This window comes from Typha latifolia, chromosome 12 (assembly GCF_019914945.1).
Source record: "Typha latifolia isolate L0001 chromosome 12, TyphaL0001v2, whole genome shotgun sequence".
Lineage (NCBI taxonomy): Eukaryota > Viridiplantae > Streptophyta > Magnoliopsida > Poales > Typhaceae > Typha > Typha latifolia.
In genome coordinates, this window is record NC_133097.1 from 4,868,939 (window position 1) to 5,013,117 (window position 144,179).

Sequence of the window (144,179 nt, forward strand, 5' to 3'; positions counted from 1 at the left end):
CCTAATCTCCCTCCTCCCTCTTCACCAACCTACCACCTCTATCATTGGCAAAATCTCTCCTAACTTCTAATCTCCCTCATCTGTCGAGTCCTCCCTCTTCTTTGGGATCTCGACCACTTCTTCCCCTTCTTCTATATCCCTTAAACAACATCACCTATCCACCCTCATCACCATTATCATCCATAACCCTAACATCCACTCCACCTATCACCACCACCATCATCCGTAATATATCATGGTTTTGTCCCATTTTTAGCTCGAATTGGCAAAGAGTGTAAATACAAAAAAAACGTAGATCAGAGAGCTACGGATCGATTCCACTTAGTTTTGTAATTTTCTCACTATGGGAGAATATCTAGTGAATATTTTTTCATCAATTGCGCGGACTGCTTCCTGTAATAAATTCATATCTTAAAGGAATCGTTCCGTAGCCTATCATTGGTATCAGAGCCTATCAGTTTGGTACCATAGATCCTATCATTGGTATCAGAGCCTATTAGTTTAGTACCGTAGACCCCTACCAAGTGGTATTAGAGTCAAGAGAACCTCAGACCTCCATTAATTATGGAAACAAGAAAGATGGCATCAACAAGGAGATCAATGAAGAACACACCGACAAGAGAAGACTCAATCCATGATAATCCTAACCGTGAGGCCGATTCCTTTAGACCGACCATGGTAGGACCGAGTTAATCAATGTCTATGAGTGTAAACATGGGCTTGGCGGATGAACTTAGGGGCATGTTCCAAACATTACTGCATAAAGTTGACGCAATGCAGAATGATCATAATGCTTTAAAGGAATATGTCAAGAACCGATCGGCTTCGTCATCTCCTCGACAAAGGTCGGTGCCTCAAGAAGAACCAGCGATGGGACCACACCGAACCGATACCCCCACAGGTCTAGGTGCGACATGTTAGTGTCAATGATCCTCTTTTACCTATGCCTACACATCATCCCCCACCTTCGATACAAAATCCAAGGCCGGCAGTGGTGGAACCCGAGAGGCGTGCGGCACTAGTGCACTTCGTCAATGAGAAGGATTGGCACTTTGAGAATGATGTTGATCCCTTCAGTAATGGTGATGGGTGAGCTCGAGAATTTAGAGAAGGTGATCAATATGTAAAAAGGTTCAGACCTGAACCAAAGATCTTTTGCAAACCCGACAATGCTATTCAAGGGAGAACCGCACACTTGGACTTTTCAAAATTCCAAGGCGATGATCCAACAGATTGGGTGTTTCAAGTGGAGCAATACTTTAATTGCCAAGGGACAGCGGAGAACACAAAGATCCATATGGCAAGCTTTCACCACCAAGGAACGGCATTGCATTGGTATCGATCTGCTATTTGTGGTAGAGGATTTACCGATTGGGCTGACTTTTATAGGCCGATTACACGCAGATTTAGAACAGCGGCATATGAAGATTTTACTGCCACATTAAGCAAGATGGTTTAGAGGACGACCATATTGGAGTACTAAGTAGAATTTGAAAGAGTTAGTAATCATTGTGAGCCACCTTCATTTCAGGGCTGCGAGGCCTTTGAGAAGGCTGTGAGGATGGAGCAAAAACACAAGGCTCTCAAAATGGCAGTGAAAACAAGTTGGGGCAACTGAGATGGTCGATTTGCACCTAGAACGCTGGCTGAAAATTCTACGGGTTCAAAGACAACGGTTGCTAGTACTAGACCATGACCACCTTTGAGACCTTCTTCTGATGTTAAAGGAGGCACAAGACCCCCATTTGAACTCTCACACCTGCCCAGGTGGAGGAGCGAAGAGCAAAGGGTCTTTGCTTTCGATGTGATAAACATTCCACCCTCGGTCATCAATGTTTTAAACCGATCAGGAGTGTGATGCTCATTGACAGTCTCGAGGAGGACGATGAGGTTGTTGGTGATAGAGAGTGTTCAGAGGAGGTCCATAAGGAGGCTGTGGAGGAGGGCGCGGAGGAAGATATCCAAGTTGAAATATCGATGCATGCATATTCGGGTACTTCCGCGTCGAGGACATTGCGGGTGGATGAACTCGTTAGAAAGTATTGTGTACACATCCTCATCGATTTTGAGAGTACACATAACTTTCTAGATGAGAGGTTAGTGAGGAAGTTGGGCTTAAATGTTGAACCGACCGTGGGGTTTGATGTTGCTATAGGAGACAGCACGAAGCTTTGGGCGGAGAGCTTGTGTTCCCGGGTCGGTATACGGGTGCAAAGACACGATATCACTATGGACTTGTACCCATTGATGCTACGAGAAGTGGACATTATCCTTGGCACTCAGTGGTTACAGAGTTTGGGACTCGTCACATTTGATTTCGGGAGCATGTGGATGAAATTTAAATAAGGAAACAAAGCTTGATGGTGTTCGTTCTCCGCTGATTCCTGCAATGCAACCGATGGTGGGGCTGCCTTGTGCGAGTGATTTGGCCTATCTTCTTCAATTATGACAAGCAGGAGATGAGCCTCAAATAAATCCAGATACTACCATCGAGTTGTCTAATTTATTAGATAAATTTGCTGGACTATTTGAGGAACCAAAAGAGTTGCGACCAAGGCGAACGGCGGACCATCGCATAGAGATTGTGCCCGGGGTTGCACCGGCGAACGTGAGGCCATATCGGTATCCACATTGCAAAAGGAAGTTATCTCCAAGAAGGTAGCCGAGATGTTGGAGCAAGGCCTCATACAACCAAGTCATAAGTCTTACTTATCGCCCGTGCTATTGGTGTGGAAGAAGGACGGGACATGGCATTTTTGTGTCGACTACCGGGCACTAAACACTATCACCGTCAAGAATCGGTATCCCATTCCGGTCATAGAGGAGTTGTTGGACGAGCTTGCAGTGGCAACTATATTCAGCAAGCTTGACTTGAGGGCCGGGTACCATTGGATTAGAGTTCACTCGACGGATGTGTATAAAATTGCATTTCGAACTCTAGACGGGCACTACGAGTTCCAGGTGATGCCCTTTGGTCATACTAATGCTCCAGCTACTTTTCAAGGCCTCATGAATGATATTTTTTGTCCTCTATTGTGAATGCATGTGTTACTATTCTTTGATGACATTTTGGTGTACAATAGGACTGAATTGGAGTATTGGCGGCATTTGGAGGATGTGCTAAACTTATTGAAGCAAAATCAGCTGAATATTAAGAAGTCCAAGTGCCTATGGGGAGTACCACAAGTGGAATATTTAGGCCATATCATCTCAACGGAAGGTGTAGCAGCGGATCCTCAAAAGGTAGCATGTATGACCGTATGGCCGATACATACTACTACCACAAGATTATGAGGATTCTTGGGGCTAACCGGATATTATCACCGCTTCGTCGCCGGGTATGACAAGATCCCTACTCCTCTCACTTTTTTGTTGAAGAAGAACTCTTTTAGATGGACGGATGAAGCCACTACAGCCTTTGAGAAACTGAAAACAGCAATGACAATGGCGCCCGTTCTAGCTCTATTGGACTTCACCAAAGAGTTCATTCTGAAATGTGATACATCAGGAGTTGGCATAGGAGCTGTATTAATGGAAGGATGACGTCCCATAGCTTTTCTTAGTGAGGCTTTATCACAAAAATCCCAGCAATTATCGACCTACGAGAGAAAGATGTTGGCAATTCTGCATGCGGTGACAAAGTAGATGCCTTATTTGATCGGTAGGCAATTCATTATTCGAACCGATCAAAGGAGTCTTCTATACTTTATGGGACAGCGTATTCACACTCTGGCACAGCAGAGATGGGTCACAAAATTGCTGGGGTATGATTATGAAATCTAATACAATAAGGAAACTGAAAATAGAGCAGCGGATGCACTATCGTGCCAACCTAATACCGTCGAGCTCGCAACATATTCTTCTTCTACTTTTTCCTTCCTTAACAAGCTAAGATATGCATGTACATCTGACCCAGATATTTTAAGATTGTTACAAGAGATGTTAGATGATCCAGAGCGTCATCCAGAGTTGGAGAATCGATGCGGTTTGCTGCTGGACTGCGAGTGCATTCGGGTGCATGCAAATAATGGATTGCGGCAAAAATTATTAAAGCACTTCCACCAAACTCCATAGGCTGATCATGAGGATGTCTTGAGGACTTATAAGAGGATATCTCATAGTTGCACATGGCCAGGATTGAGGCGAGATGTGAGGAGTTTTGTCCGTGCTTGCAAAATATGTCAAAGGGCTAAGGCAACCATATTGAAACCGATTGGATTACTACAACCTCTATAGACACCGGACCGTGTTTGGGAAGACATTTCTATAGATTTCATAAAGGGTCTTCCACTGGCACATGGTTATTTTGTTATCTTTATAGTGGTTGACAGATTAGTAAGTATGTGCACTTTTCTGCATTGTCACATCCATTTTTAGCCAAGTCAGTGGCTGAAATTTTTGTTAGAGATGTTGCTCGGTTATATGGCATGCTACGCACGATTGTCTTCGATCGTGATCGTGTATTTATGAGCGACTTTTGGATAGAGCTTTTTAGATTACAGGAGACTCAATTGAACTTTAGTTCGGCCTACCATCCATAGACGGACGGCCAAACTAAGGTGGTCAATCAAGGCATTGAGCAGTACTTGAGATGCTTTGTTGGAGAGATGCCGAGACGATGGTTGGAGTTCTTACCTTGGGCGAAGTGATCTTACAACACTGCCTACCACAGCAGCATTGGCATGACTCTATTCGAGGTGGTGTATGGGCACATCCGACATTACGCGCTTATGATCTAGTGTCATCTACAGATCAGACGGAGGTGGACTTAGCATTGATGGATAGAGATGCCATATTGAGGAGGTTGCGTGCTCATCTTAAACTTGCTAAAAACTGCATAAAGCAAGTTTATGATCGTAGCCATCGGGAGCAGAATGTATTTAGTGCGTTCGAATGCGGTCGAGTGCATTCAAACATAATCGGGCGAATATGCACTCTTTCTAGGGCTTTCTTTTGACTGTTTTGCTTGTTAGGTTAGCCTCTAAATACGTGGAAGGCAACCTAATGATCATTATTGAATGAATTGAGTTTCTTCCCCAAATCTTCTCCTCTCTTTCTCTCTCGTTCTCTCCCACAATGGCATACGCCGTCTCTAATCTCCTCAACTGGCTTATCCCCTTAGACCCTTAGGAAAGGCCCTCTTCTTCCTCTTCTTCTACTCTCTTTATACCCAAATAGTTCCCATTGAATCAAGATCACATCAGGTCATCGTTGCTATCTTCAACTCCTCGAATGCCTTTTTTGGTTCATTAGTCCATTCAAAGACATCCTTCTTCAATAAGGCTATCAGTGGTGCTGCGATCTTTCATAGTTGGCCACAGATCTGCAATAGTAACTTGTCAAGCCAAGGAAATTGCGTAACTCCCGCACCGTCCTCGGTTTAGTCCAGCTAAGCATGCACGCCACCTTGCTTGAGTCGGCCATGACTCCCTCCACTGAAATGATGTGTCCTAAGTACTCCACTCATCACTCGCCCCATAAGCATTTACTCCACTTCACCTTGAGAGAGTGGTCCATCAAGAGCACCAGCACTGACCGTAGATGAACCAAGTGCTCCTCCTAAGTCTTGTGTATACTAAAATTTCATCAAAGAATACTAACATATACCGTCGTAGGAGAGGATGGAATATGTCGTTCATTAGCCCCTAGAAGTTCGCCGGTGCATTCATCAACCCAAACGGCATCACCCAAAACTCATAGTGCCCGTCATGAGTTCGGAACGCCTTTTTGTGGATGAAATCAGCACACATTCGGATCCGATGATACCCCGAACAAAGGTCGAGCTTACTAAAGTATGAAGCTCCCGTCAACTCATCCAACAACTCTTCTATGACTGGTATCGAATATCTGTCCTTGACGGTTATGGCGTTCTGCGCACGGCAATCTACGCAGCCATCCTTCTTCCTCACTAATAGAACTGGTGAGGAATAGGAACTTTGACTTGGCTAGATAATGCCCCGCTCCAACATCTCTGCAACCAGCCTCAAAATCTCCTCCTTCTAGACATGTGGATAGTAGTAGGGCCGCACATTTTCGGTTCGGCCCTCGGTACAATCTCGATCTTGTGATCGACGTGCCTTGTAGGTGGCAGCCCTTGTGGGGCCTCAAAAAGTCCAAAAAAGTTAGCTAATAAGCAATCGAAATCGAGACAAGTACCTAAGTTAGAGACGATCTTAGGCTTTGTTGGCGCTAGCTAAAAGAAGTAGGCAACTTCGCCTATCCGTGGAACTCCTACGAACGGTCCTAAGGAGGGGCTCGTTTGCATGCGATTTCCCTCAAGTCATTCCACATGTCCATCTCTCCGAAATGTGAGTCTCATCTATGAAAAATCAATTGTGACAGGACCGAGACTCTATAGCCACTAGGTGCCTAGCACGATGTTAGCTCCTCAAAGTGCTAGCGGATACAAGTCCAAGGTGAAGCTATGTCCCTGCACCTGTACCACCACTCCTCGACAGACACTGTCAGCTCTAAGGCAAGTGCCATCACTGATGGTCACATCAAATCCGATAGTGGGCTCGGCCTCGAGCCCTATACTCTGTAGCAATCTCTCGTCTAAAAAGTTATGCGTGCTCCCTGTGTCAATGAGAATGTGCACACACTACTTTCGAACGAGCCCATCCACCCTTAGGGTCTTTGGGGCGCTAGTACCAAAGTATGTATGCATCAAGAACTCAGCTTGCATATCCTCCTCCATTATCCCCTCAAGCTCCTCCCCGACTACCTCATCTATGACATCCCCTTCAACCTCGTCATCATAGCCGTCAATCAACATGACACTACCCGTAGCCTTGGCGCATCGATGCCTCAGAGTGTAGCACTTGTCGCACCAAAAACACAAGCCCTTGGCTCATTTTTCATCCACCTCTACTTGGGACAAGGACTGGCCTTTGGGTTGCATGCCTCCTCCTTTGAACCCGATCGTCAATCTCGAGGTACCCCGTTGTCCCAAAGAGGGTGCCGGTGGTCTCGTTATGGAACTAGAGCCGCTGGTTATAGGTGCCATCTGTGGCATATATCGGTTGTCTTTTGACGTTCAACTCGTCCTCACAGCCCCTTTTAAAGCAGTATACTTTTGTTCCATTCTTGTGGCAATTTCAAAGGCCTCCATCAAAGTCCATGGTTGCATGGAATAGACGTTGGCTTTTATCTCCTCGCATAGCCCCACCAAAAAAAGTACTCTTCAAAGCTTCTTGCGGCCACTTGGAAAGCAATGACTGCTAAGGCGATCAAAATCTTCTTGATATGCTGCCACAATAGGTATAGCTCACATCGGGTTAGGGTTGCATGCAGGTCTAGCTTAGTCAGCTAACGTGGGCCCATTGGGTCATTCCACCAATCATCCCCGAGCTCATACTCTGGCCCAAGTCGTGCTCATGGGTTATTTACTAGTTTACGAGAGGTGGTTGAGCTAAAAGTTATGTTTCAACCTAATGTTACGGACCAGATATGGAATGATCCGCCCATAGGATGATTATGAAAATTTAGATGGTAGTAGCCTCACAAGATAGGGTTCTAATGGCTCTAGTTTCACATCAATCAAATAACTAGATGCAAAGATATAATTAAAATAGTGGAGAAAGGTCAGAATGAGGCAGAATAGTAAATATCTGACGTTGCGGCGGTCGTCGGAGGGTGGCGAATGGCCAAGGGTGGTGGTGAATGGTCGTAAGAAAGGGTGGCTTCTGGAGGTGATGGTGGCTATGAGTTGGAGGTAGAATTAGGGTTTCTAAGTTAGATCTACTCCTAGAAAGATAACGACGATCTAACAGTTATGGTAAGAGATAAGGATGATAAGTAATGCAAGGTAAATAAGCTTAACTTAACTTAACTCAATATTCCTTCCATTCAATTCCATCCTAAACAAAGAAGCCCAGCCCCTTTATATATAGAGGTCGGATACAATGAGTCATACTCGAACTAGCCCTAAAGGCTTATACGACTCGAACTAGGACTTGCCTTGGACTAACCCTAAAGGCTTATACAAATCGAACTAGGACTTACCTTAGAGGCTTACATGACTTAATTAAACTTACCTTAGTGGCTTACATGACTAAACTAGACTTACCTTAAGTACTTACATAAGAGATAAAAATGACCTAGAGATAAACATGATTTAGCTAAATCAGCCTTCCTTATCCTTCTCGGATTGATTCTTCATTCGGCCATAAATAGAGTCTGAATCTAGAGAAAGCTTGAATACGGAAGTTGTAGATCAAAACATCTTCGATCTTCTCCAAATGGTTTTGTAATATTTGGTCATCTATGGAATATCCTTTGAATATTTTTCTGAAACTACACATAGCTAAATTAGTTAACTAATAAATTCTAACCTAATAAGACTAATTAAAGAAAATGAGTAGATAAGATAACTAGACTCAATCCATTGAGCCCAATCTCCCCATGATGTGATTCGATCTGACCCGGTTCGCATCACCTAACACTAACCCTAGGCCTAAAATTGTGTTTCAACTTAGGGGTGCTGCCACAGGTTGCATGGGCTCCAACGACGGCTGGATTCGATCGTGGGTTGCTGATAGTCTACCTCCGGCTAGTCCCTATAGTGATGGGAGGAGATTATTCTCCTCGAGCTGAGCTTGTGGGGCACAAGCCACCACGGTGTGCCTTCGGTGGTCTCCACAGTCGCTTGTGATTGCGACTAGTACCTAGGCCCCCACTACAGTGGAGCTACGATGGTGGGACGAATGACGAGATATGGCTCTGTGAAGGCTGTAGGGAATAAGGCATCACGCTCAGCCATTTGATGCTCAACGGGGGCTACGTAGTCTACCAAGGGCTTGTAGTTGGCCAATGGAAGCCAACCTTGGCCGCCGGTGGTCGCTAGAATGTTGACCCGAGGTCTCCATGCTTGGGTTTGCTTTAGTGGAGAGGGTCATCATGAGAGGTCTACCGGCTGTCTCTTGCATTTGTCTCTATGCTAGCCTTGGTGCGGAGGTCCTAGGAAAGGGACCAACGGTGATGGTTTGAGCCACGAGGTGTATCATCACTGGTGGAAAACTAGGGTTTGTGCCCTAGTTTCCAATGCGAGTGAGGAAGATGACTTGGGAACTGTGCTGGGGCCTACTACAATGGGATGGGTCTATAGGGTGGAGGGTGTTCTGCCACAGCTAGAGGAGGGGTTGTGGCTAATGTTTGGGCCAGCTCTTCCCTTCCCTCACGATTTGAAAGTTCTTACTGCGAGGGGCCGGTTCCTCCATGGTCGATGGCGTAGGGTGGTGTTGTGCGATTAATAGAGCATTTGTCATGGTTTGGATCACCTTTTTAAGCCTCTCGGTGTTCTCCTTAGTGGACCTTGCAGATTCCTCCACGAATTTGAGTATTGCCATTGCCCACATGGATGGTTCATTGACGGTGATGACTAGTGGTCTTGGAGAAGCTTCCATAAGAATAGAGATGAGTTCTTGGCTCTACATGGTAGCAATCTCCCTCGAATTTGTCTTAGAGCATGTTATGGACCAGATCTTGACCGATCTAGACGTAAGAAAATTATAAATAGTATAGCGATAGCGTCAAAAGTTAGGGTTTTAATGGTTTTGGTTTTATAAATTGGAGGTCGGAATGAAAAGATATATATATAAATAAAACAACGGAGGAAGATTAAAACGGGACAAATTGATAAATGTTCGATGTTGCGACAGTCGTCGGAGGGTGGTGGTGGACGGCCGTATAATAGGGTGGCTCATGGTGAAGGATGGTGGCTAGGGTTTGGGTGCTTCGAAGAGTTCTACAATTACAATCTACTCTTATGAAGATAAAGATGATTTAATGGCTACGATAAAATAGTAAATACGATAATAAATAAATAAATAAATTTAATTAATTCTCAATGCTTGGATACTTGGATTTTTAAGTAAAGAAGGCCCTTCTCTATATTGAGGTCGGGTACAATGAGTCGTATAACTAGCCCTAAAGCTAATACTACTTGAACTAAGACTTACCTTAGAGGTTTATGTGACTTAATTGAACTTATCTTAATGGCTTACATGACTTAATTAGACTTACCTTAAGGACTTAAATAACATAACTAGACTTGCCTTAAGGACTTACATCATGAATTAATTAAAAGATAAATAGACTTGATCCATAGAGCCCAATGTCCTCATGATTGATCTAACCTGACTCGGTTCACATTAGAGCATGTGTTCACTCTCAACCAAGGAATGCTAGCTCTGATACCACTGTTATAAACCATATCTATAACGATCCATTTGTAGGAAAATTATGAAATTTAAATGGGTAGACTCACATGTTAGAATTCTTTTGGATTTAGTTTAAGTAGATTTGTAGATCGGAACAAGAAGTTATAGCCAAACAGGTGAGGGAATGTCAGAATCAGGATAAAATGGATTATCCGACGTTGCGACGGTCGTCGAAGGGTGGCAGACAGCCGTGGCATAGTGGAAGTTGGCCACAAGAGTAGGTGGCTCGTGGAGAAAAATGGTGGCTAGGGTTTAGAGGTAGAGATAGGGATTCTAGGCTAAATCTAATCCTAGGAAAAAAAAAATAGGCAGCTATGATTAAAATGGTAAATGTGAGATAATAAAAATAACTTAACTCAATATTTATTCCACACATCCTAGATAACCCATGATCTATCATATTTATAGGAGTAAAGTCATAGCGAGTCGGATTCAATTCACCTTATTTGGTTTAAATCTGCTTTAATTTGAAATGGAAATCAATAAGTAAAATCAACTAACTCAACTCGACCCATGTGGTCAGATCATAACATTTCCATATTGAACTCCTTAGCACCTTGCCAATGTACTCTTTCTAGGATAGTCTCAAAATTTGTCTTTCTCTATCTATACCAATTTGCATTCTAAGAATCTATTTGCTTACAGAAAATACACGAGATGATTGATCCTTGAGATTCTTGATCTTATTTATGTTAAAGTCTGCAACAAACATGCAATCCACATACAAAAGTAAAATAATATATAAAATTTTCAAACTTTCTGAAGTAGCAACAATGAGCTTAGGTGCAACGATTATACCCATGTTATATTATAAAGTTGTCAAACTTGAAAGAGGCAGACCCCTACTTCAATTGCCATTTGACAATGCTTCCCTAGCTGTGGAAGGAAAGTGGAAGCTGTACAAGTCAGTCAACAAGGAAGTTAACCATCATACCCTCTAATACCATTTCCTTGGAGCCAATTTCAGTCCATATAAACTCTTTTTCAGTTTACATACAAGCCTCTTAGTTTCCACTTCCACATATCTTTTCGGCTACTTCATGTAGATATCCTTATCCAAATCTCTACGAAGAAATGTTGTCTTCACATCTAATTGCTCTAGATTTAGGTCCTTCGCAGCCACAATTCCAAGCACAGTCTTGATAGTAGACAACTTAACAAAAAGTGAGAAATTTATGTAGAATCAATACCTTCCTTTTGTTGAAAACCATTTACCATCAATCTGGCTTTGTATCTCTTAGAGCCATCAAGTTCCTCTTTCAGTTTATACACTCACTTATTTTACGGGTCTTTCCTTTTTGAAGTTGAATTGAATCCCATGTTTGATATGTCTTCAAAGATTTCATCTCCTCATCCATTACATGCTCCCAATCAATTAACCTTGATGTCAACCTGCAATGCATCATCAATACCTTTCGATTCACCATTATCATTAAGTAATAAATAGGATAGAGGTAGAAAATAATGAGTCGACGCTCTAATAACTTTGCTTGATCATCTAATCACAGTAGGTAGTACCTCTACCTCTACCAAATTGTCTAGGACATATTTTACAAATATTTCTTCAAGCTCTGCAAACTTTCTCTTCGTGGAGGCTTCCTTTCCCCCTTTTTTCAGTTTTTGTACATTACCACTTTATTGAACATTGAAAATTCGAATAAGATAGGATTCTTTGACTAACTAGGTGAACGAGATATGGAAAGTCAAATCCTAGGTTAAAGTCAAAGTCAAATCTGAATCAAACTAGATAAGGTCAAATCTTGCTAGATTTTGAAAACCAATTTTGCTAGTACAAAAAGGAAACTTGAATCCCTGTCAGATTAAATAATCTAAATTCTTCAAGGACTAGAAAAATCAAATACTATGCAAACTATAAAAATAAACTAAATTAATTATGAATACTAAGTAAGAGTAGAAAACGTAAAGCCTAGAATGAATAGAAACCGTAAACACTACAGAAACCACGACCTAATTTTTTAACAAGGAAAAACCTCTCTTATCAAAAGAGAGGAAAAGCTATGAATCCAATCAACCTATCCGATCAATTTATTTCACACTCAATATAAAATTTACTTACAACCACTCTCACCATGCTCTAAACGGTCTCTCGGATTGAAATCCTTCTCTTGCACAAATTTTCTACGTCAATGAACTACTCGGTGAAATAGATTACTCATCAATGATTGTCCTAACGTGCATCAAACTATAGAATTCCTAGTATCAATGTAGATGTTGATGTAGACATCAGTTCAGCTCCTCCGGTGCTATCAAACTTTGATGTAATCTTTATGTATAGTTGTCGTCACACTTTGATAGAAAGTATGCTCCGTAAGAAAATAAAAACTCCCCGATGATAAACTTGAAATTTCTTGAATTCTCTTTGTATCAGTCCCCCTTCTAACCTCTAGTTCACCTCCTCCGAAGTGCTACAAATTTTTTCTTGGTTACCAAACTCAAACTATTGCTCGCACAATGTTTTTCTTTGTTAGTTTTCGACATAAATCTTGTATCTTTTTCTATTTTTAAGAAATTTTTTAGATCACACCCTATATTTTCACTATTATTTTATTAAACCCTGTCTTTGAGGATTTTGTAACTAGACTCCTCATTTTTCCTATAATCTTTATAAAATAGTGTACTATTACATCAATAACTATTACCTTTTAACTCAAATTTATAGTTTATGTAACACTATTAATTAAAAAACTATAATACCATTGGAAAATTTCTAATACTATTCCAATTGAAAATAGTTGAATTGAGTAACTCAAGTGTATAAAAATTATAGGGAAAAATAAGGAGTTGAATTGCAATATACTCAAAGACGAGATTAATCAAAAAATAGTAAAAATGTAGGGTGGATTTAAAATTTTCTCTTATCTTTAATATATTTTATGTTTCGAATCCAGCACTTGACATCCAACCATCAAAAAAGCCCATGAGCTCGTGAGGCTCATGGGCTCAGGTTGTGAGCCCAAATGAGCCCATCAAGCTCTCAAGTCTTATCGAGTGGAAGATGAGTTGAGCTGAGCCGAGCTAAAAAATAGCTCACTCAAGCTCAGCTCATTTACATCCCCTACATAGCACAATACTAGAGTATTGTTACCTTAAAAAAGAGCAAAAGAAAAATAAACAAACAAAGCCAACATAAAAGGACTTAGATTCGGGGAGACATACATCTAGAGGCGATGATTAGGAGGAGAATTAATAATATTTTCCGTGATAAACTAAATTTCGCCGGAGAAATATTGGGGAGATATGCACCATAAAATAAATGTTTTTAATTTTGCCTCACTAACCGTTTTAAGTGTTTTTTGCAGCTTCACCCAAAATTCTTCAAAAGTACCAAAACTGCCCTTGCAGCAATTTTGAGGATATCTCTTTACATTAAATGTAGAGAGAGATCTTCAATTGTCTTTTTCCGGTTGTATACTCATTAGTAATGACTAATAAAATATAGGAGAGAAGAGATTTATTTATTCTCCTGCAGCATAACAAACTGCATACTTGCTCCTTGAGGTGATCATTAGGCGGGCCGAGCCGGATTCGGGCCGACTATCATAGAAACCCTATAACTTTGTGAAGGTGATTACTTTTGACAGTTCACAGCTTTGTTTTTGCCAAGTTATGTGTTTAGTCATTAGGGCAACAATGTACACAATCAAGCATCCATTTACATCAAAATATTTACAATGTTCTCATTCAAGTAACATAGAAGATGTTACGCTCAGCTTTCCATCTTTGTATGTCAAACTGGTAATCTTACAAGATTGCATCGAGAACATCACATATTTGCATACTTTTCTCAAGGGCTTGGTAGTATGAAGTCTTTCATTAAAAACTCCAACTGAAGAGAACTTGTGGATGTTGGATTCTGACCGACCTGAATAAGCTGCTTCATAGTCTTAGATCCTATGAACTATGGTAGCTTGAGGCATTTGCTGTCCCTAGAACAGAATACAGAGCTGTAAAAGGCAAGGGTACTGAATAGACCAATCTTTCCCACTACTGAAGCACATCACTGATGGAATCAAACAGCTTCTCAAGCAAAATGTTAATATTGGAGCAGTAGGTTTCTCATGCGGCAATGCCAAGCAATAGCTTGGGCTAGCTGTCTATTAGACTGAGTTAAATAACGTTGCATATAAGAACATGGAATGGTTTACCAATCTTCTATATCATCTTCTTCATTGTTATCGGAGTTCATTCCTTCGGAGTTATCTATATTTGACCAATCTGAGTAATCCTCTACATCATCGTCTTGCAAAAGTTCCTCACATGTATGAATACCAACTACTTTTTGAGAAGTCAAATATTTTGCAGTGGGCCTGAAATCAGTTGCTATGTCGGATAACATATATGAACCAGAGGTTCTTATGTTCTCAAATCTCTCCTTAAGCATCTGATCCTGCATATTCCAACAATGAAAATTCAGAAAGAACAAAGACAATCTAAAACTTCAGAAGTGATAAGATGGCAGGATAGATAATTATGGTTAGTTACAGATACCAACAGGCAAACAGCTAATCATAATTTCTAATCATCACAATCACCAAGGCATTTCCTCAGGAACATTCGCGCAGGGAAAGCTGCTCAAGTTCAAGAAGGAAAATTTCAAATAGTTTCATTCAATGTCACAAGTGGGCCAAACCATGTGCTTATTCAAACAAGAGCCAGGTACAGCTTATCAATAGTTGAGATGAACGTACAATTAGTTTTCCACAAGTCAAATCAAATTGCTTTCAAGGAATTATTAAGGGGTAAGGTCCAACATACAGAGAATTTCAGCAAATCTTAATTGCTATCTTACTGTGATAAAGCCCATATATATGGCAACCAAAGAAGTAGAAAAAATTTCTAACATCAAATAAGTACAAAATTAGAAGATTATTATCATAATCATTCTAATAATCAAGGCTATTTATTTTCATAAAAAGTGAAACTGAGAAAATAACGTATTACTTCAAGTGCCTTTTCATTTTGACTAGGATGACTAGTGAAGTACTAAAAAGGTTGAAAAAATTAAGCACTCTGACAAAACTGCCAGATAACTACTTACATAGGAACAGAAAAGTTCTATATCAGATTGAATGAAAGTCTATATTTGCATTTATTCACATCGTGTTGATAGTATGTGACATCAAGATTTGGTATGAGACAACATATCTCCATTATGCTGTCATTGAATGATTCCAAGTCTGAAAGTTGAATACCTCAGTTAGACCCCCTCGTAACACCTTCTACTTGACTTGCTGACTTGTTTTCAGTGCAAATAACTTTTCATTATCTGGATTAATAACATGGCCTCAAGGAATGTGATGGTGTTGCATCATGCAGGAAACCAGGAAGCATGGTCTTATATATACCATGCAATAATTTCATATGTTGAATCTTGGGTATACTATATGGCTAGTTACAAGTATAAACTCTACATGAGTATATGAAAACCATACTCCTAGTTGGTTTCTCAAAAAATATGTAATTGTAATTCTGTTTAGCAAATATTCAAGAAACCATTGGTAATTCAATCATCATTAGTCATGACAATATTAAGAAATTAGTAAATGACAAAAATTAAATAAGGAATAACTGAGTTAGTAGTCTTCCGAAATTATATTGGTTTCCACTAAGAAACCAACCAAAGCTAATAGACTTTGAATATACATTGCATGGCATGTAAATCACATCAACTCAACTCTACCTCAAAAACCCATCGTCTCACTGATGCGAACCAGGTCAGGTCGGATTGCATCATGAAAACATTAGACTCCGTGAATCGAGTCTATTTATCTTTTAATTAATTCATAATATAAGTCATTTAGACAAGTCTACTTATGTTATATAAGTCCCTAAGGCAAATTTAGTTAAGTCATGTAAGCTACTAAAACAGATCCAATTAAACCATGTAAGCCTCTAAGGCAAGTTCTAGTTCGAATCGTATAAGCCTTTAGGGCTAGTTCGAATAGAACTTATTATACCCGACCTCCATATATAGAGAGGCTCAGCTTCTTTGTTTAAGAATCTAAGTATCCAAGCATTGAGAATTAATTAAATTTAATTATTTTTTTATTATCGCATTTACTGTTTTATTGTAGTTGTTAGATCATTTTATCTTCATAAGAGCAAATCATAACCGTAGAACCCTTCCAAGCACCTCAACCCTAGCCACCATTCTCTACGACGAGTCACCCTACTATACGGTCGTCCACCACCACCCTTGGCCATCCGCCACACTCCGACGACCGCCGCAACATTGAATATCTACTAATCTGTCCCGTTCTGACTTTCCTCTACTATTTTATTTATATCTTTTTATCCCGACCTCCGATTTACGTAAAACAAAAAACCATTAAAACTCTAACTACTGAGGCTACCACCATACAAATTTTTAAAATTTTCTTACGTCCAGATCAATCCAAATCTAGTTCGTAACAACTCATCCATAACATAATCTAGCATGATAACTTTTACTGTTGAAAATATGTGCAGAAAATGTACTTGACCAGTATAGGAACCTAGTTAAGAATTTTAAATTCTTAACTTGCATATTAGACATGCAAATGCAATTTCACTCATGGAATCCTACTGCATGAGGCTCTTTCCAACATGGAATCTGCAAAGGGAAGATATATGTAGCCAACCTATGAAGCATAGATACGGATACGAAATACGGGGATACGACAAATCCTTAAAAGTGGGATATGGATATGACATGGATTCGCGAATAAGTAAATAAATAATATTTTTTTAATTTGTTGTCAACAAATATAATTTATGGTAAAAATAATTATATCTCATAAATGATAAGATAAAAGAAAAGAAAGCTATAGATTTAGTATCTAGATGCTTAAAGCTTTAGAATAATATTGTAACAGAAATAGATACGAAACTCAAAATTTTAGTAAAACATTAAAACCTAATTCAACTATTAATCTACAATTAATTTGAATCTTTAAATGGCTTTTAATTTATATGTTTAATTCATTATCCAATAAACAAAACCTTAAAAGTATCATGAAGAATTGGATAATCATATATACATATAAAGTATATGTCTTATATTATTTGTTAGCAAAAAAAAGGATTGGATGATTAAAAAATGTATCGAAGCCATATCAGAGCCGTATCCAGTCGTATCAAAGCCGTATCCAATCGTACTAGAGTCGTATCCTATAATATCAGAGCCTTATCCCATCATATCAAAGTCGTATTAGAAAATTAATTTCTTGTTTAATTTGAATACTCCTCCAATCGTATCCGATATGTATTGCACCGTATCAGTGCCATATCGGCATCCGATACATATCTACCAGTACGGAGGGGTAAACAAAGTATTCATGCTTCATATTAGACTACTGGCATTAATGAAAAGACTGCTTCTACGAGTTGAACTCAAGATTGAAGAGGACTACTACCTTTCATTGCTTATGAGATCTTGAAGTTTTCTCTTTACGAAAAGATTAAATTCGCTTGTTTATTTATTTCATGATATATATTATGAAACCATGTTAAATTCAAAGTTCCAAGTATCGAGATTGAGATCAGAATCAAGCGTTCGAAAAAAAACAATACCTATCGGCTATTTTGGTATCGAACTATTTTTAATTACGTAAAATGTTAAAAATTATTTTAAAATACAGAAAAAGAAACATAAAATGTAAAAAATAATAATAAAATATATATTACTCAAATATGAAGTTTAAAACCCAAAAAAAATACTACTTCCTCAATTTTGTCTCTCTTTCTCTCCAACTCTCTCTTCACTCTCAGACAAATAAAAGATCCCCTTCTTTCCTTCTTTCCCTCTCTCCCACCCTCCCACTCTCACTCTCGAACCTATCTCTTAAGTCTTAACTTAGTTTGCTTAGGTGACAATGAATAATCCATCAAGTTTCTTTAGGCTACCATGAAAAACTTTTGCTGAGATCATTATAAATGAAACACTTCAACTATTCATCTACCTGAATTGCAATATCAATTATATTATTTTCAGCTTTACTATGGCACTAACAGTAAGGGTTGGGTAAAGCCAGCTTATAAAATCATGATATAACTATAATGACATATAAATAAGCTGAATTGGGGCCCACCAATTATCAGGAAAGAAAAATACATTTGGGAAGAAATTGTCAAAAGATAAAGAGACTACGAGTTAAAACTTAAAAGAGTCAAACTCAATATACTAATGTTATTAGAAATGCAAATTTGTTTCTTGTATCTTCCTATTCGAAGGTTTTTCACAACCAACATAGAAAAAGAAGGTCAAGGCATTGAAATCTCTTGAATCTTACTTCCCCAAGGTCAACGAGGCAATGTCAAAGAAGAGAAAAAGAAGAATGGGCTGTACTAGATTATACAGTTTAATGTTGCAGTAATTGTATTCTTATTCTTGATTACTAGGACATAATGTGTATCTCAATGCCTAAATCTTGGTCAAACTATACTATGGAACCAGGTTACACCAAAAAAATTGGCGCTTACAAGAAAAGTTGCCCCATCCATTTATGGTTCAAAATTCTTTGATAGGAAGGACAAGGGGGTTAAACAGGTTGTCTATCTGCAACCAAACAGAATCTAAAAGAATAGAATATATAACTTACAATATGTCCTCTATGCCACAAATTACTAGCCTGTAGGCAACAAGCACTTGACACAGGTTAACATTGACACCCACATTACTTACTTTTTAATCTATTTTGACTAACCTAAATTGAATCGCAGATCATGTTTTCTTTCTATATATATGCACATGTTTAGAGTTAAAAGGCATGAATTTTTCATATTAGGAGATAAGAAGCATATAACTTCATATTAGTCAGACTAGATTACTATTTCAAATACAGAAAAAACAGATAATTCAGTGTAGTTTGGTAAGATAAATAGCAACAAGATGACCTGATAATAGATGTACCTTATTAAACCGGAAAGATTGCTCAATTTGCCAAACCCTCGGACTACGGATAGTGTGCCACCTGTGTGACAAATCAGTGAAAAGTACCTTTAACTTCAGAGTTCAGACTTAATACATCAAACAGTAACCTAAATAACAAACAGTAGACCTTGATGGTGAAGGCTGTGAATTTCCAAAAAGAACTCCACGCACTGCAACTGAAGTAGCAATTCCGTGCGCTAGACTTTCCGATTCATGTCTCACATTTTTCACCAGGCATGAAGATGACAGTAGATTGCTAGCAAGAAGGCAGTCTGCATCACTGATATAGGAAATGACGAGAGATGCACTCTCCACCGCATCATCATTTATGAAATCAAGAACTGAAGAAGAAAATTGGGACATATTACATCAAAAAAGGTGAAGTACTTAATTTGAAAACTGTCAATTTTAACACGGATTTAAGCACTAATTTTACAAAATTAAGGCTTAAACAAGCCTTAAAAGATTTTGGTGTCCATTACCATCACTTTGCAAATAGCAGCATCCAATCAAGCAAAACCAATAAGATTCTAGATGATGCATGACATCAATTTTTGGTTTTCCTTCCTAATAAGTGCATAATGAATAGTGGAAAAATATATCACTCTCATTCCACAAAATCCGTCTATAATTTGGTGCTAATTTTGCCTATAGAAATTAGTTAACATTAGAAATGGAAGATTAGACACTTGGACACACTAGGAAAAAAGAATGTCTTATAACTTTAACTTCTGACAATCTAGAGGATTGGTACTTTCAACTACAGTTCATCAAAGGCAAGGATTGTCATGCCTGTGGCATGGCATGATGTGCCACAACACTTGCTAAATGTACCACAATACTAGAGGTTCCCGCTGTGTTGTGCCACTTGCCAACTATATCTCAATACTAGAGGTTCCACCGCCTGACCCTATGTAAGAGAGGAGAGAAAAAGAGTGGAGAAAGAGAGGTAGAGGGAGAGGGAGACTACTTACCATGACGCCCTCGTCGTTGAGGCTCTCCTATTCACTGTCGCTGTCACCCTCATCTTTCTCCTCTCCATGCCCTAGAGGTTGATCTGCTACTTTAAGTTAGATCCGCTTTGTATATCCATTTACTTATCAACCCCCTTCCGATTGGCTTCTCCGATCTCACTTCTAGAGCATGGAGAGGAGAAGGATGAGGGCGACGGCAACTAGGAGAGTGTGACCAATGACAAATGCTTCGCAACACGGTAAGTAGTCTAACTTATTTGCAGATCATCTCGCTCTGTCCTTCCACTAGGTGCCATGCGACAACCTCATGCCCCATGCCAATATTACGCTGACATGGCAATCCATAAGCACAAGTAGTTATGCAGGAACTCGTCCTGTTCTATAAGGATGAATATAGCTCCACTATCAAAGATTAGTTATAAATCTATGACCACTAATTCTAATTCACGAAAAATATTGGTGGCATCCTAGTAGCATGAGCTCAGACAGTGATCAGTAAGGTATTCTTCTATAAATGGAAACTATCCTAGTGGGTCTCATGGGAAGACCTACCTTTTATTAAGTTTCCCTTGGCCAGGATATTTCATATACCATAAGTCCTTCTAGGCTTGATTTATTTAATATTATCTTGGAAAATTGCAAGAATAATTGTCTTGCCAATTTTGAATAACATTTGCATATAGGATTCCAATGTGAAAAATGAATAAGAAAAATCTACTACAAGTCGATCACCTGAGTACATAAGGATCAATAACCATAGCACAAGTAATAAACAAATCAAGCCATTCCTAGAAAGTCAATCATAAAGTTAAAGAACATAGCAAATTAGTAGTCTTCCTGCGGACAAAATTCCCACAATTTGCTCAGTGGTGCTAATACAATATATTTATCAGAAGTCAGAACTGTGATTTACTTTACTTGTTTGCATCTTCCTATTCTAATGTTTTGCCCAAATCAAGTCTACCAAGCCCTAGTCCCATGAAGCATGAATACGAATACGGGATATGATACGATATGATACAGATACGGGATACGATACGATATAAATATGTTAATACAACATATTTTGAAAAATAAGGATACAATATGCGTATGATACATAGCTCATATAAGTATATATTTATGTCTACACATATATTAGGGAACTTGTTTACTTGCATTTTCTTAATTGATTAATATATTATTGTTACATATGATACTATATAAAGTCCTCTAATTTATTCATTAAAGAACTACCATTCATAACAAAAGTCCAATATATTATATAGTATTTTATTAACCAAAACGTAAGATGATATGACCCAATCTAAGGGTGGCCAAGGATCACCAATGGATCTGCCTAGGATGTCCAAAAGAAGGGTGATAAGGACTGGCTTGGGGTACTCAAGCTCTGATGCCAAATTGATATGGTATATGGCTAGATTATGATTGGCTTACGGCTATAGTAGCGGGCAAAGACGCGAACCGTATAGAAGATAAAGATGGTTGAGGCAAAAAGAGACGAAGGGAGATAAGTAGACGAAAGAGAAGACTAGGGCAAGTTCTATGTAAAGCTTGTAATAGCATATTGCAACAGTCTACAGATTGAGCAGGTCAACAAAAGGAAAAGAGTTAATGAGACCTATTATCATTTTATCACAAAAAGGATGCCAAGTTCCATTTAACACGATGATAGAAGAGATATCTTCTGCAGCATCTGGATAAGCTCAGATGCCAACACCAGAATTATAAGAACAAGTTTATGGTAAACCTCAACGATACAAGGGATCTGGTTAAGTCTGCTAAAAGCTTGTGGCTAAAATGTAAATGCAAAGGTACACAAATGGTCAAATGCATCTCCATAGGGTTAACCGTAAGTGCAACTTTATTACTAACATTCAGTTTGTCCTTTTTTTTCTTTTTAAACCTTGGCAATAACATCCTATAGGTTGCATCTACTAGTATATCTAGCCGATTCTATCATTTCTTTCTCTTGTCTAAAAGAGCTTGTTTCTACTTTCTAGTATACTTGTTTTTATATATTTTTCTAATATTTGCCGTCGTTCCTTGTAGAAAATTATGTTGTCCTCATTCATGTCATCATACATCCAATTTTGTCCCTTTTTCTTATGTTGTTCATGTACTCAAATATGCAAATATTAGCCCAACATGTGCTGCCAGGACTAGTTGTGCGGACAACCTGTCCAAAGGAGATGCACAGGGTGGCACAGTCCCATCCAGCACAAACACCACCGCCACAAGAGGAGGGAGAGGAAGAGAGGGAGAGACCCAACTGTTGCCACCACTTAATCATCGCTGCTCTCACCACCCCTCCAAACCTAATCAAATCGAGAGCGAGGAAGAAGATGATTGATATCAGATCCTCATGTAAAAGAGACCATTGAGACAACCTAGATATTCACAGCCTTGGGGCAGAAAAGATATACAAGCAACTTTGCGCAAGCAACCTGTTCAGGCAAGATGTGCATATCAGCACAGTCAACACATGAACATTAAGCCAACTAGCACGGGTTCCTATAAGTCCTTGGTTACAAGAATCTCATGATTCATGAATTAAGATATTTAATGTTCACTAGATGGTAATCTATTAGAAAAGGAACACTGAATATGTATGAGATAATAACATAAATAGAGTAGAATCATGATCTAAGTAGCAGGAGTACACCATCAACTTTCATGTCAACATCTGAAAAAAAATATCCTATTAGTTCTAGAAAATTAACAAAGGTAAATGCTTTCCACATAAAAAAACGAGTACTTTGTATAAACAAAACACAGCTCAGCATCAACTACCACATCATTTTGTAAAGATAAATGATTTTATAAGTATTGGTTCACCCTATGAGGCCCATCAAAAACTAATAAGGAGATTTAATTTTCATGGCAAATTGAGAATCCCTTTTCTACGAATCTTACAATAAGAATGATAAGATATGTCCAAAAGAATAAATTAAGTCGTTGTGAGATTAATGGAGCCATAGAAACATTAACTAATGTAACAGTGGCATACATATTTAGAGAATGGCTAATTCATACAAAATTTTAATGAAAAAAATGATCAAAAGGAAAAAAAAACAAAGTCTAATAAATCGTGCTGTTAAAGATAATGAAGGGAAAATCAGGACAATAATCACCATTTTCATAGAGAAACTCAACAACAGACCGTGCTTGCCCATGTGCTTGGGAAAGAACCTTTTCCGGATCATCCATCTTCAGTGGATTTCTTCTAAGTTTTTCTTGCAGAGTGTATGAATCTGGTTCTACTGGATCAAATGACATCATCCTTATGAGTCCAACAGACATATGAAGCTCCGGTATTAGTTGACAGTACAATTCATAAAAATGAACAAGATCCTATTGAGAATATTTTGCTCTAGATCAAAAGTATTATTTATTTTAAATTGCATAAGATTGCTTTTATGTAAAGATAGAGGAAGTACATGATGACACATTATAAACTTTAACCCCCCATTCACTTCTGAAATAACTTTTTTCTTATTCTGGATTACAACTCCTTATTCCAAAATAACAGCTAAGCATTATAATAACCATATTCTATGATACAAATACTATTCATCAAAATTACAACTTATACCACCTACTAACTCAATTACTAATTTGACATTAATATCTATCACATCAACCTACTTTATATCAAATCAAAGGATATTTTGGTAATTTCAAAAAAAAAATTCTATCTTTTTCTTCACTTTATATCACGTCAAAAATAATTATTATACTCTTATTTCAGAAAACAAGTAAATATAGAAATAATTATTTCTAGAATAAAAAGCTCATTTTAGAAATAATAAATAATATATCTATTTTAGAATTGACCTTATTCCTAAAGCAAACGAGGTCTAATAGCATGGATGGTCATGCCGGCGGCGTACCGACACATGGCACGAGGGGTGTCGTCCCCTCCTAATAACTTCACCACTCACCATCAACCTCGTCGACCTACCCGTCGCAGATCACCGCTCGCCGTCGCTGTCACTTCATCGGGTGCCCTAGCCCGAGAGAGAAGAGAGATATCGAGAGAGAGAGAGAGAGAGAGAGAGAGAGAGAGAGAGAGAGAGAGAGAGAGGGGTTAAAAACTTAAGTTGCTCTCTCTCTCGATATATCTCTTCTCTCTCGGGCTAGGGCACCCGACGAAGCGATGGCAAGCGGCGATCGGCAAAGATGGGTACCCCTTACCTTTTTCTCTCCTTCTCTTACGGCACAATCTGTGCCTCTGGCACGGCCATCGTTGCCTAATAATGCTCAGGAAATGAAGTAGTTTTTTGGATGAATTTACCGAGGGAAACTATATACTACAAGAAATTAAGGAAGTAAATGATGACACTTTATAAACTTTACTTTATCAAATATAGATTCTAGTTGTAACTGGTCCATAGACTTATCTCTTATTGTATCTACTGATATAGTACCACTCATTTACATCAAACATCCTGATTTTGGAAACACTAAACATTTGGATATGATGTTCTCTAATTGCTCAACAATCTGATCCATACATCATTGTTAATCTTATGGCCATATTCATCTTAAGGGGTAGAGATATGACAATCACATGACACACCAAAAGTACTTTCCCATTTTAGACATCCTACTCTAGTTCTATAACTGACGCTCATCATTCGTCCGATCCAGCACTCTGATAAACGAAGAAAGAGGGGATTCGCGGCCGAGCATTAGCAAAGCAACATTCGAATAGCAAGGATGCTATGACCTCAGACCTGAGACCGATTGAAAGATATAAGAATGAATGAATCCAATGTTATCTATACCGTGTTTTTGGGCTGTCATAATGTGACACTTTAGACTTCCATCAGTCGACTTCTGTCGTCTCTGTCTATTCCGTTTAGGTTATTCATTCCTCTTTCTGTAAATACTTCGGTCTGGTCCGGTATGGAATGAACTTATAATCTGATGATCAAGATCGAATGAAGATGGATTGATGGCATAAGTATCTCTCTCTCTCATTGAACTATAATCCAAGGTAATAAAAATACACCCTCTTAGAAATTCTTATCCATAAAAAGTAAATTGTTCTCCAATTTGACACCTCAATTTACAAAAATCGTATACCCCAATAGGTCTTAGAACTAATTATCTTAAATATTTTAATTTCTAAATTTCTTCATCACAGTACTAGTTTACATGTAATGCAACCAAAAACTTCACACTAGGGCTTAATCATAATTATGCGAATTCAACAGCTGACATGAAAAACCTCTGCCCAACTCTCTCTCCCTTCCCTGACACCCCACTAAGGTATCATTCTCTTCCTTACTTTTTTTGGCTTTCAACGAACAATCTCCCAAGGCCATCTGTTGGCCATGTCATTCACTTCTTTTTTCCCTTAATCTCCAACATCAAGGAAAACATAGTCATGCTGCTATCTCCACCATATTGTCCTTTCCTACTCCTTGCTGCTATCAAGCTCCTGAGTTGCAATTGTTGGCTACCCACCTCTCCTTCTATTCTTTCTTAATTTTTGCTCACCGCTTTTTCTCCTCTCTTACTCCTTTCTTTTTCTCCATTGCATGGCCTCTTCCCTTGTCCATGATGCAACAGTGCCAACCATAGTAGGTGGCTGGCCATAGCTTCCTTCTCCCTCTTCCTTCAATTCTCCTCCAGAGACTTCCTAATCTTCTTACACCCAAACACAGGCAAAGCCATATGCAGAGCTATATCAAATTAAGGTTATTATTATTATAATGTGTGATACTTTATGCTTAAGCACATCTTTAACTTGTACATCAACAAAAGTAGTCATTTATAGCAAATTGTTAGACAAATATATTAACAGAAAAGAACATTATCTATAAACCATGCGTTGATTATGCATTTGTGGCATGAAATCCCAATATGTATTCCCTTCAAAATTCAAATTCATAACTCATAAAAAATAAAATAACATCTAGGACAGGTTTTATTGCAAATAGAAACTTATCGACTTAATCAAGAACTTTTAATTTGACATGTCTCTGAACTCTCAAAAGTAACCAAGTATCCAAGAGTATCATTTTTTACCAAAAATATGATATGTAGGGGAAGTATTTGATATGTGTGAAGTATTGGACGAGTATCATATCAAATACATAAGGGAAGTATTTTGAAGTATCCGTGTTTCGTGGAACATGACTATTGTTTAGAATCTTTAAGAAACCTACATCATGGTGCCATTTATTCAATGGTTATATGAATTTTCTTTTCTTTTGTTTTCTTGACGTTTAAGGTTTAAAAGAGTGTAGGTGTAGACAGACAAACAAGTGGCCACTTGACATCTAGAAATAAAGGCGGTTCAGAAATAAACAGATAGAACAAATAGTTGACAAAGGAAAAGTTGAAATTAAAAAATAAGTCATTAAAATAAATTCATGCATTTCTATTAAGAACCATAATAGGCCATTGAAATATAGTTAATCCAAAAACCTACCAACATTTACAAGTTACAACAAATATGAATATCAAAGGATCTAGATACTAAAACAATATAAAGTATATTGTAGAGAACCTTAGGAAGAATGAAGTGGAGCATAGGCATATTCCATCTATGTGAGTAGTAATATCAGTATCCTGCATTTATATCCATTCATTTGATGAATTATTTACTCGATAGAGATTTGAAAAGTTTGAAGTATCTCACTAAGGTTCCGTGAACATGGAGGCAATATGCATTTTGTAAATTTGGATATTTATAACCTTATTATAATGAAGTCAATTAGTGCATGAGAAACACATGAAGTGCATATAGGAACATAGCATGAAGACAAAGTTTCCGCTAGGATGATGAAAAAGGAAATCACTGATTGTTCTGCATTTAAATCGCAGTTTGTATTGTAAGGAGTAAGGACAAGAGTGAAAATGACTAAATGAGGATATCTTTCTCTCAGTACTATCATTGGCAGGTCTGAAAATAAGGGATTTATTAGGTACACTACAACAAAGAAATATAACCATGTTTGTGGTAAAAAAACAATGACATGAGAAATTGGTTGCATAATAATCTTTCATAATCTTTACATGTTCATAGCAATAATTAGAGAAGAATGTCCACATGGAAGTTAAGGAAATCTACTAGACAAAAAAAAGCTTATTAGCATGGCACATGACAAAAATATGACCAAGATATTTCAGAATACAGTAAACTAAAAAGTGATTATTGACAATAATGCAAGTTCTTTATCAGGTTCAAGTTATCAAATCACTGAAATTCCTTTTACAATATTCTGAACAAGAAAAAAGTTTAATGGAAAGGGTCAAATATAAAAATTATAAAAGATTGAAACAATCTGATGCATTAAGCCATTAAGAAGCCACTAAACAAAAACATAGATGTTAAGCAGAAACCTCGCTCCCAGTTCAATTTAAAAGAAAATGATATAATATGTTATGGGACGAATCTGAAAGCCCAACTCATGTAGTATCACTAGATATCAGGCAAATAACAAAATTAGTATCACATACCCTGATCAACAACATCATGTGCCAATCTCTTGTTATGCAGAAACTTTCCAAGGGCATGAAACAATGTAAGTGTTTCATCTTTTCCATATGGAAAGGATACCATACAATTGAGGCTTCTCTCTTCCTGCCTTGAGACCAACGAACACTCGAGCTTATTGGATTTTAATTCAGACTGAGTAGCACTTAGTGTTGATCCAGAAAAAGGGCAGCATTCGGGCTTTATAGTATAGTATTGTAAAGATGTTATTGCATGTCTGATGTCACCTCCACTCGCTTTTGCTATCTGATCTATCAATTCAGCAGTCACATCACACTTCTCTTCTTTGCATATTCTAACAAGAGATTTCTTGATGGAATTTACGGTAACTGGGTTGAAGGTGACCTGAAATATATTTACTAGTGTGTTTCGATTATTTGAGGTAACTAAAATTTTGTAACAAAATTTCTTGCCTAGTTCAGTGATTATTATTTCCTAGAAACAGTACATGAAATGGCACCTTATGGGCGCCAGCTCCTTGAAGTGAGGATTCAACCTCTTCCCAACAGAATGCTGAGCTTCCAGTAGACTCAGTTTTATGGCATTGAGTAATCAATATAATTGTTGGAACTTGAGTCCACCGGGTAAGATCTGTTAAGCACTTCCTTAATCTTACAAAAGCAACTCTTCCATTTGTCATAGGGATGTCATCAATCAAGAGAATAATTGGTTTCCTTGGTTCTGCAGAGCTGATTGATTGAAGCAATGAGTACTTTCTTATCTTCTCAACAAAGTTTTCAAACTCTTCCAACTTCGAAATATAATGTACACCTAAGAAAGAAGTTACCATCAGTTGCATGCTTTCTAAAGTAAATGTAGAAAGCCAAGTAGCTCCAAATGATGAATTGTGTAACAGAAAAGAGCACCTGAATTGACATTATGCACATGTTCTTGCCAAAGTGTGGGTGTGGGAGTCGTCCACTCATACAGTACAGCTCCAAGCTCTGACGCAATTACATGAATAGTTGCCTGAAAGGAGGACTACAACTTTATAAAACTATGTAGTTAGAAAATAAGTAAATGTACAGAAAAAGAAACTATTTGGTAAAGGATGAAATGAAGAAATTATTCAGATTAAAGATCAGCAAATTCAGGAAAGTAGAATGTTTTCCATAAATGACTACTGAATTTTTAAGCCAAAAGATAACAGTAGTGACTACAAGCATCTTTCCAAAATATTAAATCAATATTGAAGAAATTTCCCTGCAAAATCACCCCAACCCAAGTAAACAAATATTAATATCCCGATTCCCGATTAGTCTATTCTCCAAGACAAGCTAGTCTTCTTGGACTATCCCTCAGAAAATATTCAGTAACTACAAGCACAAGGGACAGTAAAACATTCCATTAACATTATAATTGAACAGATATTTATGATTTTGTGCCTTCTTCAATGATCCAACACACCATCTCTTAATTAGCTAAATAAAAAAAAAAGAAAATCACATGTAAAAGACCAACATACACTAAACTTCATAACAATCTAAGCTACTCAACAATTTTTGCTATCACTGGATTGGAACATAAATACTGTAGGAGTCTACAGGAGTCCACATATTGGTTACCTTCCTAAACTTTAGCATGTCCTATATTCTTCTCAACTTTAACTACAGTATATTTCTGCACCTGACATCTAATGCTAAAGATCCCAGTGACCTAGAAATCCTTCATAAAACCAGGCTGCAGGTGATACAGTAGGGAAAGCAATTTAAGTAATAAGGGCCAACTACATATAATGATAATTCTGCAAAGAAGAAAACAAAGAGAGATTACGAGGAGAAAAGAAAACATACAGATTTTCCAACTCCAGCTTGTCCAGTGAGAACAAGAGTATGGTTCCCCCAACTTGGCTGCTAATAAAGAATAAAGGTAAGTCTTTCAAAGTGTTAGTAATGGGTTCACAATGGAGAAGGTAAACTTTAATATCAAAAGATAATTGATCCTATTGAAAAATATACATTTATTATTTTGACTCAAAACTGTTATAAACATAAGTAGACCTGTGCCTTCATCAAAACATTATTCTGGTCAATTTTAGTATCTTGTCTATGGAACTGCTGATACATGGAACTAAAAACACAAGAAATTTGCAAAATCTTCCAAATTTATGATTATGACAGGCATTAGTAGAAAAGGTTGCTCCACTTAATAAACCAGAAACAACTCTTAATAAAGACTTATAATCAGCGGCGGCAACAACAAGAAGAAAGTATGCAAATCCTTGCTCTTAGTCAAGCACATTTCCATCCAACCAAATCCTACCCTGTGTTTTTTCACTACTACTTCTCAACACATTTTCCAGCTTTACTCCTCAAGGAACTTGCACCATAAATGAGATCCCACTTCCTTACCGAAGTGTTTTGTGGTGCCTTGTGAGACATAATCTGAGGGCACTCCTTTTTTTCCAATATCCCACAAATTGTCTGGGAAAGTATGTTCTACAAATCAGTGATGGCCGTGCCACCATCGGCACAGGGGGTGCCGAGCAGCACGCCCCTTATAATGTTTTTAATTTAGGATATTTAGAGATGTTTTTGGGTCTTTGGTATGTCAATTTTTAATTTTTTGTCTAAATATATGTATTAAAATTTAAAATCTACATTACAATGTTTTATCTTTAAATTGTTTTTGTAAATAACATATTTTATTAAAGATAAAACAACAGTTGAATATAAATATTATTCAACACATAATATGATTGAATACATTCATTAAAATTAATATTAATGATTAAACACTCCATAATATGATTGAACTCCATAATATAATTGAACACATAATAACATTCAATACATAATTGATAATAGTTCAATAATTAAAACTAATATATAGTTGAACGTAGAATGACGAGGAGGATCAAAGACTTCATTTGCTAGCACAAGAATAACATAGGAATGTTGCGTTAAATATTGTCGATATTCTTCAAAACTTATCCACTAATAATATTGCTCCTAATAATGTCTCACATAGTCTTCATAGAAATAAGAATTTTGTAATTCTTTGATGATATGATATGGATATTGAATATACACGGGAATGACCGGCACAGGCACAGGCACACCATAAGCATATATAAATTGTGGATATGGAGTATAATAAGAGTGTTGTGGCTCTGGTGGGCGTGATTGATATGATGATAATGATGATGAACTCATATTATCCTGTGGGCGCACCTCTCCTGATGTCCTGCTACCTATAGACTCAAGTCCTTCCCTCATCTGACTATAATCATATTGTGCTTGAGATGGTTCCTTTCCTTTCTTCCGTCTCTGATAAATTCGGCTTTGTGGTTATCTAGGTCTAGCAAATGAATTGTCATTCCAATTTTAAAAATGACACATAAGTTGTCATTTAAAAAATGACAAATGACAAAAGTTAATTGATGGAAATAAGAAAAAGTAAAAAAATGGGTTCTATATGTCATATCATGTTTGTTAAGAAAATAAGTAAAGTTGATTTGATAAAGATTGATAGAAATTAAAAAAAAAATTTTAAAAAGTCTCTACATCGGCACATGACCGGCACGAGGTTGTGCCGGACGGCACGTCGCCGTGCCAGACCGGCACGAATTGGCACGGCACGTGTGCCGGTCGGCACAGCTTGGCACGGGGGTGTGCCACTAGCACACCCCGTGCCAAGTGTCGTGCCTCTACTAAAATATTATTTGTAAATTTATAAAATTTAATTGCAAGTTAACCATTTTAAACTCATATTAAACATATCAATAAATTATATTAAATAATAATTATTTCACCTGTGTTTACGAATAATTTTTTTTCAGAGTTAGTTTTTTGTGAGCCATGGCAAAAAAGGTGCTCTTTTCTAATAAAAATTGTTTATTTATTGGAAGAGAGGAGAGAGAAGATTGACAAAACTTAAAGATGATAGATTTAAGTCATGTCAAGGGTAAAATTAGAATAAATTTAAAATAATATTAAAATTTATATCTTAGTATTTATTTGGAGAGGTGGCACCAAACTAAATTAGGATTAAAAAAAAGATAATTTGTTGTTTGGTTACTGAATCAAGTTAGAACCCCCTCTAAACTCAAACCAAACAAGCTGGTCGATATGCGTTACCTTATAGTGGTCCACTAGTTAATTACACATATGGATCAATAGGATCTAGTACTTATTATGCATGTATCACCCGCTTCTATTTAAACCATCTTTTAATTATTTGAAATGCTCGAAAAAAACTCAGCAACCATGTATTACTGTGTGAGCATTCTCACATACTCATCTAATTTTTCTTATATATACTTTCATTAATCAAACTTTTGAATATAGTCTTAGATACAAACATATAATCCATCACAACTAATACATTGACATCATGGATCCCCAAATCGGCCGATCCTGAGTCTGATCAACTGATCCGGACCCGAAACCAGTCTGACTGGTTTCAATCTGGGATCGGCCGTATCGGCCGAATATAATAATATTGGCTGAAATTATTTTTTTTAAGATTCACGTTGAATCTTAAAATGTATCTAACCTAGAAGACATTAGTAATTAATGTCATCAACTACCTTCTTTTTAAATTTTTTATTTTTACCCTCTATCTCTCACACGCACTTCCCTCCTACTCTTCATCAACACCTTTGACGACCGATTCGGTGAGCTCCTCCGGCTAGTCCACAAAGTGAACTCAAGTAAGTTTTTTTTTCTCATTTCTCTTTTTCCTCTTTCTTACCCACTTTTTAGCTCCACTTTTCTTACCACTATAGAACAACAGTGAAAAGAGATATCTCTTCATGTTGTTTGGCGGTAGTAATCTATAAATATGAAAAATTATCTAATTAAAGTCGAAATTCATTATAGTTTTGAGTGAGTTTTTTCTTTAGTTTTTAGGCTTCATATATGACTCATTTTTATTTTCTTTTCTTATATTTCCATTATTTTCTATAAATTTTTAGATTTTTTCTGCATTGTAAATAATATTTAAAATTTTACGTAATTAAAAATAGTCTAATCCGATACGAGCAACTGATACGGCCAATACAACTGACATGTATCTTTTTTTTTAACGATCGATCCCGATCCCGATACCGAGAACACATGGAAAAGAAAGGAAAAAAAATCTTTAATGTCTAGGGCTCCAAAATAATTCATCTTGCCATGACATTCTGATCAAGCTTGAACTTCAAGAACTAGCCTAAGAGAGATGTCATGAAGTTCAAGTCCCTTGACTCAAAAAAAAGTAGACCTCATAACTCATGAGAAATAACTCTTCCTTTCAGGAGTGGAGAAAAAACAGATCAAGTTATTAGTAGGAGTAGAAAGATTATCTTAGAATGAATTAGTATCATTGACAACTCAAAAGTTGTTAAACCATGGTTAAGTCAAGCATCAATAAGCAAAAAATGGCATATTGTCCTCATTGGTCAAGATTTTCAGTCTTTGGGAAATAGCACAATCATCCAATATGTAGGCCTTCATTTGATCCACATGAACATTAACACTCACTGATTCTAGTAACATACTATCGAGTCAGACCTTTCAAATCATAGATGTGGATCATGGACCTATTACTGGGAAGATTCTTGATACTCACAATCACAATTAGAAGGGAAAGTGACCATTAAAGCATTCTTCAGACTTGTGTAAATCATGCTATAATATCATATGGCAACTCATTGAGATAGATCTTGCTTGTTGCAGAACTCTATTGCAAATTATACAATTCTTTAGGCAATCTTCTGATTGAGCCAGTTTGACAGAACATATAGCTTCTTATCCAACATTTCTGAGCCATAAATACAGTGGGGAACTATATTTTCAGTATCCACCAAACTGCAGACTATATTTTCAGTAAAAGTGGTCATCTTGTTGTTATGCTGGTATATTAGAAATATGACCTACTTACTAAGTCCATTAAAATTGTAAACTGGAAAGAAAGTTATTTTTTCTTAAACGGAACACAAATTTATGCCATTTCTTGATCACAAATATAGAAATCTTTTTCCTTGTTTCTTTGAGATTTGCAACTAAATATGTCTAGGAAGAGCAATATGTCTGCAGACTGTAGCACTACACCATTATTATGGAGTTTCCATGATTGGATTCATGACCAAAACATGCTGATGGCAAACCTTACCATTTGTGCTAATCTATGCCCTTATATGTTGCAATCAAGTAATCAAGTGATGTTGGAGATCATCTTCAATCCAAATCATATGTTAGTATTATAAAGTTAAATAAAAGGAAAAAAAAACTAAAAAATTATTTGGAAAAACAGAAATATGAATTATCATCGATTATGCGGCATGCTCTGTTCTAGATAAAGGTGTGTTTGGTTGCTAGAAAGTGAAATTCAATCAAATGTCTCACTATGGTAAAGTGATTCCCTTCTTTCAAGAAAAAAAAATCATAAAAAAGTGCAGCTATTTTTGATAGGTAAAGAAATCATTTCTTTAATTTATTTTTTGCAACCAAATATCAAAAGTAGAGCAGTTCTTAAAAGTGGATACTTTCTTCCTCTACTTTCTAGTAACATAACACCCCATTAAGAAAAGTAGAAAGTTGCTTGACTAAATGCGTTCACATTAACAGAGAGCTATAATATTTATAAATTTTATCAAGGATTGTTGTGTCAACCGACATATACAATGCCAGCACAGTACTGGCACATGGCACAAGGGTTCCACACAGCACCCCTCATCTTGCCTCCTACGGACTGCTATGAAGTATTGCCATTGTCGAGCTCCACAATCTCCGTCACTACTACTGTTGTCGAGCTCTACAGTTACAATCATCATCTTTGCAAGTCATTTTATTTTCGACCCCATTTGGGTTGTCTTCCTCGTTCATCATAGGGCAAGGTCGACAGAGGAGGATGAAGGTGGAGCTTGATAAGGATGACTGTGGAGCTCGACAACAGGAACGCTCTCTCTCTCCCCACTATTTTTCTCGCGGCAAGGTTGACAAGTGATACAGCACATGCTATGCCGACCACTAACCTGCACAGCCATCCTTAAAATTCTACATGGCATGGATACATGATTGCAAAATGGATGGCTGCAAAAACTAAAGTATTAAATGTCATGTCATTGTATTGCATCATCATTTTTATGTCTATTTACAATAACTAACTTTGTCATACATCTCTTACGTCTGAACAAATTTAATAAAGTCCCATAATATGTATATCATGCCAATTCATATAGAAGATTCATTGTTTGAAAGAAAAGATTTCACTAGTAATGAAATGAAAATCACCTTTGATATCTTCACTCTTTCATCTAACCACTTTTTGACTTCTTCAACCTATTTGAAAAAAAAAAATGAAGAGAAAAAGAAGAATAATATTAGCAAATACATCTTAAGTTAATAAAGTTCAAATTTAATATAGCTTTAATTTTTAATAAATAAGTGGCTACTGAATTCTCACAATAATCTCAATACTATAACAAGAGTTTCTTTGACCCATTGATGCTGGCCACTTTGACTTGTGGTTCGAAACTGGAGGTCAGTGAAACAGAAAAAGAACGGCAGGAAAAATATGAAAATACTTAAATAAATATAAGATAATAAAAAGTTCATACTAGTGACCTGGTTATAGAAGAAACACATAATATAGACAGTAGAAGTAGTTACAAGTAATGACAAGCAGCTAGCCTAGACAACTAGTTTAATACTTTAATGGTAAACCCAGCTCCTTATAACTTATGGACTATGGTTGGTATCACTAAAAGTAAAAAAATTTAAGTCTCAACTCACAAGTGTTGTTATCAGTAATTAACATATGAGGGAATATAACAAACATCAGCAAACACACATCATTAATGACACAAACATCGCCAACTAATCTGGAACTATTAACTTTGTATGGAAAGACCCAAAAAAAAAAAAAATATTATCTGTTACATCTGAAATCAGAGAGCCAGAATGTATTTACAGCTATGAAGATCTCAATAGTATATTGAACCTATTGCGTAAGGAGTAGTTCATCAGGGTCTAGCGATCAAGGGCTCCAACAAAAAAGCCGTGGCTATAGAGCAGTGGAACGGGTTATAAATGTTCTTGTATCTACCTTTATAGTGCATTAGTTTTGATTCTTGGAAAAGATATGTGGTTTTTGGCCTTAGTTAATAGGGGTTTTCCACAAAAAATCTTGTATCCGTTTGTGTGATTGTTTTGATTTTCGCTTTGGGTCACAATTGTCTTCCATTGAGCTATGCTAAATTGACTTAGAAAACCATATCCTTGACCATCTGTAAAAAATTTTGAGGTATAAATAAAATAGATTTAAATGGTGATCTTACACATTAAAAGGAAGTTTCTTCAGTTCCATTTTCTGCACATCAGAGAGTATAGAAGGAAAAGAAAGTAGTTACTCAATTCCTTTACCTTAATACTGTTACAAGAATTAGTTCTTTCCCATTGAAAGTTATGTGTATATATACATCATATGAAGCTATCCCTCAGACACAATTATAAGGATATCTGACTATACATAGCCATTAGCAAATACCAAGCATTATTTTCCTTAGAAGAACAGCAAAAGAGAATGTCCATTTCCCTACAGAATTCAAAAGAAATCAAGATTACAGCTAAATAGGCAGCTTCTCAAAAGCACGCCTAGATTTTTTCCAAACAAAATTCCAATGCTGCTTTGGTTAGTATATCCTTGCCCATAACAAGATAAAAGAAACATTTTATACTTACAAATTCATTTTTAGAATTGTGCAAGTGCATGTACATAAGATTCAAAAACAAGTAGAATTCAAGACTTCAAGTACAGGTTCAGTTCAAGCTTCTAGTATATTACATTTACAAAAGTTGTAGCGTGTACCATCTACTTCAGTGCCCATTACAGCAGCAACCTTCTACTTTCAAAAAAAATGAAACAATTTTGTCAAAAAAAATTTGTTACTTTCTTTAGCCTTTTAGATGTTTGTTACCAACTCTTTACTGGTCAACTATTTGCAATATCCTACATTTATCCTCGTGATTTTATATAAAGTTTAGCTCCAAGAAATATGATAAGTTGAATAGTTGATAACTTTCAAAGGTAGAGGATTCTGTCTCTGAGCAACAATTGCAACAAAAGGAACTTAGATTACAGAATAGAACTAGTATCAAACCATAAGTTGAAAGGCAAAAAGGGAATTAGGAGGTGATACAAAAGATTAGTGAAGAAAACAAGAACCTTCTTTTTATGAACAGCAAGATCTGCCAAGGAACGGGGCTTATGTTTATCAACCCAAAGTTCTTTCCTGTCATATGTAGTAAGACCTGTTTAGAAGTGCTCTCTTCAGCAGATAGCCAGAAATCATTTAGGGACATACAATTACAGGACAGCTAATTCATGTTCTATACATATCATTTGAAAAGAATAAATCAGAAGGGCAATTGTATACAATTACAGGACAGCTAATTCAAATCATTTAGGGATCATTTAGGGACTGATCTTTACTCAGAATCTAAGAGCTATTTGCAAGAAAAATATGATAAAGTGTATGAGAATAATGATGAAAATGGAAAGGTTACTTATTACTCATGGATAGAGTTGATCGTCTCAGCTCAATTATAGAAATGGTATAGTTACTTAGCTATCCTTGAATATTCTTCTCAATTATAATCTTTGATCATCTTAGCTCCCATATGCATGTGTATAGCTTCCGCTCAAACCAATAAAAATGTATTTCTTAGGAATAAAGTTTCCTTGTACACTTAACAAACAGTTTCTATGAAATACAGATGTCCTGAATCAAGTTTTATAAGGCAAACTTCATAATGTACATGATTTTTTGCTCTGCTCCACTAGGAAATGCCTTCAGAAAAACTGCCTCAAACTTCAATCTCCGGGAGCTGGCATGTTCAAACTTGCTCATGTAGACCATGTTCCTTTTAATGTGCAGAAATCAGGCCTCACTAATTCATTTTCGGTAATATAATGTTTAATTTAAAAGGTTAGTTTGCTCAGAAGAAATGGAGACATTTCCCGAATGCCATAACATCCATGAAATTTTAACTTGTTTTACGAGTGAACAAATTACATTGGTTATGAATGTATGAAAATTTACTTGCGGGCCCAGAGGCACTGTAGTAAGAATTCAAATGTAGAAACAAGTATCTTGTGATAGGATCTAGACACAATCCTGCTTATCAAATCCAAGTTCCTAAAGGCATGCAATCTAGTGATGGGCAATTTGGATCATCATCATGACTTCATAACATAAATCAATCTGTCATTTACTCCTTTTAATGCTAACTCACCAACTATTCTAAAAGCTGAAGTTGTAAGAGAATAATAATTTTTTATTTGTATTCTAACATTTTCCCTCATTTCTAGGCTTGAGACATTTATTAGGCCCAAAAAATAGAATTGACCTAAACGGTGGAGATTTTATATTTTAAACAACAAATGGACTTAGTAGGATTTAAACTCAGAATCTCTGCTCTGATACCATGTTAACTTACCAATTATATCAAAATCTTAAGTTGTTAGAGAACGGTGATTTTATATTTAATATTCTAACATATGCCATAAACAGTAAGATGCTTTCAAATGAAGGGGTATACCTATTTAAGATATGATAAGAAGTTAGACGATGATGCTAACACTCGTGGGGTGGCCACTAATTCTTGCAACACAATCCTACAGAGACGTGCTTTATCAAGGAGCATAACTTTACCTACAACACTTAGGAGACAAAGACCATAGAGTGCGACCTCAATCAAAACGTGTTGAAGGGTCCATGCAAAGAAGTGGAACAGGAAATGGTAGTCTCTAGATCAATATCGTGAAATGAGAGAGGTCTACAAATAATAGTTTCTTACCAACATTTTTGTTGCCATAATATCGACTAAGTTTCCATTGAAACAAATATGATACCTACTCAATATTGGAGGAATCACAATAGCCACACCCATGGACTGTCATGCCAATCGGTATCGATCAGTATCATGTCAATAAATTAGCACCGATATGGATGGAGTACCATGAAACTCCTTCGTAGTCGCTCATCATTGTGTTCCACTAGAATTGAGCATATCTTACTTTAAAGAAACCTAATTTGGAGTCTCTTCCATCTCTTTTAATACCTCCTAGCATTTGGTGCTTGATCTACATAAATTATACATCAAATTTTAGAAATCAAAAAAAAAAAAAAAAAAAAATCAGTTTTGTCCAAGTTATTTTCCCCAATAAAGAAGATCCTAGAAAAATTAGGATAAATTAAAAGCATGAGATCAAAATCCAATTGCATATGTTACAGCAATATATAGTGTTGAAGGACTTTCAATTAGCCCATAAACTCCATTTTAAAGCCTTAGAAAGGTTTAGAGATTGTTTTTTGGTATGTCAAGACTATTTAATGTATCAACGATGCACCAGCTCAGCATGGCACATGTCAGCAGACGTACCATGTTGAGCCAAGATCAGCATGCCCCGTGCCATTGGCACAATAATCCTTGGCCACATCTACATACTCGCAAAGTTAGCTTGCATAGAGAACCTATATCACAAAGCTCCTACAGTAAGGGCAATAGTATGGCTCTTAAAATATCAAGTACATCCGGCACGACAATGAGTGCTACCCATAGTTAATGGACTGTCCCTGCTACTGTCAAGATTCCATGCAGGCCAACAACATTAATGTGCTTGTAAATGAGAAGCTTATCAACAGTTCCCACCACTCTATATCCAAATAAATAGCTACTCTTTAGCTACAACTTGTCATTCCTCTAGACACTTGTTTAATTTCGTTTGTTTGACATTTGAATGATTTCCTATTATATAGGCTAGTTTAACATCCTAATTTAAATAAGAGTGAGAAGTCTAGAAATATTTTGGTGCAAAAAACTAAAAGACAGCCTTTATTAACAATTTAATCAACTAAGCATGACAGAACCCATTGAAGAATCCCTAACTGTGTTATTCACATGCTAATAGAGTTGGTTATGTGCCTACAAATGGTCAGGTGCTATGTTGGCAACTGGACACCCTCAAGACACACGCAATAGTTATTGCACAAAATCAGCAGCCCTCTGTTTAGTACACTTCCGGATTAAGACCCAAAAATTCAAATCTCTTATACCCCAATAAAGTAAATTTGGTTACATGCAAGCCCAATCAATAGAAGCACTTGAAATTCCAGCATAATTATCACACTTTTGCTGAACAAAACTAGCATTCCTTCATGGAGATCTTCAAGTGACAAAAAATCAACATTAAGTAAAAAAAGAGACGCTATATGACTGTTAGAAGACAGAAAAAATATGCTGATATATCATAATAGGTATCCAAATTCCAATATGTAATAAAAAGGAAAAGATTGCTCGCAATAGACAGTCTGACACCAGATTGATGTGAAACAAGAGAAAACGCTAGTAAATAAACTGGTGAAGTGAAAAAAATTTGGAGCATCACCAATGTTTTCAGAGAAGTAATGTACATTCTATGTCTCTGAAGCACCGTGATAAAACACAATAGGGCAAAACTTAAGTACCCTCTATATAACAAGGGACATTTTAAATTACTAGGAAATGTATAAAAGATGAAACAAATGCAATAAGGACTAAGATATAATCAGCATGTTTAACATTCATTATTTGTTCCTCTCAATAACTACATATTTATAAGATATGCAAAATTCCATCAAAAACAACTGAGAATTAATTATCAGTACTAGAAGTAAGGTCAAAAATATATACCAAAGTACATATGAAAGGTTAGCCAATTGTACCTGACATTAGGTTAAAGTCATTTAGGCATTCTGAAAAATCTTCTGAAAGGATATCAAATTCGACCTTTACCTAAATAAGAGAGAATAAAACATCATTTAAGATCTGGTAAGAATTAGTTTGGAGGAAACAAATATACAATCAAGTCAAATGTAGAGGAATTGATGGCAAGCAACATACATAGATCTACCTTTATACAAAAATGGGAACGTGTTAGAGACTAATATATGGAGAAGTTATCAAGACTAATCTGCAAGGATGGTGTCAAGTGCTAATATCATCATTCTTCTTTATTCATTCTTTGTCTTCATGTTAATAATCAAAAAAGGAACTTCCCTGTAAATATAATCATAAAAAATTACACCCTCTTAAAACCAAAATCACATTCCTCTGTTCAAGCGATTCAACTAAGAATTTCTGATCTCACGCAAAAAATAAGTTTATTTACAATGCTTGCCATTTCATTACTGATACTTCTGTATCTCTTCTCAGCAGCAATTTACCAAGTCAAATACAATTTACCTTCTAAAGTTAGATCAAACAATATATTGATAACAACCAAAATATGAGACTTCAATGTATTTAAATTTAGTTTAATGCATCCATTAATCAAGATGGTACCTAGGAAGAAAACTATCGGATGGAATTTATTAAAGCAACTTCAAGAAGGACATAGTGACATGACAGCTTCCCAGAGTAAAGGTTTAATGACTTTGTCAGATTATAGTCATATCTCATTCTTCCAAATGCAACCTGCATGCCTGGATATGCATATGCCATCCTGTTGCACTTATCCAATATGTGTTTAACTGCATAGCAAGTGCCTAAGTGGCCCTTCATGGCCCACTTTCACAAAGAAATATGTCAGAGACAGGAAGCAAGCATAATGATTGGCCAAGCTTCAATCTGTAATCCACAATCTAAAGATTCTAAGTGGCATTTGCTAAATATTTGATTTTTTTTAAATACTTTTAGATTGTATTTGTTATTCATCACTGAACTATTGGTAGTATTTCCGCTGCATGAACTTATCTGAAGCTAAAGCATGAGATCATTATAGATATAATCATGTTCTTATATAGACTGTCAAATACATGTGGAATCCTATATTTAACCTTACTGAACTTCTGAGACTTTGCATTTAGTACTTGCTTTCCAGTGTTGAATAATTTTTAAAAAAATTATTTCTACTATGAACATTCATGCACAAAAACACTACTCCGTCCCTCGGCTGCTTGATTACCATGATTACTTTTAGAACATTTAAATTAATGATATATGCACCCTTCTGCTTCCAAAAGTATGAGAACCTTCAGTCCTAACGAATCGTAACTTTTCCTTCTTTTCAAAGAGAACAGCAGGTTTCATGCTCAAAATCAGAGTTGATATACATGTTGCATATCAGAAGAGATATACTCATACATGTCTTTGTTAGCTCCAGATTAAAAAAACACAAATAACCACAAACACGTCCTCCGCACTGTAAATAAGAAAAGGTAAAAAAAAATCCAACAATCTATCTACAATTTATTAGCTCGCAAGGCGAAAACTTTAAACTTAACCAAAAGGCAACTACCTTCATTGATTCTTCATTCGAGACGCGGCCCCTCTTCGTCATCCCCTTACGCGGCTTCCTCCTCGAAATCGACGCGCTTCTAGATCTCGATCCTGAGGAGCCGCGGCCACCGTCATTCTCCTCCGACGAAGAGGAGGAAGAGGTAGAGATCACGACCACGGTTCTCCGCTTCCCCATCGAAGAGTCGCCTCGCCTCCTCGATTACGAGATGGGTTGTAGGGTGTGGGCGGGGGGTTTTGGGCGAGGAGGGAAAGAGACTTCCGAGGGAAGGAAAGGGAAGTGGGAGTGGCGCGCTCGGCGCACCTTAGTTTACGTGCGCCTCCGGTTGATCTTTACCGTCCATATATCTGCGCGAATCTTGACATCACAGCAGAGGTGGATAAGAAAACGCGGAATAGGAAATAGGTGGCAAGTTCGTCCCATAGACTAACGCATTTTTCATGCCAGGCACTAATGCAGCAAGAATTCGAAACTAGAAAATCTCATACAATATGACTCTTTAGCCAACTAAATAATATGTCTCCTGTGGATTGTGTAGTCTCCTAATAAATTCTACCATGATGGCTATTCCCACTTACTGGAAGGGTTGTTCTTGGCTGTTGGGAAGGGTTGTTCTTGGCTGTTGGATGCCACTCTTAGACGTGATCATCGGCCTAGCCCGTTCGTGCCCGGCCCGACCCGGCTCAGTTTGGACTGGGCTAAGCTCAGCCCGGACCCGATTTGGGCCCGGCTCGGTCCAAGCCCGAAGTACCAACAGGCGGCATGGGCCAACCCTTTGCCTACCCAACCTGGCCCAGAAGCCCGCCCGTTTGGCCCGGCCCGGAAGGCCGCCCGTTAGGCCCGCCCGCCCGTTAAAACTAACGAAAAATTTTGTACACTGTACTATTTTATAATTTTTTTAGCTCATCTCTCCTATCACATATCAGCCTAAGTACAAGTACTATTTAAATTTTTTAGCCCACCTCTCCCATCACATATTAGCCTACTATTTAGTTTTTTTTAATATTTTTTTTTAAAACAGAGAAGAACATAAATATTTAAAAAAATATATGTAACGGGTAAAAAATATTCTAAAAATAGCTAAAAATATTCTGAAAATTAGCAAAATAGGACCTCCACTTTATTTTACCATTTTACCCTTTTAACATAAATAAATAACTAGTTTATAGGGATATTTTGATAATTTTAATTTTTCTCATGCTTATAAATAGATGATAAATTTTTTAAATTCATCACACATTCTCAAATTCTCTAATCTCTCAAGTTCTTTCCAAATTAAAGGTTTCAAAAATTTTAGTCTTCAAATTAGCAAATTCTCTCCAATATGGATTCCTTTGATGATCATATAGAATCGTAATTGGATGGCAAAAATTCAATTAATCGTATACCCGCATCTCAACCTCAACCTGATCTGGAAACTCTAGGTTCGGCTTCATCATTAGGTAGTTCTAAGAGATTAAATTTCAAAGTTTGGAAGTATTTAAAAAGGATTGAAACGAAAGATGGCTAAGGTAATGGTATAGATTATAGAGTTAAATGTCTTCAATGATCATGATTTTTCTGCATTAACTAAGAATAGCACTACTCACCTAATGAGGCATATTAAAGACAAGCATAAAAAATGTTAACTTGATATTGGTCAAATGTTGCTTAATCAAGGTGCTTCCGAAAATATTTCTATTTTTCAATGGAATTATAAAAATGCTCGTAAAAAAATAGTTAAATATATTATTCGTAGAAATAAACCTTTTGCTATGGGTGATGATCCGAAACTTGAAGGTTGTTTACAAAGAGTTTTAATCCGGTTTTTAAAAAAATTTCTCATCATACAATTAGAAGAGGTGTTTTAAAATATTTTGCTGAAGAAAAAAAAATTAATTTTAGATTTTGAAAAATTAAAATCTAGAATTTTTTTTACTAGTAATATTTGGACTTCATACTAACGTTGGTTTTTTATGTATATAACCGCACATTTTATTGATGATAATTGAAAAATACAAAAATAAATAATTTCTTTTTGAAAGCTTGATGAAAGTCATACTAGTGAATATCTTTCTTGTACTATTATTCAAGAGTTAACAAGTTATAATATCCAAAATAAGGTTTTTTCTCTCACTCTTGATAATGTATCTAATAATGATTCCACAATTTCTAATATTCGGTGTTTTCTTCCTTTACTTTGTAATGGTGAATTGTTACATAATAGATGCATGTGTCATATTACAAATTTAATTATACAAAGTGGTCGAAAAGACATTGCTGAGCTAATTCATAAAATTAGAGAAATTATATATCATATCATTTTTAATTATAAAAGAGCTAAAACATTTACAAATATGTGTAAAAGGTGTGGATTAAAAGCTAAAAAATTTCAATTGGATGTACAATATAGATGAAACTTTACTTATGAAATGTTAGAATTAGTACTTGAATATCAAAAAGCTATAATTTCTTATGTTTCTTTAGATATTAATAATGAATTAGAATGCCCTACTAATTTAGAATGCAAAAATGCAGAAAAAAATATACGAATTTTTAAAAACATTTTTGATGCTACTAATATGTTATCAAGCTCTTATTCTCCTACAATTACAATCGACGGTATGCAACTTGTTAATATTGTTCAACTTTTTATTGCTTTTAAAAATGATCGGACTTTACATAATGTTTTACAAAAAATGGAAACTAAATATGCTAAATATTTTGAACATTTTCCTTTACTTATTGGTTTTGACATTTTATTAGAACCTCAACTTAAAGAGACCAGCCTTTTTGATATTTTTAATGGTTTATATGAAGATAAACAAGATGATTATGTTTCTCGTGTGGTAACTATTAAAAGTTATTTTAAAAGGCTTTTTAATTATTATTCTATTATATATGGTTCTTCTTCCTCTACGCCTTTACTTTCTGTTATTCCTCCTGAAAGTGGTAGTACTAAGAAGTCATTGCTTGCCCGACTTAAAATGAGAAGAACTTCATCAATGTCGGGAGGAATCACTGAACTTCAGACATATTACAATCATTTTGTAAGTAAGGATGAAATAGATACTTTAGTATGGTGAAAGGCAAATAAGACGAGATTCCTAATTGTTGCTGCCATGTCCCGTGTTATATTGACCATTCCTATGTCTACTGTACCTTCAGAATCTGTTTTCAGCACAAGTGGGCGATTGATTGATCAACGTAGATCATGTTTGAGAAAAGAAACAATTGAGGCGATGATGTGTTGCAAGATGGGTATGCTGCCGAATCTAGATCGCAAATGGACGACCATTTTGCAATAGAAAATATAGGATTTGAGTTTTTAAATCTCAATGACTAATGTAATTTTATTTTATTTTATTTTTTTACAATTAATGGATGGATTATGCAAATGATAGATAGGTGGGTAGGTGCCAACCTAGTTGGGATATGCTCATTCTATAGTGATGCAAAAAAAAAATCCTCCTAATTTTGGTGTAACTATTTGTTTAATTATAAAAATATTTCTATTTACTCATTGTTTAACTATTTATTTTTTTACATCTGCTCATTTATTTCTATTTATTTTAATTCTAATTTTTCATTTACTTTATTTTTTTTGTTAAAAGTTGTAGTGTGCAAATTTGGGTGAATAATAATAATGGTGAAATATGGGGTGTTTTTTATAAATATCTTAAAAAATCCTCTTATATCCATTTATGACTTCCTCCTCCCCTTAATCCAAGAGGAGTGGTCAGGGTGGAATGTCCTATGGCGATTATTACTGTCGCCGAGAGTGAGACATTTTTGTTAGAAGCTGCCTTGGAGTAGGTTTCCGATGAGGGTCCACTGACATGCATTGCGCATAGGACCTGAGGACAACTGCCCCATGTGTGGTATCCACTGAGAAAGCGTGGAGCACTTTTTTTTTTCACATGTAGGAATGCTTTAGAAGTTTGGTCTGAGCTAGCGACTAATTAAGAGTGGAGAAAGGAATTGGCTGATCAGCCAATATGGAGTGGTTATGCTCCCAGTTGGGCTGGTGGGAGCAGCACAAAAATATGGCTTGTAAAGCTCTAATTGCATCCACCCTTAGGATGCTATGGAAATAAAGAAACACCAAAGTATTCCATAAGAATGTGGAACAACCAACGACTGTGGTGTGCAAAGTTGTTCAGCTAGCGTAAGACTATACCAATAGGAAAGTACGAAGCCTAAGCCGACGAGATAGTGGGGATTCAATATGTAGGTTTTATTTATACTTATGCAATTGACAAATTATATTTCAAAACATAATTTATATTCATGTAATATGTTTAGATTTTATGTATGAACATATGCAAAATGTATGAGATATTTGATAAAGAATATTGAAGTGGAAGATTAATTTTAAAGACAAAGTATTCAAAATAATTTTAGAATTATTATTGAAGTGCTTAAACGTGTCATGATGGTTGAAGAAGTATAAATTTTATCTAAAGACATAGGAACACTCACTCTGCATTCAACTATCTAGTATGTTATTTGAGAGAGCGTTGGAACACACTCTAGGGCCGTTCAAACTCAGTCTACAACCGTTCACACCATCACACCGTGTTTGCACATACAGAGAGCTTGTTTTGGTCGTTTGAATGCACTCTATAACCGTTTACACATACAAAGGTGGCGTTCACACATACAGATGTTCATATTCAGTCATTCGTAGTGCATTCACACTACAAATCACCTTATTCGAATGCACTCAGACCACATTCGAATGCCCTCACATAACTTGCAAATTCTACATTTTGTGAGACCTAATTTGAAGAGATATTTATCTTATCTCTAAGAGATATTTACTTTATCTCTAAAAGATATTTATTTTATTTCTAAAAGATACTTATCTTATCTCTAAAAAGTATATAAAGGGTTTTAATCTAACCCTAGGTAAGAGAACCGTCAAGTATTAAATTGGAGATCATTTTTTAGAGAAGTCGTCGATCAATATTAGGAGATTATCCTTTGGAGGCGATTGAAGAACACTTCTCTACTTTAAACGGAACATGCTGAATTATTCTCATGTCAACGCATCTACATTATCTGAAAGAACTACGTCTCAAGGGTTACTAAGACGGAAGGATCAACCTCAAGGGTCACTCGGGGTCTAGCAAGCAAGGTTAGTAAAGATTGAGTAGTGGGAATCAGTGAGTGATATGTAAGTTTTTTGTTAATTACTACAGGTTTTAGTTATTGGTTTCTATCTGAGTTTTGATTCGTGGTTTTTTACCCGTTTGGGGGTTTTTCCACGTAAAAAGTTTTATGTTTGCGATTGTATTTTTCACGCTTTACTTTTCTCATATTATTATCGATTGCGTGTAATAAGTCTTATCTCCTAGGGCATTTCTTACTTTTTAAATTAGTACTGTAGCATACTTAAGGATTCACGTAAGTTTTAATCTTTTTCAAATTAGAAGCCACACGACTAGGGGTGAAAACGGGTCGGATTAACTCCGATCCAACTCGCTATCCGACCCGACTCAGATCGGGTTCAGATAAAAAATTTCTATCTGATTCAGATACATATCCGGATACGGATAGAATTTTTAAAAAAAATTGGATACGGATTCAGATACGGGTCAGATATATTTTTCGGATTCGGATACGAGATATCGGATATCCTTTTGCCCACATATTTTTTTGAATGATTTATAGTTTTTAGTTTGCTTATTTAAATAGTAAATATTAATATTGTTACTAATAATACGTTATATATTATTTATAGAGATTAATTTCTCTAATTTTACATATTTGACATTCAAAAAATTTGTTTGTAGTGAAACTCTTAATATTTATGTGTTAATTATATCTAAATAAAATATTATAATTTGTTTAAAATTCAATCAATATATATTTAAGATCCTATCCTTTATCCAAAAATTATCCATATCCGGTCCGTATCTAATCCGTTTTCACCCCCACACAAGACCCTATGTTGCTCAAGGTCAACGTTGGCAAAGCTTATTCAAAAAAGGACTACTATAGTGGTGCTGGTGTGATACTCATATAGGCAAATGGGTTACTTCTAGCTGCGGCTTGGGAGACAAGCTTGAGAGTTTCTATATTGTAGGTGGAAGGTTGGGCCCTCAGACTATGCTTGAGGCTGGCAAAAGGGTACGACTACCTAGTAATTGAGTTAGATTCCCTAGAGTTGGTCAATATCTTAGAAAACCAGTAGGTTACCCTAGAAATGAATATCCAAGTCAATAATAATATACACTATATCACAAAATAAATCATAACATCATCAAGTTAAACTTGTTAACAAATCCATATCTATATCAACAACAATCATACTAGACAGCTATATAATCTGGCAGGGCCCACATAAGCCACGATAAAGTATCAAGATACAACTTATAACACTGATACACAAGTACACTATAATCTGACCTGCATTATACAAATCATCGTCTATATAAATGATTACAAATATTAAATAATAATACATATCAATATTTAGGTAAACTATCTTTTATATCATCTCACGTCTATAGCTCACCTTATCATTCTAAAATATCTTCTCAGGATATCTCAAGTCGCTATCACGTACCACATATCTAAGGAGGTTAGAAAAGAAATAAAGAGAGTCATAAGTAAAATGTTCAGTAAATAGATCTTACCACAAATCAGTAATGTCAAACAAAGAGTTAAATCATATACTGAATAATATGAGTCACATAGGAATATTATGTAATGAATGAGTATATGAATGCATTCTCAATAATATATAAATGAAATATAGATATCATGTCATAACTTATCAAAGTATACAATTCTCGATAATGTAAAAATAATCTCCATGTCATACTATCATCATAACTATCTCTCAAATATGACACATATGATGGATGCCGACCATGACTATGCTATGATATCAAATGTAACCACATATGATGCATATTGACCACTTGATAATCAGGTGTATTAGATAATAATAAAATCATATATATTTCTCAACATCTCAATCATCAATATAATCTCTGAATGTCATCATCATACTAGACCACTGTACACAGTCAACACCCGGTACCTAGTCTCATAATTCAGTCTGAAGGCTCAGAGCATACCCTGCCAACCATTAATGATATCTCAATTATATAATCATACTTTGTCAACCGTTAATGGTATCTCAATCATATAATCATACATTGCCAATCGTTAAGGGTATCATCATTATTCAGACCCGGGTACCCAACTAGTTGATAGAAATTACATGAGAATAACTCACCACATATGCCTTAGCGAATGGCATGTGTCCGAATATCTACTGCGCACACACACTACTGACCTCGGACGTAAGGCCAATAGGATTGCAACTATGTCGAGCGATCAATCATCTCCAAGCACGCCATAACTCTCGCGCCCACTCAGGTATTCTTATGCTTTTTACCAACTATCATATCAATTAGATTTCATGTTTTTCTTCTAAATGACAGATTATATGCATTTTATTCAGTACTATAACAAATCATGCATATCTAGAATTTAGGTGGAAGAAGAGTCAAAAGAGATATAATACGATGCAATCTCGATTCATACATCTATCCCATGCATACTCATGCTAAATATAATCTCGACATAAAGTCATAACAGTATAGTCATCTCTAATCATCTCTATATATTACCAGCCAAGATTATTTTAATCGAATGTATGATAAAATGTGTTCGATTGAAATCATTTCTAAATAAGATCATATAAATATGCTGTAGGCCAAAATATGCATATACATTATATAATATATCCTAATTTGAGAAAGACGTCTAGGGGATAAGATTACTCACCGTTTGATAAGAAAATACAAAACATGTATCCCTTATATTTGCCAACCCAGGGTCAACTCATCGCTAACAGGGTATACGGGGTCTCGCATAAGGGGGTTGAGATCTGACAATATTTAGGTAATATAAAATTAGTTATTTATCCAATTAGGATCCGTTTGTGTAACATATGATGATTTATTAGGTTTAGAATTTCTTCTTTTGTTTTTATTAAATAATTTGATTTATATCATATATCTAATTATAATAATATTAATATGTTATTATTCTAATTGTAGATTTATTTATAAAACTATAGTTTGCTAATTATATATTAAGTATATAATAATCGATCTCTTTTGATAAAAAAATGTAAAAGAGCTACATGTACAATAATATAATTTAAAATACAAGCACATATATTATATAGTATTATATAATTATACTTTAATTATTTTGTGACTACTACTCTTACTAAACCTATTAAGAGTTACATATAAATAATCTTTACTTAATCATGTAATATAAATATTAAGTAAGCCTACTATTTTATTACATGCATAATAATGTATAATAAGTTGTATATATATATACACCTAATTATAAAGACATGTATTAATATTATAAAAATATATGAAGTTATAAGTATATTTATGTACAAATATCTATAATTATAATCACTGAAATTACACTAATTATACTTATCTAATAACCATGTTATTATATATTCTTGAAAAATTAAATATCTAAAAATCTAATTTAGATTAACTAAATAACATAAGTAATTTAGACAGGTGTTTTATAGCCAGAGAAAGTAAAATGAAGAGAAGAAGAAGAAGAAGAAGAAGAAGAAGAAGAAGAAGAGAAGGTAAGGGAGGGAGGCTCACCTAGGTTGTGGCGACGGTGGCAGCGGTGACCGACGACGACAATGGTAGGGCGGCTGCGGTGATCAACGACGACAGCGGTAGGCTGGCGTCGGTAAGAGAGAGAGAGAGAGAGTGAAAGGGAGAATGAGAGAGTTAGAGAGAACGCTATAGAGAGAGACGTAGTGAGGAGTGCGGCGACGGGGCCCACTGTGCCCCTCGACCCGGCGGCTGGGGACGCGTGGCACCCACAGCGCCAGCCTTGTTTGCATGGCACGCTCGTGCCATGCAACCAATAAGGTTTTTTGTCATATATTTATTATTAATTATTATTATTATTAATTAAACTTATTATTATTTTATTCTTTTCTTTTTGATTTGGATTATTACAGTGTTAACATAACACATTAACCCGATAATAAAATATCACGACATGATAATAAAATAACACGACAACCCGATTAAAAATTTATATAATAAATATTGTGACATGTAACATCATTCATTTTTCAAAATACAAAATAACATAGGCATACAAAATAACATATGATGAACTCATAACAAAATAATTCTTGATATAAAATAACAAAATAATTTTAAAAATGAGATCACCAAAATTCAGCATTGTCGGATCTATCACCAGCATGGCAGCATTCATCACCAGCGCCATTCACCATCATAGACCCTTAGGGCCCATAGTTCCAATGTCTCCTCCATTCATGTAACAACCTAATCCTAAAAAAATGGGTATGACGTGGCTAGCCACAGTGTGGTCGACCTCATGCCCATGTAGATAGACGGAGCGTGGGGGTGCTGTGCATCCCCTACGGCTATTGTTGCAGTCAACCGACTACGGCCGACTAGCTATGAGAGGCCCTATTGCCATCGCCAACCTCCCTCCGCCACTCTCTCCCTCTTTATATATCTCTCTCAAACTCTCTCGTCCCTCTCTCTTTGTAAATTCCTCTCTCTAAGTCTCTCTCTCACTCTCATTGCTCTCTTTCTCTTGCCTCTTGCCAACACTAGCCTACTATCGCCGTCACCGTCAATGCTGCTGAGGTGAGCCCTTCTCCTTTCCTCTCTTCCTCTTTTCTCCTCTCTCTCTCTAGTTGTCTTGGGTTCGCCGACACAACTCCCCTCCCTTCCTTCTCTTTCTTTTCTTCTTCTTCCTTGGTCTCTCCTCCTCCTATCTGCAATAGTGTTGAGTTTGGCCCACACAACAATTAAATGCTGAACAATTAAGTGTTTACTGTAGAAAAAGACTAAAGTATTAAATATTTTATTAAGACGCTGAACTACTCATTTTCGCATGTTATAATTTTCTAACTGATAATCTATTTTAAACATATAATATGCCATTATGAAGATGAAAGAAAAGCAAATATAATGATTTTGACTGAAGCTTAATTGAACCTCAAACGAGAAAAATGATAGCAAAAATATAAATATAAAATTTGTTGCGTCATAACTTTGTGCTCGGTTATCCACTTTAGTCATAAAACATTTCATTGTGAAAATATAAAATAATATATATAAGAGCATAATAATGTAGTAAAAAAGATCGTAGCTCCACCAAATTTTACTTTTGAATTTTTTTGCTAAAAGGTTCGATTCTTTTACCGTTTTCTAATATAAAACACTAATATGTTTTAGTTTTGAGTAGGTTATCAGCGTTTAGGTAGGGCTACAAATTATGAAAGAGGGCTAGTTTGGTCGAAAACTACTCATTATTGTTCGTACATAAAAATATTGCTTATAATTTAGCCGGACAGAGAAGAAGAGGGTAGAAACTTATGACAAACTCAACCTACAAGCTGAAACCAGATCAATCAACAGACCTTATCTAGTCCTTTTTAAGTAAGATAGATAATAAAAGCACCTACTTCGCCTCACCTTGTGAATTATATTTCATTCCAAACTTCAATGTATCTTTGTTTCAGTGCTAAATTCTGATATCACACAGCACGTAGATATTAATTAAAAGCAAACCTATTGATGTGAGTTCAAAATAAGAATTACTTATAGAGTTAATGCTCCATTGCACAGTAGTGCACCAAGTTTCAATTGTACCGAATGATAGTGTAGCAAGTTTGCCTATTGTTGCAGTGCTCCAATCATGTTTTCCACAGATACACCCCTAAACCCTTGTGAAGAGATAGAACAACAATATCATAGTAATCTTAGAACTTTGTGAAGGTGATTCCTTTTGACAGTTCACAGCTTTATTGTTGCCAAGTTTTATGTGTTCAGTTATTAGGACAACAATGTACACAATCAAGAACCCATTTATATCTACAATGTTTTCATTCGAGTAACATAGGAGATGTTACACTCAGCTTACCATCTTTGTATGTCAAACTGGTGATCTTACAAGATTGCATCAAGAACATCATGCATACTCTTCTCAAGGGTTTGGTAGTATAAAGTCTTTCATTAAATACTCCAACTGAAGAGAACTTATGGATGTTGGATTCAGGTATAAGCTGCTTCATAGTCTTAGATCCTAAGAACTACGGTAGCTTGAAGCATTTGCTGTCCCTAGAATAGAATACAGAGCTGCAAATGGCAAGGGTACTGAATAGACCAATCTTCCGCACTACTGAAGCACATCACTGATGGAATCAAGCAGCTTCACAAGCAATATGTTAAAAATGAAAAAGTAGGTTTCTCATGCGGCAATGCCAACCAATAGCTTGGGCTAGCTGTCCATTAGATTGAGTTAAACAACGTTAGATATAAGAACACGGAATGGTTTACCAATCTTCTATATCATCTTCTTCGTTGCTATCGGATTCCATTCTTTCTGAGTAATCTATATTTGACCAATCTGAGTAATCCTCTAGCTATGTCGGATAAGATATATGAATCAGAGGTTCTTATGTTCTCAAATCTCTCCTTAAGCATCTAATCCTGCATTTTCCAACATTGAAAATTCAGAAAGAACAAAGACAACCTAAAACTTCAGAAGTGATAGGATGCCAGGATAGTTAATTATGGTTAGTTACAGATACCAACAGGCAAACAGCTTGATGCATGATTAGGTTAAATCATAATTTCTAATCATCACGATCACCCAGGCATTTCCTCAAGAACATTAGTGCAGGCAAAGCTGCTCAAGTTCAAGAAGGAAAATTATCAAATAGTCTCATTCAATGTCACAAGTAGGGCCAAACCAGGTTGTGCTTGTTCAAACAAGACCCTGGTACAGCTTATCAATAGTTGAGATGAAGCACCGTACCAGGGGTATCCAATATCTTTTTAGAGTATTTAGAATTAAAATAATTAATTTTAATTTTCGGATACAGCCATCAGGGCATCAGGGATATGACGCCAGTCTTCCTTTCTCACTCTCTCACTCTCTCATGCCGGTATTTCTCCTCTCTCTGATTGTCTCTTTTTTTCCTCTCAGTTTTTCCTCAATTTCTTCTCAGTTTCTTCTCATCTGATTTCTTCCACTTTCCCCTTCTCAATTTCTGTTTTCAGTTTCGTTTCTCAGTTTTTTTTCTCCTTTATCTGAATATTTTTTCTCTAAAATTGCGCAGATTTTCTTCTCAAATTTTCTACATTTTTGGTGGATGTACTTTATAAACTTTAATGCTATGAGCCTATGAGTTGCTCAAGTTGATTGTCTACTACTCTCATTTTGGTGCATTAATTGTTGAATGTTGATGTATTCTTTGTCTAATTGTTTTTGATATCTACTACTTTTATTTATGCTATTAAATGCTTATGTAGATAATAGATATATTGAATTGTTGAATGCAATGTGATGTGTAGTTTGTCATGAGAGTATAAATTTTTTTGCACATATACATGTATAAGTTGTCATTAGAATATATATATTTTTATATAATTTATTTATTGTTGTATCCTAGACATATCCTATCCTGTTTTTTTGAGAATTTGCGTATTCCCATGTCCGAGTCTGTATCCCATATCTATATCTATATCCGGTGCTTCATAACTTATAAGTAAAAAAAAAAAAATCAGATTATGTTAATGGGAACTGCTCAGTGACACCTATTTATTCATACATCATTAAATCATTAAATTCTCCAAACTCATGATTTCAAGTAAATTTTGTTCCTTTCCTTCTTTTCCTTTTTAATTTTCTTGTCTATGTCTTATTATATCATGATGTATCCAGATGATCATCTTCATGTAATATCTTTTCTTGATATCTTTCATCTCTCTCTCTCTCTCTCTCATGCACATTTGTCTTACAAAATTACTTTTCATTTTTATGTAGAAGAACAATGGCGTCATCAAGCATATTGGCCTTGCAATGCCAGCTAATGAGAATATTGTAAGTGATCACGAAACCTGAAACTATCCCTTCATTATGTAGCTAATCTTTTCTTAAAGATTCAGAGCAGCATGCATCCACCCCATCTTGCACAAGCCATTTATTATGGTATTATAAGCCCATTAATTAAAAGATTATATGAAAAGCATTACTAGGTCGAATACTCTTCTTCATCATTGCCTCAAACAAACCATTCTTGCAAAAACTATGGATTAAAGTTGTGTAAGTGATAACATTCGGCATGCAATCTTTAGTCCCATGCTCAAACCTTAGAATGATACAAGGGAGACTCAGCTCTCTCTTGAAGGCATGTGACAACCTGAAGCAGCTCAATCAAATCCAAGCCCAGGTTGTCTCCCATGGCCTCCACTGCAGCCCATTTCTGGCACCCAAACTAGCCTCCTGTGCATTCCGGCTCAGGAACCCAGTTCTTGCCCGAATGTTGTTTGATCAAACTCCTGCACCAAGTGTTGTCCACTTCAATGTCATGTTCAAGGGTTACTCGGATGCCGGAAGCCAGCGAGAGACGCTTGAACTGTTCCGGCTCATGTTGCGGAGCGATGTGAGGCCGAGCCATTATACGTTCCCATTTGTGATCAAGTCATGCGATTGTACTTCTTCTGCGAGAGAAGGCGACGAGTTGCATTGCGTTGTAATTAAAACTGGGTTTGAATCTGATGGGTTTGTTGGGCCAGCGCTGATTGGGATGTATTCCAGCAGGGGAGGGATTGATTTGGCTCGTGAGGTGTTTGCACAAATGTCCGTGAAAAATGTTGTTGTGTCAACTGCAATGATTGTGGCATATCTCTCTATTGGTGATGTGGTTTCTGCGCATGAGATATTTGACAGGACACTTGAGCGTGATGTTATTTTATGGAACACCATGGTTTTGGGGTATGCTGCATGTGGAGACATGGTTGCAGCACGACTGCTCTTTGATTGGATGCCCAATCGGGATGTCATGTCTTGGAATACCATATTGCGTTCTTATGCAGAAAGTGGTGATCTTGAGGCCTGCTTGCGCATTTTTGACGAAATGCCTGAAAGAAATGTGTTCTCTTGGAATGGATTGATTGGGGGGTTTTCTCGCCATGGTCGGAATTTTGAGGTTTTGGATGTGTTTAAGTGGATGCTGCAATCATCGAATGTTAAGCCCAATGATGCAACACTTGTATCTGTGCTATCTGCTTGCTCTAAGTTGGGGGCTCTTAATTGGGGAAGATGGATTCATGTCTATGCTCTGTACAATGGATTCGAAGGAAACATCTATGTTGGAAATGGTTTAATTGACATGTATGCAAAATGCGGTTGCATAGCAGATGCAGTCTCTGTTTTCCATAGCATGGAGGCGAAGGATCTGATCACTTGGAATTCAATAATTGGAGGACTAGCAATGCATGGACATGGCGCAGAGGCATTGGAGCTTTTCCATCAGATGACGAGTGCGGGAGAGAAACCCGATGGAATCACATTTGTTGGAATTTTATCTGCTTGTGTGCACATGGGTCTGCTTGAAGACGGGCTGAGGTACTTCACATTGATGACCACGAACTACTCAATCTCTCCTTGGATAGAGCATTACGGGTGCATGGTGGATCTTGTTGGACGTGCTGGTTTATTGAATAAGGCATTAGGTATCATAATGGATATGCCAATGGAAACAGATTGTATTATATGGAGTTCTCTGCTTTGGGCTTGCCAAGTTCACAGGGACGTCAGTTTGGCTGAGTTCATCGTGAATCGACTCATAAAGCTCGGACAGGAAGACATTGCTAACTATGTTGTGCTTTCAAATATATATGGAGCCACTGGGAGATGGAGAGAAGCTGCAGCATTGAAGAGGATGGTGAGAAGAAGCAACTTAGGGAAGTCACCGGGTTGTAGCTTGATAGAGGTGAGTGGTGAGGTTGTGGAGTTCTTCTCATCAGACTCTGGTCATCCGCAAATCCGTGAGATCTACAAAGTAATGGAGGGGCTAACGACAATCTCAAGATTTGCTAGGGATGAGCCAGAATTCAGCATGCACTGTGAAGAAACATAAGGTAAATGGAAATTTCAATTCGTCATGTACTAGTATATAATTATGGTTCAGAATTCATTAGATAAAAATAAGATTAGAAACCTAGATCTCAGTCAAGTCGCAAGTGCAAGTCTGTCCACCATAATAGTATACGGTAATAGGGACTCTCTTCATGCTGCTACTGTTGTGTAGATTTTATTGCACCAGATGATATACACTGAAAAGAAAAAACTATTGTGCATCACAAAATAAATGAAGAAAAAAAATATAGTTATTGTGATCATAAATGGTCATAACTAATAACTATTATATTATGCAACAAAGACAACACATCTACCAGAAGCAATATAATTTATTTTTAGTGCAGCACATATGAAAGTAAATAAATAAAATAAATAAGATATGGGGCCCAAAGGGACGAGAAGTTTTTACAAAAATTTAGTTGGGGCTAATGGTTAGCTTCTTAGATATAGGTGTGTTTGGGCTTATAGTTGCTCTGACATATTGCAATGGGTTGGGCTTTGGCGTAAGATTGTTAATCTATTGGGCTAGGTTGGACTTAGGCTTGGCCTAAGATTACTAAAACCGTTGGGCTTTGTCCAAGGTTTTAAAAGACTGTAGGCGGCAGATGAGCGAACAAGGGATCATGTAGCATTTAGGTGCTAGGTGGGCACCCAAAATTCAACATAGTTAAAAAATAAACTAATACAATAAATAATAGTTAGAGAAGAAGTTAAAATTAATACTTATAATCTAAACAAAATACTAGTGCATTCTTGTTAAGAACTACAGTAAGCTATTCGAATCCACTAATTCATCAACATGTATAATAATTTGGAATTTCAAAGTCAATCTACCTACTAAAATATGATATGAAATGTCGGTCATCTATGTGGGACCTAAGTGGAGCCTAGTTATATTCTAAGGTGGGAGCCTAGACGTCAAGACGAAAGTTTTATAAAACTATGGCTTTGTCAGACTTGTGCTAAGGCCTAATATTGTCAAAGCCATTAGGCTTTGTTGGACTTGGGTTTAGGCCTAAGATTGTTAAAACCATTGGGTTTAACAGTATAAATCCAGATTCCAGATTCCAGATCATCAAATACGAGGATTTTGATGATTACAACTATAAATCCTAATTTAATTCGGTTTAGTACTTGTTAAATTTCTAAAGTTTTTAGTATTACTACAACTATAACTATACTATAAAAGAGAACTTTTGATCTAATGACTTAGTTTCTCTCTCCCTAGGTTTAGAAACTTGTAGAACGAGAATGATCCAAATCCCAATCAGCTGTCCGACTTCGAAGTTCGGAATGCCAGCACGCCGCTCCACCTCGAGCCCTCGTCGACTCTTTCCTCTATAATCCTACACAAGCTTACGTCGTTGATCAATAGTCTCCCTCAACTCCGGCTGCCGTGCTCTTGGATCTCCTTCGATAGTCGATGTCGGCCAAAGTTCTCGTGGATCTACTCGTTCTTGATAGGTATGAAGCATGCCATGATCTGTTCATAGTTTTTGTAGATATGAAAAGATCGCCTTTTCTTCCTATCATTGCTTGAGAATCTTGAGTTCCTATGGTTGACAATTGCAGCATGGACGAGGGAGGAGGGCATGCAATGGAGAAAAGAAAGGAGGGGTGGCGAGAGCAGCGAGATTAAGTGGTGGCAACGGTTGGGTCTCTCTCTCTTTTCCTCTCCCTCCTCTTATGGGGGTGGTGTTTGTGCCGGATGACACTGTGCCACCCTGTGCATCTCCTTTGGACAGGTCGTCCGCACAACAAGTCCTGGCAGCACATGTTGGGCTAATATTTGCATATTTGAGTGCATGAACAACATAAAAAAGGGGATGAAATTGGATGTATGATGACATGAACGAGGACAACATAATTTCTATATGGAGATGCATTTGACCATTTGTGTACCTTTGTATTTACATTTTAGCTGCAAGCTTTAAGTAGACTTAACCAGATCCCTTGTATAGTTGAGGTTTACCATAAACTTGTTCTTGTAATTCTGGTGTTGGCATTTGAGCTTATCCAGATGCTGTAGAAGATATCTCTTCTATCATCATGTTAAGTGGAACTTGGCATTTTTTATGTGATAAACTAATAATAGGTATCATTTACTCTTTTCCTTTTGTTGACTTGCTCTATCTGTAGAGACTATTGCAACATGCTGTTACAAGCAATGTTTCAAAACTCGGTATCGGGATCGACCGTTGGAAAAAATGATACGTATTGGTCGTATAGGCTGTATCGGTCGTATCAGATTGAATTAGTTTTAATTATGTAAAATTCTAAATATTATTTAAAATACAGAAATATTTCTAAAAATTTATAAAAAAAACAAAAAAATAAGAAATAAAAATTAGTTACATATGAACTTAAAAAACTAAAGAAAAAGTAACTTAAAACTATAATGAATTTCGACTTGAATTAGACAAATTTTTATACTCGCAAATTGTTACTGCAGAACAACATGAAGAGAGATATTTCTTCTCTGTTGTTCTATAGCAGTAAGAAAAAAGGAGTTAAAAAGTGGGTGAGAAAAAAGAAAATAAAAATAAAAATAAAAAACTCATCTGAGTTCACTAAAGTGTGGACTAGCCAAAGGAGTTCACCGAAACGGCCACCAAATGAAAATGAAAATTTTAAAAAGAAAGCAGTTGATGACATCAATTATTAATGTCTCCTAGGTTAGATACATTTTAGATTTAACCTGAATCTTAAAAAAAGTTAATTTTAGCTGATATTATTGTTTTCAGCCGATACTACCGAGACAGATCAGTTGAAACGGCCGAAACTGGTCGATACCAGCTGATACTAGCCGAAACCAGTCTGATCGGGATCGGTTATGGCCGATCCCCGATCCAGATCGACCGATCCTACTCGGGATTGGCCGATTTTGGGATCCATTGTTACAAGCTTTACATAGAACTTGTCCCACTACATGCTAGATCCAAAGCTCATATCAGCTTTTCTTATATTTTACCACTAAAGACAATGACAAGCCATGGCTGTCTTATGTATCTTATGTTGACTTTAAAAGTTAATTACTTAATTTATATTCATGAGCTTCTTTGTGATGGATGTTATTTCTTTTGTGGGTAAGATATTATATATGAAATCTGTATAATAAAAGAAACTACAGAGAAGGTATAAGACAACTCATCCATCTAAGGTTCTAATCAATATTTGAGTTGTTATCTAGAATCTAGAATATGTAATTGGATTACAATTTTTACTTATGAACTATGCTAGGAAACACAAGTACTCCCATACTCTCACCGTATTCTTATTGGATAGTTCCTTAAACTTAAAGTATTCCAATTTTCAAAATAAAATTTATGCCATTGATACTTCTTGAATATTTCTTATATATGTCTTGGATACTTTCAAGATTCCTGCCAATATAAGGAGACTTACCTTTCATTTCTTATCGGATTTAGAATGTTCTCTCTGTAAAAAGATTGAGTTCACTTTTTTTATTTTATGATTCATAAGGAAATCATGTCACAATGGTCAATTTCTTCTGACTTATTGACTGAATTCGCTGATTTATCTTATGATATGATTTGGACTGACTCCAAGTCCGAGCCTGAGTTAGCTTGAGCTAGCTGGCCGCTCGAGTCGTTTGAGTAGATCGAGTCATTTTCTTAATATGTTTGGCTTAGTGATTTACTTACTTTATTAGTTTGTGTCAATGTATGGTTCAGTTCGAACCAATTTATGATTTGTTTTAGTTTGGTTCTAACCGAGTCGGATAGGAGGATATTGGGCTCAAGGGATTAAATTTATTTACCTTATTTGTTTTATCTACTTATGTAGTTTAATTAGAATCCTAGTTGTTTATGTCATTTACTTATTTGCATGAGCTAGTTGGATCGCAACATAGTTCGAGTAAGAAATTAGTTTAAAGTCTTTGAATTGCGGAAAATTATAGTCTGCGCACTTTTGGAAAATATTCATAAGATATTCATATGAGATCCAAATAATATGAAACTAGATAGAGTAGATCAATGACGTCTTGATACGATTCAACCACGTGGATTAGGTCAATTGAGTCAGTTGAGCCAAGTTGAGTTAAATTGAGTTAGATTTATCTTATTGTTTTAAATTTCAAATAAAACAGATAATCCGTATATGGATATAATCCGCTAGGATTTTTTACTCCTATAATTAGAAGCGGACATGTGTTTGTTATGATCATTGAATGATCTGAGTTTAACCAAATTATTCCTATTATCTTTATCTTTTATTATAGTTATTAGATCGCCTTTATCTTTATAAGAGTAGATCTTAACTATGGAACCCTGCCGAACTTTTAAAATCTAGCCACCATCCTCAATCACGAGCCACTCTACTATACGGCCTTCTACTGCTACCCTTGTCCGTTCGCCACTCTCTAACGACCGTTGCAATGTCGGATATTTACCGATCTTCTCTCTTCTGACCTTCCTCTACTATTTTAATTATAACTTTTCATCCCAACATCGTATTTATGTTAAACTAGAGCCATTAGAATTGTAAGTCACGAGGCTATCATTATCACAATTTTCTTCGTCTAGATTTGATTCGTAACATTGGTATTAGAGTCGACGTTCATTGGATGATGGTTAACATGCGATCCAAGACGAATAAGGAAGGAATAACCATGGAGAATCAGGAACTCATCTCTGTTTCTGTGGGTGTTTCCCTAGCGCCACACTGCTACTAGCAACTGTCAGTGACAAGCCACCTGTGTGGGCAAAGGCACTGATAGAGTCCGTCCACTCGTTACGAGAATCATCGAATGAGAACTTGAATGATATGCAAACATCTCTCAAGGCCTCGATCTAGGCCTTGATAGAGGACAAACTAGCCACCCTCCATCGCCTTGTGCTGCCCATGCCGCCGGCCATGGCCGAAACGCCCCCCGATGGTGAGCAAAATCCAAACTGAGAGGGAGGGGACGAGCTAGCCTAAACTGCCGCCATGGCCCCTCCTTCGACAGCGATGGAGGCCCTCCACCACTGCAGACCCTCCCAGCCGCCATAGCCACGTGATGGATCAAATTTATTTACCTTATTTGTTTTATTTGCTTATGTAGTTTAGTTAGAGTCCTAGTTCTAACTTCTAGGAAATTAAAGACGATCTAACGGTTATGATAAAAACGATAAATGCGAGATTAAGAAAAACTAAACTCAATTAATTCTCAATACTTAGATGTTTAGATGAATAAAACTTAGCCCTCTTATATATAGAGGTCAGGTACAATAATTTAATTGAACTCGAACTAGGATTTGCCTTAGAGGCTTATATGATTTAATTGAACTTGTCTTAGAGACTTATATAACTTAATTAAATTTGCTTTAGTGGCTTACATGACTTAACTAGGCTTGCCTTAAGGGTTTACATTAAAGATAAATATGACCTAGAGATAAATATGACTACTTAGCTAAATCAACCTTCCTTATCATTTTCGGAATGTTTCTTCATTATGCCACAGATGGAGTCCTAATCTGGAGAAACTTTGAATAAGAAAGTTGTAGATCAGGACGTCTTCAATCTTCTCTAAGTGGTCTCATAATATTCGGTCAACTGATGAATATCTGCAGAATATTTTTCTGAAACTGCGCAAAAGTCAATGAACTTAGCTAATTAAATAAACTCTAACCTACTTAGATTCTAATTAAACTACATAAGCAGAATAAATAAGATAACTAGACTCGATCCATCGAATCCAATGTCCTCATGATGCGATCTGATCTGATCCGGTTCGCATCAGCCCAGTTTTGGAGAATATTCATAAGATATTTATATGAGGTCCAATAATATGAAAGTAGATAGACTAGATCGGTGACGTCCTGATCTACAATTTTTGTATTTGGATTTTTTTTCAATTCTGATTCTATCTGGGGCAGAACAAAGTTACAATCTGAGGAAGAGTTGGAGGACAGTTTAGATAGGTTAAATTTTTTATTTTTTATTTGGTTTAGGACTTTTTGTTTTATTCTCTATAAGTAGGAACTTATGACTTGTATCTTATATATGCTTTTGAATTATTGAATAGACTATTCTTTTATTCTAGCTCTCTCTGTTTCTCTTGGCCCTAGCCTTCTCTTTCGTTTCTGACTTTTTCCTCTTTGTCTCTCTTTGCCTTAACCATCTCTACCTTCCGTATGGTTCTTGTCTTTGTTTATTATTATAGTTGTAGGCCAATCATAATCTAGCTATCTATTGTATCAATTTGGTATCGAGCTTCCAGTACTCTAAGTTGGTCTGCATCACCCTTCTTTTGGACATCCTAGGTAGATCCGTTGGTGATCCTTCGACCACCCTTAGGTTGGGTCATATCATCTTACATTTTAGTTAGTAAAATACTATGTAATATATTGGACTTTTGTTATGAGTGGTAGTTCTTTTAATGAATAAATTAGAGAACTTTATAGAGTATCACACGCAAGAATAATATATTCTCCTCAATTAAGAAAATACAAGTATACAAGTTCACTAATATATGTGTAGACATAAATATATACATATATTAGCTGCGTATCCTAGGCGTATCATATCCTTATTTGTTGTATTGGCATATCCGTATCGTATCGTATCTTGTATTTGTATCGTATTGTATCATTTCTTGTATCCGTATCCATATTCATGCTTCATAAAAAATGCTAGGGCTTGGTAGACTTGATTTGGGCAAAACTGAAACACCCAAACCTCTAAATACACGTGTAAACCGCGTGGGTAAATCCCCCCACGCGGTGTATTACATGACCTGTCAGTACAAGGATTTCACAAGGCACACAACAGCACAATTTCACCATAAATAAACTCAATTATAAGAGTCCGGATACAAGTCCACAGGCCACAACAAGCCTTCCAAATATACATCCAAAATACAATGCTAAAGTCCAAAAAAATACGTCATCATCACACCCTCGCAGGGGCTTAATACACTAATATACGTACTGGAAAGAAAAGCGGCTACTCCTCGCTACCCGCACCTGCGTCCCCTAGCTCTGAAATAATACCGCCACGAGGGGTGAGCTTACAGCCCCCGAGTAGGATTCATACAATCTAAATTAATGACATCGCATGTATATATCCAATGTATGCCCATATTTGCTAACGATAACGATATGCTTATTGAAATGACTTACCACAATTTTCTAAGTCAATGCAATTGATAAAGATTACCAATCACTATCTGGAACATGCTAGATCCTAAACGTATTATGATAAGTTCACACGAGATATAAAGCTTGAGACAATCTCTTTTCATACACATCTCAATCATAGGTTTTACATATTATGCATAGCAATAAAATAGCAGTTTAGTCATCTCATGTCTACCAAGGCAATAATCATACTTATCATCGCTCACCGAGCTATTCACCACACAGGGTAAATACTCTTAAGAAACAATCATCCATCATCTCATACATCGAGGGGGGATATATACACATCTAGCGGTAATGTCACCTACACGTGTATAGCGACACTACATGTGACCGGTTGTCTGTGGCCATCAGACTCAGGACCCCGGTCGTAAGCCCATATCTCACTCTCTCTAAATCATCACCGCCCTCGGCGGGAGAATCGGGAGCCCTCGGCTCATCAACAAACGCCCTAACCCTGCGTCGTCGGGTACCGCTAGAGTTATATCCCCGCCTCACAATCATGTTCTTCTATCATCATAATCTAGTCCTAACTATGCAGTATAACTACCTGAATGCCACACAGGCTGCTAATAGTATAGACATATATGATACACTCTACCCTTAACCCTGGGCTGAGTGAGTAGGGGTACTGCCTAGTCCGAATTCGACTACTAATGATAGGTGGAAGTGGTGCAGTGTTTATGCGTGTATAAAGCATGTTATAGTCATCATGATCATTACATTCCATATTCACAGCAATCATACATCTATGCAATGGTATACCATACAGGACACATGTAAAGCATTATCATACACATTAACATCCTCATGATACTATGATGAACAGGTTATAAATAACTACATATGCAAAAGATATAACAGGGAGTACCAATTGCATACATTAATACTGACATTTCCTACCGTATCATGACAGGTATAATGACTGTAATTATGTTATTCTAAATTTGTATAACTCTACTCGCCTGGGGGGTCTCCACGGTATGGTAAAACTCGTTAGCTAGTCCGGAATCCCAAAATCTTCCTCACGCGGTGTCAATCCTATTAATTCACGCAAGTAAAGTCATATGTAAGATTAGCCAACTAATAGAATCAATTATCTTATTAGCGTAATTATGGTTGGCAATTACATGAGTCAAGGGTCTCCTAGGGCGGGTCTTATGTCATCCTACAATTCACCTGATACTAGATCAGGCTAATTAAATCAGGTGCAAAAAAGTAAACGGGGTTATAGGGTCCAAATGGTCCCCAAAGGGCTGGGCTAGGGGTATTGGGTTAGGCTCAAACCTAACCTAATAGGCAAGGGGCCAAGGTGGGCTGCAATTGGGCTGCAGCCCACAAGGTTGGCCGAAGTGGGTTGGGTCCAACCACAGCCCACCAGAGGCTTGGTTGGTGGGCTGCGGTCTGCAGCCCACCCAACCCAAGCCTAGTGGGCTGGGGGTCTGGACCGCAGCCCACCAAGGGGCTCGGTGGGCTGCGTCGGACCGCGGCCCACCCGGGCTCGATGGGCGCGCGTCGACCGCAGCCCACCCGGGCCCGGTGGGCTGCGGTATGACCGCAGCCCACAAAAGAAAGGGGGAGGGGGATCACGGGGGGTTAAACAACCCCCCCCCCCCACCCACCCACCCCCCCTCGGTATTCCCCATCCGAGGGAGGAGACGAAGGGAAGGCGGAGAGGCAGATGGGCTGCGGCGGCGCAGCGTGGGGACGGCGACGGCATGGGTCCGGCACAGCACGAGGCCGAGGAGGGGAAGGAAGAAGGGAAGAAAGGAAGGAGGGGAAGGAAAGCTTACCGGAGGGGGGGGGGGGTCGGCGAGCTCGGCGGCTGGCGGCAACCACGAGGGAGAGAGAGGAGAACGGAGGGGCTGCGGTGAGGGAAAGAAGAGATGAGGGAGATGGGTGGCGTGCACGGCAAAGGAAGGGAAGAAGAAGAAGAAAGGGAAGGGCAGGGTGGCAGGCTGACGCACGTGCGTCAGTCAGGGTTTTTTTTTTATTATTTTTTTTAATTTTAAATTGGGGTGTTACAAAAACATTACTGTAGGAAGATGCAAACAAGTACGAGGAAAACCACAATTCTGATAAATTTATTGTATTAGCACCACTGAAACAAATTGTGAGAATTTTGTCTTCAAGAAGACTACTAATTTTCTATGTTCTTTAACTATCTAGGAATGGCCTGATTTTTGTATTACTTGTGCTACAGTTATTTATCTTTATGTAGCTAGATCTACTTGTAGTAGATCTTTTTGGTTGAGTATCATTCTTAGTTCATTTTTCACATTGGAATCCTACATGCTAATAATATTCAAAATTGACGAGGCAATTGTTCTTGCAATTTGTCAAGATAAATAGATCAAGCCTCGGAGGACTAATTGTATAAATATCCTACCCAAGGGAAACTTGGTAAAGGGGTAGATCTCCATGAGACCCACCAGGATAGTTTCCATTTATAAAAGAATATGTTATTGATCACCATCTGAGCTCATGCTACTAGGATGCCACCAATATTCTTCGAGAATTAGAATTAGTGTTATAGAGGTATAAATGATCTTTGATAGTGGAGTTATGTTCATCCTTATAAAACAGGACTAGTTCCTGCACAACTACTTGTGATTATGAATTGCCGTGTTGGCATAGTACCGGCATGAGGCACGAGGGTGTCGCATGACACCTGATGGAAGGACTGAGCGAGATGATCTGTAAACAAGTTGACTATTTATCGTGTTGCGAAGCTTTTATCGTTGATGACACTCTCCTCGTTGCCATCGCCCTCATCCTTCTCCTCTCCATGCCCTAGAGGTGAGATTGGAGAAGCCAATTGGGAATGGAGATGACAAACAAATGGATCTACAAAGCGGATCTAAAAGTAGCAGATCAACCTCTACGGCACGAAGAGGAGAAAGATGAGGACGACAGCGACAATGAATAGGAGAGGCTTGTCATCGAGTGTGGCATGGTAAGTAGTCTCCCTCTCCCTCTCTTTCTCTAGTCTTTTTCTCTCCTCTTTTACATGGGGTCGGTGGTGGAACCTCTAGTATTGAAATATAGTTGGCAAGTGGCACAGCATGGCAGGAACCTCTAGTATTGCGGTACGTTCGGCAAGTGTTGCGGCACGTGTCGTGCCATGCCACATGCACGACAATCCTTGACTGTGATGAACCAGCAGTTGAAAGTACCAATCCTCTAGATTGTCGGCTGTTAAAGCTACAAGACATTCTTTTATCCTAGTGTGTCCCAAGTGTCTAACCTTACATATCGAATGTTAATGATTTCTATAGGCAAATTTAACACCAAAATTAGACCGGATCTTTTAGAATGAGTGATAATATTTTCCACAATTCATTATGCACTTATTAGGAAAGGAAAACCAAAAATTGGTGTCATGCATCATCTAGAATCTTTTATGGTTTTGCTTGATCAGGTGTTGCAACTTACAAAGTGATGATAATGGACACCAAAAACTTTTGAGGCTTGTTTAAGCCTTATGTTTGTAAATTAGTGCTTAAATCCATGTTAAAATTGACAATACTGTTTTTTAATTAAGTATTTGTCACCTTTTTTGATGTAATCTGTCCCAATCTTCTTCTTCAGTTCTTGATTTCATAAATGATGATGCAGTGGAGAGTGCATCTCTCGTCATTTCCTATATAATTGATGCAGACTGCCTTCTTGCTAGCAATCTACAGTCATCTTCATGCCTGGTGAAAAATGTGATACATGAATCAGTAAGTGTAGTGCACTGAATTGCTACTTCAGTTGCAGTGCGTGGAGTTTTGGAAATTCACAACCTTCACCACCAAGGTCTTCTTTTTTTTTATTTAGGTTACTGTTTGATGTACCAAATCTGAGCTCTGAAGAAAAAGGTACTTATCACTGATTTGTTGCACGGGTGGCACACTATCCGTTGTCCGAGGGTTTGGCAAATTGAGCAATTTTTGTGGTATAATAAGGTACATCTTTTATCAGGTCATCTCGTTGCTATTTATCTTACCAAACTACACTGAATTATCTGTTTTTCTGCATTTGAAATAGTAATCTAGTTTGGCAGATATGAAGATTATTATGTGCTTATGAAAAATTCATGCCTGTTAACTCTAAACATGTGCTAGTATATAGAAAGAACACATGATCTGCAATTCAATTTAGGTTTGTCGAAATAGATTAAAAAGCAAGTAATGCGAGTGTCAATGTTAACATGTATGTGTCAAGTGCTTGTTGCCTACAGGCTAGTAATTTGTGGCATCGAGGCCATATTGTAAGTTATATATTCTATTCTTTTAGGCCTTGTTTGGCTTTAGGCTAAGCTATGAACTAGATTAGCTGACCTTATTTCTTAGTTTTTATTTGGGTACCTTGAACTAGGTTAAGGTAATTTGGTGTTTGGTTTTGAATTAGGTTAAGAGTGTATTTATTATTTGTGATGTGATGTAAAAAAGTGGAAAAACTATTAGTTTTGGAGAGAAATGGATAATATATAAATTTGATGGACAAAAAAATCCTTCTCATATAATGATGGTGGTCATTATTATAATTTATGAATATTATGTGATATCTATAATAGTCATTTATGAGCTTAAGTGTATTTTTCAAATGATTTGTTGGTTTATATGATGTTTATAGTAGCCATTTGCGGGCATAAGTGCATATTTAAAATGATTTGTTGCTTTGCATTTTATAAGCACCAACCTGTCTTATCCCTGCACTATTTAGTAAATAGTGCGGGCATGTAACTTTAACCCTATAACTCGCTTGTTGTTAGCTTGCAAAGGGAACAAAATGCTTGACTGTTAAGCCCACAAATGAAACACAATGCTTGCGATTAAGTCCGCAAACAAAACACAATGCTTGACTATTAAACTCACAAGCATAACACAATCATTGACTATTAAGTATACAAACGGAACACAATACTTGCGATTAAGCCCGCAAACGGAATATAATGCTACTCGATTAATCCCGCAAACGGAACACAATTGGTGAGTGCTTCAAATTGCTTAGTAAGCTCACAAACATAAGGCAAATAAAAAGCCTAAGCCTGCAAACAATGCATTTACATTGCCTATCCATACATGTAAACATCCAAAAACCACCAAAATTACTTAAACTGGAAATGAACATCAATATATCATTTTTACATTATTTCACAACAATTCACCATTTTTAACTACATTCTTACTAATTCATAGGAAAAATGATAATTGCATTAAATGGTCTGAAAATTTAAGTAGAATTTAATACAAACACCCCCAAATTGTTTCTCCAAACACCTTTGAAAAAGGAATACAAAATAAAATTGCATATTAAACCAAGACTTTTACTCATCCTTTTTAGCTTGCATATAACACCCTAGCTCCAATCAAACAAACCAATCTATGGAGTAAAAAAACAAAAATAATTTTAAGTCTAATGAAACAAATTGAGAAGAAAATGACAAATATTACAAATGCAAGTCACAAAAACAAACTGTACTTTATTCCTCCAAAATTATCTAAAGTATCCAAACAAAAAAAAATTAAATCAATCCATAGGAAAAATTACACAGGATCCTTTAATTGCACTTTCTCATAACTACATATTAAAATTCCTATATGGAATTTTTTTCAATTTAACTAAACATACCCTAATAGAAGTCAGCACAACTACTTAGCTAATGAATAAATTTACAAAATTAAAAGCCATCCAGGTTTTGATTATTACTTTTGACAAATTGAAAGCACAGCATAGCTTACTTGGGAAAGTAACATTGAGATAAGTGGGAATTTCAATAATTACATATTAGCCTTGTCAAGGCACCCCAATAAATTAGATAAATAGTCTATGTTACAAACTGTCTCCCTGTGTATGCTAGCCTTAGGGACTCAACTAGAAAAAATGAACTGCATACAATACATAATGCTTAACAATTTGGATGACACTCACAAAATTGGGGTGCCAATCTAAGCACAAGAACTTTGTGCAGAAGAAAATAACTGAAATGGTAAGGAACTAATAAAAGCATAACCCACCTAACTCACAGATGATTTAATAGTGTTTCTCACAAATATATATTCTAAAACATGTATGAACAAAATATTACTTCTGTGTATCAAAACCATAAATCATACAATTTGTAGGTCAAAACTTAAATGCATTGAAGTTGACTGCTCGTTCACTCAACTGAAATGTCCTATCTTCAACTGACCAAAGATAGACCAACTGTTCCACCATTAGTGTGTTGCCATCAATATGTGGAAATTGAATCAAATGGTGAAATGACATGTTCTTAAATATTTCAAATGAGCTAGCCTAACCGCATTCGTAGTGATTATTTTGTTATAACATCTATTATATATTCCGACCATGTACTTATTCATTTGATTCCTTTTTAACCACAACTTTTATTTTACTTGATCGAATTGCAAACATAAAAAAGGAACATTAGTATATAGAGATTAATCGTGTATAAAATGAACAATAGTAGTATTTACATAAAACAATATTTATTATACAACAATAGCAAAGAAATTACATGATCAAGAGATGCAACAATAAACCATCCGAAAAATTGAAATTATACAAATTAATAGAGAGCTTTCAGACAATATAACTATAGTCAAACATGGGGTTCTGTCTACGGGCTTACAACAAGCCAATTGCGAGCTTAATTATAAGTATTGTGTTTCATTTGCGGGCTTAATTGTCAATCATTGTGTTCTATTTGTAGGCTTACAACAAGCCAGTTATGGGGTTAAAGCTGCATGCCCGCATTTTTTACTACATAGTGGTGGGTAAGGCAGGTTGGTGCTTATAAGACGCAAGATAACAAATCATTTCAAATATGCACTTATGCATGCAAATGATTATTATAGACACTATATAAGTCAACAAATCATTTCAAGTTATCGTTGGTTTAATCTTAGAGACTAATTAGACTTTAAGTTAAATTAACTTAAGGTACTCAAATTACTAGTATATCCTTAGATATCCATATCCATAGTCGTTAGTAAACTTGAGCCATTAACTAAAGTAAAAGAATATCTCCCAAATCCTTCTTCCGTATCATCTGTGCTCCTCCCAAACCCCTTTTTTCCAAACTCAACCGTGCTCCTCCTGAAACCCATTTTTATCAAACCCAACTGGGCTCCTCTCAAACCTAATAGAAGCAGCAAATCAACTATCTCTGTCGTCTATCTTCTAATCTCAAAATTTGTCTAGGAGGATAAAGGGCTCTTGAAGAGTAAAGCGAAGGTTCAGGATTTGGAGCAGCAACTCACCACTACATCACAACAGGTATGTTTCTGCTCTGTAGTTTTACTGTATTAATCAAATGAGAAGAGAAATGTAGCACATCGATATGCCCATTTAGAGATTGATTTATATTTTATCGAGTGACCAGTGCTCATAGTCAGATTGCTACAAGAAAAGATGTAGCAAACTTTTCTTGGATGCTTGTATTTAGATTCTCAAAAAGGACTGTGTACGAATAAATGGAAGCCTTCTCTGATGATCAAAATTTAGAATGCAATTTGTGAGTCCAGATGTGTGAAGGTTTGAAGATCCAAAGATAATATTATATAGGCTACATGATTTTGAAGAATCCATTCCAATCCCAACAACGATTTTTTATTTTATTTTTACGATGAGTCTATTATGAGTTTCTACTTTGCAGTTTACAACTAATAATAGTAATTGAAATGAAGGATGTAATAATATATGAGTAGACAATATAAACATTAGAGTCTACTTAAATTGTTGGTTAATATCATGTGTTTGTAGTCTTGTTATGCACATGTCATATATTTGTAGAAATATTACATATAAAGCTATTTTCTCAAAGTATGCCTGCATATAATTTTCTTAACATTGCATGGTTGGTTAATGAAAAAAAGTTAATTCTAAGAAGAATATTTTGTATATTGAGGTCATACATTGTTATGTATATGCTAGTTACATACTTGTCATTATTAATGTCATATATAATTAATTAAACTCTTGTTCCTTGCTTGCTCAATCAATTATTAAATTATTTGTGAGAAACACTAGTAAGTGGGTTGATGCTTTTATTAGTTTCTTTTTAGAGTTATTTTCTTCAGCATAGAGTTCTTGTGCTTAGATTGACACCTTAATTTTGTGTGTGTTATATAAATTTTTAAGCATTTTGTATGCGGTTCGTTTTTTTCCCTAATTGAGTCCCTAAGACTAGCATACACGGAGACTATTTGTATCATACACTTTTTATCTGATTTATTAGGGTGCCTTGACAAGGCTGATATGTAATTATCAAAATTTCCACTCATCTCAATGTTACTTTCCCAAGTTAGCTATGCTCTGCTTTCAATTTGTTAAAAGTAATAATCAAAACCTGGATGGCTTTTAACTTTTTGTAGTTTATTCGTTAGCTAAGTAGTTGTGCTGACTTCCATTAGGGTCAGTTTAGATAAATTGGAAAATTTCCGTATAGGAATTTTAATATGTAGGAATGAGAAAGTGCAATTAAAGGATCCTATATGATTTATTGATTTAATTTTTCTTGTTTGGATATTTTAGATAATTTTGTTGGAAAAAAGTACAGTTTGTTTTTGTGGCTTGTATTTGTAATATTTTACATTGTGTTCTTAATTTATTACATTAGACTGAAACTATTTTTTACTTTTTTACTCCACAGTTTGGTTTATTTGATTGGAGCTGAAGTTTTATATGCAAGTTGAAAATGATGATAAAAGTTTTGGTTAAATATGCAATTCCATTTTGTATACCTTTTTCAAAGGTGTTTGGAAAAAATAATTTGGGACGTTTGTATTATTATTTAATTTAAATTTTCAGACCATTTACTGCAATTGTTATTTTTCCTATGAATTAGTAAGAATGTAGTTCAAAATGGTGAATTATTGTAATATAATGCAAAAATGATATATTGATGTTCATTTTCAGTTTAAGTAATTTTGGTGGTTTTTGGATGTTTACATGTATGGATAGGCAATGTAATAGCGTTGTTTGCAGGCTTAGGCTTTTTATTTGTCTTATGTTTGTGAGCTTACTAAGCAATTTGATGACTCAATCGTGAAGCACTCACCAATTGTATTCCGTTTGCGGGTTTAATCGAGTAACATTGTGTTTCATTTGTAGGATTAGTCGAGTAGCATTATGTTCTGTTTGTGAGCTTAATAGTCAAGTATTATGTTTTTTTTTTTTTTGCTAGCTTAATAGTCGAGCATTGTGTTCTATTTGCTGTTTTAATTGTAAGTATTGTGTTCCGTTTGCGGGATTAATAGTCAACCATTGTGTTCCATTTGCAGGCTTACAACAAGCTAGTTGCAGGGTTAAAGCTGCATGCCCACACTCTTTACTACATAGTGGAGGGTTAAGGCAGATTGGTGCTATAAGACACAAGATAGCAAATCATTTCAAATATGCACTTATATTTGCAAATGACTATTATAGACACTATATAAGCCAGTAAATCATTTAAAATTGCCGTTGATTTCATCTTGGAGACTAATTAGACTTTAAGTTAAATTAACCTAGGGTACTCAAATTACTAATATATCCTTAGATATCCGCATCCATACTTGCTAGTAAACCCGAGCCATTAACTAAGGTAAAATAATATCTCTCAAATCCTTCTTCCCCTATCCATCTGTGCTCCTCCCCAACCCCTTTTTCTCAAACCCAACTGTGCTCCTCTCAAACCCAATAGAAGCAGCAAATCAACCCATCTTTGTCGTCTTTCTTCTAATCTCAAAATTTATCTAGGAGGATAAAGGGCTCTTGAAGAGTAAGGCAAAGGTTCAAGATTTGGAGCAGCAACTCACCACTACATCACAACAGGTATGTTTCTGCTCTGTAGTTTTACTGTATTAATCAAGTGAGTAGAGAAATGTAGCACATCGATATGCTCATTTGGAGATTGATTTATATTTTATCAAGTGACCAATGCTCATAGTCATATTGCTACAAGAAAAGATGTGACAACTTTTCTTGGATGTTTGTATTTAGATTCTTGAAAATGACTGTGTACGAATAAATGAAAGCTTTTCTCTTATGATTAAAATTTAGAATGTAATTAGTGAGTCCAGATGTGTGAAGGTTTGAAGATCCGAAGATAATATTATATAGGCTATATTCTACTTTGCAGTTTACAACTAATAATAGTAATCGTAATGAAGGATGTAATAATATGAGTAGACAATATAAACATTAGAGTCGACTTAAATTGTTGGTTAATATCATGTGTTTGTAGTCTTGTTATGCACATGTCGTATATTTGTAGAAATGTTACATATAAAGCTATTTTCTCGAAGTATGCCTGCATAAATTTTCTTCACATTGCATGGTTGGTTAATGACAAAATAGTTAATTCTAAGAAGAATATTTTGTATATTGAGGTCATACATTGTTATGTATATGCTAGTTACATACTTGTCATATAGTTTTGTTTGTTCCTAGAGCTGATAGATGCCTCCAGCACTAATCTTATACATAGTCGGAATTCCGGCAAAAAATATATAAAGCATAAATTGGTTCATTCCACATTAATCTTATATGTAGTTTTGTTTGTGGTGGAAATTCAAGCTTATAGAACCTTCATCAATCATCTATTCCAATAACTCATACATGAATAAGGACTATTATGGTAATAGAACAATGCAATTAGGTCATCAAATACCTAAGCAAGACTACTCCTCAATTCATTCAACTAATCAATCTCACCATGAAGTGTCTGGAATTATAGCATAATTGTAAGCAATCATGAAAATTACACACAGAGTGATTATACTTATAATAACATAAGAGTTATTAGCTAAGACAAATGACCAGAAAAATATAAAATAACACTGTAGTAATTTTTACATATAATTGAAGTATATCATAACAACAAATAGAAGCATCACAACAATCCCAATAGTTTAAAAAAATAGCTAACTGGCCAATCTCTCGAGTAATTTTTTATTTTTATCAAAGATATAGCAATAATGAGATTGAAACATTATCAACACATAATATGAATGCATATAATTAATGATTGATTGAAATAGGAAAAAGGTAAAATAAAAAAATGAGCTCCACATGGCATATCATGCTTGCCATGATAAAAAAAAATCATTTTGGATCAATAAAATGTGTTCCCAACCTCACGGCTGATTAAGGAAAATTTTGTAATAACTATTTTAGATTTTTAATCCTAAAATTATACCTCTAACCTAGAGTAGTGTATTCTAATATTTACTTACAATCTAGACTAATATTTAATAATTTTTATGTGGCATAAAGTACAAAGAAAAAGTGAAAGTTAACTAAAAATACCCTTCGTTTGACGTATCAATTTAAATTAAGTTTTCTCATTTATTATAGGTATGTATTATTTTATTATAAGTATGCTATGCATACTCGTAAGTATGTAATTAGGTATATGGGTGGACGGAGAGAAGAGATAGATAAGAAATTTGAGTGAAAAGATTGGGCAAAAGAATTGATCAAGAACTTTCAGTTTGTGGAATGAGATATGTGGACAGTATGAGATAGGGAAAGAACTTTTAAAATAATTTTAGTAACTTTAAGAATAAAATTATAATCAGGCTTATGTGTGAAATAATTTAAATAATATTTCTAATCTAGAATAGGGATAATTTGATATTTACTCTCTAGAATACAAAAAAAGATAATCCTAAATTGAGCAGGGTCTTTCAAAACTCAAATCTCTTATGCCCCAAATATTAATTTGTTTACATGCAAGCCCAATAGAAGCAACTGAAATTCCCAACACAATTATCACACTCTAGCTGAACGAAACTAGCATTCCTCAATGGACAGAGGTGACCCAAAATGAATATTAAGTTATGTAATTAAAGGAAAAAAGATTGCTCAGAATGGAGAGTCTGTGACTAAACACAATGGGGAAAATGTCAATTCCCCCTTATATAAGAAGGGACATTTTCAATATCTTAAATTGTAAAGAAGAAAAAAAAAATGAAAGAAATGCAATAAAGACTAAATTATAAGATACATCAATATCTGACTTACTATGTTTCACATTCATTATTTATTCCTCTCAATAACTACACATTTATAAGATATGTAGAAGTCTATCTAAAACAACTGACGATTAAGTATCAGCACTAGAAGTAAGGGCAAAATATATACTAGACTATGTATGCATGGGTAGCCAATTGTACCTGCCATTAAGTTAAAGTCATTAAAGCATTCAGATAAATCTTCTGAAAAAAAGAAAAGAAATCAAATTCAACCTTTACCCAAAGAAAGAGAATAAAGCATCAGTCCATTTCTTTTTTCTTTTTGGAAGGATAAAAGAACAAAACATCAGTTAAGATCTGGCAAGGATAGTTTGAAGGAATAAAATCCAGTGCAAAACTTAAATCAAATGTAAAGGAATTGGCAGGCAGAAACTCATGGACTTAGATCTGCCTTTATATGAATATGGGAAAGTGTTAAAAGACTAATCTGCAAGGATGTTGTTAAGTACAGACATTATTCTGCTTTATTCATTCTTTGCAGTCATGTAAATAATATAGAAAAAGAAACTTCTCTGCAAATATATTGTGGTTTGAAGTTTCATCTTAGACAAAATAGTAATGGTGAAACTCAATGAAACTAACGCTGAAACAATCAAGATTTCTGATTTTGACTTTATTTTGGACCACAATAGGCTGAAATTCTTATATTTTGGCCTAAAATATTTATTTTTTTCTAAGGATCAGAACCAAAACCTTCTTATCTTGTAATATGTTGCTATCCTCAGTGGTATATTGCTACTGAGAAGAGTTACAGAAGTTTTGATAATGGAACAACGAGTATTGATTGCTAAGGGTTATAGAAGTTTCGGTAATAGAACAACAAATACAACAAATTTTGACAAACTTATTTTTGTTTTTCTCTTTGCCTGAGATTAGAAATTATTAGTCTGATGACTTGAACAAAGGGACAAGATTTTGGCCTTCAGGGGGTGTAATCTTTATTATATATTTCATGTTCCTCTCAATAACTACACACCCTATGAGTCCAAAATTGCATTCCTTCAAGCCATTAGACTAAGAATTTTTGATGCAAAGAGAAAAACAACAATAAGCTTATTTATAATGCTCGCTGTTTCATTACTGAACTTTCTCTGTTTCACTTCTCAGCAGCAACATCAAATACAAGAAAATCTATCAATCAAGACAATACCTAAGGAAGATTATTATCAGATGGAAATTACTAAAGCAACTTCAAGAAGGACATAACAATGTGAGAGCTTCCCAGAGAGTAGAGGATTTAAGGACTTCATCTGGTTATATTCATATGCTAGTATATCAGAATGCAGCAAGAATGCCTGCATATGCGTTCGACTGCATAGCAAAAGATAGAAAACAACATTTAAAATGTTTTTTTTATGTATTTATTTATTTTATTTTTTATTTTTTTATGGAGTACTTTTGCTTGGTAGAATATACCTGGAGCTATAGATAACATCATGATGTTGTATAGACCATCAAGTTCATGTAGAAGACTATATTTAGCTTTACTGAAATTCTGCAACTTACTGAAATCCATTGGGTTTCGGAGTCCTTACATTTTAATTCAAACATAATAATACTTTGTCTCTTTTAAATTTAGATGATTATAATTTAAAAACCCCAAAATAGACTATAGGATGCATGGTGGAGAATCTCACCGTTCGTATGCATTTGTTTTACGAGGAAAAAATATTTTATTATTTTATGCATGTGAAAAAAAAGAAAATCAGTAACCAATATTTTACTTTAGTCATTCATATACATTTGTTTACTGTAAGAGCATTTCGAATCAGGCTCTAAAACTCAAAATTTGGATCCCGGTAAAGCTCCAACCGTGCTCTAAACGGGGCTTCAAATTTATAGCCCACTACAGTGGAGCTCTAAATTTGGAGCCCAGCTCCAATACTATTTAAATATTAGAAATGCCAAATTTACCCTATAAAAACTTAATCCAAAAATTTAAATTCCGTCTGTATTTTTTATTAAATAATTTAATTAATTAAACTGAATATATAATTAATTTTGTTAATAAATTTTTAACAAAAATAGTACTATTAGAATGTTATCATCGAGATCTTTAAAATAAGTCTAATATTAAATTATTTAAGTTATTTTAAATATTTTATTTTTATTTTGTGTAATATAATTTTGATGTTTTTAATTAAAAAATAGTAATTTAAAATTATTTTTGAAATTATTGAATATTAGTTTTATTATAAAGATATCGATGAGAGTTTTCTAACCATATATTTTTTATTAAAAAATAATAATATTAATAGTATTTATTAAGTGCTTTAAAATATAATATATAAATAAATAAATATATATATATATTTATTATATTAATTAAATAATAAATATAAGAGCCCGCTTGGCTCTATATTTAGAGCTTCCCTCCCTGCTCCAATAGCTTTCTGTAAAAAGAAAAATATTTCATTCTATTTTCCAAAATGCCCTCTAGTTTTTTTTTTTTAATTTTGCTGACCGCCTTTCAAAGCATGTACTCCCCGGAGGAGTTCACCATCTTGGTATGGCTGTCGGTCGGCGAGATGTCCATTTTGTCCTCTCCTACATTATTTTCACAGTTAAATAATTAATTTATACTAGAAATGATTTGTGACCATTAGAACAAGATCTAATAGTATATATCTATCTTCAACTTGATCTAAAATCTTTTCTTATGAATATTACGGATGAAATGACTCAATTAATAACCATTACCCCTCAATATATTACACCCTTACCCTTATTAAAAAAAAATGCTTTAAACCCTTTATACTATCCTCACAAATGCTATTAATATGTATTACAATTTGTGATTGATTACATGACTTAATGGCAGAGTTAGGATTTTGCTTTAAGGGGAGGGGCAAAATGATTATAATTTATATTTAAAGTATTTAGTCCGCTAAAAGATATTGAGTAATTCATAAAATAATGCTTAATATTTCAACCAAATTTATAATTTTTTGCTATTTGTTAGATATTCTAATTCTTAATCTAAATTCTGACAGCTTTAATGTCGTCTTCAACAAAAATTTTTCTCTTGTAAATTTAGTTTTGTATCACTAATTATATATGATAAATAAAATAAAATATATGATCATGGATAGATAGTTATCACAATATTAAAATAATAAAATAAAATACTATAATTAATCAGAATAATTTAAGAATAAGTGTACAATATATAAAAAGATAAATACCAGATTAATTGCTTTGATCATAAAATAATACTGACTATTTATCTTGTCGTCTGGATTAATTTCATTATTATTTTTGTCTAAATTATATCCCATCTCTTTTATGTTAGAAGTTATTTTGGGAGTGGAAACAAATTAGGGATTACTTGGGACAAGTGAATAGAAGATATATAGATTAGGGATTTGATTTCAAGATTAGAGATTTAATCAAATTTTTATAAAACGAAAATATATTTATTTGAAGTGGGCCGGGCATGGGATTTCTCCATAATTCACCAAATAAAAAAAATTAGAGGAAAAACATAAATAAAAGCTGAATTAATCAAGATGTGAGGTGTGAAGTTTAAAAAAAAAAAAGAATTGTATTTATTTCACGTTGTGGTCGATTAATTAATAATAGTCAACTATCAGAGATAGCTATGCATGCTAGTGGAAATTAACATATACATAGTAATACATATACAGCCAAGAGATATCAACATCCAACGCCTCCACCCAAAACAAATTTATATATGTACATAAAGCCAAGAAATATTATGATTTCTCCTACAAGGACTCCAACAGCAATATAATTGGAGAAAATTGACTGAATTTATTATTATTTGATTTTTTTTAGCCTCCTTATAAACTTAAAACACTTGAATAAGTCACTCCTAATACTATCAATAAGTCTATAAGAGTGCTCATTCGGCCAACGGTAGCTTGCTTGAACGTAGTTTAACCCTCTGTTCACTTGTGGAATATAAATAATTTTTTTAAGTAAAACTTTTTTATTTTAGTGTAGTGATTAAATAACAACTTAATTTTTTTTGTTATATTATTTTATCATTCTCTCTCCTCTTATTCCATACTACTTTTAAAAATTAATTTAAAATTGTAATTTGGTTCGGAACCATCACCCTCCTCATCTTCTCAACCAAATTCAAATTTTATTACTTACCTGCTTTTCCTATCAAAATCTCAGTAAGATATTTCTCTACTTTTATTTCTACCAATATGATATTCTTTTCCACTTCATTGGCCAATGGGATAGTGATGCTTAGATGATTTAATTTTGCTGGCATCCATTTAATTGGGACACCTCATTTCATTTTCTAAAAAAGAAAAAGTATATATTTTCCTAGTTTATTTGATCAGAGCATTTTTAAGTGCTAATTTTATTAAAATAAAGCACATATCTGAAATTGGCCTATTTGTTACAAATCAGAGATGAGTTAGAGTTCTAATAGCTTTTATTTCATATGAATCAAAGGTGTAGATGAAAAATTAAAAATAAAACAGTGAAGGAAGGTCAGAACGGAACGAAAGTGAAAATATCTAATATTGCAGTAGTCGTCGGATGGTGGTGGACAACTATATAATAGGGTGGCTCGTGGTGGTGATGGTGGCTATGGTTGGAGGTAGAACTAGGGTTCTAAGTTAGATATACTCTTAGAAAAATAAATAGTTATAATTAATTTACTTATGGATTATTTTACTTCGAAGATAAACTTGAGGCTAAAATAATTTTTAATGTTTTGATGCTTAGATGATTAAACAAAGGAGTCCAACCCCTCTATATATAGAGATTGAGTATAATGAGTCATACTCGGACTATTCCTAAAAATTTATACAACTCAAACTGGAACTTGTTTTAGAGACTTATATGACTTAATTAGACTTGTCTTAGTGGCTTATATGATTTAACTAGACTTGCCTTAAAGGCTTATATGATATAACTAGACTTGTCTTAAGGGTTTACGTCATGAATTAATTAAAAGATAAATAGATTTGATCCATCAAGCCCAATGTTCACATGATTCGATTCGATAAGATCCAAATCATATCAATCCACTACGCTTTCGACACCTTATACTCAAGGTGACTAAATCCCTAACATCCTTATACTTGTAGATCTTATCGTGCAAATCAGTGAACTTAGATTCACCCTCTTCGTGATTGCCTAAGAACATGACATAGGCTGGCTGACGCTTGTATTTTTTGACTAGGGACAAATCAATCATCATAATAAAAAAAATACAAGCCTTTCCTTCTACGCTCCTCCAAGTAATTGGGTACAAAGCGACACGAGATCTGCTATTGGTTGGGCTAAGCCGTCTGCGCGGGCTTAGTCGGGATAAATGTAGTCTCTAGTGGGTAGTGGGCTTAGGTCGCCTTTATTCTCTCCTCCTTGCGAATTTGGTTCAACTGATCCAACTTGCACTCTATTAGAATAGCTAGGGAGAAAGCCTTATCAGAATTAGTGGGGCTCAAAGCCTTGACCTCATCATGGCTATCAAGCTAGAGCTCACTAATAAAGGTACTCTTCAAGGCTGAGTCTAACTAGTCGATGACTCGATTGTAGATTCATTCAAACTCTTTCCAGTATGCTTGAACAGTTGTTGACTGAGTCAGCTAGTCAACATAGCTTGAAAGTTCTCGTATTGGATCAGACCAAATTGAGTATAGAGTGCATTCACAAAGTCCTACCAAGACTCGAATGGTCGAGTTCGCTCAGCCGACTAATATCACCTAATTGTCACGCCCTCTAAGTGGAATGATGCTAGTTGGACCTTCCGAGCACAAAGTGCATTCAGACACATGTCGTTCACTAGGGCATATATAGTGAGTTATCCTTACGTAGTTTCTATTAGCAAAGAGGGTGCCCTGGTCGGATGGATGTTGATATCTTTGCGGATGGCAGGATATGATTATGTTTGAGATACCCTTTGCGGATGGTAGGGTATGTTTTGATTCGGGCATATTGATAAGACCGGGTACTGGATGTTGACTATGCACAGTGGTCTAGTACAATGATATTATTCAGAGTCGATATTGATAACTGAGATATTAAAAAATATATAATTTCATTATCATTTGATATACATGATTATCGAGTGGTTATTATTCATCATATATGGTTGTATTTGATATCATAACATGGTTATGGGCAGTATGTATCATATATGTCATATTTGAGAAGTTATGATGATGGTATGACATAGAGATTTATTTATACATTATCGAGAATTATATATGTGATCAGTTATGACATGATGTCCACTATACCTTTATATATTATTGAGGATATATTTATATATTTATTCATGACATGATGCTTTTGATTCATATTATCCAGTACATGATTTACTCTCTATTTGATACCACTTATTTGAGGTAAGATCTATTCACTGAGTATTTAGCTCATGACTATTTATTTCTTTTTTAACCCCCTTAGATATGTGGTACGTGATAGTGACTTGAGATATCTTAAGAAGATATTTAGAGTAATGATGATGTGAGCTATAGATGCGAGACAATATAGATGATAGTTGATATAGACATTAAGTTGTACAATTATTTGATATTTGTACTCCATTGTATTAGACGATAAGTTGTATAATATAGGTCGGATTATAGTGAACTCATGTATTAGTGATTTTGGTTGTATCTTGATGGTTTATTATGGCTTGTGTGGGCCCTGTCAGATTATGTTAACATGTTTATTTGGTTGATAGTATGATTTATCTATGAGATAGATTATATTGAATATATGTGTATCTATGCGTGACGGGCCCCGCTCGTCCTATTGCGTGCACTGCGCGTGTCGTGTGGGCGTACACGTGCCCATGCCGGGCGGGGGCGTTGCAATATGCCCATGGGTCCAGCTCATGCCATGCTTAGACTATATATGTGTTTAGCTCAGTCCAATGATGCAAGCCCATCGAGTTGTTCCACCGGTCATCCTCAAGCTTGTACTTGTGCTCGGGGTCATGCACATAGGTTCCAAACTAGTTCACACAAGGTGGTCAAACTAGTTCATGAAAATCTAGCCTGCTTCGAAAATTGTTCTTTTCATCACTAGGCGACGGTGAGAAACCCAGTAGAACCACCCTAACTTATGGGGGTAGCTTCTTGTGGTGGCAATCATCGAGTTCAACCACTTGACAATCGCCGGTGGTTGCGATGGACACAACTAGTTGGTAGTCGACCTGAGGAAGCGAGCCGTGGCCACTGGTGGTCATGGGAGTGTCGGACCACCGTAGTGATAATGGCCATCGACGGCAGTCTTCTGACCGATGCTAGTGAGATTAGCGACCACGGTTTAGGTACGGGTGGTCCAAGGAAGGTACCGGATGTGGCGAGTTGGGCCAGTGGGGGCTAGATTGCCGTCCATGGAAAACTCGAGTTTTCGGCTCTAGCTTTCTCTACGAGTGGGGAAGACGACTCATAACCACTACTATAGGCGGCCTCCGGTGTGGTAGCGATGTCTATGAGCCTCTACGGTGGTGGGAGGAGACTTCACCGCCGCTGGAGGAGTCGTGGTTGTTGTGGGGCTCCTCTCCACCTCCCTCATGGGTGGAGTTTTCTAGTCGTGACTAAGTTGAGTTTGCCTTGACCGATAGCGCTAGCATTGTTGGATGGTGTTGGGCGACCATGTAGGACCTCTACCAAGACATGGATTGGGTCTTTGATTATCTCTCACAAATTTGTCGAAAATTCTCTAAATATCCCCTTCGCTCACCCTAATGATCCGTTGTCGGCGACTATCGGTAGTGGAGGGGGCACCGGAGAAACTCCCACAGAAACAAAGATGAGTTCCTAGTCCTTCATGATCATTTTTTTTCCATTCGTCTTAGATCGCGTGATAACTATTGTCCGAGGAATGTCAGCTCTAATACCACTATTACGAACTAGACCTAGACGTAATAAAATTATGATAATTTTATGGGTTGTAGCTTCATAAGGTAACGTCCTAATGACTTTGGTTTCATATGAATCAAAGGTCAGGGTGAAAAGTTAAAAAATAAAATAGTGAAGGAAGGTCAAAACGGGACAAAAGTGAAAATATTTGATGTAGTGGCAGTCGTCGAATGGTGGCGGACGATAAAGAATGGTGGTCAATAGCCTTATAATAGGGTGGCTCCTAGGAAAATAAATGATTATAATTAATTTACTTCTACTTTTAAATTATCTTACTCTTACTCCTAAGATAAACTCATGACTAAAATTAAGATGTCAAGTAGCCTCGTGGTTACGATCTAACTAGACTCAAAATAATATCACTATTTGAATATTAAATTTAAAAGGTGGCCTATCTAGGTATTTAAATTTGGGTTAGTTATATTTATATTTTCAGAATTGTTTTTCTAAAATATAAACCCAAATATCGATTCTGTTAGGTTTTAATTATCTTTTATATCCATAAGTTATCATGTACTAATTATATAAGTTATATGATGTGTTTACTCTCATATTTTGGAGTGAAGAAGATAAATAAATTTCGGTTTACCAAAATACATTCACTCTCTCAAGAAATAAGATATTTTTAATAATTTTGGGGATTTATATGTCTCCCCATAAAATATTTATCAGAGATACGTAAAAAATAGTGATAAATTTAGAGTCTTTTGTGTAATTATTCGTTTAAATTTCTAAAGAGACATAATTTGGTCAGAAACTCAAAATTGATAGTGCTATGAGTTATACTATTTATATTACATGGCAATTAATACTCAGTGGCCAAGTGGCAAAACAAGTACATCTATGAGGTACGAAGGAAGCAATCCGAGGAGGAGGACTAAGACTCGAACTCTTTTAAATGACCATGGCCCACGCGTTTCTTGCGAAAAGGAGTGTAAAATGAGTTTCTTTATTCTTCTTAAACTACTCAGTTTTATAATTTTGGCTTAATTTACCGGGTCAACTTACGGGGACATCGGGTTTGCTGGATCGAATCAGGTTATCATTAGAATTTTTTGTTCCAATAGAGCAGTCCTAGTCTACGACGTTCGAACGGCATATTTTGGTGTTTGAATGCCACAACCTCCGTCCAAGAATAAATGCTCTCATGTTTTGACATTCAAATGCCACACCCTATTGATTATTCTCGGGTTTTGGAGTTCGAACACTCACCGGTGGCGTTCAAACGCTCGAACTCGAGAGTGCAGCCCATCCACAACGTTTGAACGTCCGATGCTGAGGTCGTTGTGTTACAGTTAATTTGAATTATTTTAAATTTTAGTTGGACTCTAAAAATATAGAAGACAACAATTTTTAAAATTATTAAAGATTATTGCCACTTTTTCTATCTTCTTCTTCTAGCCTCCTGCATTTTAACAATGATGGAGAAGAATTAGAATAGGTATACACTTGCACTATTGCTTTAGTCTTATTTGGTTTGAGGTTAAGTTTCGAACTTAATTAGTTAACCTTATTTTTTTTAATTTTAATTTACAAAAAATAAATTTGATTAGATATAAGAAAGACAAAAAAAAATTTAATTATTGAATAAAATGGCTAACCCTGAACTCAAAGCAAAAGCTTTTTGTCAGCTGTAAAAAGCTAGCTCTCACCACCATGGTCAATTAATTCTATTATTCAAAACATTAACATTTTAATTAACAATTATTAAAATTATAAAGTTAAACATATTTATTGGTTGCAGAAGCTATTAAGCTTCGAGTATGCGGAGGATTTTTTTTTAGTACAAATGTTGTCCTCAAGAGTGACAGGTTTAATTTATAAAAATTTCACCTTTCTCTCCTCCTTTGGGAAGATATAATCCCCTATCCATGTCGGAAGACGTCAATAGAAAATCTAAGTTACAAACATGTCGGCAGTTCGACTTCCTTCCGAGATCACAAAACGACGACATCCCCTATCCAATAATATATCGAAAAGGGTATAAAAGTAATCTCTTACTCCAGTTCCCTCACAACCGCACGCGTTCACTTCCTCTGTCCTACACGTAGTTTACACGTTCTCCTCCTTCCTTGCTTCCTTCTCCCCAAAGGATACTCCGCAACTCTTAATACCACCTCCATTAAATTCCGTCCTTCTATTCTCTTCTCCTCACTTTCTATAACTCCAATGGCTTCCCCAAACCACTCCAACTCCAAACCCCTCTACCCGCAAGTACTCGAATCCAACCCCGACCTCAACTCCCCATTCCTCTCCACTTCCACCTCCACTTCCCACTCCCCTCTTTATCCCCCTTTCGATTCCAATCCCCCTCCTTATTCCGCCCCTTATCCGGCCGCTGTTCCCCCTTCTCGTCCCTCGTTATACCCTTCGTTGGATATGACGGACCTCGCCACTAACCTCTTCCCCGACGCTGCCGACGAAGGAAACACTACGGCGAACCCTGCTCTGCCGCCTCCCGTTGAGGAAACCCTCCTCGTCATCTCTGGCGCGATCCTCCACCTCATTGACCTCCACCGAAGCGTCGAGCTCGCCGCCGGCGAGTTCTCCGTCAGCCGCCTCCGGCAGGGCGAGAACGTCGTCGCCGTCCTTGCGCGCCTTGCCGGCGGCGGAGAGCTCGTCCAATGGCCGCTCGCCCGCGACGAGGCGGCCGTCAAGCTCGACGACTCCCACTACTTCTTCTCCCTCCACGTCCCCCACACACAATCCGACGCCGACGCCGACGCCGACGCCGACGACGGATCGGATGCCGGCTTCCTCAACTACGGCCTCACGTTCGCCAGCAAGGGGCAAGGGAGATTGCTTCAAGAATTTGATCGGATCTTGGAGAGCTACAGCAGCTTCTCGATACAGAAGGTGGAGGCCGGGAAGGAGAAGTCGGAGGTGTTGGATGGGACGGCAGCGAGGGAGATGACGCCGGAGGAGGCGATGGGACCGAAGAAGGAGATGATGGAGGAGCGATCGGCGGCGTATTGGACAACGCTCGCGCCCAATGTGGAGGATTACAGCAGCTCGGCGGCGAGGGTGATCGCGAAAGGATCGGGGCAGCTCGTGAGGGGGATCTTGTGGTGTGGGGATGTGACTGTGGATAGGTTGAAGTGGGGGGAGGATTTGTTGAGGAGGAGGGTCGGGCCGAGCTCCAAGAAGACCGAGATTAGCCGGGATGCCATGAAGAGGATGAAAAGGTATTGGCTTTTTCACTCCTTAATGTTGCCCTTTAGAGTCATGAGATGGTTTGATTCATCAATGTGGTAGGTAATATTGGATAGAAACTTTTTCTTGCTTTTATGCGTTTCTTTGATGGATTTATGTTGGTGATAGGCTGATCTTTTTGTCTTTCAAAGAAATTAAAATAGGTTTGATCACATTTGTAATTGTTCGTGTGAAAGATACAGTAGAAATAGGTTCCTATCCTTTTTTCAGCAAAGAAGAAAGATTATTCTTATGAAATTGTGGTAGCTAACTAAACTTGGATTAAGATGCATTAATTTGGGGCAATAAGTCCTTTTTCACAAATTGTTCTACTAGTGTTCCATTAGTGATATAGGGGAAGTCATGAATGTAATCATTTAACTTTGATGATAGCTCTCTGGTTGTGCAATAGTTTTGGTGGAGGTGGAATTTCTTATTGACATGTTACTTGGAGCATTTCTGTTTCATTAATATCTCTGGTTAAGTGTTCGCATATTTTACTGTTGTATTCTCATATTGTTGATCTAATTTTTTTAAGCATGCCACATATGGATTTGCTCCATTTCTCATCCTTTAAAGGCTATATTGGCTGAAAATGCTTATATAGAAGGTGCCACCACTCTGTTAATTTTCTATACTGTTGTCTCAGCTACCCTTAATGATTAGTCACTAGCTACAAGATTACGCAATGTGTGAAATCATCTACCATTATCATCCTTTGGTTCATTCATCTCTCTCTAGTCTGATTTTCTTATTTTGGTGTTGATTGGCATATGGTGCAGTCATCTTCTCCCCTCCTATATTCAAAAGCTATCTTGGGTGTGGTCACCATTAGTGGTTAAGGTTGCCATCTGGTGCAGTTCTGAATTGAAAAGTTACACATTCAATTAGCTCTTCCATGAGAGCAAACATCAACTATTTCTAATAAGAACATCTTCTTTATGTCATCTTTTACACTCGTTATAGACTTTTCCTGATTCAACTATTTCTTGAAAGATTCAAATAGTCACCTCATTTATCTGCATGTTCTTCCTCATTATTTGGTAAAAAAAAAAAATAATGAATTCTTTTTTTCCTCCCAGGGTTAAGAAGGTCACAAGGATGTCTGAAAAAGTGGCAAGCGGGATCCTATCTGGGGTTGTGAAGGTTTCTGGATTTTTTACCAGCTCCATTGTAAATTCAAAAGCAGGGAAGAAGTTCTTTGGGCTATTGCCTGGGGAAATTGTCCTAGCTTCTCTTGATGGATTTGGTATGTTACTGTTTCTTCCCCTCTGTTAACAAAAAGGTGCTTTTGTAGTTACTGATACTTACGGTTCATTTAAGAATTTGCTGTTGTGGAATCTTGAGGTGATTTAAGACTACATTTTAGAATGTTAATGATAGTATGAAGTTTATGAATTTGTGTTATGGTCTTATCATGAAACCCATGTTAGTATGAAAACACTATTTGCTCACTAGCTTATGCCAGAAAGAGAGAACTTATTGCAAATTTATTGCTTTTGACAAGTTTGAAGTAATTATTTTTTTATAATAAACGTTAAGCTGATATATCTTGAAATTGGATGTGTTAATTTTTCAGAGTTGGGTCAGATTGAGTATGGGATCTATATCCAACCAGACAACTAACTGGGAGATATCTCTGGGACTTCACCCCAATATTAGGGTAACTGAATTTGGCACTGGGTTCTGTTTTGGGTGTCGAATCTGACCTGTTAGCCAACAGTTATGCTTTTAAAAAACTGAACTCAGAAATTGGATTGGTTGGTCTATTATAAGGTCACCACACTTCATATAGCTCTTTGACTTAATTGCACATTACAGATGAAAAATCTTTAAATCAGGAGTCGTCATCTTTCTCTGTTGTCTAGATTATCATCGTGATGACTGTTTGTACGGTTCCTTGTTAGAAATTAGAATTGCAAAGACAAAATGAAAATTGTCATTTCAATCTTTTAGGCTAAATTATCTTTTTTCCAAACTGTAAGACTGAAATTAAAATAGGTAGAGAAAGTTTGCTCCTTGTAGTGGGAAATAATATTTTACTTCTGTGGTTTGAGTTACAAGAGGGTTGCTCTACTATGGAAGGTAGATTAGTTGTGTTTACATTCTCACTTTATGCTGAAGTTAAGCATAGTTTGTCCTTTGACTCGAATTATTGAACATGGTGATAGGGAATAAGAGAGACAATATCAATCTATTATCTTGAATTCTCAGCCAATAAGTTGTCCTCATATGGTTTTCCCTTTCTTGTGTTTATTAGTTCTTCTTTCCATATTGTTTTTTTTTTGGTTTTATTCTACTGATATGATCTTTCAGTTCTATGGTCTAATTTTGTTTGCCATGATTGATTAGACCTTGGACCTTGTTCTATTACTTATTTGGCAAACATTTTTGTTTTGGCTCCAATGACTGTTGTTAAAGAAGACATTCCAAAAGTTGAAGAAAATTGAGACGTCCAAAATAAAATAGATATTCTAATAGTTATCAAGTCAGACCATTGCCATAATATATGTAGCAGAGCATGAAGACTTTTCATTATATATCTAGTATTAGTTAGATTCTATAGCTTTGCAATTTTGCTGACGGTGTTTCCTTCTTAATTGAGAAGTTGGTGATCAAGTCTTTGGACTATCCATCACATTTGAGATGCAAATACAACATCGAATTGCTGCCACTTGTGCGTCATGCTAGACTTCGTTGTTAGATTGTAGTAATGGTCCAGAGAGTCCAGCAACATTTTTACCAGATACTGATTGCAATTAGATTAATGCTCTACTATAAATGCTTTATGGTCGTTCCTCCTGAAAAAGCCCCTTGGAAGCTTATTTGTTCCACATTATTAATTTGTTAGAGATACAATACCATGAATGACTTTCCACTAGTATGATAGCAAAGCACAATAATGTTAGTTCACAATGTGAGCGGACAAAGTCTGAGCATAAATGGATATTTAGCAAGGAAATTTGTAGAAAAAAGAACATATTTGTAGGCAATTATAGAATATGAGTCCTGTTCTTTGTCCTCTGTAATCCTCTTGATTAGAATATTGCACTGATTATTTCAATTATTTCATACAAATGACACATATGATAGGCAATCATGGAAGACAAGTCCTATTCTTCTTCTGTAATTCTCTTGCTTAGAATATTGCACTGATTCTTTCAATATGTTTGGCTGGATCTTCCAAATGTTTTTATATTAGTGATATTGGTTGTTTTAGACTGTTACCCTCTTGTGAAAGCCGAAAGTTTAAAGCCATTTTGCAGGCATAGCATGGTTTTAATTTGTTCTTTTCTTGAAATAATTAGGAAAGATTTGTGATGCTGTTGAAGTGGCTGGTAAAAATGTCTTGCAAACATCTTCGGTCGTGACAACAGGGCTTGTATCTCACAGGTACTAAATTCTGAGACACTATCTATTTTTAACTTCCTGATTTGTCAAGTATGTGAAGCTTATTTTATGGATCCCTGCACCAATATAATTTCATTGGAGAATGCCAATGGGTTGTTTATCATATTATGGAGATTGCTATGTTTATTACCACTACTTAGTTCAGGAAGCTGAGCAGTTTTAGCTTGCCTTGTCAGGGTAGTTCAGAAGAAGTTACATTTGACTTCCATCTCATATCTTTTTTCAATTAAAGCATCATATAAGAAATTCCCTATACATCCTTCTACTTCTCTGGCAGTAGTCATGAACAATAAGTTGGCAAAAATCACTCTATGTTGCATTTCATTCATCTGAACCAAATAAATGAACAAATAGAGTTTTGTATGGGTACCTATCGAATTGGTCTTTGATTCTTTTGAACTTCAAAAATTCTGAAAATCGAAGACTTACATGTCAAATTTGCAGGTATGGCGAACAAGCAGCTGAGGTCACAAATGATGGACTTGGTGCTGCAGGACATGCTATTGGAACTGCATGGGCTGTCTTCAAGGTAAGAAAAGCTCTCAACCCCAAGAGTGCCATTAAGCCCACAACTCTCGCAAAGTCAGCTATTAAGGCAGCAGCTAGCGACCTAAAAGCCAAGCAGGGCAAGAAGTGAAGAGTGTGCTGCAGCATCCTGTTGTTCAGGAAAGGGGAGAAAAAAGAAAAAAGAAAAAAAAAACTGTGGTATTTATTGGCTGGACTTCAGTTTGTTCTGGAACCGTTTCGATGTTCTCTGTAGATGAGTTTAGGGATAATTTTTTGGTGATGGGACAAAGATTTTGCCCCTAGTGGAACATTATGGGTGTACTTTTGTTGTTCTTCTTGTATTTCTTTCATGTTAGATTCGTGTTAAAATTCAGATGATTCAGTTTTCTGGTAAAGCAGATGAATTTTCACATACTCGCATTGCTATTTCTTAAGATCTAAGAAGAAAAAGTTGGTCAAAATACCATTGAATTCAAACTTTCATAATTGACCATCCCATCGTATTCTTTAATTTGTAGAAGACTTCAGCTTTTAATGGCTTTGTAAGAATGTCAACAATTTGATCTTCAGACTTACAAAGTACTATTGCAATTTCATTTCCATTGACAAACTGAGCAAATGTAATGAAATTTGATGCCAATGTGTTTACTTATCCCATAAAATACTAGATCTTTAGTTAGGGGGAACCAATTTATTATCACAGTAAATCTTCGTAGGAGTTGTTTGCTCCTAATGCAACTCATTTAATAATTGTCGCAAGCAAACATCTTAGACCTCCAGTGGAGGAAGTAGTCATGTGCTCCGCTTCAGCAATGGAGAGCAACAACTTCTTGTTCCTTCGATGAACAACAAAATACTCCTATCTAAGCCTTGTGAAACACAAAATCGGAAGTACTTTTTCTTTTTTTCAAGATCACCTACACAATTGCTCTCTGACAAGATCACAATCATTAGTAGAATAAAAGATACCAAGATTTTGAGTACATTTTATGTATTGTAAGATCTGTTTTGCAGCTTGCAAGTGGGTTTGGTTTGGTATCTTTATAAAATGACTAATAATGCCAACTCCAAATGTGATATTAGGCCTAGTAGAAGTCAAATAACAAAAACTCCCTACTAGACTCCAAAAGCAAGTTGGATTAAGAAATTCACCATTCCCATGCTTATCCAAATTTAGTCTTGATCGAATTACATAATTATATATTGAACTATTTCAGAATATCCATTGCATATATTTTTAGTCACCAGTTTGCACAACTTTAAGTCCAAGAAAATAAGACATGAATCTCATATCAGTCATTTCAAAATTGTTAGTCATAGCCTTCCTAAATTCAACAAACATACTTGAATCATTTCTTGTGAATATTAAATTTATCCACATAAAAATATACAATGAGTATATTTCTATGAGTTAGATTCTAATATATACTGTAGATTCATACGGATACTTTAGAAAGCCATTATTTTTTTGGGAATATGAATCACTATGAGTGTACCAAGCTTTTGGAGTTTGTTTCAACCTTATATAACGCTTTCTTAAACACGAGTACTTTGTCTTCATAATCTTTCTTCACATAACCAATAGGTCGATCAATAAAAACTTCTTCTTCAAATAAACAATGTAAAAATACAAATTTTATATTTATTTGATGTATTTGCCACTTCTTTTGGACAGCTAAAACAATTAGCATATGGATAGTATCAAGTCTAGCTACGGGTGCAAACATATCATAGTAATCAACACCTAGTTTTAGCTTATATGCTTTTACAACCAATCTAGACTTCAACCAGTCCACCTGACCATATTGTTTAAAAATTGATTTCTTTCCTTCTGATAGAGAAGTTAGCTCCCATGTATTGTTTCTCTATTGAATGAATTTCTTCATCCATAGAACATCCACCCATCATCTTATATTGCTTTTATAAAGATAATATGATCACAATCTGCAAATAAGACAAAATTTATGAATTCCTTGTCAAAAACATCATTGTCATTGGTTATAACATAATCATATAAATGTATTGGCATAATAGGTTTGCATGATGAACTGTGAGGTGTTGCATCATGGGCTGCAGATGAAGATGAATTAAAGGAATTATGCATTGCAACATTGGGTTGGGAGTCCCCAATATCTAACTCTTCATTCAAATAAATAGCGATTTGCTTATTCTCTTTAGTTGTCCAATCCTAAGCTTCTGTTTCATTGAAATCTACATCCCTGCTCACAGTGACTTCACTTGTTTTTAGGTTAAACAATATATGACCTTTAGTTCTGTCACTATAACTAATAAAAATACATTTTGTACCTTTACTATCAAATTTCTTTCTTTTTTTCAACTAGTACATGGGCATATGCAACACACTAAAAATCTCTTGAGACTTCAACATTTGGTTTGAGACTACCCCATATCTCTTCAGTTGTCATATTAAGAACAAATTTCAATAGCACAAGACAACTTCTGCCCAAATTTTTTTAGGTAAATTTTTATCTTTTAACATATTAAGCACCATTTGAACAATTGTCCTCTTCTTCCTCTCAGAAATCTAGCTAGCTATAAAATGATACTTCATTCTACAAGTTTTACAAAAAATTAGGAAGGTCATTAATGGTGTACTCTCCTCTATTTGTATGAAGCATCTTCAAACTACAACCACTTTGCTTTTCCACATAAGCATCTTCAGAATGTTGATTACCTCTGTGTGATTTAGTTTCCATTGGTGACTTTTCTATTGGAAAAGAGTCATTGTGCTGCTTGCCAAGAATACAACCTTCATACAACTGATTAAAATTTTTCAATAAAGGTTACCAAGTAACCATTTGCTTCTTTGTCAATATTCTTAGTCTATTGAAATTAAAATGACCAAAATGAAAATGTCAAAGCCAATTTGTATTCACTTTGTAGAGGTAAATGAAATATACGATTTCTTGTCATCTGATTTCTATTAATATAAATGCCTCTTTCAACTCATTTTTCAGAGAGTTGACTCATACTCAATAAATTCCAATATAAGCTAGGAACATAAAAGACATCAAAAATATATTCATGAGAGTCATCTTTCAAACTGTATGAGAATTTTACCTTTACCCATAATTGAAATTTTGCTTTATTCCCAAAATAAATCTCTTCTGGTCCTAATTCCTCCAAGAGAATAACTCTTTCTTTCCACACATATGATTATAGCATTTGGTATCTAAATACTATTCACCAAAATATTATTATTCAGAGGTATTACAAGCTAACAACAAAGTTTCTTTCTCCTGTACCTCCTTAACATAGTTAGCATCTCAGAAATTCTTTTGGACAATTTAACTATGCACTATGATAGATAATATCTATATTTCTTAAAACAAAAGCACTCAATTTTAGACTTATCATACCTTGCATTTTTTAGAGGATTGCTGATTGAAATTCTTTTTCTCAAGAGAGGTGGTGCCCTTGTCCCCTTTGGTGCTACCATCTGTCTTTGTTTGAGACTTTCCCTTCATTGTTAGAGCTACTTGTGCTAGAAAGATTTACCTTGTCTACAGATACTGCAGTTTTGTGATTCATTTTATGTTCATGAGAACAAAATGAACCCATTGATCCTTCAATTGTCACAGTTAACAAGTCTCTTCCTTCCTCAATTGCAGCCATAACATAATCAAATTGACATATTAAAGATCTTATGATCTTCTCAATAACATGTAAACCTTCTAATTTTTCACTGTTTATTCGTTATTAATTCACAACAGATTGAATTTGTGAAAAATATCGAGATATAGTTTCAGGAGCTTTCGTCGAAAGAGATTTGAATTTACCTCGTTAAGGTTTGCAACCTTATACTTTTCATCTTTTCATTGCCCTTGTAAGATTTGTTTACACTTGAGATTCTTTTTCAAATACAATCTCATCTATAGCTTGGTAGAAAAAAAAAAAAAAAAAAAAAAGGCCTTTTGATCCTTCTTCTATTTTCTCTCAAGATGTCCTTCTGGACTTGAGTAAGAGCTGCAATTGCAGCCAAATCTTCGAGCTCTATGTATCCATGCTCAACAATCTCTATTAGCTCTTGGGAACCAAACAATGCCTTCATTTAGCTACACCATTGATCAAAAAAAAATTCGCTAAACCTCGAAAGTTAAAGTTGAATTTATCGGTTCATTGTTGCAAATTGCTTATAAGCAATCTACTGGACAACAAGAACTATGGATATTTTATGCTTGGTTCTGTTCGAGGCTAAGTCCCGAACTCGATTAGTTAGTTTTAATTTTTTGAAAACTTGATTATATATAAAAAAGATAAAAAAAATATTTTGTTACTAAACTAGTTTAGGAGTGAATGAAATTAAAAAAATAAACTTTTTGATTTTTAAAATAGGATAAAAAATAGAAAAAAATTGAATAGGGGAAAGAAGGACTTCAATAATCAAAAGCCATAATCAAAACAATTGACATTAGCACCAATATGCAGGTGATTATAAACAAAACCTCTGATGAAAAAAAATCATAGTGCCTTAGAATTCTCATGGCACTACTCCACTTCCTACAAAAAAAAATAAAAACTACTTCCTACAAATCAGCCGTAGAGCTCCAAATTAAACTAAACCTTTAAATTTAAGGAGACATTTGATTCGTGCTTAAAGGATACTTTTCATAAATTAGAACATCCTTAAATATATCTTACAACCAAATACTAACTTATCCATATTTTGGTCAAACCTTATATAAGGTAAGTCACGTGATAAATTAGGTGATAAATTAGGTGATAAGTCACAAGATAAGTTATCTATAAAATCTTATCAAAAGTAGAAGATGTGATAAATTTATACACGTTTTCTAAGCAAATTTTTTAGTATAATTAACATACTTATTCATAGTTAGTAACCAAGCATAAATTATTGTATAAACTTATTCAAGATAATCATTATATTTTAGTATTTTACAACCAAATAATAAAATATGAATAAAGTTATATATGTACCTAATCTACGTTTAAAAGATGTGCATAAAGTTATCCTTAAAAACTTTTACAAGGGGAGGGGCTCTTCCCCTCCCTTCAGTATTTTTCTTTCTCTTTGATCTCTTTTCCTCTCTCTCCTCCCCCCTTTCACTTTCTTCATGCTGTCTCTTCTCACTGTTTCTTCTTGGTTTGTCCGATCTCCCTCTCTATCGGTCCCGATTACCTTTCCTCTTCTCTTTGATCGCCAATCTCCATAGGTCTTCCTTCCTTCACTTTTCTTTCTTTTTTTTTCGCCCCCTTGCTCTCTCCTTTCGTGTCCACTGCCTTGTTATCGCTGCCACTTACCGTAGTGTTCTCTTTTATGCTTTCACCCCCTCAAGCCGCAAGCTCCGAAGGTAACTAATATTCCATTTTGTCTCCATGGCCCATCTCCGAGGCTGTCTCTACTTCATTGTGTCGAGAGACTTTGTATCGATCTTGAAAGTGCATTAGGCTTCGCCTCCATACTTAATACTATGGTTCTTTGTTGGTCTATCTGTATTTCAGTCAAGTATAACGCTTGTTGAAAGGCCGACGCTCTATCTCCATTTCTCCTTTGAGTGTATCAAATGTAATTGCTTACTAAGCCTATAATAGTAGTAGTAATAATAATAATAATAATAAAATGAAACTTTATGGCCAAGTTTTGACCATCAAAGTTTATGTTTATGCTGACTTAAGACGCTAACTCCAAACAATAAAGACCTGAAAGTGTAAACAATCTCTTTTCTTTTTTTCTTTCTTTCTGATGTGAAGATAAGGATATACATATTTCAAGATATAGATAGCTAATATTGTCCTTCAAGACACTGTTAGCTGTTCAAAATGACGAAAGAACGCTACTTAAACCATTCATACATAAGGTGATCCTCTATTTCCAATATACGTTATTCAAGCATACTTAATCTTAATCCTCAATAACATTTTTTCTGTGGTTAATTATTAGCAACATGATTTCAAAGTGAGGTTATAGAATGAAGATAAAAGTCCCAATTGACAAATACATTGATTCGCTACTATCACTGGGTCTCATACTACAGCAATTTTGGGTTTCAATGTAGGTTAAAAGAATCAATCTTGCCCATCTAAACAATCAATGAACAAACACAATCAAGCAGCTCATGATTTGAGCCAGTTGCTCGTGCCCAAATTACTGAACTTATATATTAGGGAGGGCTAGTCTCTTTATCTAACTAATGGTTAGTTTATGGATGCAATATTATGATGAGTTCATATATATATATATATATGAAGACTCGAAAGGAACTAAATATAGGATAAAGCTTGCTAATGTAATGTTATAACTTTTATTATTGTTTTAGTGTTGTTTTGGTTGTATTCAAATACTTCGAAATAAAGCAACAATTTTTTTTTTCAAATTACTCTTTAATAATTGTACGGTTGGAAATGTGGCCTATCACATTACCGAGGTTGGGATTACATTATTAATAGAACTAATTATATTTAGCCATCTAAACTATAATTTTCTAGGCACATCTCCTGAACTGATCTCAAATATTCTCAACTCAAAGAGATAATATAATTACCTCTTTTTTTTCAAATCTATGTAGATATTTTTCTTAATAACAAAAACTTTAAATGTTGTACCTGAAAAACTGTAATAATTCAAGAGTGCTGAACATAATTGTCCCCTGTTAATAACTAGCTAGAGTTGCCCTGAGGCAGGTACAAAATCTCATCTAATTTAGCTAGTAATTGTTTCATCGAAAATAGTTATAAAATTAACCCAATTTGATGTTACTGGGCTTTCCCCTTTTTTCCTCCAACTGTAGAAATGCTTCAATCAAGAAGCAAAAGCTATTTTCAAAAGACGAGTTTCCTTACAATATTTACAGGACAATGGAAAGAGCTCGGGATTCGTTAGTAGAATATTAGCTGGGGTTGAAAGAAAAAAGTAGATTTATTCAATCTCAAAATTATAATGGAACCCTAACAGGAGACAACAGAAAAGAGAAATAAACTGTTAGATCATTACTTCAAGGAACAATGAGAATATACAATATTATTATTAGGAAAAAGGAAAAGGAAGAGAAAATGAGAACAGATATGTCTGCCACCCACTTCTAGACGACGGATCTGCTTGCTTGGTCTGTGCCAACGAAAAAACTGCCCTCGATGTTGCAGAGTATACTGGTAGCTTGCTTTAAAATCAAGACAGGTCAAATGACCCTTGGCCTTCATTAATAGCATACAGCAGCTTCTTGTACATAATTTCCTGCAATTAAAGGGATCTTGTCAATAAACTTTCAAAGAAGAAAACTGCCATATAGAGAGTATGAGAAAATATAACCTTGGTAGAGTATGGAGGAAGTTTCAGGTAGTTAGCACAAGTCATGACGCTAGGAAGATCATCATCAGCTGCTTCGGACACTCCAGTTCCATTGGATGTCGTGTTCGTAGCAGTGGAAGAATGCTGTCATCAAGGAATAAGTTTTGAGAGAATGAAATGCAAATGCACAGGTCCGACAAGTAGATTTGTGAGGCTCATTCTACATACCTTCCTCACTATTGTAAGCTTCGGATTCAATGCAGCCAGACCACCAGGAGGAAGTCGAGGAGCACCCGTCACAAACTGGCAAAAAGCATGTTGCTGATCTGGGTTGAATTCTGCCATGATCTCAAGGAGCTAAAAGCCAGAAGAAACAGTTAAAGTACAGTTCACAAAAGAATTGGGAGAGATAATTAAGCTGACTTAAAAGTTGAAAGACTACTCACATTAACAATAGCAAGGCTCTTGGCAGTGTATCCATGATCAAATTTTATATGATCAGCCAGTGTGTCGGGCTGCAGTATGTGGCAATAATTATTATAGCTATGAGGAAAAGGGATGAAAAAAAAAGCATTTAGATGAAAGGTAAAGAGAAAATGTTACCTCCCACAATTCTCTGCGACCACAGATTAGGTAGTCCAGCTCATGTGGAGAAAATATTTGTAAAGATGTGACGTCAAAGACCTTACAATAATAACCATGATATAAGCAAGGCATACAAGCAAAAAAAGAGTGATACTAAAAAAATTTCAAACAATTTGACAACAAACAAGGAATATTATGATTAAAATATGAAGCAAGATTTATGTTCCAAAAATGACTTGAGTATGGTCTGACAAGATAGCGATGCCAACGGCATGTGCCATACCAAAACCCAGTCGCCTTTGCATGCTAGTGGCACATCTCTAATATTATTTTTAGGGTTTTTATACATGTTTCTTATCCGAATCTTCGTATTAAAATCTACATTAGTCTTTGCTCCTTTACTAATGTTGTAACTGACTTATTTTATTAAAAAATATATATATAGCAAAAATCAAGTGCAACATGATTCAACACAAAATATGATTGAATAAATTTATTACTTAACAAAAGCTCAATAGTTAAAATCAAAACCTAGTTGACAATAGTTGATCCAACATGTTCCTCAACTTTGATCCAATTCAAATAAATTTGACATATTAATTTTAGATTTTTTGAACTTTAGGGAAAAAAATAAGCGAAATATCTATTCATACCGAAACTTTGGCTAAAATTAAGAAAATTTGAATTCAAATCTACTTATATAGAATTAATCTAATATATTCATATACCAAATTTTACTCAATTTAAATAAATTTGACATATTAATTTTAGATTTTTTTTAAATTTGAGAAAATTTTTGGGGAAAATTAAAATTTCTATTTGATTCCTATATTTTAAATAGTATTTTTTATAGATCTAGCACTAAAATGCTAGATCTATGAATAATGATCTTTACAAATAATAGATCTATCACAATTGAGCTAAATACATCATTTTGTACAACTCAAATTAGTTTCAAAGTGTAAAATTAAAATTTAAAAAAAAAAAAAGATCTGAGCTACTGTTATCTTCTTATTTTACTTATATAACTCCCTGAGTAAAATTCAGAGCTTGTCTTTCCTTTTCGTCATGATCTAAAAGGTGAAACAACAATTTTCTGTAATCTAGTTAAGGATATACAGGTTTCTAGGATGGCAAAGATAGCTAGCTTAGAAGATGGTCCATCAAGACATCACTAGTTATCCAGGATGGAGAAAGCCTGCCTAATACACATTCCAGTGGCACTGTAGACCTCTGCTCAGACAAATTCTGACTAGGTAGTTCAAAAAATTGGATTGTTCCAACAAGGACAGTGGCATGGATTTGGAACTACTTGGGAGAGGCAATGGGTATTAAAACTTCTTAACTTCTATGCATAGGCATGTAAATCCTTATGAATTGCTATGCGTAAATTTGTGTGCATATATATATATATATATATATATATATATATATATATTACATTGTGTGCTTGAATACAAGTAGCACCTCCATTTGACTGAGACACATTCCATCACTTTATTATATAAAAATGCACTAGCCTAAAAGCCTAATTAGAGACAAATTAGTATTACTTAATTGAAATAACCATGTGCCCTTAAACAACAAATAGAAGACTAAGATATATATCAAACTTAGGGATCAAGTGCTCTAAGTTTTCCTTCGATAATTTCCTCAGTTTACATTTTATTTTTCCTACAGTTGTCTGCTTAGAACATGAAGTGGTTATTTTGGAAACTCAATAGACCGACAAAACCATAACCCAATAAGAATATAATCGCTAACATCCACTAAGGTTCCCCCATGAGCAAGAGCCAACACCACCAACACAACAATTGTGATACTTGTAACAGTTATCAGTAAGGCTTGAACTTTGAAGTTATAGATTTCAGTTCTGGTTGGTTTCAATTTTGACCCCTAAGGAAAACAAAAAACTTGGGCCAAAATGGATCAGTTTCAGCTGGTTCTGGTCCAAAACAAAGGTCAAGAATAATAATCTTGTAAGTTTTGGCCTCGATCAATGCATTTTGGCTTATTTTTCAAGTTATAGCCAGTAATACTGGATTTCAGGCAAAACTTCAAAGTTCAAAAAATCACTTACATCTTAGGCAAAACTTCAAACAATCAACAACACACTACTGTCCTTAATTGAGTCTGTAGGACTTTTACTTATAGTAAGAACACTGAGAAAGGACAGAAATAGGTTGTGCATACATCATGGAAGGGCAAAATATTTTGCGACACGAGTTGATTTTCCTATTCATTTTTCAACAAATTAACTTTTCATGATGACATGTGACAAAATACAATCAATTATCAGGATATAAAAGATATGAGCGATTACTCAATTGGCATATGATAATTGAACCTACAAAAGAGTTGATTTATCTTGTTCGTTAGGAATTTTCAGTTGTAACAAAATCTGGCAAATTCTTCTAGTCTCAGATCTGGCTTTAGAATTTCAACTCAAACAAGACATACAAAGTTATAAAATTAATAGAAATGCAAAAACCAAAAGAAATTAGAGGGTAAAAAAAAAACATATTTTTTATGTATATACGCATGTATCTTTGTGAGACTTTTGTTTATTATTCTGGTTTCAAACATTAGACAGAAAAGAATGATAGTTGAATAAGATACTAAACATATCTACTGCCATTTCGGATGCTGTTTGTTTAATCAATGATGTTAAATTGAAGAGGATTATAGAGAGCACAGTATAGACAAGCTATGCAACCCATATTTCCCATATAAACTTGTAGTTATTAATGAAATAAGCTGTATGCATCTTCATACAGTAAACATCTAAGATTTGGTATTCAGTTCAAACTACAAAATCAAGTTTATGTTATGATTACATATATAATCTATTATTTTTTCAAAGCTATACTGATAACCGTTTTACTTAAACTTGTGGAATTCCCAAAAAATAATATCAAATATGTTTGATGAATATCAACACCTTTTCTTTTGTGCCTATGCTTATCTACACTAATTTCATGTACAAGATATCTAGAGAGAATATATTTTCAGAGATGTAGCTACAGAAGCCAACAAGATTATCTCTTTCATGGTTTCACTAGTAAATAAACTCTAAATCACAAGTGTGTTCACAACAAAATGGCAAGGGAAATAGACTGGACATCAAAATCATAACTTCTAATAAAGTACCAAGAAAGGAATTAAGATATCTGAAATTACCTGGTTGAAACCTGCCCTAAATGCTTCTACCTGTCGTGTAATTCCGGTGTTAACAGTTGCATCAACTACCAAGGAGATGTATTTTTCCAAATTGTGAATATCAACCTACAAAAGACATTTTGCTTACAACATTATTAACATACAGCTACAAAAAGCAACCAAGGAATAAAGAGTGAAAATTTTCCAAATCTCTTACAATTGTACTTTCTTCTCCTTCCTTAAGAACATAATCAGGATATCCAGGAAGAGTAAAATCTAAACACAGGTCTTCAATAGGAGAACCACGGAAGCGTAAATCAGCAATTGCCTGCTTATTGTCACCAGGTGTTGATTCTAGGAACTGTTTACGATAAACAAGGACTTGGAGTTCTTGCAATATCTTCCCAAAATCGGCATCAAACGAGAGAATATCATACAAATCAAGCTCCTGATGGACAAAAGTTCCCAATTGTCACCAAGATGAAAGTTAATAAAGGGAAGTAAAAGAAAAAGAACATATGATTTAACAACTAATTTGATGCATACATACTTGACCTAGTACAAGTTTGTAAAATGCTGTGGACAGTGGAAGGTCAAGAAGCCGTCCATCTTGCAAGGCCTTAGCCATTACTCGACCAACCAGACGGAAATATTCAACAACTTTACAAAACTGACTTCCATCAGAGTCATCAGCATTTGGAGGCCACGGCCGAGGAAACAGACCAAGAGGAGCCTGGACCAAGTCCCTGCTCCCAACAAGCAAATCAGAGTTCTGTTTCTTCATTTCTGGACCATCGTCATTCATTCCATTTCCATCAATTTCCATGGCAGAATTATCCCCCGCATGGTTGGATCTCCACAATCCTAAACTAACCTTTTGCAAATCATGACTTAAAAGAGTATAAAACTCGAGCGTTGGACCTAATCCTGTGCCAACCTCACCAAAATATTCTACTTCAAGAACAGCCTTTTGGCTGGAAAACATTTCCATAACTTTGGCAGCAGAATCCAAAATATGGTTTCTGGAAACACGAACTTTCTGACGTTGCAACCTGCCAACTCGAACCTCTCTTTCACTTGCTGAATTATGATTATCAGCATTTTGTTGTTGCTGAAGACGATGTAATGCACGAGACAGACCAAAAGCTGTGGAGTAAAAATATTGCCTCCGTGTCTCAAATGGAAACAGAAAAGGGCAAGCTTTAGTCATTTGGTAACACCATGAAGGAAGACCACCACTGCACAATGCAAGAGCATCCTGAATTTGCCTGGCAAGTTTGGGGGTTAATTTGCTGTTAACAAACTCTTCAGAAGGAACCTTGGGTCCAGTTCTGTAGAGTTCATCCAAGCTAGTGACTTTGCCTTCAGCAAAGTCGTCAGAAACTGCCTGCACTCTCAAACAAGGAGCTAGTTGATTCAAACCCTCTAGAACACGTAATAAAGCCAGAATGTTATAAGTAGGGTTAGCTTTTTCTAGGTCACAAGGAAGCTCCCCCTGCAATATGCTTTCAAGAAGTGAAGTTTGCTGCCATCGGGTGTCACTACTAGATTTAGAATAAGAGCCAGATTTGGACTTTGGGGCCAAGGAAGTTGGACCTCCTTGAGATGCCCTATCAGCCTGACTATCAGCCTTCTGATATGTTAGTGTAAATATATCACTCCAGAACCTGCTACCATCATTGGGCAAGTCAGATCCATTTAACTTCTCATCATCATCATCATCAAGCACAAGCTGCCGTTGGATAGCCTGATATATAGTCAAATGTTTGCTCAGCTGTTTCCCACCTGCTGTAAATATCAACTTATTGTAGTTCTCATTTGCACTGCTTCCAAGTGCGCGGCGATCTCGACCACTTCTAATGCCTCGGCCGCTTACAGAAGCCAGACCAGCCATAGCAGCAGCAGCAAATGACATTGCACCCCTTGAACCAAAATTGCTCCCACTACGAAATTCAGCAGATTCTGAGCCCCTACTAGAGACATTTCTATTACTTGATCCAGACGAAGGTTGTGTTTGGCTATCACTTGTTGAAGAAGCAACATTAGCATCATCAGCTGCATCTCCTACTTTCACATCATGTACCTTCTCTGGTACACATATAGGAAGAGACCCATCTTGTAAAACCTGAATAGAAAAAAAAAAATTAGTAGCCATATAATGACACAACTAGAGTTAGTAAGAGAAGTACAAAAACATAATCATGGTTATCGTAATAGCAGGCCACTTATATATTTCAAAAACAAAAAATAGAATCTACTATGTAGCAGAACAAAATGCAGGCCAACTGAAACAAGAGAAACAATAAACATCAACATTACTCAAGAATAAGATGTCTTAGCATGGTAATGATATCCAATAGCAAAATAGAAAAATTATGAACTACCTCATCATGATCATCATCTTCATCCTCTGAAATATCATCCTCATCAATCATCAGAGCATCATCAATCTCAAAAGGAGATATGTTAAGCTCCTCATCCTAAAGAGTAAGAAAAGGTGCAATGTAAGTAATAACAAAGTTGCGGCAATGAAGCAGAAAAACCAAGGGGTACATATGATATAATTAATGATATGTTATATAATTCAGAAATATACAAGAAGAAATCACATAATAGGACTATGGGTCATTTATGTAAAGATCTGCATGCATGGACAAACAGATGCAGGCACAAATGCTCATGCAAGCTTTATATTAGAACTTCAGAAAAAGTTTCTCTTTTTTTTTTTTGCCACTGATAGTGCCTCAAGATTGTAAAATGCTTACTGAAGGTGGGGTAAAGAAAAGTAGTATGCCAAACTTTTTCTTCATTCAGGATCCAAGGTGTACTGGATGGCAATAAATGTGTTAAATACTTAAATCTATTCTCCAAGATCTGATATAAAGTTTGTACACGAAACAACATGTATGGACGTGTGTGTGTGTGTGTATATATATATATATATATATATATATATATATATAAACTTAGACCACAAACAAGCATTTAGAAAAGGAACTCTAGATTAGATTTTTTGTATATGTCATATGTCAAATCATCCAAAAGAGAAAAATGACAATTATTTTGAAACTTAAAATGTAAACAGACCTCAGAGCTAGAGTCTCCATGTGCCGGCTTCATTTCTACGTCTTTATCAGAAGCAGCTCTTCTACGAGCAGCATTTCTTGTTTGAGGTCCTTTTGTTTCATCAGGAGTAGACTTTAAAACAGCTTTACCTTTTCCTTTTGAAGTGCTTGCACTTCCCTCCGGAGCATCCTTTTTAGTTGTACCTCCAATTGTTACTGATGACCTAGATCTTGTTGAAGGTCGCCGGCCTGATGGAGTTGATGTGGCTGCTGCTGAAGCACCAGCACCAGTAGCTGCAGCTCCAGATTCTGAGTTCCCAGCTACCACCGAAGGTTTCTGTCCAGAATCACTGCGCTGAACTCTCGGCCAAAGAAACTCTTCCACAGCAGCCAGACTGGCCAGTGGATCAATGAGCACAACATTCGATGAATAATCACGCAGAGATTTTTCACCTTGAGCTCTACATAGGCGTAACTTGAAAGGTTGAGACAAAGCACTTAAACCTGAGGACAGACGAGCACTTCCACCACCAGATGATCTGCCTGAATGGCTCAGTACAACTGGGAAACGTTCTAAAGAAGACAAAGCATTTTGCAGCTTCTGAACCAATACTGACATTGGATTTCCAGTCCCTTCCTTACTTTCAAAAGGAAGAGTAACTGCAATAAAAGATTTATATCTCTTAAGTGCCTGCTGACGAAGCTTAGGCAGATCAGCTTCAGAAATTTTTTCTCTTCCAAATGTTCCGCATGATAGATAATTTAGCAATGATAAAACAACTCCACTGCCAATGAATTCAAATGTGGAAACACCATCGCCTTTACTAAGCTCAGCCAGCATCTCAGATATAACTCCATCCAACTGTTCTTCGCCACTAGAAGCAATATCAAAAGAATTGACTCCAGAGGCTTTTGATTTACCTTTGGCTTTCACTCTAACATTCTCAACATTAGCATTTAGTTTTGCACAAAGATTTTTCAGATGAAGAAGATCATCAGCAACTCCTACTTCACTTGACCCAGAGTCAGAAGAAAAGTATTTATGTTTAAACGATCTCGCACAAACACTAACTGCAGAACGAAGACTAGAGCTTGACGTAGGGACTTCCACAGAAGTAGGAGGTGAAACAGCAAGCCCAGTTACAGAACCTTTAGACTCATCCAATGAGCTGTTTTCGTTGTTCAATCCACCACTACGTCGTCGATAACGCCGAGAACGTGAAGAAGTTCCGGGTGAAGTTTCATTGTCTTTTTCAGGTACAGATGCTTGAGAAGGAGCCGCACTTGAGGAGTCTGAGCATATGAGTGCATCGATAGCATGAACCACCCCTTCTCTCACAAACATTTTGGAGAATGTTCCAGGAAGTTTTTCCATAAGAATCTCTGCTATCTGAAGCGCAGGAATCAGTACTTGTGGATCTTTCCATGCCAAAATTCCTGCTAAGAAGCTGTAAATCAAGTAGAACAAGACATTCATTAGCATAAGGTGCTTTCCTTTTCTTCAAGGACACCAATCCAAAAGATATTCATAACAGTACCTGGAAATATTTGTTGTGCCAAGTAAAGACTGTATCATATCAGCTGAGCTGAAATACATTAATTTGCCAATAACAGAAAGGCATTTATGACGAACAGGGCCATTTATACTTGACCCATACACCTGGCAAGGAATAGATTATAAAAAAGAAAAAAAAATTCTCAGAAACAGGATCCGAGAAAAAAAATTGTATCACTAACCACAGACCTGTGTCAGAATGGGAAGTAGGTCCATTCCAAACTGCTGAAGAAGCTCTGGTTGATCACGCAATAACTTCTCACGTGCTGAAATTTCATTTTCTGTCCCACTTGTGTCATCTTGCTTGACAGAAGTACTTGCAGGAGATTTCTTTGCATATGAACCTTTAACGAGAGTACTATAGCAAATTGGAAGAGAAATGGTTCCTTGAGGCAATGGTGGAAGAAGCTCATCGGCAAGGTTCACAATTTCATATATCTAAATGAAAAAACAGAACTTCAAGAACATTCTTAAAATTAATTGAAATTGTAGAGATGAAAATATAAATGTCCCTAAAAAAATGCTGAAACACTTAAGACTCTTCTATTTAAATACTATATCAAGATTTAAAACTTAAAGGGAACCACATATATTTAATACCTAATTAAATGAGAAAAAAACATAGTAAGTCTTATAAGTTAAGACAATAAGCATGTCACCATCACCCGGTGATAGTGATAGTGATAGTGTAACACCACTTAACTTCTAAATGTTGTTAACCATATATCCTCTCTCCTCTAAAATCATACAAGAATTCTCACTAGTTTGAAAGTTTTCAGCCATAAATCCATTAACTAACAGCATCTGGAAATAGCCAAATTTTCCCAGTACTGGAAGCAAAAATTTCTCCAGTTGTTGGAAAATACAGTCTGTTAAGCTCATCAGAGATTATAATCTTACAAATGAACATGAGTGCTTATGTTATAAGTCTCATCATTTTCCCATTTTACTTCCTTGCATGTGCAGGAAATGTTGAAAGATCCTTTACCGCAAGGGCAAATAGTGAGGCAGATCCTTATACCAGTCAAAAGTTTTCAAGGCAGGTTCCACTGTCAAATAATTATCTTGAATAGGAAATTTAATCATTTTGTGAAAAATAGTAGAATCAGGCCGATTGCTAGTTGTAAGTTAAAATGCTTCCGTCAAGCCTTGGTAAGTTGAGTTTGTACACTACATAGAGAAATATTTGGGAGGCAATTGATCCAATATGCTCACTGACCATATAATCCCCTATGTCACCATATCTATCATAGGAACAGGAAAATTAAATTGAGCACTCACATCAAGAAAAGAAATGTCTGTCACAGCTTAGAATTCAGCAACAGGTGGGAAAGGGATCACAAGTGCTTTCTGCGGATCCATGCACAACTAAAAGATACATTATGACTGATATTGTCCGAATAAGACAGCTGTGTTTACTACAATTGTTGACTTGTACCATGATTGTGCGACATGAATCTCATTTAGCCTACTATTCATACAATAGATTTGACTACACGAGATTTCATTTCAGACTGACATGATAATTAAGGCAACCTTACATGTAACTTAGGTATCCATCTCCTCATTCAAGTACAGAAGATCTCAAATCTGACATCTTTAGCAGAGTCTACTACAAGATTAGCTATAGATTGCGTTATTATCGCACCCAATTGCCTCATTCTCTACCAAAATAACCCTAAAAACTCCTATGTAACTGTTATTTGTCATACCTATTTCAACAACATCTAATTCCATATTATCTTTTCCCTTTTTGTTTCTTTTCTTTTCGTGGTGGCATCTTACTCCCAAACATTCTGAACCATAAACCATATAAAATAGGTCATATAGATACTCCAGGATCTCCTAAATTTCCTATATATGAGTTTCTCATCAAAATGTGAGCTCTTTTGATACAATTTACGATGGAGCTAATCAGTCAGGTATACTCTCTAGCTGATTTAGACAAATTTGTAAAGGAGTCAAAGTAAGACCTCTTTCCTCAACTCTTTTTCTTATTGCAGTGACTACCCAAATCGTCCAAAAAGGTTCACAAATTCCTTCCAATAAAATATCACACATAGTAGGCCTATACTTCATAAACAATAGGAGCGAACACCTCACTTGATGCCTTTGAAGTAAGTCCTGTAGTTCATTCACTAGGTTAAACCTTGAGACTGCTCCAAACACCGGGCTGACCTCTACCACAAATAACAGATATTAAGTTAGACGCAGTCAACTATTATACGGCCTATTACCTATAGTCTCCTCCCATCTACGCAAAAAAATTATTAAATCTAGGACTAATCAGCTGACAGCAGAGTTATAATAATTCAAGTACAAGATACCTGCTCAGGTGGCCTAGTTAGAGCAGGTGACACGGAAGCACCGGCAACCAGACCAGAACCTGAAAGAATATCTTTCAAAGTGCCACTGACTCCCAAAAGGAGAAGAGTTTTAGCTCCTATGGCCGATCCACTAGCGCACGTAGAAAGAAGGCGGATCAACCCCTGAAAGACATTGTTCCAACAGATTAGCAAAGATCAGAAAATTCCTAACAACCCAAATAAAGTCATGCACATACCGTGTAGGTAGATGTACTCAAAGAAGCTTGCCCTCCAGAATTGCTAATGGATATCAACCCAGCAGCTTGTGCAACCAAACCATGATTACACAACTCATCTAACTTGTCAGGCAATGAGGCGAAAGCTTCTGCAATACGTGTCAAGCAAACAGAGGCATGTTCCAGCACCTAAATTTGATGTTGCCGAAAGAAAGAACAATTGACATCTTAGTAAACCATTCAACAGATAAAGATGTCAGAGGCCCTCACTTCAGCCATATATGTACTTGGGGAATCTAATAATTTCATAACATCTTATGTACCTTTGCATCATGATAATTCAGAAGGTTTGTGAGCAACGGAACTGCTTCCATAACAAAGTCAGCTGCATCAGAAGGAAGTTTCTTACACATATTTGCAGCAGTGGACAATGCTACTCTCTGAAAAGAAATGTAGAAGTAAATATAATACACAAAACTAGGAGTCATTAGTTCACTGCCGAAAACCTGAATAAACAGTATAACGCAAGAACAATAAACTAGGGAGCATACTTATAGAACAATTACCTGAACGCCAGTTGAAAAGAAGTCAAGATAAGACAGCACCGCCATTAGTGCACCAGCACGCAAACAAGCAGTCGGGTGCTCTTGTGATATCTTCTTGAGAGCTTGCAGTGACTGAGGAGAAGAATCAAACAGTTGTGAGAAAGGAGATGAAAAGGATAAATTTACTTTGAAAAGAAGTGATGTATCAGAGATGAAAGTTCTTGGCAATAGAAGTACACATTTGTTATGGCCTCTATCTATCAAAGAGATGAATTCACCTAGAATATCACAATTAATACCTAACAATTCAAGAAAAATAAAGCTTTTCTGAACCAGTAACCACATTCATAATTTACTCTATCCATTACCATGGCTTGCTATTCCAGGTTTTTGGTAAAATAACAAGCAAGCAACAAATGTAAAAGATGTTCAACATCTTTCTGCTCCATCGGCACAAAGATAGCAGGAGCAAACAATTGTCCCTTTTATAAAGGCTACTGCAGCTCAAATCTAGTTACACTCAAATTCATATTAGTTAACCATTTACAGTAAGTGAACCCACAAAAATTACAACTAGCACTCAAGCAACAATTTCATCCAGCACCACTAAATATTGCTTGTACCACTAAATATTGCATGCACCAACTACTAATGTTAACAAACCAATAGGCACATAAACCATCAAATTAGGGAAAAAGGGAAGGGGCACACCTGCTCAGCAAGGTCCATGTATTCAATTGTCAATAACCGGGCACAGAAGCATGGCACAGCACCATAATGCACCACCGCAGCACATGAGGATGGCAGCACGTCGCACAGGTGGGTGAGCGCCCTTGCAGCAAGCAGCATGATATCAGGATTGCTCTCATGGTTGAGCAACCCAACAAGGACAGGAACAAATGAGTCTACCGAGAAGGACCCTAGAGACTCCTCAGTCCCTATTGACAGCATCTCGCAGAGCTGGGTCAATGCCTCTACCTGCTTTCCCTCCTCCCCTTCAGCCCTTAAACCCGAGAGGATCTTCTTCAGCCGCCCGCTCTGCTGCGATAGCGAAGAAGCCGTGATGGCTGACGACGGCAGAAGATCATCGAGCCCAGCACCAAGCTTTCTTAGCAAGCCCTGGAGTGCACTGCTAGCCGACGTGAGATTCTGGTGAAGTATACTAACGCCTCCCTCGCTGTCGTTATCGTCATCAGCGGCCGCAGAGGCAGCAGCACCTGCAGCATCAAACCGCAACCCTAGGATTCTCTCGGCATCACGGTCTCGTTCTCGCTCTCTGTCTCTATCGCGGGAGCGGGATGCCTCAGGTGGCTCCTGCTCCTTACCCTTCTCGGCAGCCCATGAGTGGCCTCGGCCGCCAGAGGCGCGGCGGCGACCGGAGGAGGAATCGCCCGCGGAGTCCATGGGAGCAGCGGCGGCAGCAGCAGCAGCAGCAGCAGCAGAGCGGCGGGAACGAGTGGTTGGGGGATTCGGAGCAGCGGCAGCAACAGAGGAGGAAGAAGAAGAGGTACGTGAGCGCTTAGAAGAGCGGGTGGTGGGGGCTTGAGAAGACGAGGCCTCCGCCCGCTTGCGGCTGCGCGTTTCCATACAAAGTAGGGCGCCTCCCTCGCCCTACGGGCGGCGGCAAAGACGACGGCGAGATCACTGCGACGATTCCTCCACCATCTACGAGCAAAGCTTCGATCTTTACGCGACCGAAGAGAAGAAATCGATTAGATCTGTCGCCGATTGATCGAATCGGCTCAAGAAATCCTACTCCTTGCCAACAATCTCTCGCTAGGGTTTTCGAATTGGGGACAAAGGAGCAGCGAAGATTTGGGGATAGAGAAGGGATCGGACAGTAGAGGACCAAGTGATCACGATCGAGGATTGAACGGGAAGAAGGGAGAGGGTGGGATTCGTGGCGGTGAGAAGGAGAGAGAGGTGGGGTTTGCTTTGTTCTTGCTCCGGGAAAGGAAGGATTGGTGTGTGTCGAAGGTATTGTTAGCAAATATGTATATATACATATTAACTTAATGGGTGTTTGGATTCGGATTTGTTTTGGTTACTTGTGTTCGAATCGATTGAGGCTTCCAAAACGGAATTAGGTTTTGCGGATTGGGTGCAATTAGTTGCAAAGGGTCAAGGAAACCAGTCACATGTGCTCGTGCCGTCCTGCGCGTGTGGAACTACTAACGGGGCAGAAGCTCAGGTCTGAAGTAGGTAATCGATTGAGTGCAGCACTGGATGTAGGAATTCTCCTGCATCCGAAGCTTCGTGGCAACGCAACTGTGTACTCTCAACCGTTCATAGCCACCTGAAACTGAAAGATTGGTGGCTAGAAAATAAGAAATCAGCCTGCATAAATTTTATCCGATAGAGATATCTTACATGATTCGGCCCGGCCCAAACTCAGCCCACCAATTTGCATGAAGAAGAGTTCTTTCCTCGTTCCATTGAATCTTGAGAGGCGATCCGGCGAGGACACCAGGGGAATGGAGGGACCTTCCCCACCGGCTGATGCTAGTGGGGGGAGTGGCGAGCCCAGAAGAGATCGCAATGAGAAGAGAAGGAACGCGAGAACATGAATAGATCATGGGCTTCGGTTGCGATGGAAGGGAAGCAGGCCAACGGCACCAACAGACGCATCCCAGAGGAGATACTGGAGAAGTTAAGAGAACAAATTGAAGAATGTATTATTATAGACCCGGAAGTCCTAGAGAAATGCAGGAGCCGGTGGAAACTCACGCTGTTCGGGAGGTTTTTAGGAAGGAGTATTCCACTAGAGATGCTCAAGCGCACGCTGATTAGACTATGGAACGGAATAGACAAGTTTGCTGCCTCGGACATGTCTGGAGAGTATTATTTGTTTTAGTTTGAGGAGGAGGATATAGTACATGTCCTCACAAAAAGGGCTGTGGACTATACAAGGAAGAGTGCTCAGTCTCATTCCGTGGAGGAACAATTTCAGGCCTACAGCGGAAGCTTTTACTTCTGCTCTGGTTTGGATCCAACTGCACAATCTGCCTCAGGAGTACTGGGAGCTAGAAGCACTGGTTCCGGTGGCCGAGTATTTCGGGAAGCCGCTGAGGGTGGACGAGACGACATTGGATCATACGAGGAGCAAGGTTTGCAGGGTGTGTGTGGAGATAGACCTCCAGAAACCATTAAAGAAGGCGGTATGGCTGGGACCAAAAGAAGACTGGGTGGACCTGAGAGTGGTCTATGAAAACATACCGGTATTCTGCTACCTTTGCGGCAAAATAGGGCATCGGGCAGCGGGTTGTGAGCACAGGAAGGAAGAAGCAAGAAAGGAGGGAACCGCCCAAGCGAAGTGCGAACAGACACCAACCGAGGAGGAGACCATGCAACCTCCGATGACGGAACAGACATGACCTAACGGACCGTGGTGCACGATGAGGAGGCGAAGGCGGAAGGTGATGCAACCGCAGGTGGCGCAAAACGCGGCGGCGCGGGACCCGATGGAGCAGGTGAGAGAGGCGAAGATCGAAAGAGGGAAAGCATGGTCTAGGAAAGTGGGTCCAGAGGCGAGTAAGCTGAACTTACACACAAATGGAAGTCAGTATGGGACGAGTATGGAAACACCGAGCAAAGGGTGCATTGGGAAGGAGAACATGGCAGAACATATCAAGACGCTTCCTAGGGCTACAAGGCAGTCAGGGAAATGGGCCAACAGACGGAGAGCTCGAGCCTCTATACTGATAAGAGGATGTCGGCTAAAGGGAAAGAGAAGATCTTGGAAACCAAGCACACTGGGAGCCAACAGACGTGTAGCACCAAAGAAGAGAAGGTGATGGACACGACAAGTGATGGAACCCCTTTAACTAGCGGTCTGAAACAAAGGAAGGGGGATAAAGGGAAGGCAATGCAAGATGAGAGGAAGACGTGTCAAGAGATGGAAGAAGCTGTCCCATCTGAGCAGGACGGACTAATGGAGCTGGACTGCAGAGGGAAGAAAGTGACGCAGGACCGGGATTATGTTAGTATCAACGGGACTGTAATCAGGCTCGGGACGGGGGATGAACGTAGCAGGAAATCATCTTCATGCCAATGAGGAAAGAACATCGCGGAGGCAAAGCACATAAATACCAGAGGACATCCTGCAAAGATGGCATTGCGACTACTGGAACGAGGCCACCTGCGGAGAAGAGGGAACCGTCAAAAGGCCATAGCACAGCGATGAGAAGGCTTAAAGAGGTGCTGACGAACCCACTAGATAATGGGCAGATGCCTATGGATCTGGAAGGGCCGAGTGAAGACCAGTGGGCCTTGGTCTGCATTGCAGACAGCAATGGCCTCAGTGCACAAGCCACGGAAGCGGGGGAGACGGCCAGAATGGACCAGGAGAGATCCGCCGCGAAGCGCGGCAGACTGGCATGAACATATATCTTGTCTAATGTTTAGAGCAATATTTTGGAACTGTCGAGGAGCCCTAAAGAAGGAAGTACTGGACAGATGTCGTGATCTGAACAGAGAACATAGGCTGGATTTTATAGTTTTGTTGGAAACCCATGCAGACTGGGCGAAAGCAAAGGTGGTGGCACGGGCACTGGGAAGAAACTGGTCCTCCTTCTCTGTGCCGGCCGAAGGGGTATCAGGAGGATTGATACTGATGTGGAAGACTACGGTTGGCTACGTGGACGTAGTGGCGGTGTCGCGATATGCGGCGCACATGGTGGTCTCCTTAGTGGAAGGCGAGACTTGGCTGATGACTGCAGTATATGCAATCAATCTATTGGAGCAGTAGATCCTGCTGTGGGACGAACTGGTGGGTTTAGGGTTCCTAGACCTGTCGTGGGTAGTCGCTGGAGACTTCAATGCGATACTCTCCACGGATGAAAAAAGAACTTCTGCCCGAGTTACGCTTGGGCCGAAGTCGTTTGCGTTCGCAAAATTCATGGAGGATGCTGAAGTCTGTGATCTAGGGTTCGAAGGAGTGCCGTTCACCTGGTGTAACAACCAGCGCGGGGACAAGAGAATATGGGTCAGATTAGACCGAGCATTGGCAAACCCGGAGTGGGCTCGGAGGTATCCGTAGAGCCGCGTGGTACACCTAGACAGATCTGCGTTGGACCATGCACCACTACTAGTCATGGTTCCGAAGGAGGTGGAAAATAGAAGGTGACCTTTTAGATTTGAAATGTACTGGACGGAATATGACGACTGTAGGCGCATCCTGGAGAAGGTTTGGAGGGGAGACGTGCATGGGAACCCCATGCATGGCTTCACACACAAAATGGCGACCATGCAGCGGTAGCTTAAAGGCTGGTGCAGATCGGATCTGGGCCACTTGGAGACTCAGCTGCACTCCGTGAAGGCTGAGATCAAGGAGTTGGAGGAGCTTGACGCCGGTGGTGACCTGGATGATGGGGGCCGCTCCAAGTTGAGAAGCTGCTATAACAGGAAGGCTGCCTTGAGTAGACAATTAAACTTAAAATGGTTACAGAGGTCGCGTCTAAGATGGGTGCAAGAGGGGGATAGAAATACACATTTCTTCCACTTTATGGCGACGATGCGAGGAAGAAGAAACAAAATTCAACGACTCTTATCGGAGGAGGGGATATGGATACAAGGTCACGAAGAGATAGAGAAGAGGTTCCTTGACCACTATGAGGAGCTGTAGGGACCAACACATGATGATGCCTCGACATTACCGGAAGGGCTGGAGCTGCCTGGAATTTCTGCGGAAGATCGTGTCAACCTGCTGAAGCCAGTGGACAACGTCGAGATCATGGAAGCCCTACACAGTTTGCCGACGGGCAAGGCGCCGGGTCCAGATGGGATACCGGTGGAAGTCTACTCGCTGTACTAGCAGGAGGTAGGGGACAACCTCTGCGACGTGATTAAACACTTCTTCCAGCATGAAAGACTTTCTCGGCAGTGGGGGCATACCTATATCACCCTGATACCAAAGGTGGAGAACCCAACCACGGTGAGAGAGTTTCGGCCGATCTCTCTATGCAATGTGGCATATAAAATCATAGCCAAAGTGTTGGTAGGAAGGCTGCGGGGGCTTTTGCCGCAGCTGGTGGACAAAGAGCAGGTGGCCTTTATCAGAGGCCGGAATATATATGATAATATTCTGGCGGCCCAGGAGATTGCACATTCGATGGTTAGTGACAAGCATCTGAAGCCGAAGATGATGCTCAAACTGGACATGGAGAAGGCGTACGACCGAGTTAATTGGAAGGCAGTGCTGGGGGTGTTGGAAGCCATGGGTTTTCCGACCAAGTGGTGTCGGTGGATCAGTGCATGTATCAAGTCTTCGAGGTATGCAATCCTAGTGAACAGTTCACCGTCACGGTGGATAACTCCTCACCGTGGGCTGCGACAGGGGGGACCCCCTCTCCCCATATCTATTCCTACTAGTGTCCCAGATACTGTCCAGCCTGCTGAAGGATCGCATGGCGCGTGGGCTACTGTAGGGTTACCGGGTCGAAGAGGTTCACCTATCACACCTCCTCTATGCGGATGACTTATTAGTCACCGTGGAAGCTTCAGTTCAGAATGTTAGAGTCATTCAAGAGTGTCAGTACAGCAAAGAGATATGGACCATACTAGGCCAGGTGCAACCGGAACTAGAGAAGATGGGAAGCTTGGTTGGATCAGAGTGGATCACTATGGAGTGGGGGAGGTGCAGGAAGGGAAACGACGACGGCATCCGGGCGCTGATAGCAACCACGTGTTGGGGCATCTGGAAACAACGAAACTGAATAGTTTTTGGTGAGCCGAGGAGGCAGCTTGCTTGGTGGCCAGACGAGCTCAGCTCCTGAGAGAGGAATACAACCTGCCCAGGAACGTCGAACCAACAAAGGCGATGCAGAAGAAGGTCGGGTGGCGCCAACCTCCAAGAGGATGGGTGAAGGTGAACATTGATAGAGCTTTTCGCTCGGGTGCGGGCCAGGTGGGAGCTGGAGCTATCATTCGGGATGATAAGGGAGGAGTGGTGATGGTCCGGTGGGAGCCCACACCAGCGGTGTCACCACTTCACGCGGAGGCTTGGGCAATGCAAATGGGTTTAAGCTTATTAAGCGGGGATCAGGTTGCGGAGGTGGAATCAGACTCGGAACAGCTGGTGAAGATATTGAGAGAGGAGAGCCCTTGCCCATGGCAGGTCCAGGGCATTGTGTGGGAATGTAAGGCCACATTAGCCATGTAAACGGTTAGGAAACAAGGCTGCGGATTGGGCAGCGCGAAGGGGCTTAGGTGCAACCCAGACCAGAGCGCTCCGAGCGGGGGACCCTATGCCACCAGAGCTGTACGCCTTGGTTGAGATGGACAGTTGTCCATCTGGAAACCTTTTAAATAGCTAAATATAGCTCTTCTTTTCAAAAAAAAAATGACCCTAAGGTGAACCCGTGGGTAGGGGTGTAAACGAGCCAAGCTTGATCGAGCCTGGCTCTAATCAAGCTTGGATTGAAATTAATTTCGAGCCTGTCTTTGTGATCTAAGCTTGAATTAAAATAATTTCGATCCGAGTCAATTTTGAGCTTAAACGAGCTTAAACGAGCTTAAACGAGCTTAAACGAGCAATTTCAAGCCTTATTAATTTCAAATCATTTTTGAGCCTGAGCAAGCTTGAATTAATTTAGGCTTGAATAAAGCTTGAAATAAAACATAATTCAACTATAAAGATATAAATATTACCAAAATATAAATTACAAGCAATAAAGATAAATGGGTTAGAAAACTACAAAGAACTAAAATATAAATTATAAGTAACAAAGATAATTGTGTCAAAAAACTAAAAGCAACCAAAATATAAATTACAAACAATAAAGATAATTGTGTCAGAAAATAATGGTTGAAATTATGAATGGATAGAAGGGTTTTGATCTGATGGTTCATATTAGTTTGATATTACTCATATTATATATATATATATATTCGAGCTTTATCGAGCCGGCTTGGGATCAAGCTTGGCTCGAATTTAATTTCAAGCCTAGCTTTAATGATCAAGCTCGGCTCAGCATATTTTTGAGCCGAGCTTGATCGAGCATTATCGAGTCGAGCTCGAGCCGGCTCAATTATTTTGACAGCCCTACCTGTGGGTTGGGATTCAATCTTGTACCTCATGTGTGCCAACACATCGATCACGACCATAAGATATTATAAATTAGATCATCTGTAATCTTATGGCTCTTTATATTTGATTTGGGCCACAATTAAAATCGTTGAATGAATATAATTGATGCAATTGCGCATAGCATCTCTTGATCGACCAAGAAGGGTTGGCGTAGAATAGGAAAGTTTTAGAGCATTGGAACCAATATAACCTAGGTCTAACCATATGCCTTGCACTTAGCACCAAATGACTAACTTGATAGGTATTCAACATGATATTAGAGGCTAAAACAATTTAGGCGGCATTTTATTTGAATTCAAGACTTGCCATTAAACTTAGTTAGAGACTTCTAACCGTAACTAAATACTATTTTTTCCCAAACAAAGTTAAGGATGAAAGAGGAGAGATAAAATATAAATTAGTCAAAAATAATTTTTTTCTCAAATTATAATTTTACGACTGATATGACTTGAATTTTTGTTTTATAAATTTAATAATAATATTTGGTATTATTTGCACGACACATACAAAATTTTCCTAAAAAATAAATATGTTTTACATTTTTCATATCACATGAAAATAATAATAATATCCCTATTTTAAATTCTCTCATATATTTTTAGTTTATCTCCAAAATAAACTTAAAAAGATTTAAAATTTATTAAGTCTGCAATAGCTTATAAGGTGATTAACCTCGCAAATAGTTGTAAGCCCACAATGTAATATTGAGAGCTTCATTAAAAAAGATAATTTACATGGGGTTTTATCATCTCAAAAAAATAAACTGTATAGGGGCTTAAATAAATAATTATTTGGAAAAAATGTGCCTCTGAACAAAGTAAATAAATAAATAAAAATTAAAAAAAAGATATATGTGCTTAAAAATTTAAAAAAAAAGTAATAAAAAAAAAGAATATGCATGCTAAAAAAAGTAAATAAATAAATAAATAATAATTAAAAAAGGATATGTGGAATTAAATAAATAAAAAAAATAAAATAATGCATGTATGCTATGCGGATTTGCGGGAAGCCCGCAACAAAAAAATAATTACAGTTTGTTAGCTAAGCCAAGGACTTATAGACCCGCAATCTTTAAGAAAGAAGTGTAACCTTACCTTATAGAATGGTTTACCAACTTTTAACCCAAGGACCGACCTCCTAAAAAAAAGATAGTAAGCAACCACGTAAGTCAAATAGAGCTCGCAGGCTTACAAGCGTGTAGATACGATAAAATACTTTTTCTTGCAAAAAAATAAATTAATATTTTTATCTAATATCATCAAAGTCAAAGAGTATTTTGGCCTTAATTTTATATGTAATATATTTTCCTCCAAAATCAACACTTTTTCACTTTTTTATATCACATTAAAGGTAATAATTAATTACACTCTTAGCTAGCTTGCAATCAAACATCAATTTTTTTTTTAGCATAGTTCAATTTACTAAAATTATGACTAAAAAGTAGGACTAATTAATCACGTTAAAGCTAAGACTCAAACCGAACTAGTTCATAACAAAAGGATAACTTTCATAAGCTTAGGAGTTAGAATTTTCACAGAAATATACAAAAATAAGATTGCCCAAATTACTAACATCTTAGTAAGAAATCAATAAAAATAATTTCTTTTTTCAATGGAAAGCTAGTAGGCAAGTCAAGAATGGCGAATGATGTTACATATTTTTTATTTTTTGTATGATAATTTCTTCGTTCTTTTCCCTTTGCAAATACATTGAATGTCATTACGGTATCATTCCTTCTTAATTTACTTGGCTGTCATGTATCACCTAATTCTAATATATTGAAATGCTAGCTCATGGATGTGCAAATTTCGTGGTAGATTATCTTGTATATTATGTGAAGTATTATAAAAAATATATATAGAACAAAGTCATTTGCATTTCATTTATCTTGCAAGATTTTTTTAAAGGAAAGTCCATAGATACAAATTTAATTCATTCATTTTAAACAGCCTGATACACAACATGAGAGGGGAGATAGAGCAATGGACCTTTGACAGAAGCCTCTCGTTTAGCTACAATAGTAAATATTACAATAAATAAAAATAATATATCAAATTATAGGGTGCATATAAAATATATTAAGAAACACAACTTTGACTTTGGTAGATACACAAATGCAAGGGACCTAAGATTAGCTTGTGGCTCTATTGCGATTCAACATTTGTAGGTATACAAACTTATGGATCTCCAAAACACTAGAGAAGGATCCTCAATCTACAACAAAAATATACTATGAAAATTGAACGAAAGTAAGACACACATCAATTGAAGAACAAAAAAAAGCTAACACGCACGACCACGATAGAGAGGGGCAAGTCTATTACCAGTGAGGAGGAGAGATAACTAGATAGGGAAGAGGTCAAGTGAACATAAGGGGGTAGTTGCGATCAATGGCAAGATGTGAGTAGTTGCATTTAGTAGCAAACTGGAAGTAATTACAATCAGCAGCGAGGTCGATGACAACAATGGACAATGAGGGGCATGCAAACATTAGAAATGAGGGAGGCAGCGGAAATGGCAGGTGGACTATAGCAACAACAAAGAAAAGACATGATAGAGAGACAATTGGAAGATGGGGAGTTAGAGGCAGGCCGGATGGCGACAAGCGAAGGAGGGAATGATGGTGGTGAGGTTAAGATAGAGGAAAATGAAGCCGGTGCAGGAAAAGTGGGAAGAAGAAAATAGAGAAGAGATGCTTAGAATAAAGAGAGGAGAAGGAGACGGAAGGGAAAAGAAAATAGAGGGAGAAGACATCTCCTCTCCTCCCTAAACACTCATGCTAGGAGGAGAGAGAGGAGGATCTCATCGGCACCGAGAAGAAAGGGAAAGAGGGAAAAGAAGGGAAAAATAAGAGAATGTCTCTTTCATCTCCTAGCCACTCAGCAAGAAGAGGAGAGGAGAGAATCTTGCCGATGGTATCTATAGGAAAAGCTTCTAAGAGAAAGGAAAGATATATGCACCAAACCATAGTAGAGCTAGGACTAGTGGAAAAAGTAATGAATTTGCAAAAGATTTATCGATACTATTTTCTTGCATTGTTAAGAAGAGTATAGAATATTTGTAGCAATTTGAAGTAATTGATGGGATATGGAGTCTATTTATAAAAAATTTGATATTAATTTTGAAAATTTAATGGTTGCATTTTAAATATTTACTTTATGTAATTTGATATTATTTTGATAGTTGGAGTTGAGCATGATAGCGTAGAGTATTTATTACTATTGATAGAGAAAATACTTCGACATATCTTCCTCTAAAAATAAGCATAGAAATAAAACTCCACATATTAGACAAATAGTTTAGTAGCAGTTTATATGTTACCTACTATAGAAGATAGAGAAAATGAGAAGAAAGAAGAACCACCCCCATCCCCACCCCCTGTAGGTGGAGAAGATGTCTCTTTCCGGTGAGGGTCTTCTTTCAAAGATAGTCAATCGGAGAGGAGTTCATGGGCTGATGTGGACACTAGAGTAGGGTCTCAAGGGCACATCACGGAGGATATACTAGTTAAAATCAAAGCTTAGACAGACGACTACATCATCCTAGAACTAGTGGTCTTACAAGCCTGCTGGGACAGATGGAAACTCACCTTGTTCGGCCGTTTTCTGGGAAGAGGCATACTCTAGCAAGACTCAAGTTCATTCTGGCAAAGTTATGGAATGGGATTGATGGTTTCTTTATCTCCAACATGGAGGAGGGATTCAATATATTTCAGTTTGAGAGAGATGAGGAGTTGGCCTTCATGTTCACCAATGAACTGTGGATGATGCTAGGTATGGTTCTAAACCTAATACCTTGTAGAGGCAACATTCAGCCTTTAGAAGATGCCTTCACGACTGCCCTAGTATGGATCCAATTGTACAACCAAATACTAGGAACTTGAGGCTCTCATCATAGTGGCTGCATACTTTGGGAAACCTCATGTGTTGACGAGACGACGCTAGACCACACCCATAGTCAGTTTGCTCGGGTTTGTGTGGAAGTTGATTTGAAGAAGCCATTGAAGACAACTATCTGGTTAAGCCTAAAGTCAAAATATCTAGACCAAATGGTGGTCTATGAGAACATTCCTCTCTACTATTTCTTGTGTGGTTGGGCATGCCATCGCTCGGAGCAATGCAAGGAGTAGTGCAAGGAGGGAGGGAACAATCGGGATGACATGCAAAGGTAAAGCCAAAATAGGAGACCTAGTGGAGCCTGCAAACACACCAAAGATCTACAAACCAAATAATCTCTAGATGGTGGATGATCTTTCTAGTTGCCAACAAGGTGAAAGAACAGATAATGGGGAGGAAGGCCTTGAGAGCATAACAAACGAAGGACCTGAGATGATAGGGTCTGATCTAGATTCGTATAAAGAAACACAGACTGATGCAAACCCGAGAGTGGTGACCTCAACAGGGTCCAAGTTAGACTAGGCTCTGGCCAACCTAGAGAGCTTAGATCTTCTTATGTTAGGACAAAAAAAATCTAGAGGTCAATACCCACCGAAAGTCCTGCAAGACGGGTTAGGTTTGGATATGGGGTAATAGGGCATGGAGATAGATCAAAGGCAGGATCAACTGGCGTTGGTGGCGTATGAAGGTGGCACACAGGGTGAAGCATCCCAGCCAAGTGACTCGTTGCTGGCAGAGGCGGAGGTGGATAGGAGGACAGCTAGGGGAAGGACCCAATGAGCTAGGCTTCCCCTCCCTTAGCTTTTGTTTTAATGAATAAAACAATATTTTGGAATTGCCGAGGTGCTTTGAAGAAGGAAGTGCATGATTGGTGCAGAGATTTAAATAGGGATCATAATTTAGATTTCCTAATTTTGTTAGAGTCCCATGCAAACTGGGAGATTGCCAAGGGGGTAGCAAAGGCCCTAGGAAAATATTGGAACTAGTTTGCCATGCTAGCAGATGGCCATTCGGGTGGCATCATGGCGCTCTTGAAGAAAGAAGTTGGCCGGGTGGATGTCATTGTGGTGTCAAGGCAAGTTGTTCATATGGTGATCACCAACACCAAAGGATAAATATGGGGTTGGTTAGCGGTTTATGTGAGCAACTAACTAAATGAATAGAAGGAGCTGTGGGAGGAACTATCCAGTGTTCAGAGCACCGATGCCCTTTAGAGTGTGGTGAGTGATTTCAATGCTTACCCTCTCATTGTAGGAGAAGAGAAGTTCTTGATTGGTGCAGATGGGTCCAAAGTGCAAGGCCTTCAAGAACTTTGTGGACGAGATGGGTCTCTATGACTTGGGGTTTGAGAGGCCACCTTTTACATGGTGCAAAAACCAACAAGGTCCCAATCACATTTGGATTAGGCTAGACTGGGTTCTAGCCAACACCCATTGGCTTGGAAAATTCCCTCTAAGCAGAGTTACCCATCTTGATAGGACTGCGTCATACCATGCATCGCTTCTATTATCTATGTCGTTAGCCCATCATAGATGGGCCAGTCCAACTCGATTCGAACTACATTGGTTGGAGCACAAGGAGAGCGAGATTGTTATGCCGGAAGCTTGGTCTCGAGGGGCAAATGGCAACCTGTTGCATGCATTTAGCCATAAAACTTGCATGATGCATCAAGCGATGCGCAAATGGAGACGAGGGGCCATTGGAAATATTGATAGACACTTGCATGAGACGTCAAGTACCATCAAACACTTGGAGAACCTCGATGTAGTAGGGTTACTTGGCAAGGAAGGATATGCCTAGCTATGCAGTCAATATCACCGCAAAGCTGCTTTGAGCAAGTAGGTCAACATTAAGTGGCAACAAAGGGCTAGGCTGAAGTGGGTGTGTGAAGGGGATAGCAACACTCGGTTCTTTCAAATCTCTACGTCGATATGCCGGCACCGTAACCTCATTTCAGCTATTCAGAAAGGAGAGCATCCTTGGACGTAGAATGAGGAGGAAGTGAATGTTGCCTTTGTGGAGTTCTACTCATATCTTTGGGGCCCAGCCGAGGAACCAAACCAAATGAACATACATTAGCTAGAGATGCCGACCATCTCAATTGAAGAAGTTGCCAACCTTATCTTGGCGGTGAGCAACGAGGAGAATAAGACAGTCATATGGAGCTTTCCCTCGAAAAAGCGCCTAGATTGGACAATATTCAAGTAGAAGTTTACACTCAGTACTCAGTGCTAGACAAGGTTGAACGCATCGCCCAATCATTCCTTTGGGGAAATAGCAGAGGACGAGGCATACACCTCAGCAGCTGGGATGTGATGACTCAGAATAAGGAAGACGGTGGTCTGTCGGCCAGAAAGAAGGCTGAAGCTAGCCAAAGCAGCGCTAATGAGCAAGCTAGCCTTCAAGGTATTAAACCAAGCGAACGTCCCATGGGTGAACCTGCTGAGAGAAAAATATGGTGAAGTTGACCCTTGGGACACCAAAGTGGCAACAACATTATCTTGGGTTTGGCAAGCCATCAACTCTGCATTAGCAGCTACCATAAGAGGATGCCAAAAACTAGTGGGCAATGGCAACACCACTAGAGCGGCCAATGATCCTTGGTCATCCAAAATTCCTTGGTGCAGGTAGCAGCATATAATGAGCGACACTATGTTGGACCAAGACCTACTCATGGCGCATCTCCTCGATGGGCAAATGTGGACTAGGCAACAACTGACTCATGAAGCAAGAGAAGAGGTCGCATTCCACATTGCGACACTCCAAGGTCAGCGGGCAAACATGGTGGACATGTGGGTTTGGTGCAACCATCCCATGGGTGAGCCTAGGGTGAAGTCTATTTGTAACTTCCTAAACAAGAACAATATGAATAGGTGGCTAGGTTGGAGAAGGTTATGGACCTTACCAATGGCACCTCGCATAAAGACTTTTTTTGGAAAGTCTGCATAAACAGGTTTCCGTCAATGAGCTATCTACACTCCCTACGAATGACGTCGGACGATGCATGCCTTTTTTGTAGACTACATGGGGAGACTATGGCTCATCTCTTTTTCATGTGCTGGTTTGCTAAAGCAGTTTGGGATGAGCTACAATAGCATGAACCTAGAATGACTTTTACACCAGGTGAGGATTGGCTCACAGGGATAGTGCATCAAGAGGAGAGTAGCAACATAGCTACTAGATGCCTAATACCACAACCATCTGGGAAATCTGGAAGCAGAGAAACAACCTTGCGTTCTGAGGAGAGAGAGCTAGTCCAAAGATGGTGGTGATGAGAGCGACCCAACAAGCCAAGGAATACTCCAAGCTGCCAAAAGCTCCATGTCCAAAGATCACGGAGAAAATTAGGTGGAAATTGCCAGAGCCTGGGTGGATCAAACTCAATACCAATGGAGTGTACTATGACAACGAATACCAAGTTGGAGTAGGAGCAATAATCTGGGATGAAAAGAGATCAATCCGGGTGGTAGTGCTAAAACCATGTCCGAGCAAGTCAGCCATCCTTTCAAAAATCTGGACAATGCGCATGGGACTTCGTTTAGTGGATAGAGAGTCTAGATTAGTCCTTGAATCAGATTCTCTAGAGGCGGTTAGAATCATTAAAGGTGAAATATCTACCCCTTGGAAGACAAGGAACCATGTAGGAGAGTGCACAGAGTTGATCCAAGGCTTCTGTGATGTAAGATTGCTACATATCATGACGGTAGGCAATTAGGTGGCTGACTGGGCAGCCCACCGAGGAAAATAAAGTTTAGAATATTATGTAACTAGGTTGGAAGGCCCATTCCCCCTAGATCTCTGTACAATTTTGCCCATTGACTCCTGCCCTACTTAGCAGGTAAGGAGACAATTTCAACTTAATACAAGCTCTCATTATCAAAAATACTACAAAAGATGGAGTAAATAAGAAAGCTTCTAAATTTATCAGTGTTAAGTATATAACGTATAACAAGTATGAAACTATGAATAGGTTATTGAGAGGTAGCCTTTTCTTTTGGTTTGAACGATGAGATCATGATAATAGGTTATGGAACGATCCCTTCAAGATCTTGATTGATTGTAGGAAGCAGTCTACACAACCAAGGGAAAATATTCTCTCATAGTCAAAAAATTACTAAACTAAGTTTGATTGATCTATAACTTCCTAATGTACATTTTTCGTATTTACACCCTTTGTAGATTTGAACTCCAACTGGGACGAAAATATAATAGAGTGGGGATGATGGTGGTGGTGACGGGTGGAGTGGATGTTAGGGTTATGGATGAGAATGGAGATGAGGGTGGATGGTTGATGTAGTTTCAAAAATCCCAAAGAGGACGGAGGACTCAATAGACGAGAGAGATTAGACGATAGATGAGACCTTGCCAACGTTAGAGGTGGCTGGTTGGTGAAAAGCGAGAAGAGAGATTAGGATAGAGAGACTAGAGAGAGGATAGAGGAAGATAAAAACTAATATTTATTAAGTATAATAATTTTGGCTGCCATCCACACCTTTATAGAGGCTAGCCAATAAGTCAAAATAATAATTATTTACCCTATTTCTAGTGGACTCGTTGATCGCATTCGAACGGGGTCGACCGCATTTGAACGCACAAAAGACGTTCTCTATGGATGCAAACTGATGCAGGCGTTCACACGTGGGTGTTCGAACGCTCTCGACCGCATTCGAACGCATATTTCGCGTTCTCTATTTTTGCAAATTGATGCAGACGTTCGAACGCGCCCCCTTCCGCGTTCAATCACAACCCACAAAAAATTTATGAATGAAAAGTAAATAACTAATGTAATAAGAAAAGATTCTAACAAGTTGTATCAGATCATTCATGAAACACTTGACTACTATGTAGAGCTTCCACAAAAATATGATAGGCATGGTTCGTTAGTATGTGACTTCTACATTTTTGAGTTTGCATAACAAAATTTTAAAAAGAAAGATATTGGGCAACAATTCCTTGATAAATCAAAAGAATCCATCTCTTTGCTGGTATTTAAATTGGATAAAGAGAAGTACTATGAGATGTAAATAATGACAATTATCAAGTATGAACTACTTTTTTAATTTGTTTCTATAAGGATATTAAAGCATTAAGTAGTTAATTATACAATGATGTCAAATATAAAAGAAGAAACAAAATAAAGGTGAATTTTTGAAAAGAGTTAAATATAGATGAAGGATGAGAAAAATAATTTGGCTACATACCTTTAATTACTCTGAATTAAATTAAATTTGACATTTCATCAGAACAAAATTCTGACGAGAGATAACCTGTTGAAAAGAGGTTGGACTTACAGTGTTACTTATGTGTTTTGTTCTAAGATGAGTTTGTAAATCATCTATTTTTGAAGTGCCTATATGTTAAGAAGCTACTAAAGGAGATTAGCTTGATCACTAGGCTCATTGTCTTTCCTAAGCATGTAAAATAGTGGTTTAAATGAGAAGAAAAGATGCCTAAGAAGGTTGATACCAAGATGTTTTTTATTTGATTCATTGCTAATGATTTGGAGTGTTTGGCTTGAAAGAAACAATAGAATTTTTAATGATAATGCAAGAGATTGGAATACTATACAACATAAAATAATAACTTTGTTCTCCTACTAGGCAGGTAGTCAGAGGGAGAATGCTACAAAGAAGGCGAAGGACTTTGCTTCTAGGGTGGTGTTGAACCTGGATGAGGACGAATGATCGATGTCTTTATTCCCGTGGATGGAGGCCGCTAGATAGAGGATGCTTTATTTTGCTCCATAAACTTTTAGCTTTTGTTAACCAGTTGTTTTGTTGGTGTGGTTGTTTTCATACTCTAAAAATTATGGTGGTGGCTGATATATTATTTTAGGTGTTTTAATAGTGATGGTTGATAGAATTGTGGTAGTTTTGGTGATTGTTTTGTTTAGTTTTTTCCTTCAATCTGGATTTATAGATTGAATGGTAATGTTCTTGGGGGAATATGCTAAAAAGGGTTTGGTGTTTTGTTCCATCAAACTCCGATGTTTCTTATCAAGGTGTTTATATTGACTTGTTTGGTTTGAGGCTAAGCCTTGAACTTGATTAGTTGGTTTCATTTCTTAGTCTTGATTTTTTGAATAGTGAACTTGATTAGGTATAGAAAAGATAAAAAAATGTTTGGTTACTAAACCAAGTTAAGAATTCCTAAACCAGCCTCTCTAAACTCAAACCAAATATAGCCATTTGTCAAAAAGAAAAGTTTGACATTTCATCTATGGATTTTATAACCACAGATTGGGATTTTATAACCACATATAATTACTTATATATTATTATTGTCTCATTTCACACTTTACTAATAAAAAATTGTATAATGCTAACTCTACACACTAGAATTGCTCTCTGATAGAATTTATATGTTGTTGACTGAATGAGACATAGAGAAACGATTGTTTAATTGTTCATTCACATTAGATAATACTTTTGTAAATAATTTCTTTGTTGTTTACTCAAAATTTCTTCAATGTACTCTATTATGCTCATATCGTTAATTTAGTAGCTTAAGAAGGCTGAAACGAATCAAATGATTCTATACACAAAAATTAGAATCACATCAAATTTTTTTAATGTTCACAAGTAAAGAAACATAATTTTTAGAGTGTTTAAATATTTCTTTGGATAGCAAGAAATGTATCAGACACGATATGTTCAATCTATCTAATGCTTGAAAGTGTTATTTACTATCTGTCATGCATGTCATCATCTGCAGCTATCACTTATAAGTATTATCCATTACAAAACGGATGGTAAGTTGAAGAAAATTACAAGTTTTTGTATTTGTTATCATAAAAATCTATTTACCTTCCAATAATGTGAACTTCTGCCAAAATATTTATAATTCAAATAAATTAAGTATAATGGACGTAAAGATTAGGATAATTTTTATTGGTATCATGATCACATAAATAAATGTGGAGTACTTAAAGAAGTATCTAAATGAATGTAATATCATTTTAGCCACTGTTATTATTCTTGATCTATAATACAAGATCAAATTTTTGGAGTACTCGATAAAAAGATTCCTAGATTTTATGAGAAAATGAAGGTTGCTCATGTTGCTACAAGTCAGTCATTTTTTTAAATCTAAGTACACACTTTTTATTCATATTTATGCCTAGTGATAGTTTCCGAAAATGAATTGATTATCAAAGAATATTTTGCTAAATAAAATATGACTAGTTACAAGATCTTTTTCTTACTTGGCAATTAAAATAATAATAGAAAGACATTGAGGGCTAACAATAAAAATCTATAGGTAACCTCCATCTATATATTGTTATACTTAATTTGTAATATAAACTTATCTTTGAAGTTGGCTATAGCCAACAACCACCAAATTTCTATCTTATGTTCCTTAAAATTGAGGCAATTGAACAAATATAAAATGGAGGATCAGATCCATATAGAAATTTATAGATAAAAATAAGTTTATGATATCATTGCCATTTGATAAGATAACCTTATTGAATCTCAGATAAATTAGAATGGAAAAATTTATAGATAACAAAAAGACCAAAAGATATTTCGAGATAGGCGATTGCCTATTTAACATTAGGCCTACAAATTCATTTATCCTTTGCAACAAGAAAAAACTCACAGTTATCATCCTAATTTCATGACCTATTTTCAAGTCAAAAAATGATTGGCTCTATAGCATAAAGTTAGATTCAAATAAATTCAAAAAAATATTTGCAACCCATATAATAATAGGTCATATTTGAGTCTAACATTTTAATCCATCTAATAAATAGGTTGTGTTTGTGTTAGTACGAAGGTTGACTTGACCCAAATCTAATCTAATCCAAATACACTTAACACAACACTATTATTTTCTCGAGAAAAATGGACTGACCCTAGTTATATTATTAGACAAATAGAGATGTACAATAGGAGAAGGGATGAGAGAGGGAGGGGAATAAAACATCACAATGAGATGAGAGCAAAGAAAGACTTGAACGAAATCTGAGAAGAGGAGGAGAAGGAGGACCTTCAAACCTGTGAAATGTTGGCTAGGGAAGTACATAGATTGATGGCCGTATGAGCCTCCTTCTAAAAACTCTAGTTTCTTTCATTCCATAGCAACAACATACCAAAAAAGTGATTATGGCTTGCTGGTAGTCTTAGATGCAAAGCTGCCATTTGCCAAGAAAACCAGTAGTAGCTGCGGAGCATGTAGGGAAAATGACCAAAAAGTCATTTTCTAGTTAGAGAAAAATCTTCATCTTAGAGGGCAGGGAGGTTTTCCAAAGACTAAAGTCCAAGTAGAGTCAAAAGAGTCTTGGAGCATTATAAAGTTGAGGGAAGCAACCGATAAGGAACCAAAGGACGTGAATATCTAAGAGATGATGTTAGAGAACTCACCAAGCTAGCTGACAATCCCTTGAAGCGCTCTGATCTGGTTGACTTCAGTAATGGTAGCACCATCCAACCTCCTAGGACACCTCACTTTGCTAGCATCCTTAAGAAAGGCTAAGGGTCTAGATAATGAGTAGAAGGCAAAGGGAATCGAGCTTGAAAGGAGAAGTCCCTTATCCACCGGTCCATCCAGAATCGTATCTACTCTCCATTCTTAGGAAAAAAGGATAGCCAGTGACGAAATGGGGGGCCACCTTAAAAATGCATTTCTAAGAAAAGAGTATCTTTTGGGGGTCTTTAAGGAAGATGAGTTATCTGTAGTAGAGTAGTAGATGGTCTCCCTCTAAGTAGAGGTTGACTTAGGTCCTAGCAGCCTCCATCATCTAGTTATACACGACAATGCCATCTAGTCTTTTAGGGAGGCAAATCTTTGCCCAATTTACAATGTAATGGAAAATCGAGAATGACACCTCGCCTTTCCAAAGGAAGGCTCGCCTAAGGGAGTTGATCCTCTTGATGATTGAATTCAGGATCTAGAAGATTGAGAAAAAAATAGGCAAGGAGAGCAAAGAGAATGATCTTAACTAGGATGAGCCAATGACCAATGAATAGAGTAATAGCTTTCCAATTAGAGAATTACTTTTTACATTTATCCATTCTAGGCTATTAGTTGATACGATTCGGACTTCACCAACGTTGTCTCGAGCATGGATTCACTTTAGGGGTGTCTTTGTTTTCTGATTTTAATGTTTATTTCTTAAGAAAATAAGTTTTCTGTAAGTCGCGTTCGAACGCGGGTAGAGTACGTTCGAATGCGGTTGTGAACGCGGTTGTGAATGCCTGCATCACGTCCAGAGAGTGTGAATTATGCATTCGAATGCCGCGTTCGCGTTCGAACGCGGTCGGCGATAATGTACTGTTTAGGGTTAATTTTGAATTGTTTGGTTAGCCTCTAAAGGATGTCGATGGCAACCATAGAGTTATTATTGAAGAATTGAGTTTTGCCTTACCTCCTTCATCTTCTTCACTCTCGTTCTCTCAATCCCCGGCGGCGCCACTTCTAACCTCCCTCGACCGACCAATCACTTTAGTCTCTTAGGGGTAGCCCTCTTCTCCTCATTCTTCCAATCTATCCAACACTTGCCCTAACCCTTCCATCAACCATAACCCTTCCACCATCACTTTTCACTGGTGTCACCCCATTAACGCCAGCCCACCACCAACCACCATCATCTACTATCTTGAGTGAAGAGAAATAGCTTGCTGAGAAGATCGACGATAGGAATAAAGAGTAGACCAGATAGGTGATCACCTTGACTAAAAGCGCATTCTAGAGGATAGATGTTGGATGTCAAGTCATTGACTATCTTGATAGGAAGCAACCAGCCCAGCCCATCTCAACAACTATCTCAACTTCACCAAAACCTTTGACTACGTTGAAGTCCCGACAAGCGCAAGCAACCAACCTAGCCCAGGATCAGAAGACGCCCTTGAGAGAAAAGGCAGTAGGCCCTTAAATATTGATGATCAAGAATTTTTTTAGTTGAGGAATTGGAGGAAAACTCAACCAAGAGGGAGAAACAACCTAATCTACAAATCCAAAGAAAGAGAAGGCTGAGGAATTCTATCAGGATTTGATACCACCTGAAACTTGGCCAACATTAACCCAAACACATTAGTCAATTAACCTACCATCCATAGAACAAAAGAAAGATTGGGCTAAGTTCAAAGATCTTAGTCTTCTTTATACAAACGATAATACAACAAGAGGATTGATAAGACAACTTAGGTGACTCCTCTTGCAAGTGAGGCCTAAACTCTTAAAATTCCAATATATACACTTTATAACAACCAAAAGAACCCATCATAATAAGAAAATAAAAACTAATAACAACAGCATCAGACTCGGTTCTTCCTCTTAGCGTTCCTATGCCACAGTAGAGAGATGACCTCATTAAGGTCCCTTAGTTAGATGGTTAGACCAAGGATCTAAGAAATCTATTACTTGAAGGAAGGGGAGATGTGATCAATAAGTTTGGGCATGGTCGAAGAGGCACAATCATCATTAGTAGTGGTGGAGAAGGACAATAGGTTCCAATTCTAGCATGCACAAAAGGGTCATTTATGTTGAGCAAAGAAATTAGGCAAGCTAAGAGAAATAGCACACCACCTATCCATAGGGCTAAGAAGAGGCTAAATACCTGACCGTTGTACCTCCCCATTTTTAGGGGACAAAGCATCATCAAGTAGAGGGGAGGGATCAAAGACATTCTTAAAATAGTAAAATGGAGGTTCTCCACTCGAGGAGAGGAGCCTGGATAAGGCAGGGTCGAGAATAGGGGCCCAAAGTATTTAAGGCAGCCAAAGAAGAAGAAAATAGATCCAAACACATGAGTCCTTTTAGTTGGCTAGAAAAATATTGTAGGTAATCCTCAATAATATTTTCAAAAAAGTGGCAACCTTATGCCATCAAGATAGGCATAAAGGACAAGAGGGGAGATGTATGCTTATGACGAGATGACCCTCTCTCCTAGGTAGGGTTAGGATTAGAGTCAACAATATATGGGGATAGGATTATCACCCATGCATTTAGAAACTATCAAGAGAAGGGGGTCCACCTTCCCTAGCATGTCAGTTGAAACTAACGGAGGCAACTAGAGGCTAGCCTAGCGAATGCGCTTCTCCTTCGAGGCCTAATAGAGGATGGTCTACCTCCTCCACATCCTATGTTTACTAGAGTTGGCTTTCTTATGACGATGATACCTAATTTTATTTTCCTTCCTTTCTTTAAGATGCTCTTCGAATTGTCTAGCCTCAAAAGGTTGAGTCCTAGTTACCACAATATCCTAAGTTGAGGGCTACTAAGTAGGGACGAGGCCCTCAACCCAACTGCCAATGTCTACTTGTCCTGATGGCAAAAACCGACTAAGTATATGAGGACATGATTAGGGATCTCCTTTAGATCCTCACAGGTGATAATGGCTTAAAACTAGGTCAGCTCCTTGAAACAAAGACAATCAGTGTCAAGGATCTTCAACACTCCAAATGTATTGATGATCTTGTTGATCGATCTTATGTTTCAACAGCTAAGAGGTAGGTTAACAAGAGAGATCCAAATGCAAAACCTAAGAGAGATCTTTGTGGCCTTAAGCTAAAGCTCCAAGGCTAGATCAAGATCATCCCACCCTTGACATGTAGGCAATCTTTATAGGGATTCATTGCTGGGGAATTGAATAAAGAAGAACCCCTCCCCCATTCTTTTGGATTGGCACTTCCATCCCAAGAGGCGGCATAGTAGGATATAATCCTATTAAGGTTGTCTCTGTCTACACTATCCTCTAATGGTGGTGGAAAGGACCATAGCATAGACTCACTAGGAAGAATAAGATTGAGGGGAGGACTTGTGGTGGCCTACAATAGCCTACAAGAGAAGACATGACCTACGAGAGAGAAAGGGGGTTGTCGTAGGAGTGAGAGAAGCTAACACCTTAATTTTTGCATTGATATGATGGAATTTTCACAGTTCACAACCTTATGGCTCCTTTCAATGCACTAAGGCAACGGCCGACGAAGACTCTAAAAGGACACTAAAGCAAAAGGATTTCAGAATCGGGAAGAGAGGGTGAGAGTGACTGAGAATGGGAGGAAAATAATCGATAGATATATAGATGGAAGCCATAGATATATATTCGTGATTCATAATTATAAATAAATATTTTACAGACACAATGAGTAAATGTCCGGATGTTGATTATGGTACTAGTTGCTCATAACATTTCTAAAGAATTTTTAATTAGTCATAATGATTAGTCTCATGACTAAGCATTTGAAAAAAATTCATCTATCTCAAAGCAGTATGAATCGTAAGAATAAATTAGTAGAATATTTTTTTTGTTTATCATATATTATACTTTTGATGGGATCTTTTTCTATAGAACGGATTACAACATTTTTTTTTATTGAATATGAAAATCGGCTATAAAGTGGTATACCAATGACGTTCTCCCGGGATGATATGACTATGTTCCATGCAAAATTTACAGTAAAGAGTATAATTAATAGAATCAAAAGAAGAAAGGACAATCAAAAGTGGCCAAGAAAGGGAGAGAACCCAAGCTAAATAACAATTGCCCCAACTATAACTATTATGCCAAGACAATTAACACCTTATTTGACAACTCTTCTGCGAAAAAAGAGTATAGAGGAATTGAACTCACACACCTAATTTATTATAATTAAATGTATTTGAAACAATTTAGATTTTGTAATATGTAGAATAATGAAATTTTATTTTGACATACAACACTTAAATACTTAAATTGCTGTTCAATATGTATTTCTTTGTATCTAGTAGCGGAGTATTTCGACATATAACATAAATAATTATAGATGTTATATTTTGAAATATTTATGTACAAAAACAAAGTATTTTGGCATACAATATATATAATTTTATAATTAATACAATATATATAATTTTATAATTAGTATATTCAAATTCCATATATATTGACTCTAGATTTTATGAATACCAACTTCGGATTCCATATTACTAATTCTGGATTCTGTACCAGATAAGTTGGATACATATCTCGACACCAGTTTAACATACAAACTCATATGCTAGCAAGTCAAGTACATAACAAAACTTCAGGATAATAAAAGAAAAATATGAAACAATTTTAGACTTGGAATTTTCTTTGTTGATTCTCCCGATATGAAGTAAAGATATTCCTTATTTTTATTTCAATTGGTATCAGATTATACCTTGGATTCACAATTTTTCACTTTAGTATCTTCGAAATCCATATAAACTAATTCTGGATTCTATAGAAACCAACTCCAAATTTCGTAATTATGAATTTTAAATTCCATTATTACAACTATGAATTCCTAAAAACTAACTATGAATTCTAGATATAATAATTCTAAATACACTATGTTATAAATAAAATAACTCATTTAATTGATAAATATAGTGACCAATAACATATTTCATAGATATTAACACCAGACTTTATAGTTCATATATTTAGATTCTGTATATACTAACTTAGGATTTTATAGTTACTAAATATGGATTTTGGAGAATTATCATAGATTTTGTAATTAGTAACTAAGAATTCCTAAATATATCAAAATGCACAAATATATCTATAGAATCCATAAATAAATAAATAAATATATGGAATCAAAGATGAATTTTTATATAAACTAAAGATGAAAATTTACGGAAGCTATAATTATATCTATGGAATTTACAATTATTATCTTAGTTCATCTCTATGATTATATATTTCACCATCAAAAAGATATATAATTTTTTTCATATATTAGGCATATTTTAAACATTAATAAGATATCTTCATATTTAATAATGTCGATAAAAGAATTAATTTACTTTGATGGAAAGATTATTTAATAGTAGTATCATATTCATCTAGATGCTCTTTTATTAATTTATAAAATTTTGTCTATACTTTTAACACGATGAATTTATGTGTAAAAGACGAGTATTTCTACTTTATAATAAAAAAATATTTTATATTCATCAATTCTTAGCACTTTCTATATAGGAAAACACTATAAGATAATAACATATAGATACAAAGGTAGGGGTGAAAACAGATCGGATACGGATCGGATAGTGTTCAACCTATATCCGGATTCATATTTTTAGTCCGGATTCGGATTCGGATACGGATATTGGACGGATAGCAAAATTTAAAACCATATCCTAACTAAACGGATACCGATAATTTTCGGATAGAGGATCGGATCTTAAACGGACATTGATTAAATTTAAAATAATTATAATATTTTATTTATATATAATTAACACAAAATTATTAAGAGTTTTATGATAAATAAAATTTTTGTACGTCAAATTTATAAAATTAGAGAAATTAATCTCTATTTACTATTTAAATAAGCAAACTAAAAACTGTAAATCATTTAAAAAATATGCGGATAAATGGATATTTGATATTCGTATCCGAATCCGAAAAATATATTCGACCCTATTCGAATTTTTTTCAAAAATTCTATCCGTATCCGAATCTGGATCTGAATCGGATGGAAATTTTTTATCCGAATCCGATCCGATCCGAATCGGGTCGGGTCGGAGTTAATCCGACCCATTTTCACCCCTATACAAAGGTGAAAGAGAGAGAATTTGGTGAATACCTTTTCGTTACAACCGAAAAAATGAATTACTGGAGAAGAATTAATAAATAATATATATTCATTCTCTACATGCTTATCTCCATACTTATCCCCATTTGTTTTAACACTTTCTCTTTCTTGATGATTAGAAAATTAGAAAAGACAAGCAACATTTAATGTTATAGGTAATAGTGACTCTCTCCAATAAAATATGTTTACGAGTGTTATACTCATTTTCATAGAAAAATTTGGTAACATTATAAAGTAAAAATATAATGGTAAGAGTGCAAAAACGTAAACAGCAATCGTTTATGGTTTATGGTGCAAATCTCCCCAAAGATAATCTATTTTATTTTAATAATTAGATGAAAATGGAACAAAATTATTATAAATAATTAAATTTGTTTTGGGATTCTATTGGAAGAGAGGAACTACTGTTTAACTTTTTCTCGTCATTTGCTTTACCTTTAGCAGTACCAACAAAAATAATGCTCTTCTTCGGTGGAGATGAACAAAGGATAATGTGTGAGAGGACTACAATGGAAGTTATTTAGAAGAGATGAGGAAGAGGAGGAGAAAGAAGAAAACTATTTTATGTACTTATTCTAGTACTTATTGCCCCTTTAGAAAAAGACACCCACCATTAAATATCATTAAATATAAAGCAACTCTCTCTCTCTCTCTCTCTCTCTCTCTCTCTCTCTCTCTCTCTCTCTCTCTCTCTCTCTCTCTCTCTCTCTCTCTCTCTCTCTCTCTCTCTCTCTCTCTCTCTCTCTCTCTCTCTCTCTCTCTCTCTCCACTCTCAAAGGTAAGGGCAATGATACTTTGGTGAGAAAAGAAAAAGGGTATTGGATACTTTTACAAAGGAAAAGAAGAAAAAAGTGTGCACTTAGTTGAAGTAAGATGAATATATATGCCATCACCTGGGCTTTTATGTTCTCTTCTCATAAGAAAAGGTAAGTAAGATGAATTTATATGTTGAAGGACTTTTGTTTGGTTGCTATAAATTAGGGAAAGAAAGTATTTATTTTTCTTAGAGCTTATCTACTTTTAATATTTGGTTGCTATTTGGTTGCAAGATATAAATTAAAAAACTGACTGACTTATACATTTTCTCTTTTTGACTTTTTTTTTCAAGAAAAAAAGAATCGCTTCACTGAACTCAATTTTCTAGCAATTAAATATAGTAAGGTGAAATATCTTGTTATATAAAGCAAATGATGAAGCTAGAATTAGGATGAATTTGCTCCACATACACCATTTAGAGCAAAATTTAAATCATCTCTTGTGAATCTTTACTACTAATTAGTTTGAGAAAATTTTAAGTAAGTTTAATAAACTTGGTTGACCCAAAATCTCAAAGTATTTTTTTTTAAATTTTATTTTTTTGGTTGCTAAAGTTAGCACTTTGACATACTTGGAGCTTTTCCTTTTAGGCAATTGGCAAGATTTATTAAAAGTGTCGATAGTGTTTTAGATTCTTAGGCTATATTTGTTGGTGACAACTTCTACCTACTGCTCTATTTAAGTAATTTGGCGAATCCACCAATGCTTTAATGGTTAAGAATTGTAATAATTTTAGTCACTTTATATTTTCTTTCATCTTTAGTAGAGCTTTTCATGCATAACAATAACAATGCAAATCCTTCGAGTTTCTCATCTTTCTTAGTCATGCAAGCAAAGAAGAGCTGAAAGTTGTGTGCCCGACATCATGTCCAAAAGAGAGCTCATTGTCAAACTACTATCTTTTGTTGGATTGAAGACTAAAATTTGCCCCACATGAAAGACAACTAAAATGAGAAGATTTTATTTTAGAGAAGATCCGTAGATTGTATACCAATCGAGCTGTGGGCTAGACCAGACTTTACAGACATGATGAGAAAGCATGTTTGAGAAGATTATAGACAGCGATATTGTTCTGCCCAGTGATTTGACTCAATAACTTGTGACTCCAAAATGAGAAAAAGTTGAGATACACAATTTGGCTCAAAAACTTGGTAGCTTAAGCCTTTGGATTGTATTGATGTGTGTGTGTAGTAATTTCAAAACATTTAGCCCTCGTTCACTTGAGCCTTATTCACTTCAGGAATAATAAAAATTCTTAACCATCGATCACTTGTAGAATTAGGGTGGAGTAGACATAAATATTCTAATTTTTAATACTAGAAAAAGAGAGCTGATACTAATATAAACTTTTCTAATGTTTAGTTTAATACTAGTATAAGATGTATAATAATTACATTTGATGTGATATAAAGTTGATAAAACAATAAAATTATATTGAAAACTAATGATGTTTTAAACCCAATGACGAAAACACTTCTTAATTATATATTAAATAGTAAATAGTATAGAGCCTTTCTACTGTGGACTTCTCTGCATTGTGCCAAGTTATGACCCCGCACTTGAGTATTTTCTTAGCCTCTCCAAGATTTTTCATTTCAAATTCTCTATGTAGTTGGCGGTTCAATTTATCAATTGCTTACTACAAGTTCATAAACCTAATCATCAATGGTTTGACAAGTGTTTTAGCCAATATTGAGGTATGCTATTTTAGAATCCATGTCTTATTTTATGTATTATGGGCATCTATCAGGCCCGATAAACTAGCATTATTACTAATAATTGTTCAACAATTTTCCAATATTAACCACTATTACTACTTATTACTATATATATATATATAAACAATGCTAATATTATGTCATATTAGTCTTCCAGTATAACCAAAAGTCCAATATTTAAAAACGATAGTCATTTTATATGTTCTAATGTATAGTGGCTCTCATTCCCACATATATAGGATATATATTATCTTGTAATGCATAGGAAAATAGCTATTGAAGTAGTTTCCCATAAATAAAACATTCTCTGTTTGAAATTATATCAGGCATGGAAATTAATCACCCCTAATCAAATGTAGTAGTTTTAGGCAGTGAGACATGTATTTGCCACTATTATGCATGGAACAGCCATTACTTCTCTTGGGTCATCCATTGACAAGGGTCACCCAACTTTTACTTGAGCAATGGAATATATCATATCAATATGAATAGTAAGTAACCATGTGTTTTGTTTCATTTTGTCACATTGAATATGTGAATTATATGCACTTTATTATAACAAAATATGTATTTATTATAATAAATATATGCACTTAGTTTTATATACTAAATTAAAAAAATTAAATACAATTAAATTGCAAAAGCCTCCGGCTCTTTTTAATCTCAACCACATTTTCCTTCTGCAATTTTCAGAAATTATCTCCTATCCAGATGGTATAATTGGCTCATCTATGCAAGCACAATATCTATTACATATAGGAGCCTTGAAACTGTCAAATTTTACAACCAACTGCAAAGTTTGAAACTATCTTCCTACCCTCATGCAACAAATTAAATATACACATCTTGTAGTTCTAAACAACAAAGATAATTGTCTGAATAATGCATACTGCTCTGCAATCATGTTATCCATAAAAAAAACAGGCTTCTCTGACAATAAGTTTTGAATGGAGCTGGTTGCAACCAAGATGCTTTTCTACAATTTAACAACCAAATGATAGAATAAACCAAAGTAATTGAACTTGGAAATGTTGAAAATCTTCCGCATACCACCTCTGGACATCTCAACACTCAAGCCTTTCTAAGAAGAAAACATAGATGGACAACATAGTTACAGAATATCCGTGAATGCTCTTCATCTATCCCTACCTGCTATTCACATGTTTGAGGGATCTAAATCTTAAAGACAACTGGAATTAAAAAATTACTAGCTATGTAATGCATCCTTCTCTAACTTCTCTTTTGCAACAAATGCATAATAATCACTTCTATGAGCGGAAGAATCACAAGAATAATCATTATGATGCTTAGAACTTTTGTGAAATGGTATTGAATGTTCTGCACCAACAACAACATAAATTGACCAACAAAACATGATGTTGCAAGATGTTATATCTCATGGTTCCTAACATTTGAAGCCTTGTCACCAGTAATCTCCGCATGAGCAAACCCCATGGTCAATATGGTGAAATCTATTAGTGTCCTTAAGAATAATCTCCCTCTCAGTGATGATCGAAATGAGCTTGGCAGCATGATGGCAGTCTCCACACATCCTGAGGTTCATTGTTATCCTTATAGGTGTCCCTGGCCTTGTGTTTATAAGAACAAATGCAATAGCCAGCTTTTCACTGTGCACGGAAAGGTGGCCCTCCTTGTCTTCCTCCTCAACATCATGAAGAGCAGTATCAGTAGCAGCAACATAACCCAAATCCTTCATTCTTCCAAATAAAGCATCCAGTTTCTCATATATCTTTTCAGACTGCGGATGCGATGTGTCACCTACATGAAATGTATGGACCCTATTTCCTAACTTGACATTACTACAACCTGGTACTTTCTTGATGCCTTTGCTCAGCATTACCCTCCTCACTGACATGACTTCTCCCCATCTTCCTGCTTTTGCATAAATATTGGATAAAAGAACATAATATCCTGATTGAGTAGGAACCAATTTAAACAAATTATCTGCAGCAATCAACCCAATTTCCATGTCAGAATGAACCCGACAAGCACCTAGCAGAGCTCCCCAAACTCTCTCATTTGGCTCAATGGGCATCCTTATGATGAAATCATAAGCTTCCTCAATGCATCCAGCACGTCCTAAAAGGTCCACCATGCAGGCGTAATGTTCAACTTTTGGATTAATATGATATTTATTGGTCATACAGTGAAAGTAGTACTTCCCCTCGCTCAAAAGCCCAGCATGGCTGCATGCAGAAAGAACTGAAACAAAGGCTATGGAATCAGGTCGCAGACCTGACTCTTGCATCTGCTCAAAGAGTCTAACAGCATCTAGGCCGCACCCATGCATACCATAAGCTGAAATGATTGAGGTCCATGACACAACATCGCGTTCACGCATACCATCAAAAACTTCTCTTGCGTCCTTCAAGCATCCACAGTTAGCATACATATCCATCACAGCATTCTCAAGCACCATATTTGGGCACATCCTTTTTTTCCTAATAAGCTCATGAATCTGTTTCCCTAAGTCAAATGCCGAGAGATCCCCACAAGCAGGAAGCACACTGGCAAGTGTCACTACATCAGGTTCCACACCATCCTTCTCCATATCATTAAACAGCTCAATTGCTTCTGCTGCCATCGAGTTATTTGCATAGATAGCAATCATAGCATTCCAAGAGATCAACCCTTTCTTAGGCATAGCGTCAAAGACTTTCTTTATAAATGTGATATTTTCAGATGGCGCATTCTCCATGGCCGGCAAAATGCTTGCCATAGTTCCTGCATCAGGCTTTGGTCTCCCAACTGTCACCATCTCCTTGCAGACCTCAATCGCACGGTCTAAAAGCCCTCCATGAGCAAACCCAGCAATCATTGCATTCCAGGACACTGAATCCCGATGCGACATTTCTCCAAACACCCTGAAAGCATCACCCGAACATGCACACAGAGAATACATTGTAATTAATGTATTACCCACGAAGAGGTTCGAGTCGAGCCCAAGCTTCCCAACAATAGCGTGAACTTGGCGACCGACAGCGAGGTCTCCAGAGCCAGAGCAGGCCTTGAGAGCGCAAGGATAAGTGTAGTGATCCGGCTTCGCATTAATTTGTCCCCGACCCATGTGAGAGAATAGGAGAAGCGCATCTCGGTGGCGGCGGTGGGTGACGTAGCCACGGATCATGACGTTGAAGAATATGGTGGTCTTGTGGGAAATTTCGTCGAACATTCTGCGGGCGTAGGAGACGTCCCCGCATGCGGCATAAGCACGGATGAGTTTGATTTGGACGGAGGGGTCGGAGATGAGGTGGGGAAGGGAGAGGAGATGGGAGTGGAGAGATTGGAGATTGGGGAGGGAGGAAGGGGACTGGCATTGGTCTATGAGTTGGAGTACGGGGTGGTCTGGGATAGAGCGGGGGATGGAATGGAGGAGGGATTTGGAGGGGAATGAAGTGGGTTTCTTGATGGTGAGGAGAAGCGGGAGGGTGGATCTCATCAACTTGGTTGAGCTACAAGAGTTTTCTCCATTGCAACCTGAGATAGTTCAGCATCTCAATATTAGTCTCCAGCTTTTGTTTTCAGACAGCATGGAAATGATGGAATACTACTGTACTCAAAGCCACGTCAAAGTTCATGCTTTTGTTAGAATATGAATTTGGATACGGCTATTAGACGGATAACAAAAATTAATATCATATACTAACTAAAACGTCAGAGGGATACTGATCGAATCATAAACGGATACGGATATAAATTATATCTTCAGTTGGTTCTTAGAAAAGATAGTGAAAGACGTTTTACTAACATAGATTATGAAGTTTTTTTATCAGAGTCAGACATAATATTATCCTAAAAATTCCTGACAATATATGCATGAAAATGTATAATTTGTACTTGAACTCGTCGGTAGCTTCTTTAGAAAAGCACAGCATAAATCATAATGGTTCTTTGCTATTTCCTGATGATTCCTGATTTTTTTTCTTCTTTCTATTCTTGCATTTAAAATTACACAGGAGAATCATATCAGTGTATGTGCAAGGGGTCATCCAGCTTTAACTTCTTTGCTATATGTTTATATATACATATATACAGAGTTCCAAATGCTTACTTTTTCCCTAAGTTTGTACATGGACTTCTTCTCAATATGCATCGCCTTCTTAGATTTCAAAGCTTTAGATAATCGACCTAGATCCCTGCACAGAATGAATTACTATAACTACATGCTATCATAGTTAAGAATGTAAGCAACCTCCGGTACTCTTCTTTGAGTAGTGAAGTGCTATTAAAAAAGAAACTAGAGAAAGACCTTTATTTGTGATGGATGAATAAATAGATGAAATATCACTAAATATACGAACAAAAACCGGTGAATAGATGGATAGTTGGTTAATTACTCGAGGAGGGAGGATCGGAGGAGGCGGAGGTTGGTGACGCCGAGATGAAGACGGTGATCGGTGATGGCAAGGAATGAGCTTCGAGATTTGGGAGTGGAGGGAGGAGGTGACTAAGGACTATGATTTGAGAGAGATGGAGAGGGTGGGGTTTGGCAGGTTTAAAATTAGAGGATTAGATATTTTATATAAGCGAGTAAACAAATATCCGTTATTCGAATCAGTATCCGAAAATATTAATTATATCGTATCTGTATTTAGATCTGGATGTTTTCATAATAGACTATTCGTATTAAGATCCGGACATTTTACTACACTCCTATTCGTATTTGTACTCAGATCCAGATCGGATAGGATTTTTTTATCCGAATCGGGTAGCGAGTTGAGTCAAACTTAATCCGACCCATTTTTACCGATACCTGCATCTCATCAACATCTTATTCCAATAGCCTCTCTCCTTCCCCTTACTCCATTGCAGCCCATCTCTACTCTCATTGGCCATAAAATATGTTCCCCCATATGCCTTGTTGCTATTTGGATCTTAGCTTCTTGTATTTTTGTGAGAGTTTTCTTTGTATATTTTAACTAGCTTTGCTGTAAGGTTTGTCTATTGTTATTTCTTTTGTCTTTCTATTATGTTGGTAATCTTGGATTTTCTAGCCCGAGCTTGATGCTTCCTTCCTTAGGTTTGAGTATGTGATAGGAAGCCTCTCCTACATATCCTCGCACATTTTCCCTTCCATCAGCTTTTATTACATTTGATTTTAAACCTCATATAATTACAAAGTAGAACAAAATAATTTTAACACTACAGTCTCCTTTCATATTTGCTTTCAAAAAAATTAGAGTATTATCGACATACTAATGTTTACCACATCACTAGGAATCAAATCTGTCCCTAATCATTCAATTTGTCCCATCTGCCAAATATGTGATAGCTATGATAATACATGATGATTACATCATCCTAAAATGAGTCTAACCTAAGGGTGAACCTAAAATGAGTCAATTGGTATCCTAAAAT

At 36.7% G+C, this 144,179-nt stretch overlaps 6 protein-coding genes across 13 annotated transcripts; 3 read left to right on the plus strand and 3 right to left on the minus strand.

Moving 5' to 3' along the window:
• Nucleotides 1-13,874: 13,874 nt before the first annotated feature.
• LOC140799324 (cell cycle checkpoint protein RAD17) lies at nucleotides 13,875-42,193 on the minus strand. 4 transcript variants are annotated; one of them, XM_073153614.1, is made up of 12 exons: nucleotides 41,908-42,193; nucleotides 40,334-40,403; nucleotides 36,793-36,878; nucleotides 34,860-34,907; nucleotides 29,433-29,492; nucleotides 28,506-28,608; nucleotides 28,100-28,410; nucleotides 27,603-27,984; nucleotides 23,261-23,386; nucleotides 19,280-19,493; nucleotides 19,132-19,192; nucleotides 13,875-14,628 (listed from the first exon to the last, which is right to left on the minus strand). In XM_073153614.1, exons 1-12 carry the CDS (start codon nucleotides 42,082-42,084, stop codon nucleotides 14,383-14,385), a joined length of 1,884 nt encoding a protein of 627 aa, XP_073009715.1. In that variant the 5' UTR covers nucleotides 42,085-42,193; the 3' UTR covers nucleotides 13,875-14,382. The 4 variants fall into 4 exon arrangements, with proteins under 4 accessions (XP_073009715.1, XP_073009716.1, XP_073009714.1 ...); XM_073153615.1 differs by having other exon boundaries at nucleotides 29,433-29,489; nucleotides 41,908-42,192; XM_073153613.1 differs by having other exon boundaries at nucleotides 23,261-23,389; nucleotides 29,433-29,489; nucleotides 41,908-42,192.
• Nucleotides 42,194-54,696: 12,503 nt separating this feature from the next.
• LOC140798486 (pentatricopeptide repeat-containing protein At2g20540) lies at nucleotides 54,697-77,547 on the plus strand. 5 transcript variants are annotated; one of them, XM_073152331.1, is made up of 6 exons: nucleotides 54,697-56,879; nucleotides 67,617-67,750; nucleotides 67,848-67,975; nucleotides 71,220-71,294; nucleotides 73,301-73,832; nucleotides 77,144-77,547. In XM_073152331.1, the coding sequence occupies exon 1, from the start codon at nucleotides 55,079-55,081 to the stop codon at nucleotides 56,876-56,878; it is 1,800 nt and encodes a 599-aa protein (XP_073008432.1). In that variant the 5' UTR covers nucleotides 54,697-55,078; the 3' UTR covers nucleotide 56,879; nucleotides 67,617-67,750; nucleotides 67,848-67,975; nucleotides 71,220-71,294; nucleotides 73,301-73,832; nucleotides 77,144-77,547. The 5 variants fall into 5 exon arrangements, with proteins under 5 accessions (XP_073008432.1, XP_073008431.1, XP_073008433.1 ...); XM_073152330.1 differs by lacking the exon at nucleotides 77,144-77,547 and having other exon boundaries at nucleotides 67,644-67,750; nucleotides 73,301-74,760; XM_073152332.1 differs by lacking the exons at nucleotides 73,301-73,832; nucleotides 77,144-77,547 and adding an exon at nucleotides 72,670-72,798.
• An 8,358-nt stretch (nucleotides 77,548-85,905) lies between these two features.
• LOC140798623 (protein EARLY-RESPONSIVE TO DEHYDRATION 7, chloroplastic-like) lies at nucleotides 85,906-91,423 on the plus strand. Its single transcript, XM_073152552.1, has 4 exons — nucleotides 85,906-87,086; nucleotides 88,176-88,342; nucleotides 90,402-90,486; nucleotides 90,949-91,423. The coding sequence occupies exons 1-4, from the start codon at nucleotides 86,071-86,073 to the stop codon at nucleotides 91,139-91,141; spliced, it is 1,461 nt and encodes a 486-aa protein (XP_073008653.1). The 5' UTR covers nucleotides 85,906-86,070; the 3' UTR covers nucleotides 91,142-91,423.
• A 6,467-nt stretch (nucleotides 91,424-97,890) lies between these two features.
• On the minus strand, nucleotides 97,891-111,743 carry LOC140798565 (E3 ubiquitin-protein ligase UPL3). Its single transcript, XM_073152433.1, has 17 exons — nucleotides 110,441-111,743; nucleotides 109,751-109,861; nucleotides 109,508-109,624; nucleotides 109,206-109,373; nucleotides 108,970-109,131; nucleotides 106,832-107,080; nucleotides 106,626-106,747; nucleotides 105,110-106,535; nucleotides 104,407-104,502; nucleotides 102,573-104,147; nucleotides 102,240-102,470; nucleotides 102,044-102,148; nucleotides 98,882-98,962; nucleotides 98,725-98,793; nucleotides 98,507-98,635; nucleotides 98,300-98,422; nucleotides 97,891-98,224 (listed from the first exon to the last, which is right to left on the minus strand). Exons 1-17 carry the CDS (start codon nucleotides 111,314-111,316, stop codon nucleotides 98,159-98,161), a joined length of 5,706 nt encoding a protein of 1,901 aa, XP_073008534.1. The 5' UTR covers nucleotides 111,317-111,743; the 3' UTR covers nucleotides 97,891-98,158.
• Nucleotides 111,744-112,319: 576 nt separating this feature from the next.
• On the plus strand, nucleotides 112,320-113,103 carry LOC140798955 (uncharacterized). Its single transcript, XM_073153045.1, has 2 exons — nucleotides 112,320-112,567; nucleotides 112,680-113,103. Exons 1-2 carry the CDS (start codon nucleotides 112,320-112,322, stop codon nucleotides 113,101-113,103), a joined length of 672 nt encoding a protein of 223 aa, XP_073009146.1.
• Nucleotides 113,104-140,090: 26,987 nt separating this feature from the next.
• LOC140798947 (putative pentatricopeptide repeat-containing protein At3g49142) lies at nucleotides 140,091-142,523 on the minus strand. Its single transcript, XM_073153037.1, has one exon. The coding sequence runs from the start codon at nucleotides 142,258-142,260 to the stop codon at nucleotides 140,224-140,226; it is 2,037 nt and encodes a 678-aa protein (XP_073009138.1). The 5' UTR covers nucleotides 142,261-142,523; the 3' UTR covers nucleotides 140,091-140,223.
• Between the last annotated feature and the right edge of the window lie 1,656 nt (nucleotides 142,524-144,179).

Bases quoted from the DNA above. Each gene is read 5' to 3' on its own strand.
- LOC140798565 (XM_073152433.1), bottom strand. From the start codon at position 111,316: ATGGAAACGCGCAGCCGCAAGCGGGCGGAGGCCTCGTCTTCTCAAGCC. The intron at 109,374-109,507 runs GTACATAAGATG...CATCAAATTTAG, and splicing joins TGAATTATCATGATGCAAAG to GTGCTGGAACATGCCTCTGT. The intron at 98,423-98,506 runs GTATGTAGAATG...CCTTGATGACAG, and splicing joins AGCTTACAATAGTGAGGAAG to CATTCTTCCACTGCTACGAA.
- LOC140798955 (XM_073153045.1), top strand. From the start codon at position 112,320: ATGGAAGGGAAGCAGGCCAACGGCACCAACAGACGCATCCCAGAGGAG. The intron at 112,568-112,679 runs GTATTATTTGTT...GAACAATTTCAG, and splicing joins GCCTCGGACATGTCTGGAGA to GCCTACAGCGGAAGCTTTTA.
- LOC140798486 (XM_073152331.1), top strand. From the start codon at position 55,079: ATGCAATCTTTAGTCCCATGCTCAAACCTTAGAATGATACAAGGGAGA.
- LOC140798623 (XM_073152552.1), top strand. From the start codon at position 86,071: ATGGCTTCCCCAAACCACTCCAACTCCAAACCCCTCTACCCGCAAGTA. The intron at 88,343-90,401 runs GTATGTTACTGT...TGAAATAATTAG, and splicing joins AGCTTCTCTTGATGGATTTG to GAAAGATTTGTGATGCTGTT. The intron at 90,487-90,948 runs GTACTAAATTCT...TCAAATTTGCAG, and splicing joins ACAGGGCTTGTATCTCACAG to GTATGGCGAACAAGCAGCTG.
- LOC140798947 (XM_073153037.1), bottom strand. From the start codon at position 142,260: ATGAGATCCACCCTCCCGCTTCTCCTCACCATCAAGAAACCCACTTCA.
- LOC140799324 (XM_073153612.1), bottom strand. From the start codon at position 42,084: ATGGGGAAGCGGAGAACCGTGGTCGTGATCTCTACCTCTTCCTCCTCT. The intron at 23,390-27,602 runs GTATGTGATACT...CATTTGATCCAG, and splicing joins ACATGATGTTGTTGATCAGG to TAGAACCAGATTCATACACT. The intron at 14,629-19,131 runs GTACATCTATTA...TGGAATATGCAG, and splicing joins AATCTTTCCGGTTTAATAAG to GATCAGATGCTTAAGGAGAG.